Source organism: Zingiber officinale, chromosome 7A (assembly GCF_018446385.1).
Source record: "Zingiber officinale cultivar Zhangliang chromosome 7A, Zo_v1.1, whole genome shotgun sequence".
Classification (NCBI taxonomy): domain Eukaryota; kingdom Viridiplantae; phylum Streptophyta; class Magnoliopsida; order Zingiberales; family Zingiberaceae; genus Zingiber; species Zingiber officinale.
This window is the reverse complement of record NC_055998.1, coordinates 137,432,185-137,576,363: the sequence shown is the minus strand read 5'-3', so window position 1 is coordinate 137,576,363 and position 144,179 is coordinate 137,432,185. Positions and strand designations below refer to the sequence as shown.

At 40.0% G+C, this 144,179-nt stretch overlaps 7 protein-coding genes across 9 annotated transcripts; 3 read left to right on the top strand and 4 right to left on the bottom strand.

Moving 5' to 3' along the window:
- Window positions 1–14,969: 14,969 nt before the first annotated feature.
- LOC122002776 (serine/threonine protein phosphatase 2A 57 kDa regulatory subunit B' alpha isoform-like) lies at window positions 14,970–16,869 on the bottom strand. The gene is made up of 2 exons (XM_042558087.1): window positions 15,409–16,869; window positions 14,970–15,346 (listed from the first exon to the last, which is right to left on the bottom strand). The coding sequence occupies exons 1-2, from the start codon at window positions 16,477–16,479 to the stop codon at window positions 15,059–15,061; spliced, it is 1,359 nt and encodes a 452-aa protein (XP_042414021.1). The 5' UTR covers window positions 16,480–16,869; the 3' UTR covers window positions 14,970–15,058.
- A 32,988-nt stretch (window positions 16,870–49,857) lies between these two features.
- LOC122000543 (thiosulfate sulfurtransferase 16, chloroplastic-like) lies at window positions 49,858–51,115 on the top strand. Its single transcript, XM_042554916.1, has 5 exons — window positions 49,858–50,138; window positions 50,219–50,391; window positions 50,486–50,556; window positions 50,654–50,707; window positions 50,809–51,115. Exons 1-5 carry the CDS (start codon window positions 49,873–49,875, stop codon window positions 50,881–50,883), a joined length of 639 nt encoding a protein of 212 aa, XP_042410850.1. The 5' UTR covers window positions 49,858–49,872; the 3' UTR covers window positions 50,884–51,115.
- Window positions 51,116–57,533: 6,418 nt separating this feature from the next.
- Window positions 57,534–64,533, top strand: LOC122002774 (chitin elicitor-binding protein-like). Of its 2 annotated transcripts, XR_006117720.1 has the most exons (7): window positions 57,534–58,256; window positions 59,369–59,486; window positions 59,576–59,760; window positions 59,842–60,004; window positions 60,284–60,394; window positions 63,676–63,715; window positions 64,201–64,533. XR_006117720.1 is itself a non-coding variant. In XM_042558085.1 (4 exons), the coding sequence occupies exons 1-4, from the start codon at window positions 57,608–57,610 to the stop codon at window positions 59,961–59,963; spliced, it is 1,074 nt and encodes a 357-aa protein (XP_042414019.1). In that variant the 5' UTR covers window positions 57,534–57,607; the 3' UTR covers window positions 59,964–60,224. The 2 variants fall into 2 exon arrangements, 1 of the variants encoding a protein (XP_042414019.1); XM_042558085.1 differs by lacking the exons at window positions 60,284–60,394; window positions 63,676–63,715; window positions 64,201–64,533 and having other exon boundaries at window positions 59,842–60,224.
- Window positions 64,278–65,251, bottom strand: LOC121999757. The gene is made up of 2 exons (XM_042554397.1): window positions 64,862–65,251; window positions 64,278–64,760 (listed from the first exon to the last, which is right to left on the bottom strand). Exons 1-2 carry the CDS (start codon window positions 65,249–65,251, stop codon window positions 64,278–64,280), a joined length of 873 nt encoding a protein of 290 aa, XP_042410331.1.
- Window positions 65,252–68,603: 3,352 nt separating this feature from the next.
- On the bottom strand, window positions 68,604–73,173 carry LOC122002773. Of its 2 annotated transcripts, none has more exons than XM_042558083.1 (6): window positions 72,968–73,173; window positions 72,416–72,496; window positions 71,624–71,752; window positions 70,761–70,823; window positions 70,019–70,143; window positions 68,604–69,132 (listed from the first exon to the last, which is right to left on the bottom strand). In XM_042558083.1, exons 1-6 carry the CDS (start codon window positions 73,061–73,063, stop codon window positions 68,940–68,942), a joined length of 687 nt encoding a protein of 228 aa, XP_042414017.1. In that variant the 5' UTR covers window positions 73,064–73,173; the 3' UTR covers window positions 68,604–68,939. The 2 variants fall into 2 exon arrangements, with proteins under 2 accessions (XP_042414017.1, XP_042414018.1); XM_042558084.1 differs by lacking the exon at window positions 68,604–69,132 and adding an exon at window positions 69,157–69,873.
- Window positions 73,174–88,954: 15,781 nt separating this feature from the next.
- On the bottom strand, window positions 88,955–93,220 carry LOC121999756 (beta-galactosidase 11-like). Its single transcript, XM_042554396.1, has 19 exons — window positions 93,053–93,220; window positions 92,877–92,972; window positions 92,666–92,778; window positions 92,517–92,583; window positions 92,126–92,218; window positions 91,908–92,048; window positions 91,729–91,823; window positions 91,518–91,623; window positions 91,349–91,433; window positions 91,154–91,272; window positions 90,849–91,016; window positions 90,601–90,776; window positions 90,398–90,507; window positions 90,197–90,306; window positions 90,004–90,111; window positions 89,824–89,925; window positions 89,590–89,735; window positions 89,167–89,512; window positions 88,955–89,083 (listed from the first exon to the last, which is right to left on the bottom strand). The coding sequence occupies exons 1-19, from the start codon at window positions 93,218–93,220 to the stop codon at window positions 88,955–88,957; spliced, it is 2,478 nt and encodes an 825-aa protein (XP_042410330.1).
- Window positions 93,221–132,873: 39,653 nt separating this feature from the next.
- LOC122000542 (GATA transcription factor 15-like) lies at window positions 132,874–133,948 on the top strand. Its single transcript, XM_042554915.1, has 3 exons — window positions 132,874–133,098; window positions 133,189–133,296; window positions 133,389–133,948. Exons 1-3 carry the CDS (start codon window positions 133,075–133,077, stop codon window positions 133,659–133,661), a joined length of 405 nt encoding a protein of 134 aa, XP_042410849.1. The 5' UTR covers window positions 132,874–133,074; the 3' UTR covers window positions 133,662–133,948.
- Window positions 133,949–144,179: the final 10,231 nt, after the last annotated feature.

Genomic DNA, 144,179 nt, shown 5'->3' with positions numbered 1-144,179 from the left:
AGCAGCGCGGCGGCGAAGTGCTCGGTCTTATAATCATCAAGCGTAGTCTCGGCTAAAATGTACCTAGCCGAGCGGCTCAGGCCTTCGCTCCAGGCAATAATCTCCCTCTATCATCCTGATCAGCGCAGGGTTTTGGTTTCCTTCCTGCCACACTAGTATGCAGCCCGGCTGAACAGCTCGGGGTCTTCGAGTTCGAGCTCCCGGTTCGGACATAAACCTCCCGGCCGATCGGCTCGGGGGCCTTCGGGTCACGATGATAATGCCTTATATTCGCTCTTTTGACTTTTCATCTCTGCATTTCAAGTATTTAGTCGAAAAATGAAGTACACAGGGTGATTTACAGTGATACACCTTTCACCCCGACCGATAAGGTTGGAGGTGGTTCGCGCTCCACGGTCTATCTAGCTGCCTACCGTCCTCGTCTTCCAAATAATACGCGCCCGAGCGGAGCTTTTCGATGACTTTGAAGGGACCTGCCCATGGAGCTTCAAGCTTGCCGACATCGCCGACCGGCTTCACTTTCTTCCAGACAAGATCGCCGACCTGGAACGATCTGGGAATGACGCGCCGGTTGTAGTTTTGCCTCATCCGCTGACGGTATGCCATCAGCCGAACGGACGCCTTTGCCCTCTCCTCTTCTACCAAGTCCAGCTCCATGTTTCTTCGTTCGGCATTGCCATCACCATAGCTCTGGATTCGGGCTGACTCAATGCCGACTTCGACCGGAATGACAGCCTCACCGCCATATACCAAATGGAGCGGTGTGACTCTGTCCCTTCTTTGGCGTCGTTCGGATGGCCCACAAGACGCCCGGCACTTCATCCGCCCAACTTCCTCCCATATGGTCGAGCCGAGCAAAATCTGAAGAATTTCCGGTTGGCGACTTGACTTGACCGTTGCTTCGAGGATAGGCCACGGACGTGAAATGTTGCTCAATGCCGTAGCTTTTGCACCAATCTCTAACATCTTCCCTATGAACTGCCGTCCGTTGTCGGACACTAGTCGGCGAGGAATGCCGAACCGACAAATGATGTGTTGCGGAATGAATTTTTTAACCATTTGTTCAGTGATCTTTGCCAGCAGCTCGGCCTCCACCCACTTGGAGAAATAGTCTCCGCCACTAGTAAAACTTCTCTGCCCGGTCGCCATCGGAAATGGACCCACAATATCCATTCCCCATTGATCGAACGGACATGAGATGGTTGATGCCTTCATCTCCTCTGCCGGTCGGTGGGAGAAGTTGTGATACTTCTGGCACGAAAGGCATGTAGATACTGTCCGAGCGGCATCTGTTTGTAAAGTTGGCCAAAAGTATCCGGCCAAGAGAATCTTCTTGGCCAACGAGCGTCCGCCCGGATGACCTCCGCATGATCCTTGATGTACTTCCCGGAGGATGTAAGCTGAGTCCTCCGAGCTTACACATTTCAGCAAAGGGCGCGAGAAAGCTTTCTTGTAAAGTTGATCTCCGATTAGTGTAAACCGACCGGCTCTTCTTCTGAGGAGCCGGGCTGCATATTCATCTGATGGTGTGGTGCCCGAACGGAGGAATTCTATAATAGGTGTCCTCCAGTCATTTGAAAACGCGAGGCCTTGCATCCGGTCGACATGCGCCACCAGCAGCGTTTTTTCAATTGGTTGCTGAACGGCGACCGGCGTTATTGAGCTCGCGAGTTTGGCTAACTCATCGGCCTCCTGGTTCTCCGTTCGGGGAATCTTCTGAATAAGCACCTCTCGGAAAGCAGCTTTGAGTTTTTCAAAAGCCTCAGCGTAGAGTTTGAGCCGAACACTGTTGATTTCAAAGGTGCCGGAAAGTTGCTGAGCGGCCAACTGTGAATCAGAATAGAGTGCCACCCGACCGGCTCCCACATGCCGTGCTGCCTGCAATCCGGCTATGAGGGCCTCATACTTTGCTTCATTGTTAGTAGCTTTGTAGTCTAGCCTGACGGATAGGTGCATCTTTTCTTCCTGAGGTGAGAGTAGTAATATTCCGATCCCACTTCCGAGCCGAGTGGAGGATCCATCCACATATATTCTCCACATAGCTTCCGGCTCTGGTCTTTGCACTTCGGTCACAAAATCAGCCAAAGATTGGGCTTTAATCGCCGAGCGGGGCTGATATTGGATGTCAAATTCACTTAATTCTGTCGTCCACTTGATAAGCCGTCCGGACGCTTCTGGATTCAACAGCACTCTTCCGAGTGGACTGTTCGTCCGGACAATGATGGTGTGAGCCAAGAAATACGGTCGAAGGCGCCGAGCGGCTAAAACCAAAGCTAAAGCCAACTTCTCGAGCCGTGTAGCGAAATTCAGCATCTTTTAAAATGTGGCTTAGAAAATACATCGTTTGCTCTTGGCTCGCCCTCACAAGTCTTGAGCCTCTGACATGCTCGATTGACGACAGATACATATCTGATGACTCACCCCGTCGGCTTGCGGCCAGAGAATTTAGATATGTCTTCAATTCTTCAAATGCTCGGTCACACTCTTCATCCCATGGAACTTAGTAGCCTTGCGCAGGATTTTGAAGAATGGCAGGCTCCGATCGGCGGTTACGGAGATGAATCTGGATAAAGCAATTATCCGACCGGTCAACCTTTGCACTTCTCTTGTATTTCTTGGGGCGGCATGTCTTGCGGTGCTTTTACCTTCTTGGGATTTGCTTGATTCCCGCTCGGTCACTATGTACCCCAAGACCCTCCTTTAGCTCCGAACAAGCACTTAGGGATTTAGCTTGACTCCGTATTTGCGTTCGGAAGGTTTCTTCCATATCCTTGAAAAGATCGGCCGCTCGGACGGATTTGATAAGAATGTCGTCCACATAAACTTCCAGTTCGCCCGATCTGCTCCTTGAACACTTTGTTCATCAAGCGTTGATAGGTGACCCGGCATTCTTCAATCGAGCGGCATCACATTGTAAATATGTCGTCGGTAGTTCTGAACTTACTTTTCTTGATCTTCCGGTGGCGGGACTTGATGATATCCTTGGTAGGCGTCAAGCATGCAAATTAATTCGCAGCCGGCCGTTGATCTATCCGGGGCAGAGGATAAAAATCCTTGGGGCATGCTTTGTTTAAGTCTCGAAAGTCGATGCAGACCCTCCACTTGCCGGCTTGGAGACCAAGACTACGTTGGCCAGCCACTTGGGAGCTGCACCTCGCGTATGTGGCGGCCTTGAAGTTTTCTACTCGGGATAATAGTATTACGCTTTCGTGTGAAATCCCTTTTCTACCTTCAGGCGTCCGTCGGACATGCAATTCATCTTGCGCCGGGCTCGGCGAAATTCGGGTAACTCATGTGTCGACCAGGACGAAGACATCATAATTTCGTTGGAGGCATTGGATCAGCTTCTTCTGTTCTTTCCCGGATCGAGGCGATAAAAGTCGTGGCCTCCGATCGGGTTGGATGGATCTGGACTTCCTCCTTTTCATCATAAATTAAAGCAGGAGGTTTCTCGGTTATGGCGTGTACCTCGATTCGGGGTGCCTTCCGAGCGGAACAGCCTCGCTCGGATCATCTCTATATAACATCGCCGAGCTGCTAGCTGATCTCCTCTTGTCTTCCACTGGGAACTTTATCTTTTGGTGGAAGGTTGAGACAACCGCTCGAAATTCGCCGAGCGCCGGTCATCCCAAAATGACGTTGTAGGATGATGGAGAGTCGACCACCACGAAGTTGATTGTCTGGTCCTCTGAGCGGCTCTTCTCCCAGGCTAGCCGGATTTGTCCGACCGGCTGAACTTCGTTGCCCGTAAACCCGTAGAGCGGGGTCGTCATGGGCAGCAGCTCGGCTCGATCAATTTGCAGCTGGTCGAACGCCTTCTTGAATATGATGTTGACCGAGCTCCCTGTGTCAACAAATATGCGGTGAATGGTGTAATTTGCTATTACCGCTTTAACGAGCAGCGCGTCGTCGTGGGGCACTTCTACTCCTTCTAAGTCCCCGGGTCCGAAAGTGATTTCCGGTCCACTTGCCCGTTCTTGACTACAGCCGACCGCGTGGATCTGCAGCTGTCGGACGCCCGCCTTTCTGGCTCGATTGGAGTCTCCTCCGGTCGGTCCGCCGGCAATAACGTTGATCTCGCCCCGGGAAGTATTGTTCCGGTTTTCCTCCTCCCGAGCAGACGGTCGTGACCGTTCTCTGGACGCCCGGCGATTCTCCTGCCTCGGAGATCGGTGCCGATCGGGTGTCTGCTGATGTCGCCTCTCGGTGTGGGTCCGGTCAGCTTCATGAGTCCTATGTCTCCTGTCGATGGGAGGAGACCGTCGTTCGGCTTTCCTGGGAACGGGATTGGACAACAAGGGAATGCTTCGGCAATCCCTCGTGTTGTGTGTATCCGTCTGGTGGAAGGTGCAGAACATAGGGGTCCACCTCCTCTTTGGCTTGGGCCGAGCGGCAGCCACCTCTTGTACGTGAGATCTGGCATGGGGGGGTCGGATTGCATCGGCCCTCGGTCCTCTGGGCGGCTGCTGAGCGGCTTGCTGTTTCCGCTCGGCGTGAGTATGTGCCCGCTCGGCTGGAGCTTCCTTTTTCCGAGCGGCTTGCGCTTCTTCCACATTTATATATTCGTTGGCTCGATGTAGCATGTGATCATAATCTCGGGGCGGCTTTCGGATGAGCGACCGGAAGAAGTCTCCATCCGCTAGGCCTTGCGTGAAGGCGTTCATCATCGTCTCCGAGGTGGCCGTTGGGATGTCCATCGCCACTTGGTTGAACCGCTGAATGTAAGCTCGAAGCGATTCTCTCGGCTCTTGCTTGATGGCGAACAAGTCGACACTTGTCTTTTGATAACGCCGACTCTGGTGAAGTGGTGGAGGAAGGCCGTTCGGAATTCCTTGAAGCTCGTGATGGATCCGTCCGGCAACCTCCGGAACCACCGTTGAGCAGATCCCGAGAGAGTGGTAAGAAAGACTCGGCACTTCACTCCATCGGTGTATTGATGGAGCGTGGCTGTGTTATCAAACTTACCCAGATGATCATCCGGGTCCGTTGTTCCATTGTACTCGCCGATTGTCGGAGGCACGTAGTGCTTGGGCAGAGGTCCGTAGTATAACCTCCGAGAATTGGCGATTGATCCGCTCGGGAGGAGTCCGCTGGGGAGCTTTCCCTTCCTGTCATCCCGCCTTGGCATTTCATCCGAGGAAGATCCTATATCTCTTCGGGCGTGGCTCGGTGCGAAATAAGGCCCGATGGAATGCGACGGTGGCTGGAGGTGCTTCCGCTCGGCCACACGACGCCGATGTTGCTTGCTGCTCCGCCCGCTCGACGGATGCTTTTTTTTTGCTCCACGAGTTTGGCGGCCCTTATCTCGACCAGGGCGTCGAGTTTCCCTTGAAAGCGTCACCGTGTCTTGTCGTCCGGCCTCGTCCATTGTCTCGCTCGGATGCGGGGCGTTCCTGAGCAGGCGCAATTTGATCTGTCAGAACCAAGAGTCGGTGAGACGTGGCGCGTGGCGCTCTGCTGGATCTTGAGTGCTCGGCGAACACTGCAACAAACCGGGCCGGGAGGGTTCCGGCGGCGGTCCTCCGACGCTCAAGTCGGGTAGGCTATGGAGAAAGTGGTCGCCAAATCATATCATGCGTACCTTTGGCGAAGTAATAGCCTCTTTATATAGGACGGAGAAAGAATTGATGCACGCCCATCGAGATGCGTACGTGTCAGCAACCCATACCACGGTATGCACTTGTCAGAGAGCTTACCTGATCCCATACTGCTACAGTGAGAGAATGTTCTTTGATGGGACGGCAGGACCCCCGTTGTCAGGCTAGTCGTATGGCATAGCCATACGACTTGACGGCTGTCAGAAAATGTCCCCATCTTTTACCCACCACCTGTCTGGGGAGCCCGGCCCACCGGGCGGGTGGTGAAAGTCCGGGCGCGGTGAAAGTCGTCCGGACGGCCCTGATTCTTTGCGCCGTCCGGGGGGTGCTTCCTTCCGCTCGGTCATTGTGCACTGCTTCATTTGAGCGTCGGAACCCTGGTCCCTACCAGGGTGTCTTTTTACTATCAGATTTCCCTTTTTTCCGAGTCCGGTCGGCTCGCCCCTTTCGGGTGAGCCACTGGACCCTTTGACCTCCCCTCAGCGTTGACTCCTTGTGGGGTTCCGGCTTTTTACCGCCGGATCAAGGATGATTAAAATTTAATTAAATTGAATATACTGGTTGAATTCGGTCTAATTATTTTAAATTTTTATTTTTTTAAAAAATGATTAATTCGAATTATTCGGTTCATATTCAATTTAATTTTTTTAATTAGATTAAACGGTAAAAACTGAATGAAATACTTTACAATTCTTCAAACTCTTATCAATCTAATCAATCTTATAGGTGGATAGTCTTCTCCTGAAACTTATCTCCGAATAAATTTGAAAGCGCTCGTGACAATTCACCCAATAGTTAACTTTCATAGTCAAAAATCTATAATAAAATATGCCTTTACTCCGATTAAATTTTCAAGTATGATATTCTATGTATTCAACAAGTGTCTTACCATTGTACCATGTCAGAGAATTTTGGCCGCTTTATAGATTCATATAAAAGTTTTAATTAAAATCACTAAATATGCACTCAAAATTTCCAAATTTCACAAAAAATAAATAAATAAATAAAAAGAACCTTTGTGATGGTCAATTTTCACAAAAAGACTCTCGCTGAGTCTCTAAAATTATCAATTACACTTTTCCTATTCTTTGAATCTTATGGCCAACATATGGCACCTGAAAGTGTAATCAAGTTAGTACTGGGGCAAGATTTACTATCAAAGAGGCATGGTTCAATTTATGGCACGTGCAAATATTACTTCGGATTAGTTCATGTGACAAAAGGTGAAATCGTTTGTCCCCAGTACCTCCGTCCCATCCGACCCAAGGTCATCACAAGGGAGGTAAATCACAGCATCCTGAGTAAGCATGTGGTAGGTGGGGTGAGTTATACAGGGACCGAGGATTTACACCCCGACTATCCTGAGTTTCGACTCTATGACCTCATATAGTAAACATCCCACCACATATCATCTCGGATGATCTGTGAAATCTATTTCGGATTAGCTCATGCACCCTATCTATGAAGTCCGTTCCACTAAGACTGAATGATAAATCATATGATTTATCTCCCGTCAGTGTGCGAGAAGATTACTAAAATGACGTGCTTCATGTTTTACCATCTGAGCCTTATGGCCAACATTGCTACGTCGACAACATGACAACCCAATACTAAGGATGACCCGTAGTATATTTTTTGAGGCCTTAGAATTACTTCATGTCTTTGTTTTTTAATTTCAACCACTTTAGATACGGATAACATTTTTTACTAGAATTATTGCATAGTCATTTTAGAGTTGTTAGACCAATTTGAAAACATAAGCTAAATCTAATGGACTTTTTGAGTGCATCTATTTATTTAAATATAAATTTTAAAGAGAAAAAAAAACTCATATAGAATTTTGACCAAAATTACTATATGTTATTTTTTATTCCTTTAATTACTTTAAAAATATAGACAAACTCCGATAATATTTTTAAGTGTATCTATTTACACAAGGACACAAATAAACATAGAAGTGGATAAGTTGAAAATATGATGGTTAAAACATGAATCTAAGTAGTGATACCCTACACAACAACACAATTAGTGTCGAAGTTGATGAGTTGGAACCTAGTGGTCAAAACTTGGATATAAGTGAGAATCAACACAATAAATATCAAGAAGCTTCTAAAATAGAAATTGAGTCTCACTTAATTGATACGTCAAATCCATCGTCTGAAGATATTCATCAAACTTAAACGTTGGCATCTGTGGGCCAAAATTAGGGCGGCAAATGAATCAAGTCGGCTCGTGAGTTTTCCGAGCTGGCTCAAAAAATATTCAATTCGTATTTGAATGTATCAAATTCGGGCCGAACTCAAATATGTTGAACTTTTTTTCGAACCGAACTCGAGCCCAAATTATATTGTTCGAGCTGTTTGTGAACCTTAATATTTATTAATATAAGTTGAATATATATTAAATAAATAAATTTCAAGCCTTTCGAACTTATTTTCAAGTAATAATTCGAATAGTTCACGAACATGTTCAAATATTTCGAGCCGAACTCGAATCCGAGTCCTAATTCGAACCGAACTCAAACCAAACATTTTGAATTTTTCGAGCTTCGAATCGAGCTCGAACTCGAATATACCTATTTCGAACCAAATTCGTGCCTTAAATTTTTCTATATATTCGACTCGATTCGATTTATTTACATCCCTAGCTAAAATTAACCTACCCATATTGTGTTATTCTTGATTGTAAATTTTGATTAGTTGTTATAACAATTTAATGTGAAAAGCATATTCTTACATAGTGAACTATTTGAAGAACTCTACGTAGATCTGCCATCAATTATGGTAAAAAAAAAAAAAGGTGAATATGTTCGTCCCAGCGTCTCCGTCAATCCATCTCAAGGTCAATACGGAGGAGATAAATCACGGACGACTACTAGTCTTTGGAACTAATAGAATTTTGGCCTTTTACTTCGCCACTCTTTACTTCGACGATTGTTAATAACGAAGTAATATATAACAATTAACTTCATTAATAATACTAGCGAAGTAAAATATTATTTTTTACTTCATAATTTAAAAAACAAGAGCTTCACTATTAATTTTAATAATATTTTACTTCGATACATTAATTTTGATAAAGTAAAAAAAGTTTAATATATATATATATATATATATATATATATATATATATATATATATATATATTTTGTGTGAAGTAAAAAGATGAACCGGATGGAATTAATTAGACTTCTAATTTTCATCTCATAATTAACATTATAATTAACCTTGCTAAAATAAATCACCTAACCGCTTAAAAAATAATTTCCCATCTCACTTCTTAATTAACATTATAATTATTAACCTTGCTAAAATAAATCACGTAACCTTAAAAATTATTTTCCCATCTCACTTCTTAATTAACATTATAATTAACCTTGTTATAAAATAAATAACGAAACCACTTAAAAACTATTCCAAGCCCTAGCGTGCGTCTCCACGGCTTCACCGCACATCGCCGTTTTTTTCATCTCCATCGAGCTTGCGCCTCCGACCTCCGCGTCTCCAACCGCGCGATCCGTTTTTTCTTGCATCTCCGTCCTCCACATCTCAAGCCTTGCATCTCCGTTCTCCGCGTCTCCAGCCTGCGTCTCCGTCCCCAGCTGTGCGTCGTCCAGCCGTGCATCACCCGACACTAGGTTTCTTCCTTCTCCACCCCTTCTTTCCTACGTTGTGTCATTAATGTTCTTCCTATAGATATCTCTTCTTTTTATTTTGTTTGGTTGTTAAAAAAATAATGATTCACCCAATCGCAACTCCTATCTTCTTCAACCTTGTCATTCTGCTCTTGGTCTCGATTAACCTTAGAATGAATGAATTTGAGCAGGCAAGTCTTTGTCACTGGCCTATTTCTCACTTTCTATTAACGTAAGAGTTGGAATCTTGATTATAAAAACCCATTTTTTAGGAAAACATAAATTAGGCCTATTTCCTCTTCGCTATGTATTTCATTCTTAGATTTCTGGACATTACATCCCCATTGGATGCTATGGGTTCATTAACCAGAAGTTATTAGAAAGAATGTCAAATGAACAATGCAATGAGCATATAGATGTGATTGTTTTATGAATTCTGTGTATTGAATCATTTCTCTTGAGCACTCATATTAGCTACAATTCATTATTTGTAATTATGGTTGGTAAGAATAAGATATTTAGTTTTTATACTTTGCTGCAACCTATGAATTTAATTGTCAACATCCATCTTATGCTTTTGTTTATTGGATTTGAATTGATTCTTCTGATGGTTTATGACTCAGATGCTTGAACATTTTTATTACACGGCATATGCTTACACCTCCAAATATGCTAACACCTGCAATATTAATTTGTTTGCTTACAACTTATTCTTTATTAAGGTCATGGTTCCAAATAATAGGTAGTCAACGGCAAAGAGATATGCTTGTTATTATTTATGTAATGTTTATATATATTTGTCTTATTGTTATTATTTATGTCATATTTATGTTTATGTTATTGTTATTATTTATGTTATATTTATGTCTGTGATATTTTAATTATCCACGTCATTGTGTAAATTTTAATATTGGTTTCATTTATGTTCTATTGTAGGAAAGAGCATAATGGGTCGTAAAAAGGAGAGGAAAAAACCTACAGTTGAAGAGATACAAGGATTAAATGAAGATAAGCTGCATGGAGGTATTGATGCAGAGCAACATGGACTTACTAATGAAGAAGGTCTTATAGATGTGCAAAAGAAGAAAAGAGGACCTACATTGATGGGTAAACTAACTGCAGCTGCAAGATGGGGCAAAAAAGCAAAGATTGATTATGATAATATGGGAAGGCCAGTATACAATGCAAATGGAAGGGCTTTACAATCATACATTGGCTCTATTGCTAGATCCATGGTGCCAATTAATATAAAGTCCTGGCCTGATGTTCCAGAAAACATAAAACAAAAAATTTGGGAAGAGATCTCTGTAAGTATAAGATTTGATTTTATATACTGCTCATTTAAATTTGTTAATTTAGTTTATACATAAAGTGTATATAACAGCAAGTGTTTAGATGCAATTCAATATTAATTAGTGTACATAGAGTTATACAAATATGCAATTGTATCAACATGTAATGCTTGTTATATTGTACTGCTTATTATACAAATCTGTAATTGTATCAACATCTCTGTAATGCTTGTTATACAAATCTTCATTACCTATATATAGATTTCAGCATGTCTTAATTACCTACTGTAATGCTTGTGAGTCCGTTGTAATATTTTTTTTAGTAGAATTACTAGTAGAATTCAGTAGAATTCAACATGTCTTAATAGTACCAACTAATAATTTTTTTTTTTTTGCAGAATGTCTTCGAACTAGCTCCACAAAGTGAGTCTGCTGTAATGAGTTCAGCAGCTCAAAAGTGGCGAGATTTCAAAAACAAATTGACCAGTAGATTTGTATGGCCGAATAGGAAAAATCCTGAAAAGTTAATTTCTCCACCAAGTCAGTATCAGCTCCCAATAACAGATTGGAAGCATTTGTGGATGCGAGACTGGATCCATAATGGGAGGTATAATTTATAAATTGTCATGTTTCTTTTAAGAACTATTAATTTCCATACTTAAATAAAGAACATAATGATGTAGGTTATTCATGAAAAATAAAAAGAACGGACCATGCATTGTAAATATCACCACAGAATGTCTCGTAAGGGTTACATCGGCTTGGAGGTTGAACTGGTAAGCTATGGAGTATTCTATTTGCTATTTTAAGTAAGTTTTTCATGTTCTTAAGCTGATGAATTTTGAATTGTAGAGAGAGAATAATATAATTGCTGAAGACCAGGAAGTTGATAGGTCAGTGCTTTGGCGTAAAGGTCGGGAAGACAAATTTGGCAACATAACAAATGTGGAGACGTCAGAAGTTGCAGGAAAAATTGTAAATGTTTAGTTTTATTCAATATCCATATTGCCTAGATAAATAAAAATGTAGTTTTGGGATTAATTTGTTATGTCTTTAATTGTAGGATGACTTGCTGGAAAAGAAAGAGAAAGGAGAGTTTAAATCTTCTATAATGAATGATGTGCTAACCACTGCCTTAGGAAGCCAAGAACATTATGGAAGGGTTCGAGGTGTGGGAGGATTCGTAAAACCTCAAGTCTACTTTAAAACTCCAAGAAAGAAGAGGGAATCAGTCCCAAACACTATGGTCGAAAACTTCAAAGAACAATTGGAAGAGACTAAGAGGTTAAAGGCTGAATTGGAGAAATTGAAAGCTCAACTTGCTAGTGTTATGCCAGTCAACAATGATCAAAGTTCTGAGAATGCAGTATCGAACAAGTGCTCAAACATGAAAGATTCAAAGATGTTAGATGATGTGGAAGAAGTTTATGAATGCGACATTTCAAATACGAAGGTTCTATATTTCTTGATTTCTAGTCAAATTACTTTTTCCATATATATATATATATATATATATATATATATATATATATATATATATATATATATATATATATATATATATATATATATATATATATATATATATAAAATATCTTTTTATTCTTAATAGGGGAAGAAATGTCACTTAGCTGTAAAACAACTTGAAAACGTGGTGACGTATGGCACAATAATATCAGAAGGAGGCAAACCTTTAAATTATTTTCAGGTATCTGTTTTATGTTGTCTTAGATGAAGAAGCAGAGCTTCCAATCCCAATTAAGTCTGGACCAAGAATTATCAAAGATGCAGTTGGAGTCATTGTTGGTTGGCCTAAAGAGTTGGTAATTTTTTCAACAACAAAGGTACTTTAAGTTTCACTTGATTTTGTGTTTGCAGTTTTTATATATGTTGCTTGGACAATGGTTTAGTTTATAAAATTTGTATGAATATTCTAAATTGTAGAAGAAGGGAAAACCTCAACCATTTGCTCTATCGGATGTTCTTGGTCATCGTGATGTTCTTGGTCATCGTGACAAGTTCAAGGATATTGAAAAGACATTACCCATGGCATGCAAGTATATCTACTCACATGTTGTTAGATTGATGAATGAATCAGAGACCATATACGTAGAGTTTAAGGACACTATGTTTGGACGTCCTAAAAGTATTCGATTGCTAAGAGAAGATATCTTGTGTTTTATGGAGATGAGAGAGATAGGTGTCAGACAAATTTTGATTTACATGGGGTATGTTATGTCTAACTTACAATGTTTGTTTGTATTTTAATATTTTATTTGGAACTTGCCCACACTTTGAAACATTTCTAACCAAGTTATATAATCTTTGAGTGCAGTTACCTCTATAAATATTTGAGTGATGAAGACAGGGCTGATTATGTTTCATTTGTGGATCCCGACAACATACCTACATGCCCACTTGGTAAAGATGGTCGTGACATATCACAACATATTGTCGATCAGTTGAAAGCAGTGTGTAGAGATAGCATCTGCCTCATCCCATATAACATTGGGTAATATTTTAATTATTTATCAATTTTTACTACATATTAGTCAATGTTATATTTTTATTTTAGCAGATACCATTGGATCTTGACTATTGTCAATGAAGATAAAAATATGATATATTTATTGGACTCTATGTCTAATAGAAACCGAGACGATGCATGGAAAACTATGGTGACCAAGTAGGTAGTAGATTGTGTTGATTTTGAATGCATTCACTTATAAATATGAAAAATATAACTTTTTTACTTTTTAAAATGTAGTGGGGTCAAGATGTATAATGTCTCAAAGGGTATTGCTAAAGCACCAGGTTTTAAGCAATTGACGGTATGTATTGTACATATATATTAACACATGAATGGATAGTTCTTATTATTTGGATTGTAATTGTTGCATTACTTTTTTGATTACATTATAGGGTAATCTAAAACAAAGTGGTTCTGTTGAATGTGGATATTGTGTGATGAGGTACATGAAAGAGATAGTTGAATGTGAAAATCCACAGTTGGAGAAGATGGTGAGTTTCTTCTTTATGATATATAATGAATGTAATGATTTTATAAATCTAATGCATTTATGTAGATTTTATAAATCTAATGCATTTTTGTATTTTTTTTTTTTACATAATAGTTTGCAGAAACAATCAAGAATCAATATTACAACCAATTTTAATATGATGAAGTCAGAAGTGAATGGAGCGAATTTATCTACTTGTATCTAAATGCCTAAATGGGTCGTGTATGTTAGGATAAATATTTTATTTTACATTATGGATATTTGGACATACATACCTGTGGATACACTTTTGTTTTGTTGATGTATTTTTTAGTTATGCTTGTGGAGTTATGGATATATATATACTTGTGGATTGATGGATAAATTTCTGGATTGTTATGGTATTTGTCATTTTGTTATATATATATATATATATTGTTTAATTTTGATGAAGTGAAAAATATATTTTTACTTCGTCACATTAAAATTGTGTCGAAGTCAAAGGTAACATTTACTTCACCACAGTTTAATAATTGCGAAGTCATATCTTATCAATTACTTCAGTATAATACAAAACAATGAAGTCTTGACAATCAATTATTTTGTTAATAAATATAAACTATGAAGTAACATAATACCAACTACTTCGATTAATAAAAAATATGATGAAGTTATAGATTATATTTACTTCGCCAATCAATATAAACCGTGACGTTACATATCATCTATTACTTTAGCACATTACACAACCGATGAAGTAATAGATATTATTTTACTTCGGCAATCCATTTAAATCATGTAGTCATATATCATTTTTTACTTCGACACTTTACAAAACAAACGAAGTAAAAGATGTTTTTTTCCTTCAGCATCGGTCCAACTTTGAACCGGTTTTGCCTCCTTGAACCGGTCAAAGACTTCGCTTTTTTCCTGGATACGACTTCGGTAATAGGATGAAGTAAAATAGTACTCTATTACTTCACGTGCGTCTATTTCGGTAATTATCTATCTATGACTTCGGTGAATATACGAAGTAAAAAAAGCCAAAATTCTACTAGTGGAATAATGACTAACACATAAGGGAGGTATTTACCTCGATTTTACTGAGATTCGAACCCCAGACCTCATTGTGACAATACCTCATGCGCTAGCCACTAGACCCATCGGACACATAGATCTCCCATCAAGGTGCATATCGAGAAGGGTAAAAAACAAAGAAAGTATGTAAGTTGATGAAAATCACTATATGGTTAATTTGAAATATCTCATTAGGTGCCCTCAAAATTCTTAAGAAAGTCGAAAATATATCTCGTTTAAGGGAGAATATCGAAAAATATAATAAGAAATTTTGTATCTAAAAAATAAATTTTTTAGAAAGTTAATAGGCAAAGGTTAACCAATATACGAAACTAACTTCTGTGAATACGAAATTGTTCGGTCGTGGTTATTTGACCAAGTCGTCCCATCCCTTCATCTCCACTGGATAAGTGGTATTCTTAGCAATTATTCACAAGCATCGGCGAATTGAGCAAGCAGCTAAGCCATCTCTAGTCTCTCCCACCTCATCTTCCTCTTCCTCTCCTCCTCCGCCATGTCTGCCTCCTTGCGTTGAAGCTGCAGCAGAAACCTCGAGTACAGCGCCGGCTCCACCTCCTCCAGCATCCTCTTCAGCGAGGTGGCCAACTCCTGCACCGATTTGCTCCAGTGCCACTCGATGTTCTTCTCCACGGATTCCACGATGGCCGGGAGAACTTGCTCCCAGCACCGCGACGCCATCTTCACGAATTGCTCATTGTTCCACATGCACAGAGCTCTCTCTGCCACCTGAACAGATCGCATCGGCTTAATTAAGAGCAAAAGTAGCAGAATGCTTTGGAGCTATTGACCTGAGAGTTTGTGCTGCCGGAGCAGCGGGCTACACGGTTGCAGATTGGCACGGCCACCTTCTGCAAGTCGCCGACGTCCGACGACTCCACCAGCTCCTCCAGCTCTTCCAGCAGCAGCACCTCCTTGTGGCAGTTGGTGGACGGCCAATGCCGTAGGATCCCCTTCGCTACCACCTCCCCCAGCTCCGGCTCCTTGGCCACAAATTGGGTCACGCAGTAGGCCAGCTGCCGGTGGTACGCGCCGACGCACTTGGCCTTGTGCAGTGGCACCAGAATGCGGCTTAGGAACACGCGGTGCTCCTCCTTGAGCGGCACGGCGAAGCCGCAGATGATGCTGCCCCAGATCTCTAGCAGCTCCGCCGTCCCGAAGGGCCGCGGCTCCGCGTCGAACACCTGGTGCGCGAGCGCGCACACCATCTGCCTCCGCATGAACCCGCGGTCCGGGGCCAGCTTCGAGTACAGCTGGTGGTACACCACCTTGAGCCGGTCTCGCTCCCGCGGGTCCTCCGACTGGAACAGCGAGACGAGGCCGCGGAGGAACCCGCGGTCGATGTGGCGGCGGAGCGTCCGCTCGTCGGCCTCGGCCACGGCCGTGGAGAGGATGTCGTACGCGATGTGGAGGTGGGGCCAATCGGGAGCGAGCGCCATCGCGTAGCCGCCGCCGTCCTCGTCGAGGAGGTCCGGCGGCAAACAGGGGTGCGCCGGCGGAGGGAGCGGGCGGAAGAGGTTGGCGGCGAGCATGGCGAGGAGCGGCTTCCAGACAGCTTCGTCGAGGAAAGGAAGCGCCTTTATCTCCCGGACGGCGCTGAGGACGTGCGACAGCTGCCGTCGCTTGAGGTCCTGCTGCGCCGGCGACTCAGCAGGGTCGACGAAGTTGAACACGGCGGTGGTGCAGTAGGAAATGGCGGAAAGAAGCTGTTTGGTCTCTGCATCAGCGGAGGGAGCGGCGGGAGGGTACGGCGACAGGGCGTCGATTTGGGAGTCGAGGTCGAAGAGCCGCCGAAGGGTGGTGGACTTCCGCTGGGGTAAAGGAGGCGACTTTACGGCGTGCCTCGGGCCGAAAAAGCCCATGGTCGACCGTGTAGCTCTGCTTCTCAACTCTCCAGCGCAACCATGAACACGAATCGAGTTTCAAGAGTGACGAAGCCGAAGGCCATGGGAAACGCGAGGCGAGGTTAAAGGGACAGCGGAGCTTCGTCCGTCGGTAGCTAAGAACAAGAGCATCGTTGCTTGCTCGGCTTGGGAGCTCCGAACATGGCGGCAATCCATCGGATCGGACAAAGAAATCAAGCGGACAGGACAAAGGCATCCGGACGACCCGCGTATTCATGCGGGCACGCATGTGATAGCCACGTGGCAGCAGAATGGTTGGATTAATTGCTGCCGCAGTCGGCCGGCTCCTTCTCCTCTCAGTTTTGTTTACTTTCCTTGGGCAAAGGGCGATTATGCTGGTCCCCGTGCCCCGTCAGTCCGTTCAAGAATTATCACGGAGCAAAATAAATCATGATAGACTGATAGGAAAGTCCGTTCGAAATGATACGAGCATTGAAATATAGGATATTATTATATGAATTTGGTACATCTGAATATATCTGTTTTTTATATTTTCACCATTTGTATTAATGATTATAATTATTCATGATTTATTAATTTTATATTAATTTAGGGATGGATTAATAGAAATATTGGGATGAATGAATCATCTTTTATCATGTGATGATTGATAGAGAAGTAACTAAGTGGTAAGTTATGTTATGTAAAGGTGAAATGCTAGTCCTACTGTTTTTGCTCGTTTATTCCAATATTAATACGGAGGAGATAAATTATGATATCTAAGGAAATAAGTAGATGGGAGGTTGAGTTACAGAGGGTACAGAGATAACCCCGAGAGTTGATTCAACTCTAAGATTTTATGTGGCAAAGAATTATCTATTTACTATCCCAATTATACCAATGGAGATGATACGAAAGTAACTAAGGTACATGTGATGATTACAAGTGATCCTTGACCTAAGCAATAGAGAAGTTATGTGGCAAGATTAAGTTTCGATCAATATATGGATCATGTGGCACTTTTCAAGACTTAGTCAATATGATTTCCATGTGACATATTAATAATCTCTTAACTTCTGAGCTGATTCAATTTGTCGACCCATCAAGTTGTCGATCTTCCCGACCTCCAAACTGACCGACCTTCCGACCAATCGAATCATTGAGCTGCCAACCTTCCGAATTTCTGACATACGACATTTACTAATATTAAAGGGTATGACGATTACAAACACATCCTTTAATGTTTCTTTAATAATATTTTTTTTAAGGATGATTTTTTTGGACTTCTCCCTTCTCTTTTAAGGGTGAGTGTTTTTGGACTTTTCCTTATAAGGTAAGGGGAGGAGACTGATATAGAGATGGGGGATTATGCTATCGTTTCAAGAGGAGGAGAATGATCTCCAAAGGGGGGATTATACTATCATCTACTTATACATTGTCTTATTATTTCTCCATTTTATCTTTATCAAATCTCAATGCTAACTTTGACATCGGAGTGGTCTCACCGGGCCACTCAATGAATCCTTAACGTTATCGTTCTTGATGTTGGGTTGTATTTCTCCTATTGCATTATCATAGTGAAAATTTTGGATCGATGATGGGCGGGTTTCTACCACCGCGTTATCATGATAAGATGATCATGCAGAATCAAAGATGATTAGAAAGTAAGATAGATGGGAGAGTGAGCTATACCAGATGCAAACATTTACATCCTGTCTATCTTAGGATTCAGTCCCTTCAGTTCTGTTTACTATCTATCTCCCATTTCAATTCTGTTTACTTTATGGACGGTTGGTGGGTAAATCAAAGAATGGACTGGCAAAGATGCAAATCATGAAATTTAATATTTACTTGATATTTTAAAGAAAATAAAATAAATAATGCGCGCATTCAGAAATAAATATAGTACACATCTAAATTTAATTCTCCTCGTGATGTTGTAATTAAGGAAACATTCTTCACATTTATCTATCATATGTTGTAATAATAGTACCCCAGCTATACTTGATCCGGTGATAAGAACAGGGACCCTCGTTGGCGAGAGGTCAACGGTACGTGGAGGTCAATGGTCAAGAGGGTCAATCTCAAGGTTGTGCCGAGCGGACAGAGGTCATGCCGAACGGACTGGAGGGTCGACCGAGTATCCGGCCAGGAGTCTCCCAGGCCGGACGAAAGACAGCCCGACCAGGGGGTCGGGTTTCCGATGCTCAAGTTAAAAGAGTCTCTGGCCGAGCGGACAGGCCGCTCGGCCGAACCACAGGACAATAAGGCGCAATCCCATCCGAGCACATGAGCAGGGCTTCCCCGTCCGGTCCGAGGTATGCGCATTCCCTGAGGCCATGAGCGCCGAGCGACCGGTCCGCTCGGCCCGGGAACAAGCAAGACGCGCAACGGGACAAAACGGACAGCTGGTAACATCATTCTCGAGACACCTGTCACTGACAAACAGCATGGTCGGCGGTCGGAGCGGACAGAGTATCGTACGGTGGAAGTTTCCACCATCACATCAGAGATATGCTCGGACGATTGCGGAATGGCGTCAGACATGCTTTTCTGACACAACCCTACTAAGGTATGTTTGGGGAAGCGTGCACACATTGAGAAGCGTGCCTGCACCTCCCCGGGGTCATATATAAGGACCCCCAGACTTCGACGGAGGTATGCGATTCTCATCACTGTAGCCACAGTGGCGTTGCCTTGCTCCTCTTCTTTTTCACTGCCTGACTTGAGCGTCGGAGGGTCGTCGCCGGGAAACCCCTCCCGGCTCGACTTCTTTGCAGGTTCGCCGAAGATCCACATCACCAGTCGAAGACAGCGGAGAGCGCCACGTCCCTAGAGTCCATCAACTCAGCACTCGGACAGGATCAAATTGGCGCTGTCTGTGGGAACGCACCTGAATCCGAGCAAAGAAGATGGAAGAAGCTGGACGCCAACTCATGGTGACACTATCCCCCGAAGAGCTCGACGCACTCATCCAAGCACGAGTAGCCAAGATAGTCGAGCAACAGCAAAAGGCTCAAGCCGATCGGATAGCGCAACAGGCAACGTCGGCATCAGGCGGTCGAGCAGCACCAGACGACCGGCCGGAGTAGCTCTCAATATGGGACCAGAACAAAGGTCTGACCGACACTCAGGTGGAAGCACCGCCCGCCCCGATACCGTTCCATCGGGTTTTATTCCAAACACCGTCAAAAGTCGCTCAGGCCAACCTCGACGGAGGATCTTCGTCTGACGAAGCCCCCGCGCGTGACAACAGAAAAGGCAAGGCGCCCCTAGCGGATTTATCCCCCGAGCGGATCAACCGACAGTTCTCCGACGCCATCCTGAGAGACCCGCTGCCAAGGCACTATGCTCCCCCTGCGATTGGAGAATACAACGGGACCACCAACACGGATGACCATCTGGGTAAATTCGACAACACAGCCACTTTGCATCAATATACAGATGGTGTGAAGTGTCGGGTGTTTCTCACCACCCTTTCTGGATCGACACAACGATGGTTCCGGAGGCTACCGAATGGATCCATCACTAACTTCAAAGAATTCCGCACGGCCTTCCTCCATCACTTCACGAGCAGCAGGCGCTACCAGAAGACCAGCGTCAGTCTGTTCGCCATCAAACAAGGCTCGAAGGAGTCGCTCCGAGCCTACATCCAGCGTTTCAACCAGGTGGCCATGGATATCCCGACGGTCACTTCAGAAATTATGATGAACGCGTTCATACAGGGGCTTGTGGACGGTGATTTCTTCCGTTCGCTCATCAGAAAGCCGCCTCGCAGCTACGACCACATGTTGAACAAGACCAACGAGTACATCAACGTGGAGGAGGCTCATATGGCGAGGAAAAGGGAAGCACCATCCGAGCCACCAGCTCATGCCGAGCGGAAGTCGCCTTCCAATTATCAACCACCGAGGGGACCCCGCGCAGAAGCCGCCCGGCCTCATCAGCAAGCAAGGTCACATGCCGTTCAACAAGTAGCGGCCGATCGGCCTAAGCCCAGGGGGAAGGTATGGACTCTCATGTTTTGTTCACTCCATCAGTCAGCAACTCACAACACACGCGACTGTCGGAGCCTCCCCCCAATCGCTCATCCTACGCCAAGGAACTATCGCCGTCGATCACCTTCGCCGGACCCGCAACGTCGACACCAGAGCCCTGGTCGGCGCGTGGAAAGAGGATCCCCCGAGCGGAAACATCATCAGCAGCCCAGGACTCAACCTCAGGCATCGCACGAGCGTCCCAGGCCATCCGCTCGAGAGGAAGAGAATAGAGGCAATGCGTTGAGGGGTGAAATCAACATCATCGCCGGAGGGTCAACCAGAGGCGACTCTAACAGGGCAAGGAAGGCGCATGTAAGGCAGCTTACGATCCATACGGTGGGCTGCAGTCAGGAGCGGGTGAACGGGCCTGAGATCAGCTTTAGGCCTAGGGACCTCGAGGGAGTCGAAGTCCCGCATGATGACGCTCTCATCATCCGAGCGGTAATAGCTAACTACACTATTCACCGCATCTTTATTGATACAGGCAGTTCGGTCAACAAAATCTTCTGGAAGGCATTCGACCAATTGCAAATCGACCGAGCCGAGTTGCTGTCGATGACAACCCCCCACTACGGGTTCACCGGTAATGAAGTTTTGCCAGTCGGACAGGTCCGGCTGGCTATCTCGCTGGGAGAGGAGTCACTCAGAAGAACGCGGACTGCTAACTTCATTGTAGTCGACGCTCCCTCCGCGTACAATGTGATCTTGGGGCGACCGGCTCTCAACGAGTTCCGAGCGGTCGTCTCCACCTTCTGCCAGAAAATCAAGTTCCCAGTAGAAGACCAAGTTGGAGAAGTCCGAGGGGATCAACTAGCAGCCCGGCGATGCTATGTAGAGATGGTTCGAGTCGAGGCTAAATCCGCTCGAAAAATGTCGAGGCTAAATCACTTTATTTCTCTTAATAATTACATCGTTACTGAAAGAAACTGAATATCCATCTAAAAACAGTTTAGAAACTGAAATTAAATTCTTTCTAAAACTGGGTACATAAAGACAATTTCTTAAAATCAAATTTCTATTTCTACTAAAAGATAAGTAGACGTCTCCCACTGCAACAGCTGCCACCTTAGTAGCATTGCCCATGTAGACGGTAATTTCTCCTTCAGATAGTCGTCGGGTTTCCTGGAACCCATGCAAGGAATTGCAGACATGATCAGTGGCTCCCGTATCTACACACCAGGTGTTGGTAGATAACACCGCTAAACATGTTTCAACAACTAGAGTATGAGATATACCTTTGTTTTGGTTCCTACGAGGACAGTCCGCCTTCCAATGTCCTGCTTACATGATGAAGCACTTGCCCTTCGGCTTCTTCATTCCGACTTTAAATCCCGTACTGAGATTTATTCACTTTCTTTCTTGAACCGACTTGTTTCTTCTTCTTCTTTCCTTCGGTTTAGAAGTAGAACCATTTTCAACATAGTGAATTTGAGCATTGTGTCGAAATAATCCTTCTGCTGCTTTCAGTAGTTCCGCTAATGAATAAGCCCTCTTATTCATATTATAGTTCCTGCTCAAAACTTCTAGGTAGCATTGGAGGATCATATCGATCCGGGTTTCCCATCAATTTCTCCTCCAAGGATCCGTATCTTGTTCGGATAAGCCATCATCTTTAGGATATGATCCCTTACGGAGTACCCTCTTGCATGGTGGCTATCATTATCTTTCTCATGGCTTCTTGCCTAGAAGCCCTATCCCGATGACCAAAGAGTTCCTTGAGATTGTTCATAATATCATAGTCTGTTGGTACTTGATCTTGATGTTGCAATACATTTGACATTGAAGCCAAATGTAACACCGCGCCATCTCATCCGCTTTTACCCATTTCCTATGATATTCAATCTCCTCTTGGGTAGATTCACCGATGGGTGCATCAGGGCAATGCTCAGTCAATTTATAGCTTTCAGCAGTAAGAACAATGTCCAGGTTTCTTTTCCAATCTATGTAGTTTGGTCCAGTAAGTCTATTCTGTTGAAGTATGATGGATAGTGGGTTGAAAGACATCCTAAGAATCACAAATAACTTTTGGTCAGAACTCTAAATTTAGAATAATATTGATTCCTCAAACAATACTATTTTAAATTAACCAACACCTCAAAACACCGTGAATTTTGTATGCCACGTTAGTGTGGACGTATACAAATTCAACATTTGTAAAAGGAGGGTTTTAACCCATTAATTTTATTATCTTGTCAACCTAACTTTTTGACAAATAAAATTAATAGTTGGTATCTTTTGGTCACACAAATAATAGCAGTGACTCCGATGGGGAGGATAGTATTAGGTGTGTCTAAGTGTATACCATTACTTGACACTAAGTCTATTAATAAGATTATGCCTCTTCCGTTGGGGAAGATCACACGCTCTTAATTAACTTCCTATAGTCATCCAGAAATGGAAGTTTGTTCTAGTGATCCACAAACAAGCTCATCCGTTATGGAGGAAGGCACTCAGAGCCAACGCGCAAGCTTGTTTGCATCACTTACAAACCAGTAATGGAGACCATGGGATTTATTTAAAAATCCCTCTCCCACTTAGTTATTTATAAATGAGGAATTTTAACTATGCTAGCCTACTAAGCATGTAAACTAACATATACACACAGCACAATATAAAAGCAATAAATAGAAAATCTAATTTTCAACTATTATGACTTTTATCTCTAGTTGTCCTCCGTGTGTTGTCATCCCAAGCTGCTGCCATATTTGGCCACCGCCACCGGGTCTCGCTGTCGCATCCATCTTGCTCCTAGTTCCGCTGCGCCTCTGGTCCTTAGAAGGTTCCACACTTTGCAAGATTCGATCCGCGACATAAATAGAATTTTACATTTTTGATCCTATATTCCATAAAAGGAATGTACATGTATCTAGATCAAAAATAAAATCCTAATAAAACTAAATACAGCTCCTGCTGTATTTTAATACAATCATGCACACACATATAAATGCCCTTGACATGTCCAAGGGTCCAATCACACACATAATAACTAAAAGCCATAATAGTTGGATCCTGCATCCACAAAGTTAGCACATCCTACTATTAACTTGCCTAAATTATGTATGACATGTGCATAATTAAACTAAATACCAAATACACAGAGGCAAAACCCTAGCTCGATACCAATTGTTGGTTGCTACTCGGAAAACCTATAGGTTCCACTGTACAAAAATTTTGTACAAAGGTCCGAACCTTTTCCTAGCTACCATGTGTTCTTTAAATTAAATTTTGGATCGCTGAACTTAACACGTTTGATCCAAAACTTAATCTATTTGTTCTTTAGGTTTTGACTTGGATCTCTGCGGAACTTTATACGTTCGACCCAAGTCTCCTTAAGTTATTAATTCCATTAAATATTAATTTCCATAATTGGTTCCCAGTCTCGACGTGGCGAGACACATGACCTTCTTGGATATGGGAGCAACCACCACCGACTAGACAAAACCTTTTATAGAAAGCTAATATTTAATTTCCTAAAATAACTTTAGGTTAACCAAAGAGAACAATCAAATCACAAGGAAAAGAAAAACCAAAAGAACACAGCATCGAAAAAAACATATTCGAAATTCTAGAACGTAAGCCTCTTGTATTTGGTATTATTTCCATAAATAACTAGTATGATGCGGAAATAAAAATTACTAGTTATACCTTGTAGAAAAACCTCTTGATCTTCTATCGTATTCCTCTTCTAACCTCGGACGTTGTGTGGGCAACGATCTACCGAGATGAGAAACCACCAACCACCTTCTTCTCCTCCAAGCAAGGTTCGGCCACAAAGGAAGAACTTCACCAAAGAAGAAAACCAAAATACTAACCAAACTCCAAGAGATGCTAGCTTTCTCTCCTTCTTCTTCTTCTTCTCCAAGTAGTATCCGACCACCACAAGAACTCCAAGAGGGATGAAGTATTCGGCCACCACAAGAGGAAGAGAGGGAGAGGATGATGGTCGGCCACAACACCAAGGAAAAGAGGGAGAGAAAACAATAGAGGTTGTGTCTCATGAAGGCACCCTCACCCCTTCTTTTATATTCCTTGGCCTAGGCAAATTAGAAAATTTAATTACAATAAAATTTCCTTAATTTTCCTTGACATGAATTAATTGAGAAAAATAAAATAAAATTTTCCAATCAACTTGTGATGGCCGGCCACAATCAAAAGAGCAATTTAGGAGAGTTTCAATCAACAAATTAAAACTTCCTAATTTGTTTCCGGAAATTTTAAAAAATAAAATTTCTCTTTAAAAATCTCTTCATGGTTAATAAAAGGAAATTTCTATAATTTTAATTTTATTATCATGTGAATAATTTTAAAGAGAAAATAAAATATCTCACCAATCTACAAATAAGGAAAGAGATCTAATCTCTTTCTTTAATCTTTTGTAGATCTTTTATAAGAGAGATATTTTTAATTTAAATTCTCTTTAATAAATTATTTCTTCCACATAATAAAAATTAAAATTAAAATTCCTTTTTAATTTAATTTGGCCGGCCCCCACTAGCTTGGGTTCAAGCTAGGGCCGGCCACCCAAATTCATACCTAGGCCGGCCCCTATTGGGTGGGTATAGAAGGTGGGTATAGGTGGGTATAGAACTCTACAAATAAGAGGCTACGATAGGGACCGAGAGGAGGAATTGGTTTTGGTCTCCCGATAAAATTAAGCATCCCGTGTTCGCCCCGAACACACAACTTAATTCTATCAATGACAATTCATTCCACTAGAGAACTATCATTGAACTACCGCACCAATCCCAAATTACATTTTTGGGCTCCTTCTTATTATGAGTGTGTTAGTCTCCCTGTGTTTAAGATATCGAATGCCCACTAATTAAGTGAGTTACTGACAACTCATTTAATTAATATCTAAGTCCAAGAGTAGTACCACTCAACCTTATCATCATGTCGGACTAAGTCCACCTGCAGGGTTTAACATGACAATCCTTATGAGCTCCTCTTGAGGACATTATCAACCTAGTATCTCTAGGACACAGTTTCCTTCTATAATCAACAACACACATTATAAGTGATATCATTTCCTAATTTATCGGGCTTATTGATTTATCGAACTAAATCTCACCCATTGATAAATTAAAGAAATAAATATCAAATATATGTGCTTGTTATTATATTAGGATTAAGAGCACACACTTCCATAATAACCGAGGTCTTTGTTTCTTTATAAAGTCAGTACAAAAGAAACGACCTCAAATGGTCCTACTCAATACACACTGAGTGTACTAGTGTAATTATACAGTCAAGATAAACTGATACCTAATTACACTACGACCTTCTAATGGTTTGTTCCTTTCTATTTTGGTCGTGAGCTACTGTTTATAATTTATAAGGTACTGATAATATCATCTTCTGTATGTGACACCACATACTATATTATCTACAATATAAATTAATTGAACAACTACAACTAAATGTAGAAAATTTGACCAAATGTGATTCTTTTTTTATAATGAATGTTTACAAAGCTTAGGCTTTCAGTATACACTCCAACAATAACGTCGGAGCCACATACCAGCGGATAATGAACAAAGTGTTCCGGGAGCAAATCGGGCGCAACCTGGAAATCTACGTGGATGATATACTGATCAAGTCACTCCGAGCGGCGGATCTTTGTATAGACATAGAGGAGACCTTCCGAACACTGAGGAGACATGGAGTCAAGCTGAACCCCCAAAAATGTCTGTTCGGAACAAAAGGCGGGCGCTTCTTAGGATATATCGTGACCGAGCGGGGCATAGAGGCGAACCCTAGCAAGGTGAAAGCACTGCAAGACATGCTGCCTCCCAGGAATCTGAGGGAAGTGCAACGCCTCACCGGCCGGATAACGACATTGTCGAGATTCATCTCTAAGACAGCCGACCGGAGCTTGCCATTTTTCAAGATCTTGCACCGAGCAACCAAGTTCCAATGGGATCAGGAGTGCGACCGGGCGTTCGAAGAGCTAAAAGCCTATCTTAACTCACTACCTGTGCTGTCTAAACCAAACGTGGGTGGGCCACTCCGTATATACCTGTCATCAACCGAGCATGCTGTCGGCTCGGCACTGGTGAAGGGAGGCGGAGAAGAGCAGCCTGTGTATTTCTTGAGCCACATTTTAAAAGATGCTGAGTCCCGCTATACTGGTCTCGAGAAGCTCACGTTCGCCCTAGTCCTGGCCGCATGGAGGCTCCGTCCTTATTTCTTGTCGCATACTATCATCGTTATGACAAACAGCCCTCTGGGAAGAGTACTCTTGAACCCTGAGGCGTCCAAGTGGCTCATCAAGTGGACGACGAAGCTCAGTGAATTCGACATCCAGTATCTGCCCTGATCGGCGATCAAGGCGCAGTCCTTGGCAGATTTTGTAACGGAGGTACAGAATCCCGAGCCCGAAGCTTTGTGGAAAGTATTCGTGGACAGATCGTCCACTAAGCTCGGGAGCGGAACACGTATTTTACTACTTTCTCCTCAAGAAGAGCGGATACACCTATCCATCCGTTTTGATTATCGGGCAACAAATAACGAGGCAGAATATGAGGCCCTCATAGACGGCCTACAGGCCGCGCGGCATGTGGGAGCCCACCGAGTGATACTGTACTCTGACTCCCAATTGGCCGCTCAGCAACTCTCGGGGTCCTTCGAGATAAACAGCGCAATGCTTCGGCTCTACGTGGAGGCCTTTGAAAAGCTCAGAACTAACTTCACCGAGGTTGTCATACAGAAGATCCCCCGAGCCGAGAACCAGTCATCGGATAAATTAGCCAAGCTCGCTAGCTCAATATCGTCAATCTTCATCCAACAGCCAATTGAGCAGGTGTCCTTGGTGGCGCACATCGACCGGATGAAAGGCGTCACATTCTCGAGCGATTGGAGAACATCTATAATAGAATTTTTACGTTCGGAGACCACGCCGTCCGAACGGGAGGAAGCCCAGCTACTTAGGAGGAGAGTCGACCAATTCACACTCATTAGGGACCAACTTTACAAAAAGGCGTTCTCCCGCTCACTGTTGAAGTGTGTCAGTTCGGAAGACGCAGAATATATTCTCCAGAAAGTACATCAAGGATCCTGCGGAGGCCATCCGGGCGGGCGATCGTTGGCTAGGAAGATCTTGCTGGCCGGATACTTCTGGCCAACTCTACAGGAAGACGCTGCTCGGACCCTCGCTACCTGCCTTTCCTGTCAGAAGTTCCACAGCTTCTCCCATAGGCTAACGGAAAAGATGAAGGCGTCTACTGTGTCCTGCCTGTTCGACCAGTGGGGTATGGATATAGTGGGGCCTTTCCCTATGGTGACCGGACAACGGAAGTTTTTATTAGTGGCGGTCGACTATTTCTCCAAGTGGGTCGAAGTCGAACCACTGGACAAAATAACCGAGCAGATGGTCAAAAAATTTATCTGGCAGCATATAATTTGTCGGTTCAGCATTCCTCGTCGGCTCATTTCAAATAACGGGCGACAATTCGTTGGTCAGGAGCTCGAAGAATGGTGCAAAGAATATGGCATCGAACAACACTTCACTTCCGTGGCGTATCCTCAGAGCAATGGTCAAGCCGAAGTAGCAAATCGGGAGATCCTGCGAATACTTCGGGTTCGGCTTGATCACAAGGGAGGAAGCTGGGTGGACGAGCTGCCCGGCATGCTATGGGTCATTCCCACAACCCTAAAGGAGGGAATGGAGGTAACACTGTTCCACTTGGTATATGGGGTGAAGCGGTCATTCCAGTCGAGATCGGAGTCGAGTCCGATCAGATCCAGAACTACGATGGGGACAACGCCGAGCGGAGACAGCTGGAGTTGGACTTAGTTGACGAAGCACGAGCTAAAGCATGTTGGTTGCTACTCGGAAAGCCTAGAGGTTCCACTGTACAAAAATTTTGTACAAAGGTCTGAACCTTTCCCTAGCTACCATGTGTTCTTTTAAATTAAATTTTGGATCGCCTGCGGAACTTTACACGTTTGATCCAAAACTTAATCTATTTGTTCTTTTAGGTTTTGACTTGGGTCTCCTGCGGAACTTAACACGTTCGACCCAAATCACCTTAAGTTATTAATTCCATTAAATATTAATTTCCATAATTGGTTCCCAGTACTGACGTGGCGAGGCACACGGCCTTCTTGGATATGGGAGCAACCACCACCGACTAGATAAAACCTTTTATGGAAAGATAATATTTAATTTCCTAAAATAACTTTAGGTTAACCGAAAAGAACAATCAAATCACAAGGAAAAGAAAAAACAAAAGAACACAACATCGAAAAACATATTCGAAATACTAGAATCGTAAGCCTCTTGTATTTGGTATTATTTCCATAAATAACTAGTATGATGCGGAAAAGGAAAAACTACTAGTTATACCTTCTAGAAAGACCTCTTGATCTTCTACCGTATTCCTCTTCTAACCTCGGACGTTGTGTGGGCAACGATCTTCCGAGATGAGAATCACCAAGCACCTTCTTCTTCCTTACAAGTTTCGGCCATCAAAACTTCTCCTAGGATGAAGAGGTTCGGCCACCACCACCATGCTCCAAGGGATGCTAGAAAAGAGGCTTCTTTTCTCTCATTTTTCTCCTTCTTAGATCCGGCCACCAAAGCTATCTCCACCATGAGAAGGTTTCGGCCACACAAAGGAGAGGAGAGGAAAGAAAGTGCCGGCCACACCCAAGGAGAAAAGAGAGGAAAAATAGAATAGAGACATTCACCTTGAAGCCTCCTCTACCTCCTCTTTTATAATCCTTGGTCTTGGCAAATAAGGAAAATTTAATAAAAACTTCCTTAATTCTTTTGCCATTAAAAAGGAAAATTTATTTAATTAAAAATAATTTTTCTTTTCTATTTGTAATGGCCGGCCACTCTTCTCCACAAAACAAGGAGAGTTTTAATTAAAACAAAAAATTAAAACTTCCTAATTTGTTTATAGAAATTTATAAAAATTTCTCCAATAATTTTAATCCCTTCATGATTAGTTAATAAAAAGAAATTTTATAAATTAAAATCTTTCTTTTAAACATGTGGATAATTTCCAAAAAGGAAAGTTATCTCTAAAAATTAAAATCTCCTTTCAATCTACAAATAAGGAAAGATATTAAATATTTTCTTAATCTTTTGTAGAAACTAATAAAAGAGAATTTTTAATTTTTAAACTTTCTTTTAAATCATGAATATAATTAAAAGGAAAGTTTTTACCAAAATTAAAATCAACCTTTTAATCTACAAATAAGGAAAGAGATTTTAACTCTTCTCTTAATCTTTTGTAGAATCTTATAAAAGGAATGATTTAAATTTTTAAACTCTCTTTTAAATTATATTATCCACATAAGAAAATTTTAAATTAACCTAAGCTTTATTTCAAGCTAGGGTCGGCTACATGAATTCACCCATGAACCAAAACATGGCCGGCCATAGCTTGGTCTCCAAGCTAGCTTGGTTGGCCCCCTATAGGATGGGTAAGAAGGTGGGTATAGGTGGGTATAGTACTCTATAATTAAGAGGCTACGATAGGGACCCAGAGGAGGAATTGGTTTTGGTCTCCCGATAAAATTAAGCATCCCGTGTTCGCCCCGAACACACAACTTAATTTTATCAATAATAATTCATTCCACTAGAGAACTATTATTGAACTACCGCATCAATCCCAAATTACATTTTTGGGCTCCTTCTTATTATGAGTGTGTTAGTCTCCCTGTGTTTAAGATATCGAATGCCCACTAATTAAGTGAGTTACTGACAACTCATTTAATTAATATCTTAGTCCAAGAGTAGTACCACTCAACCTTATTATCATGTCGGACTAAGTCCACCTGCAGGGTTTAACATGACAATCCTTATGAGCTCCTCTTGAGGACATTATCAACCTAGTATCTCTAGGACACAGTTTTCTTTTATAATCAACAACACACACTATAAGTGATACCATTTCCCAACTTATCGGGCTTATTGATTCATCGAACTAAATCTCACCCATTAATAAATTAAAGAAATAAATATCAAATATATATGCTTGTTATTATATCAGGATTAAGAGCACACACTTCCATAATAACCGAGGTCTTTGTTTCTTTATAAAGTCAGTATAAAAGAAACGACCTCAAATGGTCCTACTCAATACACTCTAAGTGTATTAGTGTAATTATATAGTTAAGATAAACTAATACCTAATTACACTACGACTTTCCAATGGTTTGTTCCTTTCCATCTTAGTCGTGAGCTACTATTTATAATTTATAAGGAAACCGATAACATAATCTTCTGTGTGTGACACCACACACCATGTTATCTACAATATAAATTAATTGAACAACTACATTTATCATAAATGTAGACATTTGACCAATGTGATTCTTATTTCTAGATAAATGTTTATACCAAAAGCTAGGCTTTTAGTATACACTCTAACAAAGCAGTCGTCCGGCTGATGGCGTACCGGCAAAGAATGAAGCAGAATTATAACAGGCGTGTAATTTCCAGAGCATTCCAGGTCGGCGACCTAGTATGGAAGAAGGTGAAGTCGGTCGGCGATGTGAGTAAGATGGCAGCTCCCTGGGGGGGGGCCTTAAGAGTCGTCGAGAAGCTCCGATCGGGTGCATGCTATCTGGAAAATGAGGACGGACGGCGGCTAGAACGACCGTGGAGCGCAAATCATCTCCAGTCGTACCGAGCGAGGTAAAAGGTGTGCCGATGTAATTTATCTCATGTATGCCTTGTTCGTTTGTATCCTTTGGCTGCAACAATAAAAATTTAAAAAGACAAAGGATATGAGCATTTGTTGCCGAACGGCAAAACTCCATGACGACCGTCGAGTAGCGATGTTAAACTCTAGAGTCGAACTGGCGACTATAAACCCCCCGGCTTGAAGACCGTCGAGCGGCGACGTTAAACTCTAAAGTCGAACCGGCGACTATAAACCCCCCCCCCCCCGGCTTGAAGACCGTTGAGCGGCGACGTTAAACTCTACAGTCGAACCGGCGACTATATACCCCCTAGCTTGAAGACTGTCGAGCGGCGACATTAAACTCTAGAGTCGGACCGGCGACTATAAACCCCCTGGTCGGAAGACCGTCGAGCGGCGACGTTAAACTCTAGAGTCAGACCGGCGACTATAAACCCCTTGGTCGGAAGACCGTCAAGCGGCGACGTTAAACTCTAGAGTCGGACCGGCGACTATAAACCCCCCGGTCGAAAGACCGTCGAGCAGGGACGTTAAACTCTAGAGTCAGACCGGCGACTATAAACCCCCTGGTCGGAAGACCGTCGAGCGGCGACGTTAAACTTTAGAGTCGGACCGGCGACTATAAACCCCCCGGTCGGAAGACCGTCGAGCGGCGACATTAAACTCTAGAGTCGGACCGGCGACTATAAACCCCCCGGCTTGAAGACCGTCGAGTGGCGACGTTAAACTCTAGAGTCGAACCGGCGACTATAAACCCCCCGGCTTGAAGACCGTCGAGCGGCGACATTAAACTCTAGTGTCGGACCGGCGACTATAAACCCCCTGGTCGGAAGACCGTCGAGCGGCGACATTAAACTCTAGAGTCGGACCGGCGACTATAAACCCCCCAGTCGGAAGACCGTCGAGTGGCGACGTTAAACTCTAGAGTCGGACCGGCGACTATAAACCCCCCGGCTTGAAGACCGTCGAGCGGCGACGTTAAACTCTAGAGTCGAACCGGCGACTATAAACCCCCCGGCTTGAAGACCGTCGAGCGACGACATTAAACTCTAGAGTTGGACCGGCGACTATAAACCCCCCGGTCGGAAGATCGTCGAGCGGCGACGTTAAACTCTAGAGTCGAATCGGCGATTATAAACCCTCCAGCTTGAAGACCGTCGAGCGGCGATGTTAAACTCTAGAGTCCAACCAGCGACTATAAACCCCCCGGCTTGAAGACCGTCGAGCGGCGACGTTAAACTCTAGAGTCGGACTGGCGACTATAAACCCCCCGGTCGGAAGACCGTCGAGCGGCGACGTTAAACTCTAGAGTCGGACCGGCGACTATAAACCTCCCGGTCGGAAGACCGTTGAGCGACGACTTTAAACTCTAGAGTCGAACCGACGACTATAAATCCCCCGGCTTGAAGACCGTCGAACGGCGACGTTAAACTCTAGAGTTGAACCGACGACTATAAACCCCCCGGTCGGAAGACCGTCGAGCGGCGATGTTAAACTCTAGAGTCGGACCGGCGACTATAAACCCCTCGGCCTGAAGACCGTCGAGCGGCGACGTTAAACTCTAGGGTCGAAGTGGCGACCATAAATACTCCACTCGGAAGGCCATCGTACGGCTGCATCAAAGCCCGACACTTAAGGGCAGGCGAACGACTATCCTATATCCCAGAAGGGACTAACGAGTAGAAGCATTTTTGGCATAGATTCCGCTCGGGCCATAAGGTTACTAATGACGAACAGGGGAAAACAAGCTAACAAAACAAAAGTTGCATTCAAAAGTTGTATGCAAAAGTACAGTTCAAACAAAAGTTGGCCGACCAAGCGGCAGAAATACAAAAATGTCAAAGACACTTCATTCAAGATAGTCAAAAACGCTCTTCGGTATGGTGGAAAGAAGAGTTGCATGTTCCCAAACGTGTAAAGACTCAAATCTACTTTAATTCAGAACGCCTCTTCCTATTATAATTTATATATCTTTTTATTTCCTTACTTTTTTTTTCTTTTTATTTATTTATTTAGTTTCTAATAATAGGAAAAAGAAAGTACATGAATATCCCGAGAAAGCCGACTAAGTCATAAACAACTAGTAGTTCTTATAGAAAATTTACTGGACTAAATCTTTTATTACATCATTTCAAATAAAAGCGGAAACATAAACTAGGGGGGGTCCATGGGTTGTGTTGCCGTCATTCTGAGCTTGCTTGATTGTCAAAGCCTCTTGTCTCATCGGTACCGCCTCCTGAAAAAAAAAGTATCATGAGTCTAAAGACCCAGTACGTTCAAACCATAATAGCCAATAATCAGATCCACTAAATTAGGTTAGACAAAGAAAAAGATGTAGATCGAAAGCTTGCATACCGTAAACATAAGGAAAAATATTTTAATAATAATATTAACTTAAATACTTTCATGACATAAATGTAACAGCTCTAGTAGAGTTCAGTTCAATGAAAGTGGCCACGTAACATATTTGTTTGATTAAACATTTATCCTAGCGCTAGGTTGGTAGGGATCCGAACCTTGGAACGAAAACCCCTACCCATACATGATTCTTGGTGAGCTCCCCAGGCGTAAGTCCCTGGTTCATAACTCAACCCATACATAATTTGGTAAGCTCCCCGGGCGTATGTCCCCGGTTCATAACTCAACCCATACATAATTTGGTAAGCTCCTCGGGCGTAGATCCCCGATTCATAACTTAACCCATACATGACATAGTTTGGCCACAGTCAAATCACGTACCTCATAAGAGGAAAAACATATTCTTAACCTCATACATATATGTATACATCCATAGCATTCATGGTCATTAAAACATAACTATCTATAACCAAATAATCGATGCGCTAGAGTTTATAAATATTTTGATTTGTGCAAGCCATCAATGAGTTTAAGTTAAATTTTTTCCGTAGAACAATTTCTGAATTTAGAAAAATACTTGTCATCTAATACCAAATTCATACCGTGTAGAGCACATGATCTTAATACTAAATATAGGCAAAAGAAGACTAATTACTAAGAAGAAATTAAAACCAATATTAATAGTATATCTTTTGAGTTAAAATTGACTTGTACGTCAATGAAGGCATAAGATACAAAAATCACATTTGTTTCCTTTTTTTTTTAAATATATATATAATTGGGTTCTAAATTCTTGAGTCCCTTAAAAACATAACTAGAAATTTGGTAAAGGCATTGCATGCATCAAACTATTAACGTAATGGCTTTATCAAATCAATATAATCGGTGTGTACAACATCAAAGCAAACAAACAAAAAAAAACCGATTAAGGAAAGGAAGAAAATGGAAATAAAAAAAAACAACATACAATTTGTGATGCTTTAAAATAATCGGACTTCAGGAAATCCACCCGACGACAGAGAAAATTGACACATCGAATGATTTTCGCACATAACCATGTTACTCACATAACATACGATTTAATTAAGGAATTAAGAAAAATAAATAAAGAGGTTTTAAGCGTGCTCTGACTAAGGCATAAATAACATGGCGAGAAAATAATACATACACATACTATATCATGGATTCGATATAAATCGTAATCTGTTTAGATCATAAAAAAAAATGATCAACCGCAGAGAAGAAACAAATCATAACTTTTCATTTAAACTAGAATCGAAACACCCTAACCTATATCTCCTTCCCGCAATCAATCAATCTAGAACTCTCCTTTGAACAACCTATTTTAATAGATTAATTATTGAACTAAGGTGGTAGGAACGTACCTCTTTCTTTTGCGACTAAACTCCACGACACCCGACGGCTCTTCTCTCTCAACGACGGCTATCTCCCCCTCTTCCTCTCTTAGGGTTCTTTTTTTTATAATTGTTACCTATGACTTGGTCCAACCACTAAACCATTTGTTTCCAAATCAACTAATTCATTACCTTACTTATTAAATATATTTATGACTCAAAATATTCGTCAATTAATACTTTTATTTTTTCCTCATGAATCAAATAATCCATTACCATATTTATTAAATCTATATATGATTCAAAATATTTATTCACAACTTAAATATTTTATCATCCTATGTATACTAATTCTAATCCGTGCACTCCCTTAGTCATGTCATGTATATAATTAAATTGATTGCACATGCATATATTAATTAAATTTTATTCATGAAAATAATTTATCATGATATGAGTGTATTTAATTTAATTTTTTTTTTTATATTTACTACCCTACCTTAACTGAATTATTAATCCTATCCTTATTAATTATTTTAACTTATAAATAGTGAATGAATTTCAGGTGTTACAAAACGGGAATGACGAAAGACTCCGGCAAGTGACCTTGTGCCTTCAGGTGGTCCGCAGTGGCAGTGATAGCCAACTCGAATGCCAGGACGAGTCGATCGCACAACTTCTAGACGAAGTCGACCGAGCGAATGTAGGACTGCCTCATCGCAGCAAAGCGGCTCGGCTCGGCTCCCTGATACTCCGTAAAGGCAGCACAGGAAGCGTCGAGAGCTTCTTGCACGACCTTCAAATCGTCCTTGAGAGCCGCCGCCTCGACCGAACGACCCTTCTTCTTGTTAGGACCTTCGGATGCGGCTAGAGAGGGGGGGTGTGAATAGCCGACCCCAAATTCTCGTTTCTTCCTACAATTTAAGTTAGCGCAGTGGAAATAAAAAATAGAAATGAAACAAGAGAAGATCAAACCTCAAACGCGACGATATAACGAGGTTCGGAGATGATACTCCTACTCCTCGGCGTGTCCGTAAGGTGGACGAATCCTATCAATCCGTCGGTGGATGAGACCCCGCAGAACCGGCTAATAAAAACTCCTTCTGGGTGGAGAAACCTCGCCTCAATCTCTCTTGCAACAGCAAGATCAATGTACAAGAAATACAAAGAAGCCAAGAACAATATGAATGTAAAACACTGATTTACTTGCCTTCTCGTCGACTGTTGATGAAGCAGCAACTTCACGGATGTCAACCACAGCAGCAACTGTTGTTGGAGATCCAGCCGAGGGAAGCTCACACGAGGCTTCAGCAGTAGAGAGTTCAACAAAGCTCAGATAGCAGGAGCAAGAAGAAGAAGAAGAAGCACTGTAGAGGCCCTCCACCTCGTTATATAACTTCAACCTGCGAAGAAGAAGACAGAAATCTAGCCGTTGTGTCTCAACGGCTAGGCCTGGACCGATCAGGCCATAGCCTGATCGGTCCAGGACATCCCTGATCGGTCTGTGGACCGATCAGGCCCTAGTCTGATCGGTCCCCAGACCGATCCCACCTCTTCACAGTGAGGGGTTGCCGATCCCTGATCGGTCTGTGGACCGATTAGGCCATAGGTGGATCGGCTACCGAGCCAGTCCAGAGAACGAGCTACCGAGCCCTCTCCGACTCTACGTTCGGTCCAGAGAACGAGCTACCGAGCCCTCTCTGACCTAGTCTGGAGAACGAGCTACCGAGCCCTCTCCGATTCCATCCAGTCCAGAGAACGAGCTACCGAGCCCTCTCTGACCTAGTCCGGAGAACGAGCTACCGAGCCCTCTCCGACTCCATCAAGTCCAAAGAACGAGCTACCGAGCCCTCTCTGACCTCCCATGCCAAGCTTCCATACTTAGACTTTTCCCGTGTCAAGCTCCCTGCTTGGACTTTTCCCGTGCCAAGCTCCCTGCTTGGACTTTTCCGTGCCAAATCTCCATACTTGGACTTTTCCGTGCCAAGTCTCCATACTTGGACTTTTCCCGAATCAGGTCAACTCAAGTCGGGTCAACCAGGTCAACCTTGACCAAAGGTTGTACCCATAATCCTAAGTTTCTATTCTTGTCAAACATCAAAATATAACTTCTCTATTGTTGTCAAACATCAAAATATACCTCGAGTCAGGTCAACTCGAGTCGGGTCACCCAGGTCAACCTTGACCTAAGGTTGCACCAACAATCTCCCCCTTTTTGATGTTTGACAAAAATCATAATCAAGTTAGGTTAACCCGATAATCTAACTTAGGTTTTCCAATATCTTTCCAATGTTCTTCCTTGAACATTCTCTGAACATTCTCCCCAAACTCCAATGTTCTTCCTTAAACATTCTCTGGACATTCTCCCCCTTTTTGACACACATCAAAAACGAGTGAATCAAGGTCAAGAGTTTCTTCCTAATGAAAGTCCCATAACTTTCATTGAAATACTTAATTTCCCCCTTGATACTAAAATCAACAATCAACTCAGTGATAATCCCATATCACTCATCCTCAGAAATCTTGACGAGTAAAAACTCCCCCTAAAAGTCAACTCCCCCTAAAGGTCAACTCCTCCTTGACCATTGCACCAACAATGTCTTGGAGAGTTTCAACCCTTTAGAAATCTAAAACACCAACTTCCACAGTTGAAATTTCAGACAGCAGTCGAAAATCAGCAATTTGGCACGCTCTGATCGGTCACCAAACCGATCAGGCTCCACTGGATCGGTCACCAGACCGATCCACACTTCCATGGATCAGTCCAGTGACCGATCCAGACTTCGCTGGACCGATCAGGATCTCCTCTGATCGGTCCACGGCTCTCTGATAAGATTTCTGATTTTTTTCTCCCGAAATTCAGAAATCCCTAAAAAATTGCAAAAAAATCCAAAAATTGTAAAATTTTGAGGATACATTCCTCATAACATATATTATCATGGAAAAATAGTTTTCTATGAAAATAACTCCCATTTTTTAATCTTGATACAAAGTTCGAAAGACTTTGAAATAGCTCAAGGTTAATCCATCTTTGTATCAACTTGCTCAATGATGAATGCTATCACTAGAAAATCTTCATCAAGGTTTTTCAAATCAATTTTGAAATGATATTAAATCATTCAATTTAGGACCACAATCTTAGGGCTAAATGTACATGACTTGTACACAAGTTTTCCCTATGATCCTCAAATTCGAATTAGGCTCATCTAGGTACAAGAACCATGCACCTTGATCCTAACTCATAATCCTAATATCTCACACACATCTAAGGTGTATCAAACACACCCAAGTCAATTTTGATGTGAGATATGAGTTTAGGTCATCTTAAGCTAAGTTCTCATGTATTTTCTAAACAACAATTTGATCTCCATATCAAATTGTGTTTCTATCCTTAAATCAAATTAATTGATCATAAATGCAAGGGATGATGACATGGCATAAAATAATATCATAAGTGGAAACATGTGTCAATGTCATGATGTCATGGTATAAAGTATGAAACTTAAGTAAGGCATGACTTATAACTAACATAAGCATTATCATGACATTTCAAATAATAATAAATTAAATATGATGTCATGATATGGCATATGACAAACAATATATGGCAAATAACATATAAAGGTATAGAAAATACCTAATTCTAGTCTTAGTTGCCATTTTTGATAATTTTGATCATTTTGCCATAAATTCTATATTCCTAAGTGTAATAGACCTAAAATCATATACTAAATATTTTTAGATCACTATGTGCCAATTAGATGGATCCTAGGAAACTTCCTCAAATGTGGTTGGCACATCCTAATCACCTTAGGAATAATTTTTAATTTCATTTTCAAGGCTTGATTACACCTTGAAAATTTCTAAAATGCCACCTTTTGCCATGAGTAGGTTAACTACCTATCCAATTAAGGTTGGCACACCCTAAACCATCTAGCGTGAAGGAATCAAGCTCCTAGGAACCCAATACATATTTGAGTTCATTGGGTTCACTAAATATTCACTAGGGATGACTTCCCTAACAACCCTCCTAATGACCCTCCTAGGCTTTAAAGCCTTGGTCATTTGGGACTCATCAAGATCAACTCTAGGGGTGACTCCCCTTGTGACCTTGGTGATGGTTTTCTTAGCCCTAGGTCTTGTTCCATAATCGAATGGAACGTTATGATAAGCGGGCTTGACCACTTGAGACTTAGGTTTGTGACCCAAACCTCTCATGTCCTTAGGCTTTGATTTTTGACCCTTAGACCCTAGAGTTGACTTCTCCAAATTCTTAAGAGCCTTTTCTAAAGTGTCAAGTCTTGACCTCAAGACTTGATTTTCCTTCTTTAATACCTCAAGCTTTAATTTGCCATTTTTCTTTGAGGTATTCCTATGCATATGTCTAGTTGTTTTTGGATTCCTATCTAGGTTTTCCTTAACCTTAGATGAATTAATTCTAGGGTTGGCATTTCTAGTATTGTCCTTATCTAGGCTAACATGTTTGGCGCCTAAGCACTTGTATCGGTTTCTATGGTTATCATGCTTATCATTCTTGACAATTGCAATAAAACTACTAGCATGTGTCTTATTAGAATTGCAAGAATGTGCCTTAAAGGATACCTTAGGGTTTGCCTTTGCTCCCCCCATAGATGCGCTTGGTCTCTTGTCCTTGTGAGGTTGCCTCCCCCTTGGACATTGACTCCTATAATGTCCCCTTTGCTTGCATTGGAAGCACACCACGTGCTCCTTGCCCTTGCGTATCGGGACTCCGACTTCCTTGACTTTTGGTGCCAGTGGAGTCTTCCTAATCCTCTTTGGACATTTACTCTTGTAATGCCCATAATCCCTATACTCAAAGCACATTATATGTAATTTACTTGAAATTAAGTTGCTTGAGTTACCTAGGGTTGAGGATGGATGTAAGCTCTCTCCTTCATCCCTTCCGGAGGTAGAGGCTTCTTCTTCTTGCTCCAATCTTGAAGAAGAACTCTCCTCCTCTTCTTCCTTAGATGTTGAGTAGCCCTCAACTTCTAATTCCATACCTCCATGATGTGAGCTACTTGGCTCACTTGACTCCTCTTCATGACTTGAATTGGAGCTCTCCTCATGGAACTTAGCCAAGTTGTTCCACAACTCCTTGGCATTGTTGTATCCACCTATCTTACACAAGATATCATTAGGTAATGAAAATTCAAAGATTTTCGTTACCTCGTCGTTCATTATGGATTGGTGGATTTGTTCCTTCGTCCACTTCTTCTTCTCAAGAGGTTCTCCTTCTTTATCCACCGGATGAAGAAAACCTACTTGTACACAATTCCAATTTACTAGGTTGGTCATAAAAAAATACTTCATTCTTACCTTCCAATACGCGAAGTCGTCGCGATCGTAGAAGGGTGGAATCGTGATGTCTTCTCCAAGTTGATCCATTCTCTAGCTCGTGCTCCCCCGGGTGTTAATCCGACGAAGAGCAACCTGGCTCTGATACCACTTGTTAGGACCTTCGGATGCGGCTAGAGAGGGGGGGTGTGAATAGCCGACCCCAAATTCTCGTTTCTTCCTACAATTTGAGTTAGCGCAGCGGAAATAAAAGATAGAAACGAAACAAGAGAAGATCAAACCTCAAACGCGACGATATAACGAGGTTCGGAGATGATACTCCTACTCCTCGGCGTGTCCGTAAGGTGGACGAATCCTATCAATCCGTCGGTGGATGAGACCCCGGAGAACCGGCTAATAAAAACTCCTTCTGGGTGGAGAAACCTCGCCACAATCTCTCTTGCAACAGCAAGATCAATGTACAAAAAATACAAAGAAGCCAAGAACAATATGAATGTAAAACACTGATTTGCTTGCCTTCTCGTCGACTGTTGATGAAACAGCAACTTCACGGATGCCAACCACAGCAGCAACTGTTGTTGGAGACCCAGCCGAGGGAAGCTCACACGAGGCTTCAGCAGTAGAGAGTTCAACAAAGCTCAGATAGCAGGAGCAAGAAGAAGAAGAAGAAGCACTGTAGAGGCCCTCCACCTCATTATATAACTTCAACCTGCGAAGAAGAAGACAGAAATCTAGCCGTTGTGTCTCAACGGCTAGGCTTGGACCGATCAGGCCATAGCCTGATCGGTCCAGGACATCCCTGATCGGTCTGTGGACCGATCAGGCCCTAGTCTGATCGGTCCCCAGACCGATCCCACCTCTTCACAGTGAGGGGTTGCCGATCCCTGATCGGTCTGTGGACCGATTAGGCCATAGGTGGATCGGTCCACAGACCGATCCCCCTATTGATCCCCCTATCGTTCTCTTCTTACTGATCGGTCACCAGACCGATCAAATAACCCACAGAGAGCTACTGTGTGGTTACTGATCGGTCACGAGACTGATCAGATAACTAAGGTATCACTAGATCGGTCGACAGACCGATCCAGACAGCCAAAGTCAACAGACCGATTCAATGCCTCTGTTGGTTTTAGAGCTTCCCAGCCCTAAACCCTAATGTCTTCCTGGTCCATAGAACGAGCTACCGAGCCCTCTATGACCTAGTCCGGAGAACGAGCTACCGAGCCCTCTCCGACTTTCACGTCCAGTCCAGAGAACGAGCTACCGAGCCCTCTCTGACCTAGTCCGGAGAACGAGCTACCGAGCCCTCTCCGACTCTACGTTCGGTCCAGAGAACGAGCTACCGAGCCCTCTCTGACCTAGTCCGGAGAATGAGCTACCGAGCCCTCTCCGATTCCATCCAGTCCAGAGAACGAGCTACCGAGCCCTCTCTGACCTAGTCCGGAGAACGAGCTACCGAGCCCTCTCCGACTCCATCCAGTCCAGAGAACGAGCTACCGAGCCCTCTCTGACCTAGTCCGGAGAACGAGCTACCGAGCCCTCTCCGACTCCATCCAGTCCAGAGAACGAGCTACCGAGCCCTCTCTGACCTCCCATGCCAAGCTTTCATACTTGGACCTTTCCCGTGCCAAGCTCCCTGCTTAGACTTTTCCCGTGCTAAGCTCCCCGCTTGGACTTTTCCGTGCCAAGTCTCCATACTTGGACTTTTCCGTGCCAAGTCTCCATACTTGGACTTTTCCCGAATCAGGTCAACTCAAGTCGGGTCAACCAGGTCAACCTTGACCAAAGGTTGTACCCACAATCCCAAGTTTCTATTCTTGTCAAACATCAAAATACAACTTCTCTATTCTTGCCAAACATCAAAATATACCTCAAGTCAGGTCAACTCGAGTCGGGTCACCCAGGTCAACCTTGACCTAAGGTTGCACCAACACTTCTCGCGGTCCAGCAGATCCGCAAGCTCCTTCACCCGCTGCTCCGGAGCCCTCGCTTCAACATTCTTCACTTCCAAATCAGAGAGAGCGGTATTCTTCCGAGTGGTTGCTAATTCTATCTTGCGGTCATAAGTTTTGACCTGCTTTTCAAGCTGGTCAAGCATGTATGCCTGGTCGACCGTCTTCTTCTGCTCGGCCTCTAGCTGCTCCTTGGTCTTGGCCAGCTCCTTTTGTAGCTCGGCATAGGAAGGGCCCTGAGAAGAAGACGGGCCGCCCGGACTCTTCAGTCTCTTCAACTCTTCCTCCACCATGGCCAAACAGTTGGCGACAACGATGTTTTCCACCCATCTCTGATGTACGCAGGAGTGTTAAAACGTCGACCGGGAAGACTACATAAAAAAGTAGAAATGAGGCTTACCCCTGTGGACTGCTGCATGTGGCTGTCAGCCAGTTTGTCGAGCGGAATCATGGCAACACGGGCCCGGGCGTCCGCCCACATCTCAGCAAGAGGCCCCTTGATAGTGATCATGTGTTCAGGAGTCGTCGGCTGATCGGACTCGGTCATAAACGCCTCAGTGGGGAGGTGCAGGGTGACCTTAATAGTGCGGCGCCGGCCAGGAGTCGTGTGAGCGGACACCGAGGGATCGGAGGTCGGGCTGGACATCGAGGACAGAATGCCCGAGCGGCGGACTCGGCGGGGTACAGGAGGAAGAGAGCTGACCGGCACTACTTCGATGGGGTCCGCAGGCAGATCCAGTTGGGAGGGGGTCTGGTCAGAGGAGAGCGCCTTGACCGATGGCGCTTTGCTGCGGGGAGGTGCGGTGCCCGTCCACTCGGACGCTTGCACTGCGGAGGTGGCCGAACGGAGTGGCATCTCCACACGCCGTCTCTTCTGGTTGAGTGGGAGTTCGTCGTCCGACTCAGAGTCATCCTCTCGAATGGAAGGGCCCTTGCTGGAAGTTGCACCACCTGTCGCTTCCGCAGGTGAAGATAGAGCGGTCGACTCCTCTGCATTTGCCTCACTCTCACCCTCGTGAGAGCCGACCGGAGCAATGCCCAACTGCTCCATTTCCTTGGCTGCTGCCGCCTCGAGCGTGGCCGCTTTTCTCTTCAAGATCTCGAACAACACAGACTCCATTACGATGTTCGCTGCAAGAAAAAGAGAAGAAAATCAGTTAGAACTCAAGGCAAATGTACAAGTAAATTTCTTACCAAAGCTGCTCGGGAGGGGGGTCCGGCTCGGACTCAAGCCAAACATATACATCACGCCTTCAGGAAGAAACTTGTTATTGTCGAGCTTTAGACCGACGAGTATATTGGCTGCCTGAAGATAATCCGGTCGGGTTTTATACCTCTTCAGTTCGGGGGAAGTGGGCGGTTTGACCTGCCATTTGGTCCGGAAAGGAAGCCGACCGGGGGTACGAAGAAAAAGTAATTTTCTTTCCAATGCTTGTTGGAAGAGGGCAGTTTATCAAAGAAGACTAAACCGGGCTGAGCCTGAAGATAAGTGCCCGTCTCAGACTGCTTGGGGTAGTAGAAATAATAGAAGACTTCCGGGCGGAGTGGAATGTTGTGTATCTTAAATAATACCACAACTCCGCATAGAAGGCGAAAAGTGTTGGGAACCAATTGGGCGAGCGGGAGGCTGAAGAAATCGCAAACTTCGGCGATGAAGGGATGGAGAGGAAACCGCAGACCGACTGTGAATTGGTCACGGAAGAAACAAATAGCGTCGCGCGGCGGTTTGTGAGGCCGAGCGGAAGGCGAGGGTAAAATCAGTTCGAAATCAGAAGGGATGCCAAAAGCGTTTATCAGGCTCTCGGTGTCATGCCGATTGAACCGCGACTTCATGGTAGTATACCATGGGCCAAGAGCGAGGTCAGCGGGCTGGGAAGAGCTAGCTATCGCCGGAACAGTGGAGGAGGCAGAAATCGGGAGAAAACACAAGGTCTTGAGGGAGATGAACGGAACAGTGACCAAGAGGCGAGAACGCGGCAAAGAATGCAAAGAAAACACAGAAACGAAGAAAGAAAGACAGAGAACCTTACAGAAAAGATGAGGATCGAAAGAAGAGGGCAAGGGGTCGCCAGAGTACTGAAGAACGAGGTCACCAGAGCAAGGAGCATAGGAAAAGGCTTATGAGCACGCGATGGCGAAAGTGCGGCGGAAGAAGGTGACGAGAGCTTTATAAGGATGGGCTCGATCCGCCCGAGCCGTCGGATGCAGGTCACATAACCCGAGGCCAGCATCCAACCGTCCATTTCAAACCGATGAACGTCGCATCGGGCGTAAGGCGACGGCCGTGCGATGACGTCAACAGCGCCACATGGCACTCGGTCAGAGGAGGGCATTTAATGAGTCCCATCACGAGGCAGAACCCGCGTGCTCAACCATAATGGCGGAGATTTGCACGCATTCCGAGAAGATCCCGTAGAAATCAATACAGGCTATCGACGGGCCAATGGGCCAGCACTCGGTAGTTAGCCGACCGGCGTTATTCGACCCCATAGTGGCCGAGCGGAGGTACACTTTCGGGAGTGACAGGATGGTTGTCGCTCGGCCAAACTCATAGTCCAGTCAGTCGGACTTAACGCCTCCTTCGACTAGACTTGAGGGGGATGCATGTGATCCGATGGTAAGGACGGGGGACCCTCGTTGGCGGGAGGTCAACGACACGTGGAGGTCAATGGTCAAGAGGGTCAACCCCAAGGTCGTGCCGAGCGGACAGAGGTCATGCCGAGCGGACTGGAGGGTCGACCGAGCATCAGGCCAGGAGTCTCCCAGGCCGGAAGAAAGACAGCCGGACCAGGGGGTCAGGTTTCCGATGCTCAAGTTAAAAGAGTCTCTGGCCGAGCGAACAGGCCGCTCAGCCGAGCCATAGGACAATAATGCGCAATCCCATCCGAGCACATGAGTAGAGCTTCCCCGCCCGGTCCGAGGTATGCGCATTCCCAGAGGCCATGAGCGTCGAGCGACCGGTCCGCTCGGCCCGGGAACAGGCAAGAGGCGCAACGGGATAAAACGGACAGCTGGTAACATCATCCTCGAGACACCTGCCGCCGACAAATAACATGGTCGGCGGCCGGAACGGACAGAGTATCGTACGGTGGAAGTTTTCACCGTCACATCAGGGATATGCTCGGACGATTGCGGAATGACGTCAGACATGCTTTTCTAACACAACCCTACTAAGGTATGTTTGGGGAAGCGTGCATGCATCGAGAAGCATACCCGCACCTCCCCGGGGTCCTATATAAGGACCCCCAGACTTCGACGGAGGTATGCAATTCTCATCACTGTAGCCACAGTAGCGTTGCCTTACTCCTCTTCTTCTTCACTGTCTGACTTGAGCGTCGGAGGGTCGTCGTCAGAAAACCCCTCCTGGCTCGGCTTCTTTGCAGGTTCGCCGGAGATCCACATCACCAGTCGAAGATAGCATAGAGCACCATGTCTCAGTATCCATCAACTCAGCGCTCGGACAGGATCAATACTAAAAAGAATGTGCTTTAGTCCCTAATCAAAATTAAGTCATATTGACACTAAAATACACCTATAAAGGTTCTCATCAACTAATCTAACCCTAAAGTGAACTCATTCAACATGGTGATGTAATAGCAAACCAACATCATATTAATTAACTTATTTTGAAAATTGGAATCTAAGAATTAATGTGTGAGACCTAATTGTACCTAAAAAGTGTGAAATGTCATCTATGAACTTAATGGTTTGAAATTGCTTTGGCCCATCAGTATTTTAGTTTAAAAAAAAACAGGGTCCAACATTCAGAAGAGCAATACGAGCCTCCATTGAATTAAATATTATAAGACAATACTAAAATAAACAAAAATATTACTCTAGAGGTTATCGATCAGAATGAAGTACGTATCACAATACAGAAAATGAAAAAGTATGAAGAGCACGAGCATAAGAGAATATATGAATGAATATTTGAGTTTCTTGTGAGCTCTCCTTGAAGTTCTTTATATAAGACTCCTCCGATCACTTGAAACCTTCTCGATCGCCTATGTCTATACTGACGTGGTTGTAATTTTTATCTGTAAGATAATATTAACAAAGCTCTCTGGTCGACTGAATACCTTTGATTGCTTGGGTAGGGGTCAAACTAGGGGTGAAACTAGGATTTTATTTGGGATGAGCTAAATATAAAATAAATTAGTATTTTTTTATATGAAAAAATTTTATTCATACAAAAATTAATGTATCATATAATAAGTCTTTTATATCCTAATGATAATATTTCAGTCAAATATAAATAAATAATTTAAAAAATAAAAATAGATTAAAAAATATAAAGAGAATAATTCTACAAGATACTAAAAATATAATAAATTAAGTTTATTGATACTATGTTTTATTCTATGAGACTTCTCATCAAACTTATCTATTATGGATTTAACATCTGGGCTGGTTAGAAAATATTTAGATTTTTAGAATTTGGATTAAATTTGAAGTTTTGATATAGAGATGAGGATATATTGAGCTAGTTAAAAAATTTATAATAGGATTTAGTATTTGAATTATATAATATACCTCTATAAGAAGGGCACTAGCCTCTTTGATTTCGCCTCTAAGTCAACCAAACTTCGCAAATTTTCTTTCACAAATCAATTTCATTTTTATTTCTTTTAACTTAAAAAATTGATATTTTAAAATTCTAAAGGTTATTAATGGTGGTTATTTTAAGTTTTCTTCGTATGTTCATCCTTTTAATTTTTTTTTAAAAAATTAATGGATTCTTGACACATATGAGGGGGTAGCTTGGGCTAAAGCCCAGGCTAGCCCCCTCTTACATTTCGCCTTTAGGTCAAATTTCATTTTGACCACCTTGCTCGGATTCCTGATAATGTCATATCTTGATCACCTGGAAGTTTCTCTGGTCACCCGTATCCTTTGGTCATCTGTGAATGATCGAAGAGAATGTTGGGGGGATGGGGGGGGGGGGTGAATTATGTTTTTTAAAAACTTTTTTTTCTGGTTTTATGAACTTATCAAGTCACAGTGGAAATAGAAACAATTACAAGAAAAATAATGAAAGTACGCGGGTTGATTTTACTTGTTTCAAAGCGTTCGACGACTCTTACTCCAAAGCCTAGGATCCCTCGGACCATACCGATTGGCCAATCTACTAAAATCTCCTCCGTAAAACTTTGAATAGAGAAGTTGATTACACAAATGAGGAAAGTGTAACAACCTACACTTTCCTATATAAGTATAATAATTATCAAAAATACACTTTTAACGACACTAGTAGTAGTTGTAGTTCGTAGCTCGAAGTCGGTGTCACTTTGACTATAGCAATTCGACGTAGCATAGTCATAGTAGAGCAGTAGCGCTACTAAAGATGGCATGGTTGAATCAACTTAGAAGCTCATAGAAAAGTTACCTTATTGCTCATTTCGAACCCTCCTTTTATACAACATTGGAGGTGCCTCCAATAATTCAGGGCACCTCTAATGACGCTTATCTAATTCATAAACTTCGACTTCTACCGACTTAAAGGCACCTCCCATTGCTTCAAGGCATCTCCAATCACTTCTGAGGCATCTCCATTAGTCGAAACTCTAAATGCACGAGGGCGCCTCCACCCTGTGCAGGGTGCCTCTAACTTCTCAACTGAGGCTCCTCCAAGCACTCGAGGCACCTTGACCACTGTTTAATAGAGGTTGAACCCAGATCTCAGCTTCGTCTTCCAAACCGGCTTCATCACAACTCAACTTCCCGAGTTGGACATCCAAATCAGTCTCGCTGACAATATGAGATTATCTGCTCAGGTCATCATAATAGATAAATTAGAATTAATTTTGTATTATTTTAATTTAGTAATTTTTCTCTAAAACCTTTGATAGATTATCCAATAATTAGTTCATGCTTAATCTCTGTACGCTTCTTGTGATCAAAACTAACTAAGTTGTGCATGCTTAATTCTTAGTGGATACGATATTTGATTACCCAATTACCATAGACTTTATTTAACTAACCGCCACATACTGTGTGTGTTATTTTAAGTTTGATTTAATTTTATTAGGTCATAAAATTCGTAAGGTTATTTATCCTCCTGTTGAATTCGATTCTACAAATTATTTTTGGAGAATCATGATGTACAAAAAGCTAGATGGCATGTCTCTTTCTTCTTGTGAAGGCAAGGCCATAAGAACTTCTCTCCTTTAAAGCATGTTTTCTACACCATTATGATCCTTTTCTACCGTCCAATCTTCAAGAAAGGAATCTTCTGGTCTGTAAATATTGGATCATCCTTTGATCTAATATTTATATTACTGAAAGATAATACTCCTCACCTATTTAATATGTGGAGATCATTATCTCCTACCAATCGACATTTCTTGGTCCAAAAATAAATCAAGAAAGACGATCCAGAGGATCTCATTCCCAATCTTCATCAAGACCTTCGCTATCCACTATAACAAACACCATAGCTAGTCACAAACCCTCTTCTTGATGAAAATCTTTACGACACCTTATCCAAGACCACTTGGATAAACTACCATGGTTGATTCAACTCCATCATCTTCGAATCTCCTCACAACTAATGTTGACATTCAGGTCTAATTAAGAGTTATTCCTCCAATTAGTCGAATTCCTAAATCATTGCACTAACTCTCTAGATCAAATTAAACTCAAAGATAAATGAACTAAGTTCCTACTGTGTATAGTTGAACTTGTTGAGTAAAGATTTATCTAATGACTGATGTGAAATTTTTATAGGACTCGATTGATTATTTTCTGGATTAATCGATTAAAAAAAATTAAATATCGATACATCTAATCCTAAAATGCAAATATACAAAATTTAATTGTTAATTTTGTGTGAGTGCTCCTGTTTGTTTGGTTGTATTGCATGCACAATATAGATGATAAGAATAAAATATTTTTATTTTAATATTATTTTTGCTATTTTAGTCTGCTATATGTCCATAATATTTAACAGTTTTAATTAAACTTATTAAAATAGTATTTATATCATTTTCTTTGAGAATAATTCATTACTTTGAATTATCTTTGGGATAAAAAATAAATAATTGAACGATTTAAGCAAAGGAAAACTAATTTCTGTTTTTATTTATAAATATTTTTGGTTGTCAGAATAAAAAATTTTTTTATTATATTAAAGTTACTTTGAACTTACATACATGATGTTAAAGTCCTATCCATCCGAATCCACAATAGACTTGAGTTGCCTTTCAAATTTTTTTTAAAAAAAATCTTCAAAAATTTAAAATTTAAATACAAATTTTAATAGATTTTTAGACATGATCGCATAATTCACCATTCAAACTCAAAATCAGTCCGTCTAACTCATACCTCGTTGTCCTGAATTGGACTGAATTGGATTAGGTTGAGAATTTTTGGATCCGTCGAGATGGCTGACCGTCCCGTCCCACCTCGTCAATTTTTGACGAATCGATCCGCCACGGGTCGTTTGCAGATCTGCATGGCGTAAAGGTTTTGCTTTGAATTCTGAGCATCCCAATCCGATCGACGTGGGCCCATCAATTAAATCTTATCCACAAACGGATCTACTCTTGTAGGATAAATCCGACCATGATCCAACGCGTCTTTCCAATCCAAAATCCAAATCCATCTCAAAAGATAAAAACAATTTCCACCACCATCCTCACCCGCCTTTTACACCCTCAAAAGACAACAAACGGACCTACGATTCTACTCAATCCGGAGCCAGGTAAACAATTTCATTTATATTGTTGAAATGGGCGAAATTATGCTCTATATAGGCCGCCGGAAGGGGGCGGCATCTACTCCTCCTCCTTCTCCTCCTGCACCGCATTTAACCGCCGAGCTCCGAACAAGAACAACCATGGCTTCTCTCTCTTGCTGCCAGCCGTCGCTCCGCTCCTTCTCAAACTCCAGTATCATGAGTTCCCCGGCTTCTTCAGCCAGGCGAAGGACTCCCCCTCTCTGTTTCCGGCGACGCAGTGAGATCCCCGAGCATCGTCGTAGCCAGAGCTTCGGGAGGTAATAAATAAATAAATTAATTAATTAAATGCTTAATTTGTCATTATATTCACGTTTTCCATACGACATCAATATATCAGCTCCGCCTTCGCCGGCGAAGCGGCCACGGTGCCGATGTCGGTGCCGGTCCGAGTGGCCCGGGAGCTGCTTCAGGCCGGCCACCACTATCTCGACATCAGGACCGTGGACGAGTTCAACGCCGGCCATCCGACGGGAGCCGTAAACGTTCCTTACATGCTTAAAACTGGCTCAGGTATATATATATATATTTCATATATAAACGCAAGCAATTGCAATTGCAATTTCATTTCTGAAACTCTGATTAATTCTTATTTCTTTTCCTCCAGGGCTGACTAAAAATCCCAACTTCCTGGTGCAAGTCTTGTCGGCCTTCGGCGAGGACGATGAGATAATAATTGTGAGTTGTGATCGATCAACTTCTCAAATTAATTATATATGTTATTATTATTATTATTATTTGTTTCTAAAAGATGGATTTTTTTTTTTTTGCACAGGGGAGCCAAAGTGGGAGAAGATCACTGATGGCAGCAGCTGAACTTGCAGCAGCTGTAAGCGCAGCTGATCATAAGCTTTGGCATGATCAGTGAATTATAATAATTAAGAGAGAGTAGTGCATGATTGTTAATTAACTTCTGGTTAATTTCGACAGGGTTTCACCGGCATCACTGACGTAGAAGGTGGCTTCTCTCTCTGGCTGCAGAACAGACTCCCAGTTGATGCATGAAGAAGAAGCCAAAATGCTTGGGCGTTGTAGATATGGACAATAAGAAAAAGATGTTACAAGGGTCGAACACCTGTGCTTTGTTACTACATTCAGTAACTACCATCTCAATTAACTGAGAGGGGAAGTCCTTCGCCTGCATTTCTCTATATATCTTGTGTATCTCCTTGTCCTTGGTATTGAGAAAACATATATATTAATTTAAAACATTGTTACCCATGTGCTGATTAGCATAAGAGCGCAATGTCTAAGAATACTAACCTGAATTGGAGAGCTTGAGGAATCGAATCGAGGGAATACTAAGTCATGTCAAGATGCTCAAGAAGCAGAACCAAGTGACGGGGATTGGGGACAATCGAGTCAATTGAGTGCTAGGGCCTAGGTGGGTTGAGCCCTCGAGAGGTAGAGATGCTCCACAGTTCCTCGAAGATGTGGAAGATGGTAAAAGAAGATTTACCCCAACAACAATAACATATGCAAGAATAAGATGCCTTAGATGGTCATGTTGAGCTGTTTGGATCTCTTGGACCGTAAACCGGTCCTCTCCTAATCTCCTCCAAAATAATGCATTTCAGATGGCGTTTCTTTTACACTTACCGTCTAAATTTCAATAAATTGGTGGTCCTCTCCTAGTCTCATCCGAAATAATGCATTTCAGATGTCGTTTTATTTACACTCACGGTCTAAATTTCAATAAATTGGTGTTGTTTTAAGAAGGAGCGTAGCCAAGATTTAAAATTATTTGGGATTGATCGTCGGCATTGATGTTCCAGCTGTTAGTATTAGCCCTAGTACCAATTATGAGATGATTTTAAGGGCTCATTTTGTATCATATATCATTATTAATAAAAAGTAAAGTTGGTTATTATATTTATTTCAGTTTAGTGTCAATTGAATAAGTATAATAATGTCTTAGAATAGAAGGTTTTAATGTACAATGTATCAATTAGTTGAATTGATAGTAAGATATTGTAGAGAACGCTACTCTAAACTATTCCTAGTCGAGCATTAATATACAAGGATAATATTAATGCGTTGAGACTAGCATGTAGGTCAACGGATGACTTAATCTCATAAGTCATAGATATGAGATATCAGGTTGACACATGGATATATATTAGAGAATATATACTGAATGACCCGCCATGAGAATATTTCATGGATCGTTATATGAGTGTCATAAACATTCTCATGTGACTATTGGTATGAATAGTCCTTAGACCTGAAGTCACTACGGTTCCCTACATAAAGAGTTGTGTACTTGGGTATCGTCAAACGTCACCTGTAACAGGATGGACAATAAAGTCGATCACTGGGTATACAATAAATTATGCGTAGGGATGTGAGTGATGTAGATGAGATCTATCCCTTCCATATGACGGAAGCGATATCTATGGACCCCTTGATTAGTAGGACATAAGAAAGCATGGTCATGCGCAAATTAGTTAATATAAGATATTAAGTTTATTTGATTGAGTGTATCTACTTAGAGATCAAGAAACATAAAGATTGATAAGAGGATGACACGGTCTATGCCTCATTGATCAATCTAGATATCAAGGATAGAAGGACCAAGTCATACAAGATAATAGTCACGGACAGGTTAGGTCGGATCTCAACTTTTTCGTCACTTAGGTAGCAATGATGCCTTTCTAGATGTCACTCATCGCTTATGTATCTAAATGTTGATTTGGGTACATTGTCAACGTTACGAGAACCTACAGAGTCACACACAAAGAACAAGTATATTTAGAGAGAGAGGTTTATATGATGGATCATTGGATTAAGTGTAATCCGAATTGAACTTATTGAGTTAGACTCAAATGGATCCAATTGTTGGATTGAGTACAATTCAAACTAGATTCGTTGAGTTCGAATTGCATGAGAATCAATGGGTTAGACTAATTGGGTGAACTTGAGTTCACCGAGGAAGTTGAATGGTCAAAATTGAACCATTGGATTGAATGGTTAATTTTGAGCCATTAGATTAGAAGATGAAAGGGTAAAACCTTTGATATTCATGGGATAGATATATATATATCATTTTGGATGATATTTTTTTTATAGTTGAGAAGGTGAAAAGTCTTTTGCATTCTTCTTCTTCCTCCTTCCCTCTCTTGGCTGAAATCACCATTGTGGTTGCTAGCACAATCTTAGGTGTTTTCCTCTCCATCTTGTTTGTTTGCGAGACAAACAAAGGCAAGACTTGTTCATGTGGATATCGTAGAGGCGTGAACGTGAGATCATGTTGTGATCTGAGTTGTCGGGAGATCGTGTGCACGCATCAAGGGTACAATCCTATTATGTAACTTATTATAGATTATTTTTAAGCAATGTTTCTTCCCTTCACATGGATCCACTGGATAGAGAATCTAGTTATTTTTCCGCTGCACTTCCGCTTGTTTAGCGCGCTAGATCCTTACACCAGCTACGATGGTTGCAGCGAGTCGTGATGATAGAGTGGAGTCGATGCCGCTTGTGGCAGGGAGAGCAGCGATGACAAAACTATCAATAGAGATAGTAATGAATGTGATATCGTGGTGGTCAGAGAGGAAGGTAGCGATGCCAGGGTCGCGCTATGGCAATGCCCCTACAAATATAGCACGCTAATAAGGAGAAGGTTTGTCGCGGTTATGCTAGTCATGTCACGACTAGACGCATGTGAGGAGGTACAAGGAAGGCGGCGGTACTGGCTACTCGTGGGGCAGATAGAGTAATATATGTAAGGAGGTGAAGTAGTAAATAAGGAAAATTTTAAATTTAATTAAAATTTTTGGCAATTCAATTAGGAGAAACAAGAACTGAAATGAAAATACTATAAACCATATGGACAAAAATAAAATGAGGATGAGGCTGAAATAAAATTTTACTGATAAGTTTTTAAAAATGAGTAGGACTGGAGTTTACCCTAGCCTAAGGATGGCTCTACCCTTGATTTTAAGTATAGGTATGTTCGGTGAAGCGTTCTTTGATAAAATATAAGTATTTTATAAATATTAGAAGGTTGTATTTTTTTTCTCCATAATTTGTAAATTTTGATTAAATTTATATTTTTTTATAATTTGGTATTATTTTAAACTTAAGTATATTTCATGCGACGTTGTTTATCGAAATTAAGATCGAGTGTGTTATTTTAGAATGAATCTGAAGCATATTATTTTGGAAGGAATCTGGAGAAGATGATAATTTAGGATCTTGAAGATCCAAACTGCATGTTGAGAAAAGTCAGGAGGTTGAGTTAGGTGGTCTAGAGTCAAATTTTGTCTGTACAAAAAGTGGGACGCCAGTGTCCATGGTTTGGAGATGCTCTGCACTTTTTCAATGTATAGATAAGAATTATCATGTTTAACCCATTAAATTTAACCTTCAAATTTCACTAATTCTTTGAGCACGTTAGCTTTCGTGGTTTAGATTAATACTGCTTTGAAATTTCCTTTTTGATCCATATGTTATTCCTCACTGCGTGCATTTGTGAATGCAGTTGTAGTACTCCATTTGTGAATGCTTTTTCTGAATGCAGTTTTATTAGTGATAATGTAATTAAGTTTGTGAGCTAATTTTACTAGTTTTCAATGTAAATCTCGGCTGAAAGAGGAGGATGGATCCTCAGTAGGGTCCATCGTATAATTCACCAATAAAAGTATCCGTAAATTGAGTAAATTGAGGTCAAGAGGAGGATCTCGCCCACTGAAAGGAGTACGGATCTACTATAAATTTATAGACTAAATGATCCATTATATAAATTGGTCTATTTTAATGAATCTCATCTCTTAATTAGACGGGATTCATCATAATTCATCAATCAAATGCAGTGGACTATTCTCTGGTCCGTAAATTATAGATTAGAGGATTCCATCTGTTGGAGGACGAATCCTCTAGTCCATAATTTATGGATCCGAGAATGATCCACTGTATAGATTGATCCATTTTAATGGACCCTATCTGTTAAATAGATGGGGTCCATCGTAATTCACCAATTAAAGGTAATGGACCATTCTCTGGTCCACAATAGCAGACCAGAGGATCTCGCCTGCTGAAAGAGGACAGATCCTCTGATTCACAATTTGCGGACCAGAGGTCAAAGGATAGTCCACTATATGGATTGATCCATTTTGATAGACCTTACCTATTAAACAAGTGGAGTCCATCATAACCCACCAATCAAAGGTAGTCTGCAAATTGCAAATCAGAGGATCTTGCCTGTTGAAAGGAGGACGGATCTTCTGTCCCGTAATTTGCAAACCAGAAGATGATCCATTGTATGGATTGATCCATTTTGATGGATCCTACCTGTTAAACAGGTGGGGCCATCATAATCCACTAATCAAAGACAGTGGACCATTCATTGATTTGCAAATTACGAAATAGAGGATCCCACTTACTGAAAGGAGGACGGATCCTCTGGTCCATAATTTGTGGACTAGAGGATGACCCATTGCATAGATTGGTCCATTTTGATAGATTCTACATGTAAAACAGGTAGGGTTCATCATAATCCACTAATCAAAGATAGTAGACCATCCTCTTAATCCACTAATCTTCTTAATAGATCATCCTCTGATTCATAAATTATGGACCAGAAGATCTCGTCTATTGAAAGGAGGATGAATTTTCTGATTCGTAAAAAGATGATCCATTGCATGGATTAATCTATTTTAATAGACCTATCTGTTAATAATCCACCCATTAAAATTCTACCAAATGGCCTCTATTCAAACTTTCAGATTAGAAAAATTTGTGCATATATCCTAAAACTTATTGTTGCACTAAGTTTTAATTTAAATTATGATATGATTATTTTATTTTTAGAATTTTAATTCTTTAAATTTATAATCTATATCGCTATATTTTTATTGCATTTAAAAAATTATATATATATATATATAGAGAGAGAGAGAGCGAGAGAGAATATTTCATAATTGTCTCATAGATATAAGAAAAAAAATTAATTGAGATGCCTTTTATATAAAGAATTAAAAAAGGGTCATTTTTTTAATTTATTTTTCATTTGGTTAAAAACTTGGATGATTTCAAATTTAAAAGGCGACAAATCTTCGACATGTGTCACTTTCAGATGCTCATACACGTACACACTTTGGCATCCACCTCCGTCCTACACGTCCACGTCAAAATAATCCATTAATATCTACTTTTAATTATTTTTTAATTATATTTAATTATTTTAAAAGATTTGATTTAGCATAAATTAGAGAAATATACTCCCTCATAATTTTAACTTTATATACCATTTCTATATTTAAAAAAACTTTATTTTCACTCTTTATATGTAAAATTTTATTGATTTCAATACTTTTATGTAAAAATTGTTATATAATTGTCCCTGATATTTTTATATATAAAAAAGTTCAAAAATAAATATAAATTTTTTTAAATATCATTTAAAATTAGAATCGAGTATATTTTCTAACAAATTAATCATAACTTTTTCCCGCTTAATATAATTCCTCCTAAATTTAATATCATTTAAAAAATTAAAAAATAGATATAATTTCTCTTAAATTTATCACTTTAAATTATAATTGAGTATATTTTCAATCAAATTAAATAATTTTTTGTACGTTTAATATAATTTCTCCTAAATTTAGTACTATTTAAAGAAAATCTACTATATTTTTCATCTAATTTAACACTATTTTAAAAAAATATTATATTTTCTATCAAATTAAATGGAAAAAAGTCATTCTTAATTTAATAAAAAATATATTAGATTCTATTTTAATATGCTAAATATTAAAAGAATTATATTTATTTTAGATTTTTTATACTTAAAACATATAAGGAGTAATTAGATAAATTAATATTATTATATTTAATTAGGGAGTGAAAATAAATTTTCTTTCGTACGGACCATATGCAAAATTTAAATTATGATTAAGAAGTGCTTGTAAATTTTTTCTTCGATTTATGCATGTGTGCCATTTGAATAATGCATGTGTACCATTTGAATAAAGAATTGAAATAATTGATTCTTAAATAGTTGATTTATTTATTTTTATAATTTTGAGATGGGTTATTGAGTTTGATAAATAATTTATTTTATTTATTTAATATAAGTTTTATCAAAAAATATTATTTAATAATATTAACTAATTGAATATATATATATATATTCATTTAATTTAATAAATTAGTTGAACTTATTCAATTAATTAATATAGAATGAACAAAATTAAGTGGCACACCAAATTTATTCCCTAAAAAACATTCTCAATTAGTTTTATAATACAAAATTAGTAATTTATAAATTATTTTTTATCAAATTTTTTATAATTTTAAAATCTCGATAATAGAATAACAATACTTTTTTATTATTTATGTTTAAGTAATTTATTATTATTATTAATTAAGTCTTATTTGATTTTCTTCTTTCAGATATTTTGATAATTAAGAATTTTTAATATAAAGTAACATGATCTCTCACAATATTATAATCACGGGCAATATTCAAACCACATTAAAAAAAAAACAGATTTATCCTCGGTAAATAATTACTGATCCCCACTAGTAAACCCTAAATAGTACCCCGTCGAGTAATAAATAAAATAATTGAAGGCATTATTCAAGTCAAAATAAGTCAAACCCGAGAAGACTTCGATTCAAACTCAAAACCCTCTAGAGCTTTTAAATTTAACCCACCCCGCAACGGCAGACAGCGAATAACCGACAACACGTCGCTGCTCGACTCGCTGTCACGACGTCGAGCACAATGGCGGCCAGATTCCTCCTCCTCCCTTTCCTCGTTATCTTCCTCGTACCGCCGGCGGCCGCCGCCAACTTCACCTGCCTCTCGCGCGGTCGCGCCGCCCGGTGCCAGGGCCTCGTCGGCTACACCGCTCGCAACGCCACCAACCTCGCCGGAGTCATGACCCTTTTCCAGATCCGCTCCTTCCGCTCCCTCCTTGCCGCCAACGACCTCCCCCTCTCCACCCCGAGCTCCCGCTCCGTCCCTGCTGGCTCCACCCTCCGCGTCCGCCTCTCCTGCTCCTGCTCCGCCGGCCGCGGCGCCTCCGCCCACCGCCCACTCTACCGGGTCGTCCCCGGCGACAACCTAGATTCCATCTCTCGGAATACCTTCGACGGACTCGTCACCTACCAGGAGATCGCCGCCGCCAACAACATCTCCGACCCTAGTTTGATCCAACTAGGGCAGGAGGTCTACATCCCCTTGCCCTGCAGCTGCGACGAGGTGGAGGGCCTTCCGGTGGTGCACTACGCGCATCTGGTGGCGGCAGGCAGCACAGTGTCGGGCATCGCGGCGGAGTTCGGGACAAAGGAGGAGACATTGATGAGTCTGAATGGGATTACGGATCCCAAAACCCTCCAGGCTGGCCAAGTTCTTGATGTTCCTCTCAGAGGTTTGCTTCTCTTTCTTCCCTCACAGTTGCCTACTATTGGATCTATATGAAAACATAAAACAGTATGCTTGCTTAAAATTGTCTGTACAGATGATTAGCCATCGTTTATACACAAGAAAGAGTCACCTTTATAGTGTACTTAGTTAGCACCAGCGATTGCCTCAAACATTTTGTTGTTGAACAAATTCTAACCTTGTAGTAAAATTAAGAGCTCAATCATAGATAACATCATGTAGTTGAACTCAGATACTTTTGAAATAGGCTTGGTATTTTGCTGTCGAAACTTTACTTTTGAATTGGATTGATCAATGAAAATTTTATCCATAGATGGCTGATTATATCTTGTGGAGTTGTAGAGTGGATGGTTCTACTCCGAACTTACTGAATCATGTGCTGTTTGTTTCTGGGATTCAGATAATAGTGTGCATGCTGATCTAACCTGTATGATTAGTATTTGTTTTAGAAAATAAATCAACAATTAGACTTTGTCTTTTTGTTAAAAGAATTCTGGCATGCAGCTTTCTATAAATATTGTAGACAACCTTGATTCCGTGCATAATTGTATGGTTGGCTTCACTGGTCATGCACTTGATAAATCACAATCGCAAACACCACCTGCTATTGCTAAATGCAGGCCTATATTCCACTTGCCACAGTTGATATCGATACTTAAGATCGCATTCAGATCTTTGGTTTATTAAGGATCTTCAATGCTCTAAAAATGATCAATCTTTAGGCACTGAATTTGAAGCACTAGTATGGTTCATTATCACTAATAGATCTTATAGTGCTTAGCAATAAAACTTTGTAGGTAAAGATCATGAAAGAGAAGTTAAATTATATGCAGCAATTTTGAATGGCTTGACTGAAACGTATTGAATAGAGAGACCTTCAATAAATAATGATGATCGTTTCTAGTTTACTATTTTATGCACTTTCCAAATAGGTTCCTACCGCAACCTTTGAGGAATTATTTTACAGATTCTAATGTATAAAAACTATATGCTCTGTCAGCATTCAATAACACCAGATCTATCTCCCAAGATCTTTTATTCCTGACTTTAGTTCTTTGTAGTACTGCTTTATGTTAACAATAAACATTGGTGTTACAGTGTGTTCTTCAGCAATTAGTAATGCCTCTTTGGACAGTGGCCTCCTTGTTTCTAATGGAAGTTATATTCTGACTGCAAACAACTGTGTCCGCTGCAGCTGCAGCTCATCATCGTGGGAGTAAGTATATGCTTTGTTAATGATTTTTTTTCCCCCAGTTATATATATATATTTCTAATACTTGGGAATTCTTCTTTGGATTGCATTAGGCTGGACTGCCATCCGACCCAGGGGATCAGTTCTTCAGTTTGCCCAGTAGCAACCTGCAAAGCTCTCTCCCTTGGCAACTCATCCAGCGCAGTCTGTGAGAGCACAACATGTGCCTATGCTGGCTACACCAACACTAGCTCCTTCAGAATACTCACCAACTTAACAACTCAGTCATTGTGCAATAGTAAGCTGACTGCCTGAAACTTGGGTAATTAACCATATTATCATATAGGATGGAATGTAACTGTTATCATTGATTGATCAGCTGCAGGAGCGCCGGCACCACAACCCAGTGGCGGGTTTTCTCCAGGGGTCGAGGCTCAATCATTGTATCTCTTGCTACTCTACATTTCCCTTGCAATGGCTCTGCTAGGTTGGGGATCATGATGTAAAAGATAAAATCCCAAGATCTTGTAGCATCGTATGAAGTTAGTAGAGGGTTCTTTAGCTTTCTCAATTTAAAAGCAGAATACCTTTTGTATCTACTTATTCGATGTTGGCTTTCGCATAATTAGTATCTCAGGCATGCTTGGCTGATAGTATTGCTATCAAACCAGATGTTTATAAAATTGAATGGTTGTGATATTGTTCTGTGGTTAACATAAACAATAATTGTTAAATAAGTTGAATTGAAAATGTTAACCTGTTGATTGTGAGCTATTGGATTAAAGAATCATCCCATTATAATCTGATGAATGAACATGTAGGTCTAAAGTCTCTTTCCCCAATAGAAGGCCATCAAAAGATAAAGAAGGAAAAGGAAGATCAAAACCATGGATAACTAAGACTGAGGAATGTATAAGCAACCAAAAACTAAGGTATGCTTTGCTTGTAATTTTATTTCCTTGTTCTAGAGTCTTTGCATGATATATCTTAGTAGAAGATAACTCTTACATATGATATTTGCATGCATAAGCTTTTTTTGCTCCATGGTCAAGCTAATAGTGACGAGCCAAATAGCAACTCTCATCAATTAGGATGAATTAGACACATTGATCTAGTCTAGACGTGTGGGCTAGTTGAACCAATTGGTCTAGTCAATCAGGATGTGCTAGATAGATCAATGTGTTCCAACCGTGTGGTCCAGTCAAAGTAGTTCAAGTCAATTGGTTTGGGTTTGTTAATTCAAGAAAAGGAGGGCATAAGCCAATTCAATTGAGCTGCATGAGTAATTCAATTAGAGTAGTTGGACTAAGAGGTTTGTAGTCAGTTTGAGTTCAATTCAGTCTAGTGAATTATCCAGTAGGTAAGGACAAAGCTATCAAGTTGAGGGGTAAGCACATTATTCAATGGGTCGATCAGGTAGTTCAACTGTTGAAGTCAGTTTGTGAAATCCAAGCGAATTCACAATGATATCAGAGGGCTTGAGGATGAGAACAAAGGATTCATAGACAAGAGCAGAGTCTGGATGATGTTGAGGATTTTTATTGATAACTAGAAAAATGATTTGGTGCCTGGACTGACTAAAGGCTGCATAAATTTGTTTGCATTAAGTAAGAAGAATAATTAGTAGTTGACAAGAACAGATTGTTTATCTATTGATTATTTCTTGTAAAACATCTAAATAACTTCTCTAGTTATTGCGAGTTACCAAAAACATATTACAACTATATTATTTGAATTTTATTATCAATTCTTTTTTAATGGTATCAAAATTTCTCTTCTTCCAATATACTGATGGCAATGTTCTTACAAATATGTCTATTACACTACATCTTTAGCTATTGGGTTCCCTTTCTTTCGTCCTAAGGTCTCTCCCTTCATCTCTTGAGCACCACTAGCAATACCATCATAAAACTTGCACTTCCTACCTTGAATATAAATGTGTGAGTGCTAAGCACCATCAACATATGTGAACCCTTTTCATTATATCATAGGTTCGGAATTTGCTATGATTCGACTAGAGGGAGAGAGCCTAAGTAGACAATGCATCGTAATGATTCACAGTTAGTGGCGTGTGTGCTTGTATGTGATTGATCATCCTAGGTTATAATTGCATGGAGTAATATGTGCATTAAGTCTGCATGGACTTGGACGTAGTCTAGTTATATTTGTCTCAATGATTCAGCAGCCTAGCACGAATGGTGGAGTTTTAGAGGAACTTAAAAAACTCTATATGAAAGATTGGATGACACAGAGTGAGCTTGGGGAGTTTGGCGCATTCAATGACTCCATTGTCTAGAATGAGATGGACTCAATATTATGAAGCATTGGTTGAATGACACTAAGTGAGCTCGTAGAACTTGGTGTGTTCAATGGCTCGACGACTTGGATCAAGGAGGTTGAAGACCTAGAGGCATACGACTTATAAGAGGTGACAAGAGTGAATGAAAATTTGGAGTTTTTTTTGTCTCTGAGCAACATCATTATAAAGATGATGTGTGATAGACAAATAGGGGAAGACTACCTAGTGGTTTGGTTGTAAAATCTTCTATTGGGGGATTTTATGTCTCATGTTGTAGTTTGTCAGCTAGATCAATCTCGAGCCATTAGGTAGACTTATATGATTGGAAACCAAGTGAAGGTAGGATCATCTAAGATCTAATCAATTGAAGCACTATGAAATCAAATGAAGGTAGGCCCTCCAATGAGAGACTAGAAATCTAGAGTTCGAGACTCAACTACAATGTATTGTAGGGGATTTTTCCTTCAATGGATAACAAACCTAAGAATAGGGATGACAATGATGGAGAAGTCAATATCCTATCTGAATGGAAGAGGATATTGAGGGACTACCAGTATTCAATATCTGATCCAAATATCTGATTAAATTATATATATATATACACACACACACACACACATTAATGATTTTTTTTCTAAAACCTACTAACTATTTTTGTTAATGTTAGGATTAGGTTATATAGATGTTTAATCTATTTTTTAATTATATTTTCTATTTTTTTAATATGATGTTAATTCTAATATGCTTTTGTTAAATGATGATAGTTGGATAAAAAGAAAAAAAAATATTAGTATATAAGATATCCGATCTTTTAATGGATATGAGTATGAGGATGGATATCCAATATCAGATGAGTATGGAGATGGAAGATATGGAATCCGATTCGAATCCAATCTATTGTCATCCCTACCCGAGAACACTGACTGTCAGGATGCCTCTCTAAGTGCACTTCTCCGATTTATCCTGATGACCAATAGAAATTTTTTGTCGGACCTGAGCGGTTATCCTAGGATTAGTCGGGCCGAAGGCTTGGATATCTAGTGCCAACTTAAAAAAAAAAATAAATGTTGCCCCCATGGGGCATGGTGCGGCACGGTGGTAAGAAGCAAAGATGATTCCCATGTAATGAGGGTTCAAATTTCACACTGAGTATTTTCTAACACTTGTAGAGTTTGAACCACAGGTGACTCTTGGATACCATGTCAAGATCCACCTGTGCTTTCTAAATTTATTTAGTGGTCGGGGTAGAACCATCCATCCCGAACTACTTGGACCTCAAATATTTGGATTATAAAAAAAAATGAATGCAACTGTTGGTTGAACCACATATTTTTATTTGAGTAATAGTGATTTGGATTCACTAGGAACCTGAGTAGTTAACTAGAGGTGAGATCTAGTCAACTAGAGACATAGTTGTTGGCTTCTAACAATTACATTTGACCATCTAACCAATTGGAGACACAAGGGATTGAACGAAAATAGTCTTAATATTTTATCAATAAGTGTTCAAAGTCCTGAAAGGCAATAAGCTTCAACTTAAGCTCTTGATAATCTCCTTCTCACATAGATTAGCATTTTCTTAACTTTGATCAGAGATGAAAGCTTATTGAATAACTCTTGGTTAAGGTGCAGAGGCTTATCCAATTACCTTTTATAAAGGGTCGTTATAGTGGATTTATAGAAGTGAAGCACAATCACGGGAAACACCATAGGCAATAGAGTAGAAGCATAATCTTTGAATTGCATTATACTATCATGTTAGTATCACATCAAAAACAAACAAATAAGATATGATAAATACATGCAAGCAAGAGCACAATAATACTAATAAATAAGTATGATGATCAAAGCATGTAAATAATTAAAGATAGAATTATGTATATCAATCAAACATAACATATTTCTTGTCCGCAGGTTAGTGATGCAGTGAAAGGACGTCTTCTTAATTTTTCAGGTATTTAAGAATCAAAATTTTTAATTTCAGTAAATTAGCGAATAATTTTTTTAATGGATGATTGACAAGAATGTTGTGCTTTCTGATTTATCTCGGTAGTCAATGAAATTTTTTTATAGAGTTAAGCTGGTCATTCCAGGATTAATCGATGTAAATTAAATAGCATGTGCAAACTAATTTTTAATAATAATAATAATAATAATAATAATAATAATAATAATAATAATAATAATAATAGGTTTCTTATTTTCAAATATTCTCAAGGGTCACAATTTGAGGAATTATGTTCAAAATTTCACTGTCCATCTAACCATTTTAATTATAATTGCTAAATGACCTTCTAGAACTCTAATAGTCAAAATTTGCATGAGATGAATAAAGAAGCTCCATGGAACATTTATCTATCTAATAGTTTTGACAAAACTTCTAAGGGACCTGATTAACTCCCTATCCACATTGCATATGAAACTTGTGATGGATGCCAGATTGTGCTCCAAAAGCTCAAGATAGGAAGTTTATCATGTGGGTACTCACAATGGTGATCTTGCTTGCTGAAGAATTGTCAACATAAAGCTTTCAAGATCTTGCTCTTGGGGGAGCACTGTGATGCCTTGATCTTTCTGCATTTCCATGCTGTTGAAATCTGCATTGACGCTCCACCTCCAGGAGACACTTCTGCATCATCTGAAGACATATTACTTCCTGCAGAATCTAAATCTGATTCTTTTGTGAAAGAAGAAAGGTTTTCAGAGAGTGTCAATTTTTTCATCTCTACTCGTTCTCTAATGTTACATTGACTTAAAGATAATTTCTTTTGTCGGATTCTCACTTTCCCACTACCAGCTACTGATCCGATCATAGATTCATTTTCTTGTTTTTTTGTGTGCTGATCAGATTCTTCCTCCTCAGCATTGCCAATTTCACAACAGATACTAATTTTCCCTTCTGAATTGTTACTTTTCATCATATTCTCTGCATAGAAAACATGTGAATTCTCATTGCAGACATCTCCATTATATCCAACTGCTTTCCCAGCACGTTTTTCCTTATGGTTTAAGATTCTAGGTGAGCTATTCATTGTGATGACGTTTTCTGGCTAGTTCTTTGTTTGATGCTTTGCTTCTAGAAGGATGGTTAGTCTTATACAGGAGCTTTATTGGGATCTGCTTCTTCCTCAATTTGCCTTTGGTCAAACAGCCATTTCTGGATTTTTTTATTCATCGTAGTGGAATCCAGAAGCAGCAGTGCATTCTTTGCATCAGCTTTGGCCTTCGTGGCTGCAGCTGCTTTCTCAATTGCAGTGTTTCTTGCTGCCACAGCAATCTCACTTGCAGCCAAAGCTACTGACTTGGAAACCTCAATAATTTTTTCTGGAGTCGAAACTGAGGAATTAATAACATCTCGAAGACGGGCACCAAGATCACCTGAAAGAAAAGGAACTGGTGGCAGGAAATCAGATTCCAGATTCTCCCTCCTTAGTTCAGCAAGCAGACGCTTACGAGGAGGCAAGTAATTATCAACATTGAATGATTCCATCCAAATAACCCTTAGGCTATGTTTGGTTGGGTGTAATGTAATTATTGTTGGCCGCCGCCGGTCGTCGCCCGCCGCCGCCGGTCGTCGGCCGCAGTCGTCGGTCCCCGGTCGCGCGGCCGGTCGCGGGCCGGTCGCCGGCCGACCGCCGCCGGCCGGTCGACGCCGGCCGGTGGGCGGCGGCAGGCGACGATGGGCGGTGACAGATTAAGGGTATATTTGACATTTAAATTTTTGTTAAACGATGACCTTGTAATGTAATCGGATTACAATGTGTTTGTTTTGTAATCTAGATTACAAAACTTCATTACATTTTGTAATTCAGATTACATTACATTACAAGTTAAAAATGAAACCAAACAAATTAATCTAACCTTGTAATGTAATCTAAATTACATTACAAGATAAATTATCCCCTGCCAAACGCAGCCTTAGTTCAATCTCGATACTGCATCACAATCCAATCTTGATTAATAAATCTCGTGGATTGGAACCTTTCTGAAAATTTCAATCTCTAAAAGCCAACCATTGAATCGGATACGCCAATCACAACAATCCACCTACGAACAGGAACGAGCATAAAGTATGCAAAGAGCATCTAATTGGAGGTTGCAATTCAAAGCAAATCTTTTCATTTTACTCACAAATTAGGCCCATGCACCAAAATTTCAGATGAAATCAATCTATTTCTACTACAATTCATCCATCAAAAGCAATTAATTAAACCCCTTTCACTCCGAAAGAAAAATGATATGCACAAGAAAAAAAACTCAATGAAAATTTCAAGAATAGACACATAAAGTGATGAGGTCCACAACAAGTGAAATGGTGGGCCATGATTTTATGTATCTATCCTTGAGATTTTCATTGAGGTTTTTTCCTTGTGCATATCATTGCTCTATCCGAAAATGTCATTGAAATTTTAATCTTCAATTTCATTTTATTTTAATTGACACTATCCAACTTAAGACGATTAATTCTAGAATAATTGATTTGATTCTACAGAAATTTTCTATTAACCACCAAGATAAATTAAAAAGCGCTCGTAGTAAACGGTCCATCAATCTAGTTTTCTTAGATTAACCACCCATTAAAAAAATCATTCGTTAATTCACCAAAATTGAGATTTAGAGGGTGTTTGGCTGAACTTATAAGCTCTCCAAAATAGCTTATAAGTTATTTTGGAGCTTATAAACTCTTCAAATTTGTTTGGTAAAATTTTTTTTTTAACAACTTATAAGCTGTCAAAATAAGTTATTTTGGAGCTTATAAGCTGTTTTTAAAAAAGTATGGAAGACTCTACTTTTTTAAAAAGATCTTATTTTAATTATTTTTTTCTCTAAAATATCCTTATATAATTTCATAAATCCTCATCTTATCCTCCATAAATTTTTATAAGCCTAATATCTTTTTATCTCTGTCGACTTTTCTTACAACGCTGTGTCATCTTCTCGGCCAACGTCTCTTTCTAATTTTCTCTCTCCCGGTGCAAAAATTCATCCAAAATCCTCTATTAATAAAAATCTCAAAATCTTCTATTAATAGTATTATACCATTTTTGATAATTTTATTAATAAAAAGATCTTATAATACCAAACACATCAATACCTTTAAGTTGATTGTAATAAGTTCACCCAAACACTTTAACAACTTATTTTTAAAATAAGATCTAACAACTTATAAGCTCTTAAAACAAGTTATAAATTGTACGAACTTATAAGCTATTTTTAATAAATTTAGTCAAACACCCTCTTAATTTTTAAATATCTAAAAAAATTAAGGAAACATTCTACCGCTACAACATAACTTCTTGAACTCCTTTTAAACTAATCGCGTACTTAGTTGACTACTTCAATGGACTCGGACATTATATGCTCTTTCAATAGAATTCAATTGACCAGACCAAACAGTTGAAAAATATTTCATTTAATTTATCTAAAGTCTAAATAATTAGTTGGTGGATCCTTACCCATCGGTCAATTAATATCCACTTATAAGTTAATTGGGTCAAACTACAAAACCCTTTATATGCGGAGGTTGATTTTCTCAATCATCAATTGATTCGTGATTTGATCTCAACACAAGTTAACCAATCCCTTGACTTTGATTAAGGTCATGTCAAGTTGTTATCTATCTTAATATCTTGTATGTATATAGTTCACTTATATCAATTGACACAGTTGATATTTATATGGATATTTATTTTAATAAGCCTTAGTTAATTTTCAACAGGTACAAAATATTTCGTTAGCTATCTGACCTATCTATACAAAGATTATTGTGCTAAGGTAAAATGTCTCCCGTAATTTACTGACATGTATCTTACAGTAAAGTTGATAATACTGAGCCGCTTAGGATGAATAATATCATCTTTCACTCCAACAATTTACTTTACTTACATCTCACATGAAATTTATCCCGACTTTGAGTTCTTCTCACGTCTCTCAAATGCAATGAACCCTTGGCTCCTTCCCATTATCATATTTTACACAATTCACATCCTTGGCTTGTCACCTTCAATGCTCCTTGCCTTACAATCCCGCAAATGCTAGTGCTATCCTTCTTCCATCTTCACAAATTTTGTCATGCAATCCCTCGTATACCAACCCCATCCTTCTCTGAACTCACAGTCTTTGTCAAGTCTTTGTGCTTTGTGTAGGTTGTTTTGGCTCTATTTATCACATTGCTTGCATGCATCTAACTTAGCACATTCTTACCATTTCCTTACCTCCTCAATGGTGTTCTATCTATAATCTCTAACAAACGTGGTTCGACAAAAACCTATAAAACAATTCTCATTTCCATATGTCATCTTTATTTATCATGCGAGTCCAGTATCACTTGTGTCGACAAAAATTAAACAAGCCATTTTCTCTATCAACTAAAGGCTACTATCAAACCGTCAGCCATTCCCAAAACTTATCTTTACACCAATACAAATCTTTCATATGAAACCATCCTCCAAGAAATACCATTCTTGTAGTGACATCGCCAACATGCCCACACATGCAGCTCTAAAATTTCGAATGGGTTTATGCTATTTAGCCCACAGGATTGCAATCCATAGTGATTCATCTTCGTGAAGAATCTTATTGCATGCCTTGCCTAGAGGAGCAACACCGTATGTCCGTATCCTTCCATTCTTTAATCCCCAAACCTCCATAGTCTTTAGGTCGAATAATTTTATTTGATGAACGATGTTTATGCACCACTTGGTGTTATTGTGATATTAAAATAAAATTTTAATAAATAAGCTTGAACTAGCTCCATAAACACATAAATAATAAGCTTAAACACGACTAAACTTGGCTTATTTACACTACTGTCCGCAATAATAAAGCTACTCCACAAGATATTGGACCCCGAAACTCTTTCAAAAAGAGAAAAATAGTTGAATTTACATTGTCACTACAAAGACAAGTTTTCCAGACTTTATTCAAGTAAGCAAGAAGAGTAGCTAAGAATAGAATCGTTGAAACTGAATTAGGAGAAACCAGAGAGTAATTACAATCACCAATACAAGGAGTTGGTCAAGATCAGTTCTGGTAAGCAAACAAGGAATAGAAGTGGTGTTATATTTGGGTTTCCGATGAGAACCCTAGTGGGGGAAAAACTTTGTGACGAAATACCCTGCCTCGCGATCCTATGGAAGCCTTGATTTATGATTTGAGACATGGGGTTAAATTTCAAATCAAATTACTTGTCGTAGTTCTCCAGTTTCTAGGGCAAACTTCCGGTGCTTGGATAAAATACAAGGCACTGCAACTTGCTTAATTCTCGAAACAATGTCGCCCTCCTTGGATGGTTCAAGCTCCTTCACTGCATTGAGTACTGTTTGGAGAATTTGGAGTGTATCGCCATGACTGACAACAAGGACTGTGAATCTGAAGAATTAAGATGGCAAAAGTTTGGACAAAGCTTACTTTGCTAGAAAGGACAAATCATCAACTTGCGGAAAAGATTGATATTAATACAACAATGCAGAAAACAAGGGAAGAAAAAATAAGGATAACGAGCTCATAAGAAATGTATTAGTGAACAGATCAGATATTGAGCATCTGATCCACCTCATTGATAGAAAGGTGAATGTCTGAAAATTCCTTCACTGTTGTAGATAGATTCGGTTCTACCAAAACAGTCTGAAATTCCAACATTTATTATGTGGAAAAACATGAACATGAAATTGAGCATAAACTAAGTGGATCACCAGGTGGGACAATCAATGATATTTAACTGATGGGATTAATCAATCGATATCAACTTATCAGAGCTTTGCATGCATAATATCAATCGGGCTCAAACTGGAAAAAAAACAACACAAATAATATCATTCCTGTTGAAAAAGTAACAATACGATGAAGAATATTTATGCTGATTCTCACTACTAACGCACAAAGGCCAAGTAGATGACCTATGCTGATTCTCACTACTCACGCACAGAGCCCAAGCAGATGACCTCTCATTCTCATTGAAGGAACGACATCACCCATTCCATCAATGTATCAAGCGCATATAACTTTTGTGGGACACAAATTTTATACAAGGTTCTTAAGGGTTTTGGATGCCGAAGCAAAGTTTTTTCACAAGCATCCCTAAAGAGATATGGCAATGCCTTCGACCCTAGCCTAATGACAAGCAACAAACTGTCAAGGGATGATAGCCAATAGCTAACCAAAAAGGCGATCAGTCACCAATTTGGTGAACAAAGGATAAGGGTGGTCACACATTTGGAGAAAAGAAAATTTGCATTGCGTATGTTCAATTACGTACCCCTGAAACTCAGTTTCTATTGCTGCCAGACCAAGTGCAATTCGGGAGGCAACATCTGCAACACTTTCTCCACCTTCAGGTGGCATGAAAGGATCCTTCTCATCTAATGCCCATATCTCTGAATACTGCCAATTATTAATAGAACAGCTAATTGTTAGGACAGCTTCCAGTAGAGTAGTAAGATCTAAGGTAGTTCTTCTATATTGTTGTCATAGTAAATGACACAATAATTGATAATAAAGCTAGAAGTTGACGCTCTAATTAAATTACAAATATCTGAAAGTTCATATTCATTATAGCTCTTCAAGTCAGAAATCATTTTGCATAATAATGAGATGATGCTGATCCAAATGTGTACTTAAATATTTGGAAATTAGTTTCTATTTCGCCCTATCTAATTTCCTTTCCCAGATATAATTACTTGAACTATTTAGTGTTACTAAAGGCTTTGGTGTTGCACAATCAAGTCCATGATTCACCGCTTTTTGGGGTTTATCACTTTCTTTATTCTACAAGATTATCTAAAATTTTCCAAAATAGTTATTTTTCGGTGCACTAGCAACATATTTCATAAAGTATACTTACTGCAGTGGATTAAAGACAGCCAAATACTTGTTTTCAGTCAACACTCACTGACACATTTTCTAACCTTACAGGCTAATTTCCAATTAGGCACAGTGATTTTAATCCAAAATATATCCATAGTTTTCAGTTCAGAGGACATGTTTAATTGAGGACTTACCTTTTCATGTGAATGGAGCTCAAACAACGGTCCAAAATAGCGCTCTCGAAATTCAATCAGTGCCTACAAAATAAGATAGGTAAGAATGTCAGCATTTCCAACAGAAAATACAAGGATAACTGCTAATCAATTAGAACTTCACCAAATTAAGCAGACAAATAGGAAGAGTATGATTCAGAAATTTTATTGTTATGTATCCAGCAAGGAGCATCAAAATCTGTTTAATTTGAGTTACACAGGAATTAGGAGAATATGACTTATACCAGTAAAAGTTAATCAGCATTGCTTTGTCTCTTTGAATATTCGATCATTTTTACCAGGTTTGTTGTAAGAGGGTAGAAATTATCAAATCCTCAATTGACATCGAAGCATGAGGATTTCAGCAAGGAGCATCAAATGTAATGATCTCTAGATGGAAGATCTAATATGTGAGAGCAACAAACATGGGAAAGAGAGTACTATTCTCCAAAGACAAGAGACAAGAATCTGTGGCTTGTATATGACAGACACAAGATACTCCAGTGGACATCAATACAGCATTGATCAAGTCTGCCATCATAGTTGGGCACTAGGAGTCCTTAAACATTGACTAGAGCAAGCATTTGGAATGTGGTTTTCAGACATTTAACTTGATTGAGGCAAAGAAGTATAAATTTATCAATGTTGTTGCCTCGTGAGTATATGTACTATTACTGTTAGGAAATAATGAACCTTGTCAATTTCAAGAGATGAGCCTATAATTATGCTTCATGTGAGATTTGGATAAGAGGAAAGTTTTATGTTTATCATAAATATGGGTATCACACATGACATGACTTCTGCTCTTTGCAATATACAAACTGATTTTAGTTGAAATGACTTACTTTACATTGAGAACCCTCAAACGGTATGCCTAAAACATTAGCAACCGTTTTAGCAGTATCGGTAGTTCGTGAAAATGGAGAATAGCATATTTGAACATTTTCAGGCAGGATATTCGTCTCCTCAACTTCCTGCATGAAAAAACAAAGTATTCACAGAACAAGAATATTGTTAAGTGAAAAGTAAGAAGTAAAATTAAAGCCAACAATCATGCAATGTGACAGAATTAGCAACCTCTGTTAAATCAGGTTTGAAACCAAAAACCATTGAGACCTCCAAGAAAGGAAACTCAAAAGAACGAGATAACAAAAAACACCAGTAGGTCCATAGCTTATACATATATATATATATATATATATATATATATATATAATAATTTGGAGCAGGAGCATACGTTCTGTTCATGTCTGTGCATATGTATGGGGAAAAAAAAATCTGTAGAAGCTTATAGGGAGCCTTCATCCGTAACCATTCGTGCTATGGATCTCATATATAGTCAGTGTTTGTCATCAAATCATGGATGAGATCCACAACACGGAAAGGATGAATGATTACACATGGACGGCTGCACAGAGGAAGGATCTAGAGAGATATTGGCTGTTTGTGTTGTGAATACGCATGTTGTAGGAAAATAAGCCCATGATACGAATGATTACAAGGTCCAAGTAATGGTGATTCATATAAGCACACAACTCTAGCATAATAATTAAATCTTACAAAACTCATGGTTTTTTGCAGATTTACATATAAAGTCAAATAAACAAAAGAAGGTCCCTATTTCAAAAGATTGATACCTTAAGAAACAACTCTCCAGCCAACCGTGCCTGATTGAAACCTTCAGAAGCTAATCCATATTTCTCAAGCGTGCCATTTTCCTGACATATAAAACATCAATGTGAACAGAAATCATAACGATCTCCAAGATACTACATCATAGTAATGCATTGGTTAGATAAAATTGATTTCGCTGGGACAGTTAAACGAAGAGATGAGAGTTGATATGCACAATGCTGCATATTTGTATCAATTTTGTCGCGAACTGTAGGAGGAGGAATCTGAATACTAAAAGGCCGCTCATGCTTTCAATCTTTATTCACAAGTGCAAGGAGAACAAAAAACAACTTCAGCGCTTAGCTTTAGTGAGGGCACAAGAATTTGCAATAAAACATCAAGAAAAAGGCATTATGATTGCTGAAAGAACGTTTTTTTAACCAGTTTTCGTACGGATTGGAAGGCGAAAAGAAAACTACTGCTGGATTTTTTTTGGTTAACAACAAATGCACCAGGGAAATGTGCATTAGCCAAATCAAACGAGGAGAAAGATCGAAACAAGAGAGAGGGATTACCAAGGAGGAGACGACGAGGCCTTTCTCGTTGGGGATGCTCCTCCCGTGTCTCAAAACCCAGTAGCTGTTGCGAAGGATCGGGGAGCTTGGATCCATCGCCGCGAACCCTAGTCCTTGGAGGCGGCGGAGGAATTCTCGCTTTGCACCCGCACAAGGTGAGCGGAGGAAATCTTTCGGTTTCCAGATTCTCCTTCGCGTCGGAGAGTGTGATAATATTGGACCATTTTATTTTATTTTATTTTATTTTATTTTATTTGTTGAGCTAATAATGAAAATATTCTAAAAAAGTAATTAAAAATTATTCAATAATCTAAAATGAATTCTCAGAATTTATTTGTATTGTAATAGATTTAAATTTAGACAATCAAATACAATTTTAATTTTCAATTTATTTTTAAAATGTTTGAAATTAAATATATTTAGTTATCTAATTGAAATGGATTGTCGTTATTTGTCTTTTGGGTTCATTATGCACATTTAATAGTTTCGATCAAAATTGTTTCATAAAAAAAAAACACTCTTTCGTGCTCTTTGAAGAAGTTATTCTATGCTTTTATTTTCTAATTTTAACCAATTTAGGATTGTATAAACGTTTTGGACAAAACGGTTTGATAGAACTAATCAAAGCAGTTGTAAAAATGATCTCTCTAATGTATTCTTTTGAGTCACTAAAGATATTTTATGATTCCATTTTTATTGTTCAAGTCTTAAAAAGTTCTAAATTTTAATTCCAAAAATAAGTCTTATGATGTGTTCCTTGTAACTATTTAAGTCCTAGAAGACTATTTAAAGGATTTAATCAAAACTACTATATGGATCTAAATTGATTATATTCCAAAAATGATCCTTTTAAAAATGAAATTTTTTAAAATTGTTGTGTTCCTTAGAGCTTCTTCAGTCATTTTATATTCTCATTTAGACTATTTGAGTTTTAGAATGACATCTAGTAGTTTTAGTCAAAATGGTTGAAAGAAGTTAAATTAATCGAATTTCAAAAATGAATCATCTATTGCATTCTTTGGAGCCTTTGAAGTTATTGTTAGGATATGTAGAGAGCTAGAGGGAGTGACTAGCTTTGATCGTTTCTTTAAATTTGATTTGTAGCGAAAAATTTTAAAGTAATATTAACACCTCGATTTTACTTGGTCTCCACCTCCTTAAGGTGACTAATTCAAGAGTCTGACTCTCGCAATCTTGTTTATTATGAAATATCTCATTCTTGAAAACTTTACAGAGACAGAGAAGCCTCATATAGATTGTTCTCACAAGAGCAAAATACAAGCAACATCAAAAACGAATGGAAAATGAAAGCACACCATGCTTTACAATGAACTCTTTGCTTGGGATGCTTGCTTGTTACTTTGGATTGTCTCTTGGTGATTGAAAATGCAGCAGCACTTCTCCTCCAACCCCTCAAGATAGGCATGAACAACTATACTTCAAATCTCATGAAAACCCCTTTTCTAATGTTATTTCGATGCCTCCTAATCGATTAGTCATTCTCTTAATTGATTATCACATAAGACGACCGTTCAAAAACTTGCAGAACGACTCTTTTTCAAATACCTTATTGATTGGTGAGTTATATCAATCGATTAGAAAGCCTCTAATTGATTGCCCCAATCGATTCAAAGGCTTTCTGTGCTGCCATAAAAAGGTCCTCAATTAATTACCCTAATCGATTGGTTTGACCTTAATCAATTGCTTAATCGATTCCAACACCTTCTATGTTGTCATAACTGTTGGGATCTTAGATGGCTAGAGGGGGGTGAATAGCCTCTTTGAAAAACACTAAACAGAAATTTCTTCAAGAACTTTGTTAGCTCAGCACAGCGGAAATAGAAAAACTAAAACGAAAGAAAACAAACACACAGCAGACACAAGGATATACGAGGTTCGGGGATAACTTGCCCCTACTCCTCGGCGTGTCCGTAAGGAGGACGACTCCTTGATCTTTCGGTAGATCACACCCCGGACAAGATCCGGCTAAAGATGTCTCCTTCTCGGTGGAGCAACCTCTCAACAAAGTCTCAGATGATTATAGATTTAAGCACAAGACTTACAGTGGCTGAGAAAAATATTAAGATGAGCTTACAGCCACGCGGAGAAGAGAACAAAGCAGAGAGCGCACAATCAACCTTCTCAGCAAAGAGCTCACAGCTTCACCAACTTGCTTTCTCGAAGGCTTGATCACAAAAGACAGAGAATTCAGAATTATCCCTTTCTGAACTCCTCTTCTTCCTTCTTATGTCTCTCTGCTTCACTGGCTCGAATCACCGCCGTCTGCAGAATCGCTGCTGCCAGCCAGGCGTAGCCAATCACTTCTCCTCCTCTTCTGATTCTCTGAACACATGCCAATGGAAATCACTGGCGTCTCTGGATACCAACCAATGGGAAGAAGTCAAACTGAGCAACCCAATCGTAATCGGATTTCGCCAGTGAACGTTGATGCCCCAAATGTATTTGTTGCAGCAAATTACAGTGAAAAGGGTACTTGTCTCCTTCTCTTAATGAAGCTTAATTTGAATCCAAACATGAGAATGTGACCTGCAACCTGCAAGCTAGAAAGACTCACAGCAAATGGTTAAAACAGATAGGTGAATACAAATACGCAATCGAAAAGTGCATGCAAGCAAACAATACGTGGGTCGCACCAACCACGCTGATCATCGCGATCGGTCGCGGACCGATCAGAACTAATCTGATCGGTCCCACCGATCAGCGCCGCTTTTCCGGTGCGCGGCCGATCGGTCGGCGGACCGATCAGCACTAATCTGATCGGTCCCGGACCGATCGGATGTCGCCGTCCGCTTAAAGCCTCCCGATCGGTCTCGCATCGATCAATAGAGGCTCGATCGATTTCGATCGGTCCGCATCGACCGCAAACGCTCGAGCCATCGACACCGATCGGTCGGCGATCAGTATAAGAGCCACCGGATCGGTCCGCACCGATCGGTGTCCAGTTTCACCGGATCGGTCGCCGACCGATCCTTCTGACTGCACGGTCGAGCCCTCTCGACCTAGTCCGGAGAAACGAGCTCCCTAGCTCTCTCCGACTTCATCCGGTCCTAGAGAACGAGCTACCGAGCCCTCTCGACTTCGCATGCCAAGCTTCCTTCTTGGACTTTTCAACACCGGATGTCCGATCACCCTTGATCCATCTGGATTTTCCTTGCCTGGCTTCACTCACGGGACTTGCCAACCGCCTAACATCCCGTTAGGACTTTCCCACTGCTCGGCTTCACTCACCGGGACTTTCCAACCGCCTAATATCCCGCTTAGGACTTTCCACTGCTAAGCTCCTGCTTGGACTTCTCCAGCCAAGTCTCCATACTTGGACTTTTTCCTAATCAGTCAACCAAGTCAACCTAGATTAGTAATTAATCTGAGTTAAATATCTGATACAAACTTAAATCGTTGTCAACAAAGAAAACAACATCCGGTCGACTGTATCAACAATCTTCCCTTTTGTTGTTTGACAACACGATTTAAGTTTAGATCGTAAATGCTCATATACCCATAATTTTAGGGAAATCGGATCCTCCCCTAAGACGGATACACCACCAAGTCAAGGACGGGAATCAAGATCCTTCCGTTATCCTCTCCCCTAAAATCAAGCTTTCATACATTTCTAAACTTAGGAAACTTAGGTATCCTCTCCCTTTGTCAAACACCGAAAAGGTGCAAATGAGGTGACAAAACTAAAAGGCTCCCCTTAATCCATAATGCCTTCTTTTAACCGACCTAGAGTTCCCTCTAAGGTCACAATACGACAGTAAGAAAGACAAAAGATACAACCAAATCATGGCATAGGAACAACATAAAAAAACATAGAAAATGAAGCATAATAAGGAGCAAGCAAATATAAAACCGAGTAGCATAAATATATGAGTAGCATCGGAAATCATCAGACTAACAAATAACATCCAAAATACATACAGACAAGGTGACACACAGACTATATCAATCAACGTCCTCAACATGAGGAGCATCATCATCATCGGCAGGAAGGGTGAAATCCTGAGGCGGCACGCTGGAGGATGGATAGCCTGGGTAAGACTGCGGAGGCGGGTATCGTGCCATCCATCCGAGTAGCAACTGCTGTGTCACCACCTGATGACTGCGCATATCATCGAAGCGCTGGTCAATATGCCCGCGCAGGTCATCGTAGCGCTGGTCAATCCGTAAGCGTAGTCCATCGAACTCAGCAGTCACCATCTCCTCGTGACGATCAAATCGGCTCTCCAACTCAGCGATCTGCCAGCGCAGGTCTGGATCCGCCTCGCCAATGTCAGCAGGAGGAGCAGCAACAGGAGCAGCTGCAACCTGTCGTGGAGGTCCCCGTGGTAACTCACCTAAAGCTCTCCCATCCTTCCACTGAACATCCCCATTTTGCCCTATGATTCCAGACTTGGAAAATGCCCTTTTCCCAAGTCGGCAATCCTGCCTGACCATTTTGATTATTCTACCCTTAGAGACATCAACCTGAAGGGTCTCAAGCCAATCAGTAATTATATGCCCATAAGGCATATAAATAGTGAAGCCGCTAGGCTGAGAATATGATATGATCGAGGAGTAGATGCTCGACATGATATCAAAATCAAGACGCCTACGCAACCCGTAAAGCATCAGACAATGATACGGTCGAATCTCTGATAATGGTTTAGATGTGATAGGTAGAAGGCAGTTCGTGACAATTTTAAAAAGAATGTAATCTTGAGGAGATAATCTCAAGGCTGCAAAAGTAGGGAAGTCAACATCTAGCTCATCTAGCCCTTGTCTAGGCTGTCTGAAGAAGTACTCATATATATCGTCAGGTGAGATATCAAACGGTGGAAGTAACTGTTCTGGTAAGTCAGGAAATATCGAAAAGACATCACCGGAACACCTCCGACAATTGAGATACTCAAAGAAAGATGAGATACTGAAATCAAGAGTCCGCTTAGCAACTCTTGTTTTAAAACCTTGATCATTAGTCTCATGAAGGTTATTATAGAACTCAGAGACCAAGTCATAGTTGATATCCCGTTCCAAGTAGACTAGTGAATCGAGTTTGTAGTATGCTATGATTTCGGACACTTGTGGGCAAAATTCGTCCATGAATTTTCTATCCACGGACCTACAAGGGAGTAATTTGAATGTCCTTTGTTGAAAAGCTTGCTCAGACTGGCGGTTTGGGAATCTACTGGAACTAGCGGGTTGGGGTCGGGAAGGAGCAGCAGGAGTTTTGGATTTGGATGTCTTGGTTGGTTCCTTAGAGGTTCCCTCACCATCAGTGGGTTTCTTCCTAAGGGGACACAATGGGGTAAAATGGGGCAATGAGTGAGCACCGGAGCCACCAACAAATAAGAACCGAGACAACAATAACAGAAGATCCAGTGAGAAATGAAAACACAATGCCAAGTTTTAGAGAGGTAAGAAGTTACCTTGGTGCCATTTGAACTTTAGGCTAGGGCTTCCGAGGGCTGGAGCTTCGGCGTGCAAAAAGAAGAGAAAGGGTGAACTGGTGGGAAGAGTCGGCTAGGGTTTCGCGTGAATGAGGAGAAGGAGGGATCGGGAGGTTTTAAGGGTTTAGATGAGTGTACAGTGAAGAAATGATCGGACGGTTGTCCGATCAGAAGGTATCCGAAGCCCCCTGATCGGTCACCAGACCGATCAGAAGGTGATCAGTAGCCTTCAGCGAAGCCCCTGATCGGTCACCAGACCGATCAGGGAACTTCCTGATCGGTCCGTAGACCGATCAGAGATCGATCAGTAAGCCCCCTAAGTCACAGACTTAACCAATGGAACCACTGATCGGTCTATGGACCGATCAGAAGAGCCTTATGCGTATCAGATTATCCTGATCGGTCCCTGGACCGATCAGTGAGGCGCACAAAAATAACCTGATCGGTCCCTGGACCGATCAGATTACAGACAGAAAGGTTGGGAAGTTTTTGGATCGGTCTGTCGACCGATCCATCTTCTCCTGATCGGGCTGTAGCCCGATCAGTGTCTGATACTGAAATTTTCAGTGATTTCAGTAATCGAAATCCTTAGATATGTTTGATAGTTCGTAGAAGTTTCTCCAGTAAAACTTTCAAAATCAATATCTAGAACCCTGAGAATCTACAAGCATAACTATGTCCTAACGATGGGCTCTTATGGTGTGAATTTGTTTATAATTTGAGACTTTCAAATTCGACTACAAACACTGAGATTTCAGACAAGTTTCAAGTTTGTCAAAATAGACAACTCAAGGTTAAAAACTGAAATCTTCAACCTTGCTATGTCCAGTCCCAAATTTGGCAAAATATGTCCAAATTTCTATCATTATTTCAATGACCTATCCTAGTGTCAATCAATAATCACGAAAGGTCGATCAAAGGTATCAAACAGTCCAACAATCAAGGTTACATGATTTATAGGGAAAAGTCCAACCAAGTTTCCTTGGTTGGAATATATGAGTAAGATCTATGAACCAAATACACATGAATTATGTAATGGTCTTCCCCATACTCAATTAATGTCTCTTCAACCTAATTATTCAAGGGATGCATGATACATTTTGAATAATTTGGTTGTTCCTAGCATCTCACCCCATTTCTAGCAAACAAAAATATTTTGTTAAACCTTATAGTTTGTGTGAGATGTTCCCAAGTTGCCCAAAATCATTCCCAATTTCTTTTGTCATTTTAATTTGTCCTTATTGATCATGATGAAGTCCTAAGGACCTAAGGAGCCAAATACATCCCCAACTCCCTCCTTAAATGACTAAATTCATTTTCCGGAAGGGGTTTGGTGAAAATGTCGGCTAGGTTTGACTTTGACTCCACATATGTGAGCACAATGTCACCCCTAGCTACGTGACCTCTAATGAAGTGATGACGCACTTCAATGTGCTTGGTCCTAGAATGATGGACTGGATTTTTAGTTAGGTTGATCGTGCTAATGTTGTCACATAGCACTTGTACACCCTTATAAGAAAGTCCATAATCCTCTAGGGTGTGTATCATCCACAACAATTGCGATACACTCTCTCCCATGGCAATATATTCGGCCTCGGTCGTGGAGAGAGCAACACAATGTTGCTTCCGACTTGACCAACTAACTAAAGATGAACCTAAAAATTGGCAACCCCCACTAGTGCTTTTCCGATCCAATTTGCACCCAGCATAGTCGGAATCGGTATAGCCTATCAAGTCAAAAGACTCTGTACGAGGGTACCATAGACCTACTCGAATTGTGCCCTTAAGGTATCTCAATATTCTCTTAACTGCAATTAAATGAGATTCCTTGGCACAGACTTGATATCTAGCGCACATGCCCACAGCAAAAAGTATGTCCGGTCGACTAGTCGTGAGATATAGAAGACTACCAATCATGCTTCTATATTGCGTTAGATCAATTGGTTTTCCACTCATCATTGTCAAGGCGAGTGCTTGTCGCCATTGGAGTGGACACTTCCTTAGAGTCACTCATATTGAATTTTCTAAGCATCTCTTGAGTGTATTTTGCCTGATGGACATAAATTCCATCTCGAGTTTGTTTGATTTCAAGTCCAAGGAAGAATGTCAATTCTCCTACTAGACTCATCTCAAACTCACTTTCCATGTGAGAAATAAATTCATTCAAATAGCCCTTGTTATTTGAGCCACAAATTATGTCATCGACATATACTTGGGCTACAAAAATATTTTCACCATCTCTACGCAGAAATAGTGTTGGGTCTATTTGGCCTCTCACAAAACCCTTTTCTAGTAAATATGTTGACAACCTTTCGTACCAAGCTCGAGGTGCTTGTTTAAGCCCATAAAGAGCTTTCTTGAGCTTGTATACGTGGTTTGGAGCTTCGGTACTCACAAACCCCGGGGGTTGTTCATCATAGACCTCTTCTTTAATGAAGCCATTTAAGAAGGCAGATTTAACATCCATTTGATAGAGTTTGAAACCTCTATGTGCAGCAAAAGCTAGCATCAAACGAATAGACTCTAATCGTGCCACGGGAGCATAAGTCTCATCATAATCGAGACCTTCGACTTGACTATAGCCCTTGGCTACAAGTCTTGCCTTGTTTCTTACAACTTCTCCCTTTTGATTTAACTTATTTTTGAAGACCCATTTAGTTTCAATAATGGTGGTCTTCTTAGGTCTAGGAACTAAGTCCCACACTTGGCTCCTTTCAAATTGACCTAATTCGTCTTGCATAGCTATGATCCAATCAGGATCGTGCAATGCCTCATCAACTAATTTTGGTTCAATCTCTGAAATCAATGCGACTTCATTAGACTCATTTATGAAGAATGACCTAGTCCTAACCCCTTGTTGAATGTCTCCCACAATTTGGTCTTGGGGATGACTAGAGGCTATCCTAGATTGTCTTGGTGTTGATGGTGCCTCATGAATGGTCTCACTAGGCACAGGCAAGGACTCAATATCTGGCAAAGGATCAGATTGAGTTCTTTGTTGCCTTTGTTCATCAACATCAGAGTCAACTTCGACTCGTTCTTCATTTTGATCATTCAAACTTAGATTTCTAAGTTCAAATTGAATTTCTCCTATACCCCTTGATTGATCATTTGAGTTAGGGATTTCTTCAAAAGCTACATCAGAGGACTCTTCAATCAATTTAGTCCTATTGTTGTAGACTCGATAGGTTTTGCTGGTGAGCGAGTACCCAACCAGTATCCCCTCATCAGCCTTGGCCGAAAATTTTCCAAGATGGTCCTTGGTATTTAAAATAAACACCTTACAATCAAACACCCTAAGATGTTTAATTGTAGGTGGTTTCCCAAACCAAAGTTCATGGGGAGTCTTTCCTAAAAACCTATGTATCAGGATTCGATTTTGCACATAGCAAGCTGTATTCACAGCTTCAGCCCACAAGTAACTCGGTAGTGAGTACTCATTGAGCATGCTTCGTGCAGCCTCTTGTAAGACTCGGTTCTTTCTCTCCACAACCCCATTTTGCTGTGGGGTCCTTGGAGTTGAGAACTCATGTCTATACCCTTTTTCTTGACAAAATTCTAAAAACCTATGGTTTTGAAATTCACCACCATGATCACTTCTAATGGTTTTAATTGTTGTTGATTTTTCATTTTCAGTTCTTCTACAAAAGGAAATAAAAATATCTATAGTTTGGTCCTTATGCTTCAAAAAGAAAGTCCATGTGTATCTAGTAAAATCATCAACGATTACCAAGCAATATCTACTTCCATTCAATGATATTATACTACTGCAATCAAATAGGTCCATGTGCAATAAATCTAAAGCAGTAGATGTACTTACAATGCTTTTACCTTTATGAACACCTTTTGTTTGCTTACCCTTTTGACATGCATCACATAGTTTGGTCTGTGGTACTTGATGCTGGGTAAGTCTCGCACTAATCCTTGGTTGGCCAACTTCCGGATGTTCTTCATATTGACATGTGCCAACCTTCTATGCCATAGCCAAGACTCTTCTTCTTTTGACATGAAACACTTAATCAAAGCATTAGTAGCACTTTTAAATGATACTTGATAAATATTATCAACCCTTGTGCCTACTAGTACCGTGTCAAGTGTGTCAATGTGTTTAACCAAACATTGACTTGAATGAAATTCAATTGTGTAACCCGTATCACACAATTGACTGACACTTAGGAGATTAAAAGTCATCCCCTTGACTAGAAGGACATTCTTGATATGGAGACATTCGGATATATGAATGTCTCCAACTCCTACAACCTTAAGACTACCATTGTTACCAAATGACACATTACCTCTATTTTTGTTTTGAATGGTAGAAAATAGTGACTTGTCCCCGGTCATGTGCTTGGAGCATCCACTATCAACAAACCAAGTTGATAGACGCTCCCCCTTTACCAATGCCTACAAGACACGAAAGATAGATGTTTTAGGTACCCAAATCTTGGGACCTAATGCATCTACAATGAAAGACTTAGGCACCCATGCCTTTGTTACCTTCTTCCTAGTCTCATGAACCCTAGAAACATGCGATCTATGAAATTGGGTTCTTGACACTAAAGAAATAAAACTAGACTCCTTAGGTTGGTATCCTAATCCAGCCTTGTTGTAGACCGCCCTTTGGGCATTTAGAATCATGTCTAAGGTCTTAGAGCTGGTTGAGAATTTCTCAAGCATTTTCTTGAGCTTCTCAATTTCACCCTTCAAGGTTTTGTTTTCATCCTCTAGGGCCTCTTGATAAAGGTCATCGACCTCATCTTCCCTAAGGGCCCTTAATTTCTCTATTTCATCTTTTAGCAGTTTAGTTTCTGTTTTTGATTTTTTAAGGGAAGTAGACAAATGTGCAATTGTTTTATAACACTTTTCTAAATGGGGAGATGTTACCTCTTCATCATCCGAAGATGATGAAGTCGCGGCTGAAGAGCTTGAGTCCTCACTCTGGACTCGGACTCCTCTCTTGCCATGAGGGCTAACTGCCGTGTACTCTTCTCCCTCTTCTCTTCCTCAGATGAACTTGAAGAAGACTCATCCCATGTAGCTTTTAGAGCCTTCTTCTTCTTGACTCTTTCCTCCTTCTTTTTGGCTCGTTTCTCCTTCCTTTTTAATTTCGGACACTCGCTCCGATAGTGTCCCTTTTTGCTGCACTCATAACATGTAACATTAGTTTTGTCAATATTTTGTTCACTAGGTTTACCTTTCCCTTTGTATCTTCTGCTCCTTCTCATGATTCTTCTCACGAAGTTGGCCATCTCGCTTGATGATGATTCACCTTCATCATCGGACTCGGAGGAGGATGAAGATGAAACAATTTCTTTCTCCTTCTTCTTTTCTTTCTTCCTTCTTCCCTCCTTGCTCTTTTCTTCTGCAACCAAAGCAATACCTTTCTCTTTTTGCCCTTTGTTAGCAAGTTCATGTAATTCCATTTCACAAAAAAATTCATCTAACTTAACAGTGGAAAGATCCTTGGATACCTTGTAGGCATCCACCATGGATGACCACAAGGCATTCCTAGGAAAAGCTTTTAGAGCATACCTTACGAGGTCACGGTTTTCTACTCGTTCATCCACCGAATGGAGACCATTGATGATCTCCTTGAACCTTCCATGTATCTCACTTACAGTTTCATTTTCCTTCATGACAAGGTTCTGTAGTTGGTTTAGGAACAAATCCCTCTTGGCGATCCGAGAGTCTCGAGTCCCTTCTTGGAGCTCGATGAGCTTGTTCCATAGATCCTTCGCACTTGTGAAAGGACCAACCTTGACAAGTTGATCCTTGGCTATCCCACATTGCAAAGTGACAACCGCCTTGGCATCGGCTTGTCCCTTGCGAGTTTGCTCGGTTGACCATCTCGATGAGTCAAGTTCCTTACCTTCTTCATCCTTCGGAGGTGAGAATCCCTCCTTGACGGAGAACCACATGGAGATATCGGTCTTGAGGTAATACTCCATGCGGCTCTTCCAATACTGGAAATCTGCTCCATCGAAGAAGGGTGGTCTGTTGGTGCTGAATCCTTCCTTCATGGCCATCTTGTTGCTCCTTGGAATGTTAGTCCAGATGAAGAGCACCAGGCTCTGATACCACTTGTTGGGATCTTAGATGGCTAGAGGGGGGTGAATAGTCTCTTTGAAAAACACTAAACAGAAATTTCTTCAAGAACTTTGTTAGCTCAGCACAGCGGAAATAGAAAAACTAAAACGAAAGAAAACAAACACACAGCAGACACAAGGATATACGAGGTTCGGGGATAACTTGCCCCTACTCCTCGGCGTGTCCGTAAGGAGGACGACTCCTTGATCTTTCGGTAGATCACACCCCGGACAAGATCCGGCTAAAGATGTCTCCTTCTCGGTGGAGCAACCTCTCAACAAAGTCTCAGATGATTATAGATTTAAGCACAAGACTTACAGTGGCTGAGAAAAATATTAAGATGAGCTTACAGCCACGCGGAGAAGAGAACAAAGCAGAGAGCGCACAATCAACCTTCTCAGCAAAGAGCTCACAGCTTCACCAACTTGCTTTCTCGAAGGCTTGATCACAAAAGACAGAGAATTCAGAATTATCCCTTTCTGAACTCCTCTTCTTCCTTCTTATGTCTCTCTGCTTCACTGGCTCGAATCACCGCCGTCTGCAGAATCGCTGCTGCCAGCCAGGCGTAGCCAATCACCTCTCCTCCTCTTCTGATTCTCTGAACACATGCCAATGGAAATCACTGGCGTCTCTGGATACCAACCAATGGGAAGAAGTCAAACTGAGCAGCCCAATCGTAATCGGATTTCGCCAGTGAACGTTGATGCCCCAAATGTATTTGTTGCAGCAAATTACAGTGAAAAGGGTACTTGTCTCCTTCTCTTAATGAAGCTTAATTTGAATCCAAACATGAGAATGTGACCTGCAACCTGCAAGCTAGAAAGACTCACAGCAAATGGTTAAAAACAGATAGGTGAATACAAATACGGCAATCAGAAAAAGTGCATGCAAAGCAAACAATACCGTGGGTCGGTCTGCAGACCGAACCACGCTTTCTGGATCATCTCTGATCGGTCTGCGGACCGATCAGGAACTAATCTGATCGGTCCCCAGACCGATCAGGCGTCGCTCTTTCCGAAGGTGCGCAGCTTCTGATCGGTCTGCGGACCGATCAGGCACTAATCTGATCGGTCCCCAGACCGATCAGATGTCGCTCGTCCCAGTGCTTAAAGCCTCCTGATCGGTCTCCAGACCGATCAATGAAATCTCAGTAGGCTACTGATTGATTTCTGATCGGTCCGCAGACCGATCAGTAAAATCACAGTGGGCTACTGATCGGTCTGCAGACCGATCGGATCGGTCCGACCGATCCAGCTTCTTGACTCAGTCCGGGTCGAGCCCTCTCTGACCTAGTCCGGAGAAACGAGCTCCCTAGCTCTCTCCGACTTCATCTGGTCCTAGAGAACGAGCTACCGAGCCCTCTCTGACTTCGCATGCCAAGCTTCCTTCTTGGACTTTTCAACACCAGATGTCCGATCACCCTTGATCCATCTGGATTTTCCCTTGCCTGGCTTCACTCACCAGGACTTGCCAACTGCCTAACATCCCAGTTAGGACTTTCCCACTGCCTGGCTTCACTCACCAGGACTTTCCAACTGCCTAATATCCCAGTTAGGACTTTCCACTCGTGCCAAGCTCCCTGCTTGGACTTCTCCAGTGCCAAGTCTCCATACTTGGACTTTTTCCCGAATCAGGTCAACCAAGTCAACCTAGATTAGTAATTAATCTGAGTTAAATATCTGATACAAACTTAAATCAGTGTCAACAGCAAAACAACATCCAGGTCAGACTGTATCAACAATAACAAAGCTCCAAATAGATTACCGTAATCGATTGGGCTATGAACCTTTCTATGCTTCACGAAAATATCCCCCAATCGATTAGGGAATCAATCTAATCTATTAGAACAATTCCTAGTCGATTAGGTAATTTGTCTAATCGATTAGGCACCTTATGTTCGAATCACATCTCTTGTCAATCGATCACCCTGATCGATTGACACTGCTCAATTGATTAAGTTAATCAATTTGAGTTCCAAAACCCTAAGATTCAGATTTAGGGTTTGTCAATCGATTCCACTCCTTGGCAATCGATTACTAAGTCTAATTTTAACCTTTTTGAAACTAAAATCACATCTTGTCTAGTATCCGATTGGCCTCAACCCACCAGGACTTCCATTGCCCAACATCTAGTCATTTGTGATATGTTAGGACTTTTCATTGTCTAGCATCATATCAACCTTGACCCATCAGGGCTCCTTCACCAAGTGTCCGGTCAACCTTTTACCCACTTGGACTTTTCATCTCTTGCCAACTCTAGTTGGACTTTCGATCATCAAGTGTTCGGTCAACTTTTGACTCACTTGGACATTTCCCTTACCTAGTGATATGCGTATTTTATAGAGTTTTTGATACATTTTATACACATTTTGACCTACTTTGCATGTATATATTTCACGATATTATTTCTTTATGCTTCGTTTTGATATTTTTTTCCCCTATTTCAAAATGTTGCTCTCATGTATTTTTTGTGAAAGGGCGTGAAAAGGAGCAAAAACGGAAGTTGAAGATTAAGTTTAGAAGCTCCTCATCGTGACACGAGTGTCCATGCCTACCGGCACGGATCGTGTTCTAATCAACGCATTCAACCAGAGGACCCATGCCAACCAACACGGGCTGTTCTCAAGCAACCGAACCGGCCACGGGCACCCGTATCACTCCTTGTCCTATATAAGTCGAACACCTCTTTGATTGGGGATCTCAACCGGGGGTCGTCCAAGGGCCCCAAAGAAGTTTCAGAAGGTGATCTAGAGCCAAGCCAACGCCATCTACATTAGGAAGGAAGATCAAGAGCAGCTTAGTGGAGGATTCACCGTATCAAGCCTAAGATTTTCTCTTCTTTCCCTAGTCATGGATGTCTGAGATATAAATTTTATTATTATATTATCTTTCAGCTTGTTTCCTTATTGATGGCATATTGTTTCTTTCCAGATTAGCACATTAAGACTATCTCAAGAATTTAAAGTCAACTATACTCTGTGGTCATTCTGGAAGTTTAGGTGGGAAGAAATTTGGCATTTGATGAACTCTTCGGTTAGACAACTAGACTTATCTTACTAATTCATCATCTTCTATTTCAACAATTACCTTACTACATCTAATATTGCTAACATATACAAAAAGTAAAATAAATACAGTAGAGATGAAAACAATAGGATACATGGGGTTAATTGAAAGTGTAAAATATATTTAAGAGCAATTAGGTGTTACTTTAATAATTCATAAAATAAGAGAAAATGAAGTGAAGATTATGAGTATGTTCGAAAATGACAATTATATTATTTAGTCAGAAGAGTTGTATATATTCAAGTGGAAATTGAAAAGGGTAGAGGCGTGCGATGGAAAATATACCCTTCTCTCTTTTGAGAGAAGAAAGTTAAGAAATTCACAATTCCGCAAATATTGTCCCTTTTTGCGAGGTTTAATTTTATAGGTTTAGTAGATACTTTGAAGGACATAAGCCCCGAGCATTAATTACATATGGAAGACCAATTGACCTTCAATCAAGGAGCTAAAATTATTGCTAAACAAGAGTGATAGCTGATGACATCCACTTCAATCTGCCCAAATATGAAGTCTCTATACTCCTCAGCTAAGCATATATGTTGATTATTCTTATCTTACTCACAAAATCCTCAAATACAAATTCTTTATCGAAAAATTAGTGATTTATTTTTCTTCCCTTTAGGAAAACATGTCATGCATACACTATATCAAACTTTACATGGTTTGCTCATGTCATGAAGTAATTAATGTTCCCTCATAGAATAGTTGCTAGAGATTTTTACAATTGCTTTGTTATTCAATATTCTTTCATAGAAGAGTTGCTAGAGATTTTTTACTTCATTGAAAAGCTTCCCTAGCCATATCTCTGTTCACATATGCCACAAGATAATTTTTGAAGATTAACCTTTATCACAATCATAGATTGTTCCTTACTTCTAGAAGTCACAAGATTACCCTACAATAATAATTTGAAGTTGTTCTTCATCCATAAAAGAAGATAATACCTAACTATCCACAGTGTAAATGATCATATCTTTCTTGAAAAAATAAATCTTTTTCATAAGTTATTCTTTAAATACCTCTGAATTTTACAAACTGTATCAAATTGTTTGTTCTTAGGAAAGTTCACGAATGGTTAAGTATAATGATTTCAAATGTGCTCTCAACTTGTGTCTAGGATATGCAATTTAGTTTGTTACTACCTCCATACTGAGCTAGTGTCTTGATCTCCAAATCCTTTAATTAGGCATCTCTTTGAACGAAGAAAAAAAACAGCACTAGTGTGTTGGGTTCGGATAGCAAAGCCTTCAGCAAAAAAATTTGACTCATCGGCAGAGATGGCATTTCTTGTAGTTCGTTAACAATAAATCAAATTTGATTCCATTAAACAATTCAATGACCTCGTTGTTTCCAAATTTAAATCAAAACAAAAAGGCAGGACAACAAGTCTATGCCTTGCTCTTTTTGGCACACTTGGCTTGGACTATGAGCGTGTTGGTCGACCCTGGGCACGCAGCGTCTACGCCGTAGGCCTCGGCTGACACTGGCAGCGCACACGACGGTTTCCCCAAGCATGTCTGTGCACAGGAGGCAATGCAAATCGGCGTCAAAGAATGCAGCAGCAGAATATGCGATTGCTGGTCTAGGCAACAAGACGTACCTGCTCCACCACTTTCTTGACGTTGGGCGAGTGGCAGTTGCCGACGGTGAAGTTGCCGCAGGCGCCGTCGGGGTTGCCGTAGCTCGCGAAGACGATGGAACGGATCACTTTCTTCTCCCCGCACTGCAAGTTCCCCTCTGGTTTGTCGCTGTTGGCAGCACTTTTGAGCTTGTTGTCCTCCCTCGACCACGAGTCAATTGGCGCGGTGTAGTTCTTGGACACGACAGTGCAAATGTTGTCCCGTTTCACTATCATCACCTTGATGTCCTCAGGGTTCCCTCCTTGCTCCTCCAGCACCACCATCAAGTTGCTCTTCGGCTTCAAGAAAGATCGCGGCACATGGTACCTAAACCACGCATCATCGATGGCGAAATCATCAAGATGAACAAGGGTTGAAATAAACTGAGGCATATGTTCACTCACATGTGTTGAGAAGGTTTTCCAAGAGGACTGAGGTAGTTGACCCAATAACGTCCGACGCCTTGGCCGTTGATCCACACCATGCCTTTGCCCATGGAGCTCAAGTCCAAGGACACCGGGTCGGTTCCAGAGGGACACTCAAAGTATCTCTGAGTAGAAAAGCGGCAAATTAATCTGTTCCCGCCACCATCTGATCCTTTTAAATCTCCGAAAAGAAAAGAACTGGTATCTCCTTACCTTGTACCATGTAATTGGAGTCCCACTCTTTGCTTGCACCCACTGAACTTTGTTTAGATTTTCCTCTTGGAAAATGCCTAATGCCTCTCCTGTTAGTCCCACCTGATGAGAAACAAAAACAACAAGCTCACTTAAATCCATTTAGTCGAGTTACTCGACATGAAGACATGAATTACTAACCTGGTGCTTCCATACTGCTTGTGACAGGTCTAGCGTGCCGGCATTGAGGCCTTGGATGACTACGCTATGCACACCGGAAACTCTATGTTCCAGGTACGCTCCGCTATCCTGAGTAATGGTTACTCGAGTTTGTAGAGCAATTGTAGGAGTTCTTACTATTGTTAATAAAGAAATTACTGAGGTTTCATTTTACCGGCATTCCCACTGTCCCTCCCAGTATAGCAATGCGATTGCCTCCGGTTTTCAGATCCGCGGGTTTCTGGAAGACGAAACTCTTCTCGATCTTGGTTCCATGAGCAGATCCTGAAATGATTGTGTTGAGTTTATGATCCTCAGCCAGGAAGAAGTTTCATGCTTTTAGTGGCACTGTGAGTTTAAAAAGGCACGAGGATACCTATGTATTCGCCGTTAACAAAGGTATGCATGATATGACCAAGGCTAGAAACTTGGATCACAGGGTGGATATCGTGTCGGAAAGGCAAGTCGTCGTCATTGAGCTTGAAGCTGCATTAGGAACACAACATAACAATCGAATCAGCAGCTATTACTTCAATTTCGTTTCCTGTTTTTTCAGAATGAGCATCTCGAGACTTTTACCTCGTTGTGTACCAAAGGTAATCTGTGGTGTCCTTAGTCATGTTATACAGTTCCATCAGCCCATTCGACTTAACACCCTTGGACGTCGGTACCACATCCTGGTACATCTCCCAATTGTTGTTCGCATTAGCGTCCTTGGAAGGGTCAAATGTCCTGGAATTGTGCTGAGCATTAACCTGCAAAAGTCGACAAAGGTGTTCAAACTACCCGCAAATAGTTCAAAGTTTGTGGTGTTGTAGTCTGATTACCTGCTGGGTATTGTATACTACAGTCTTACAATCCGGAAGGATGCTGATGGAGTGGCGGGGAAGGGCGAATTCTGTGCCTCTAAAGTTTACTTTTCCATCGAGCTTCGTATGTGTGTTTGTGAGGAAGGCAACACAGATTTTGTTCTCTGGTATCTCGTAAATCCGTGCCTGCAAAGTCCAAGACTTGAACATTTCAAAGGTGGGATAATTCTGATCACTGAACACTAGTCAGTTCAGTTGTTTGGATAGAATGCTCATCGAACATATCTCAGATGATCGATAAATCGCGCTCTTCGTAGTTTTACCTCCAAACCGGCCCCAAACTTTTGCAAGGAGTAAGATCCCCAAAGCAATCCTTTCCTGGACAGCTTCAATGCAGCATGCAAGTCCCTCAGATGACCCCTTTTAGGCTCCTTGGGCAAGCCTAGATCACCATAAAGCTCCATCTTATATCGATCGAAAATATTCAAAAGATTAGAATCTAAGATATCGTTACTTGCCATATTCATCGAGTGGGGCCTCGTCATAGTATCTGGTCATCACAAATGAAGCTCCTGTCCTTCCAAAGTTTGTTCCGCCGTGATACTGAAATCAAGGTGAAAGTGCAATGTTTCATACATCAATGGCAAGCTACAGTGATGTTTGAACTATTTGGGATCAGCTACATACCATGTAGTAGTTAACGAGTGTGCCATTTTTCGAGAAGAATCGTGCCACGGAGTATGAAAGATCCTCTGCTGATCTTTGAGATGGTGGATCACCAAATACTCTATACCTGAATGAATCGAAAAGGAGCTTCAGAAACACTACACGGCGCGATAAAAGTGCCGAATTGGATTGAAATTCTAGAGGACTAAAACACAAATGAGAACCAACTCACTGAGCAGTCCAGTTCTCAGTCCAAAGAGAAGGCTTGGTGGGGTGGTTTGGCCCCATAAACGTATCCCCACAGTTCCTTCCATTGCAAGCGTTGATCTAAATGTTCAAGAACACGTTTACATCGGTCAGAAACCGAAATGGAAGGAGACCTTCATCATATAAACTGTATTGGTCACTTACCACAGGGCCAGGAGCATCGTTCTGCTTGCACATCACCCAGGGAACGCCGACGTTGAGGCCAAGGGCCATGTTGGCTGCCCACTTTATGTATTCAGCCGAACCCGGAAGCGCTCGTGCTATGTTGTTGTATTCGTTCTCGATCTGATATAGTAGCCATTGATAAATTTTGACGAGAAAGAAACAAGAAAGAAAAAACCGTTAAATTGCTTTTAGTGGACCTGAGCAAGAATGATGGGGCCTCCTTGAGGAGCAAACAGCTTCTCATCCTGTAGCTTTTGCACAATCATCTTCACAAATTTCTCCATGTGATTCTGCAAGAGGTGAATCAAACTATTAAAATAATAATTAATTTTTAATTAAAATGATACTGTTTTAGTATCTTGTTGATATTCCGATATATAGTACCTATGTAAATTGGAGGAGAAAGGAGAAAAGAGACGAAGAAGAAAAAGATTGACAACTATTAAGTTTATTGTTTGCTTTCTATCTTAAATACAGTTCGATACACAAAGCACCCATTAAAAGGGATTGTTTCCACGATTAAACACACAAGAGGTATTGTTCCGGTGTTCAATAATATCGAGTTTTGATAATTTACAGATCGATTACCTTGAAAGCTTCATTGTCTGTTCGAAAGGTGATGTCCGGAACCTCCCTGAGCCAGTAGGGCAGCCCTCTGCGGTAAAATTAAGCGGGAACAATTAGAATCTAAAGCCATTGAATTAGTGACCGACCGTGAAAATCACACAAAACCATACCCATGATTCCATTCGCCCTGTACGAAGGGGCCCAGCCTGAGAACCACATACATGCCTGCCGCTTGCACCAGCTTGATGAATTTCACCAAGTCGCAATTCCCTTCGAAATTGTACTGTTGGTTTCATCAAAACAGAGTATTAATTAGTTAATTAATTACATTATAGCAAAATTATTAATTAATTAATTACTTAATTAAGCTAAATTAATTACCTGACCATGCACGGGCTCATGGGCGTTCCAGAACGTGTAGGTTTCGATCACATTCAGTCCTCCATCCTTGGCTGACTTGATCAGATCAGGCCACATCTAGTCACAATGTACAAACAACTAGTCGTTCAACGAGGGTCTCTTTCACAATCATCGTAATGCAAGGTAATATGGCATACCTCAGCAGTGCTTCGAGGGTAATGAATTGATCCGGAGAAGAATATATCTCTTTTGCCATTGATGAACAAAGAACGGCCATCATAGGTCACTTCTTGATCTCCGCGAGTGATCCTCGTGAGGAGCGTGAGGAGGAGGAGGACGGCGAAGAATGATCGTGAAAAGCCCATGACTATTCGACTTGGTAGCATAAGAAGTGTGAATTAAGTGGATGGGCAATATGATATGGCTCAGTTCGTCATGTTTCGAGGAAGAGATGAAGAGAATTGGTTGCTCTTGAGGAGGTTTAAGAAGGAGGAGGAGGTTAAATCGATGAGGATTTTAAAAATAGCAATGTGCTCGATGTAGTTCCATGTTTCTTGGGACTTAGAATTCTAGGGGTGGGGGGAGTGGTGATGGTTCATTGTGACTGCCGAATTTTCCTCCCGTTCGTTGTTCCATTCTTTCTCTCGATACCGGTTTGAAATATATAGATATATACTTATTCGTGGAAAAGAAATACTCCAATGAAATTAGAGAAATTAAACCAATTGAATTTAACACATTAATTATTAGAAGTCTTCTAGCATTAATTAAAATTTATACATGATAGGATCATATATTTTTATTAAATTATATCATACAGAATACTAAAGTTGATGATAATGATCGTGTCAATTCGGAATATCTAAGTACAAATTTGCATGACCATTATAGTCGAGGAAGAATTTCAAAAACCATCTTACAAACAATCTAGAATTGACTTGCCGTGTGTATTTAATTTAGACACAAAATAAGTGAGATGTTATGAGGATATTTAAGTTCAAGATGCATCTAGTTAAGCTAAGTATCATCTATACATATGGCATATGAATCATAAATTGATTAAAATTCGGGAAGACATATGTACAAGTATGTCTCAATGATTATGATTAAAAATTATTTTCAAATATCATTTAGAAACAGCTTTTGAAAATCTAGCTTTACTTGGCCACTGATATAAGTAATAAGACACTACAAAATAACAATGATTTAGGGACGAAAATCTGGGACAAATATTTTTCGTCCCAAAATTGCAACAACTTTGGCGACAAAAATAAAAATTGACTTAAATTACCAACAAAATCTACAACAAAATATTTTGGTCACAAATTTCCAACAAAATATATTTTAGCCCCAGATTCTGGGACGAATCTCGGATTCATCCCAGATTAGAAAAAATTTTTAAAAACAATTATAAGACTTAGATATGGACTTAGAGATATCAAAATTTCATAAAACAAGTTCTTATGAGTTTGTATTATTCTTCTAATCATGAAAACCACCTCATCCATAATTTTGATCCAATAAATTGAGTGTGGTATTTTTTTAACACAAATTAAATTTTATAAAAATAAAAAATTATCACACTCAATTTATTGAGTCAAAATTATGGATGAGGTCGTTTTCATGATCAGGAGAATAATACGAACTCATATGAACTTGTTTCATGATATTCTGATATCTCTAGGTCCATATTTAGGCATACTATTTTTTTTGTAAATTTTTTTTGAATCTAGGATGAATCCTCGTATTCAAATAAAATAAAAAAAATATTTTAAAAAATAGAAGACCTAAATATATACCTAGAAATATCAGAATTTTATTAAACAAGTTTCTATAAATTTGTATTATTCTCCTAATCATGAAAATGACCTCATCCATAATTTTGACCTAATAAATTGAGTGTGGTAATTTTTTTAACACAAATTAGATCATATACAAATAAAAAATTACCACGCTTAATTTATTATGTCAAAATTATGGATGATATTATTTTTATTATCAGGAAAATAATACAAACCTATAAAAACTTATTTCATTAAATTTCGATATCTCTATCTCCATATTTAGGCATTTTGATTTTTGTTCAACTCAGAATGTATATCTAGGTTTCATGAACAATCTCTTAGAGTTTTGCTCTAACTCATAATGTATATCCATAGCCCTAAATATGAATATAAAGATATCAAAATTTTATGAAATAAGTTTCTATGGGTTATTATTCTCCATCATAAAAACGACCTCATCCATAATTTTAACTCAATAAATTGAGTGTGGTAATTTTTTAAACACAAATTAGGTCTTATACAAATAAAAAAATTACCGCACTCAATTTATTATTTCAAAATTATGGATGATGTCATTTTTATGATCAAGAGAATAATATAAATCCATAGAACTTGATTTATGAAATTTTAATATCTCTAGGTTCATATTTAGGCCTTTTATTTTTTTTTATTTTATTTGATCAAGAGAATAATATAAATCCATGGAACTTGTTTTATGAAATTCTAATATCTCTAGGTTCATATTTAGGCCTTCTATTTTTTATTTTATTTTATTTGATTCTGGGATGAATCCTGGATTTGTCCCAGATTCAAAAATTTAAAAAAAATTAAAATACCTAAAGATGGACTTAGAGATATTAAAATTTCATAAAACAAGTTTTTATGGATTTGTATTATTCTCCGGATTATAAAAATGACCTTATCCATAATTTTAAGACAATAACTTAAGTATGGTAATTTCTTTTAACACAAATCAGGTACATTTCATTTTTTTAAAATTTTATTTTATCTTATTTTATTTTTATCCCAATCTGGGATGAATACAAGATTCGTCCTAGATTCAAAAAAATTTTTAAAAAAAATTAAAAAAGGCTTAAATATGGACCTAGAGATATCAGAATTTCATAAAACAAGTTCTATGAGTTTGTATTATTCTTTGGATTATGAAAACGACCTCATCCATAATTTTAACCTAATAAATTGAGTGTGGTATTTTTTTAACACAAATTAGGTCTTATACAAATAAAAAATTACGACACTCCATTTATTATGTCAAAATTATGGATGAGATCATTTTTATAATCAGGAAAACAATACGAACTCATATGAACTTGTTTCATGAAATTATGATATCTCTAGGTCTGTATTTAGGCATTCTATTTTTTTTTGTTTTTATTTTTATTTTAAAATCTAGGATGAATCCAGGATTCATCCCAAAATTCATCTCAGATTCAAAAAAAATTTTAAAAAAAAATTAAAAGGTCTAAATATGGACTTAGAGATATCAGAATTTTATAAAACAAGTTCCTATGGATTCATATTATTCTCCTGATCATGAAAATGACCTCATCCATAATTTTAACATCATAAATTAAGTATGGTAATTCCTTAAATACATGGACGGAGCCACCCAAGGGTTGTCCTGGGCTATAGCCCAGCCCTACTCACAACGTCAAGGGAAAGAAAAACTAATCGATTAATGCCCTAATGCAAGTAAATACAACCAAGAGGAAAACGAGAGGAGCCTCGGTCAGCTTTGACAATGTTCAACGGATCTTATTGCTTTGCTCACCAAGAAAACAAAGAAGAGAAGAATTATAGCTGACTGTTATGGATTGGGAAAAAAATTAATCGGAAGAAGAGAAGAATACTATTGTTCTTGCTCTTGCTAAACACAATGACAAGGGAAAATTGTCGCTTAAGGGATGAAGGAAACTTGGAAGAAACTTGTTGTTGAGATGTTGACCGGCCAACCGAAAGATGGCTGCTGCTACTGTTGAAAGCAAGACGCTGCTTTTGTTGTTGAGAGAGGACAACAACAACTGCTATTTGAGAGAAAGGAAGAGAGGGCAGCTTGGGCTGCTACTATTGAGAAGAGGAGAGCTGGAGAGGGAAAGGATGCAGTTTGGTGGTTAGAAGAAGAAAAAAAATAGCAAAGTTGTTGCTGTCGTCCAAGAAGAACAGAGTAGAAAAGAGAAGAAGAAGAAGAAAGGCAGGAAAAGAGTGAAAAAGTAAGCGTCGTGAGGCGGTGAGAGTGGCGGTGCAACTGCATACGTGGAGAGACAAGAGGAAAAAAATCTTGCTTAAGTCATTTTAAATTGATAGAATCAATTCATACATTTGGTCCAAATCAACTTCGAACAACATAATTTTTATCTTAGTGTCTATCCAATAAATTTATATTTTAAACATATTACATTCTTATTTCATTTCGTATTTGACAATTCAATTTTCTTCTGCTGTAAGATAGTAACATACTAGGAATGAACTCAGATCTCTTCTACAATACCCTTGACAGACTTAACCAACTTGGGATCAGCCCAGTCCATCTCTAATTCCTGGATCCATCCCTGCTTAAATATAAATTAGGTAATATACAAATAAAAAATTACCACACTCAATTTATTATGTCAAAATTATGAATGAAGTCATTTTTATGATTAGAAGAATAATATGAACCCATATGAACTTGTTTTATAAAATTCTGATATCTCTAGATCCATATTTAGGCATTTCATTATTTTTTATTATTTTATTTTTATTTTTTCCCAATCTAGGATGAATTCAGGATTCATCCCAGATTCTAAGACGAATCCTAGATTCATCCCAAATTCTGGAATGAATCCAGGATTCGTCCCAGATTCAAAAAAAATTTTAAAAAAATTTTAAAAAAATAAAAGGCCTAAATATGGACTAGAGATATCAGAGTTTAGAGTTTCATGAAATAATTCCTATGGGTTCGTATTATTCTTGATCATAAAAATGACCTCATCCATAATTTGACCCAATAAATTGAGTGTGGTATTTTTTTAACACAAATTAGGTCTTATATAAATAAAAAATTACCACACTCAATTTATTATGTCAAAATTATGAATGGGGTTATTTTTTAATTAGAAGAATAATACAAACTTATAGAAACTTGTTTCATGAAATTTCGATATCTCTAGGTCTATATTTAGGCATTATAATATGGGATGAATCCAAGATTCGTCCTAGAATTCATCCCCAATTCTGGGATGAATTCTGGATTTTTCCCAGATTTTGGGATGAATCCAGGATTCGTCTCAAATTTTAAAATTTAAAAAAAAATATATAAGGCCTAAATATGGACCTATAGATATCGGAATCATGAAAATGACCTCATCCATAATTTTAACCCAATAAATTAAGTGTGGTAATTTTTTTTAACACAAATTAGATCATATACAAATAAAAAATTATCACACTCAATTTATTATGTCAAAAATTATGGATGATGTCATTTTTATAATCAAGAGAATAATGCAAAATCTATAGGAACTTGTTTTATGAAATTCTGATATCTCTAGCTCCATATTTAGGTATTTTGATTTTTGTTCAACTTATAATGTATCTCTAGGTTTCATGAACAATCACTTAGAGTTTTGCTCAACTCATAATGTATATCCAAAACCCTAAATATGGACCTAAAGATATCGAAATTTTATGAATAAGCTTCTATGGGTTCGTATTATTCTCCTGATCATAAAAATGACCTCATCCATAATTTTGATCCAATCAATTGAGTATGCCAAATTTTTTTAACACAAATTAGGCCTTATACAAATAAAAATTTACCACACTTAATTTATTGTGTCCAAATTATGGATGAGATCTTTTTTATGATCAGGAGAATAATACAAATCAATAGAAACTTGTTTAATGAAATTCTGATATCTCTAGGTTCATATTAGGCCTTTTAATTTTTTTAAATTTTATTTGAATCTGGGATGAATCCAAGATCGTCCCAAATTTTGTAATGAATCTAGGATTCATCCCAAAATCTAGGACAAATCTAGGATTTGTCCCAGATTCAAATAAAAATAATAATTTAAAAAATTAGAAGGTCTTGATATGTACTTAGAGATATCAAAATTTTATTAAATAAGTTCTTATGAGTTCATATTATTCTCCTGATCATGAAAACAACCTCATCTATAATTTTAACCCAATAAATTGAGTGCCATAATTTTTTTTTAACACAAATTAGGTCATATACAAATAAAAAATTACCACACTCAATTTATTATGTCAAAATTATAGATAAGGTTATTTTTATGATCAGGAGAATAATACGAATCTATAGAAACTTGTTTCATAAAATTTTGATATCTCTAGGTCCATATTTAGACATTCTAATTTTGTTTAATTTTTTCCAATTTGGGACGAATCTAGGATTCATCCCAGATTTTGGGATGAAATTGGAGACAAAAATCCTTCATCACTAAAAAAAACCCTAAAATCTACCCAAGTCATGATCCCTTTTCCCTACCCCTGGTTTCCTTCTCTTTATAACAGCGGAATCTACCCAAGTCATGATCCCTTTCCTTACCCCGTTTTCCTTCTCTTTGTGGTGGCGACGGTGATCTCCATCGATTGACTCGATAAGACCCACTCTCCCCTTTCCCCTCTCCCCTCTCCCCTCTCTACGGCTGGCCGGGGCTAGCCCTGGCTAGCCACTTGTGGCTGGCCCTTGATGGACCCTAGCTGCCCACAACCGCCTGTGGTTGGCCGTGGCTGCCCTGGCTGGCCATGGTTGCCCATGGCTAGGCAGTAACTTCAGTGACTGTTCTTGTTCTTGGTAAATATTTGTTTGTGTTTGTCTTTATCTTCATGGTTCTGTCCCCTTTGTTTGTTATCTTATGGATACAATCATTGAGCCTCATTAATTATCTCTTTCTGTGGTAGATTGGAATATGGGTGCATGCTTGTTTGCATTTGAGATAGTTAAAAGTCGCATAGTAGCATTGACTGTTGCTGGAGTTTCTAGAATATTCCTCATCTTCTTTGGAGTGTATTACTGGTACCTTTGTTTCCTATGTCTCTTTTCCTAATATATTGGGATTTATTCGGTCGGTCGGCCCCTTGGATGGTCGTGGTCGGCCCCCTAGCTAGCCGTGGTCGGCCCCCTGGCTTGCCGGCTAGTCCTGGCTGGCCGACTGGCCTTGTTTGGGACAGCAGGCCAATCGTGACTTCCCGTGCCAACTGGCTATTCATTTCTCTTTTGTAATTGATTTTTTAACTTCATACTGTTGTTTGTGCAAGTTTCATTTTGCCGGGAGCTTAGGCTAGTTGGTCACCTATTTTTGGTATTTTTTGTTCATTATTATATAATTATTTTTTGTTATATAGATTTAACCGCAAGTTATTATGTGATTGTTGATTAATTGTAATAGATCCAATGTTTATATGATTAAAGTTCCTATAGATTTTCCCAATGGCATGCTATTGGTTCCTTTATGTTATATTTAGCTTTATGTGTAGTAATTGTTACTACAAGTACTTTGGTGTGTTTTCTGTAGGTACCTGTAATTCTTTGGCAAAAGGTATGGATACAAAAGAATGGGTCGCCCCAGTATCAAATAGTGCAGTAGCTATATGCTGAAAAATAACTACTTGACCTGTTACGACCGTGGAGGCACTAGCAGCTTCCTCTTTAGTGAGGGAGAATACTCTGGCATTGGCTGGAACTGGTGGAGCTTCCAACCTTCCTTGACTGAGCTGAGGTCCTTCCAGAGTTGCAGGCATGTAATGTAACTGAGGCTTGCCTCCATATTGTATTGGCTGTGGCTGAGGTGCTTTGAGCTTGTTAGGACACTCCCTAGCCATATGTCCTTCCTGCCCACACGAATAACATCCAGTCTTACCCAAAAGACAGACTCCTGGATGTATTTTCCCACATTTAGAACAGGGAGGGAACTTAGTCTGCTTGTTTGCTGGTCCCCCCTTCTGGTTACCTCTTGAGTTCCACTGCTTTCTCTTGTTACCTTTACCCTTCCAGTGCTGCTTATTTGCTTGAGGTTTCTGATTGCCAGCTGTCTTGTCTTCGATCTTGACTGGCTTATGCTGCGCTCGTTGTGCCCTGATGCTGTCCAGATAGTGCTCAGCGACTAATGCTCTGCTGACTAACTCTTCGCCAGTCTGAGGCTGATGAGCTCCACTACTCACATTAAGTGCTATCACTGGCTTCAGCATCCTAAGCATCAGTCTAACTCGTTCCTTCTCCGTGCTTACTAGCTCTGGGCAGATGCGAGCTAGCCTATTGAATCTTTTAACTGCTTCCTCCACTGTCAGATCACCCTGTCTGAACTCCATAAACTCCTCGTAGTGCTTATTGGTGATCCTTTGGTAGAAGAACTCGTCGTAGAACTCTGTCTCAAAATCAATCCATCTCATCTGATTGACTGCCCTCTTGCTTTTGACTCTCTCCCACCACATACGTGCGTCTCCAGTCAGGCAAAAGGAGGCACACTTGACCTTCTCGACTTCTGGCCAGTCAAGAAGCTCCATGGTGCTCTCCAGTGTTTTGAACCAAGCCTGGGCATCCCAGGGCTCAGTCGTGCCTGAGAAGCTCTCTGGTTTCAGTTTCAGCCACTGTATGAGGTAGGCTTCTTGTCTCTGGGGTGCTGTGACGACTCCCTGGGCAGCTGGTGGAACCTCAGTTACCACTGGAGTCTCCACAGTTACTGTTGGAGGTGTGGGAGGAGCTGGTTGCTGATTCGCCATCAGATTGACGATCACTTGCTGTTGCTCTGCTACTTGTCTCTGGAGTTGAGCAACAACTTCAGAGAGATTTGGTTCAGTTGCTCCTGGCCCTTCGTTCTCTTGAGCCTGGTCCTCAGTACGAGCGGTACGGGGACGTCCTCTTCTTGACATCTAATTATGCAAAGAAAGGAAAACTTGATATATTCTTTATCCTTTCTAACCAAACTTAGGTATATGAATAAAAGAGAAACAAACTTCTATCTTACAGAAGCACATATAAGCAATTTCTCCATACTGCAAATAATAAAGAAGCATAAAAGGAAAAACTTAAATACTTTCTTACTTGAAGACGGCAAGGATGATGCTGATGTGTGTGTGATGCTGGAGAATGAGAACCTGGCTCTGATACCAACTGTAACGACCACCCTTCTTACTACTCTCTAAGGGTGACCGTTACTTATCTACTAACTCTACTTAACCGGTTTATTAAAAATCTCTAGGAAAACCCTACCGAAAAATTTCGGCAGAGTCTCCACTGTACCGGTGACCATTTTCCATAATACAAGCATAATATACTCAGCCACAGGCGACTGGAAATATATCTCAATCAACCACGCAGTTTAATAAGAAATGAAAACTAACCACAACCACGCAGTTTAATAATTCAAATCATGCAGATAATGAAAAACCGAAAACATACTTCTTACTACATAATTTTCTTATCAACTTAATAAAAAATTAAACTAAACAATTTCTTAAACTAAATGAGTTCTTTAGCTAAGTCCCAAGGACCTCCATAGTCCACACATCACACACTCCTCTTGCATCTCCTTGGCGTCTTCCTTTACTGTATCTTTTCTTTCCCTTTATCTGCAGTAGAAGGAAATGCAGTCTATAAGCATAAAGCTTAGTGAGCGCTATCTACTCACAAAAACTCGATATGCGTGTATATAAATAAGAACATGATAAATCTGAATGCTAACATATAAAACTACTCCTGCTCATATATAGCAAAGGAAATCACGCTAACTGAAATACTAAACATGTATAGTTTATCATGCTCATGAACTAATAAAAGAAGCATACTAAACATGTAAAACTACTAAACATGTAAAGATACTAAATATATAAAACTACTAAACATGTAAAACTACTAAACATGTAAAACTACTAAACATGTAAAGCTAAACATGCTCATAAGAATAAAACTATAACAGCATGCTGAAAGCAAATAAAACTAAACATGCTGAATAATCTAATAGCAAGAAACAAATAAAACTACTACTGCATGCTTCAAATAACAAGAAACTAAACTTTATAATTCTAAACATATTTGAAGCTTGTTTCATTTGTTTCAAAACTTATACTTTAATACTTCAAAATAATAATAAACTTTTTTTGGGCCCGGCATTGTACCACTTTGCGCGCATTCTTAATAAGAATCGAGGTAGCTAATCCCGAAACTACTAAGATACTTCTAGGCCTTGTGCCTAGGGGCAACTTGGAGCCCATCCCTTGGACCTTGTGTCTGGTACATGCCCTTTAAAAAGTAAAATACTTTCTTTATAACTTCTTTATACTTGCCCTTACTTGGCATTTAAGCAAACACCTTGTGTGCGCTTTTGATATTAAACACCTTGTGTGCGCTTTTGATATTAAACTTCTGAAATTGGGATCAAGTTAAAGTCTTGGTCTTTCTTAACTTACAACTTCTCATATTAGTCCAATAGCAAAAGACTAAAGACAGGAATCATTACTGCTCATGTTAAACTGATACTTTAAAATGGCAGGGCTGCTCATGCTACTAAATCAACAATAAGTACTAAATCTGAAATGCTACAAGGTGCTGTTCGTACTTGTAAAATGCTCAAGAAATAGATATTGAATTGCTAAAAAAAGAATTAACTATGCATACTTTAAGCTTAAGCTGTTCATGTTCGTTGAGCATAGGGATCCAAGACTAAAGATGTTAAACATACTAAGGATCAAAATATGATTACCCTTTTAGCAGATCTAAACTCCTATCGTCGGAGCTCGACGGCGCGGATATTTATAGCCGGTCGGCGCGGCTCTCGATCTTTAACGACGGAGCTCGTCGGCGCGGATATTTATAGCCGGTCGGCGCGACTCTCGATCTTTAACGACGGAGCTCGTCGGCGCGGATATTTATAGCCGGTCGGCGCGGCTCTCGATCTTTAACGTCGGAGCTCGACGGCGCGGATATTTATAGCCGGTCGGCGCGGCTCTCGATCTTTAACGACGGAGCTCGTCGGCGCGGATATTTATAGCCGGTCGGCGCGACTCTCGATCTTTAACGACGGAGCTTGTCGGTCTTCCGCTCGGGGATTTATAGACGCCGGCTCGTCTCTCGATTTTTAACGTCGGAGCTCGACGGCGCGGATATTTATAGTCGGTCGGCGTGGCTCTCGATCTTTAACGTCGGAGCTCGACGGCGCGGATATTTATAGCCGGTCGACGCGGCTCTCGATCTTTAACGTCGGAGCTCGACGGCGCGGATATTTATAGCCGGTCGGTGCGGCTCTCGATCTTTAACGACGGAGCTCGTCGGCGCGGATATTTATAGCCGGTCGGCGCGGCTCTCGATCTTTAACGACGGAGCTCGTCGACGCGGATATTTATAGCCGGTCGGCGTGACTCTCGATCTTTAACGACGGAGCTCGTCGGCGCGGATATTTATAGCCGGTCGGTGCAGCTCTCGATCTTTAACGACGGAGCTCGTCGGTCTTCCGCTCGGGGATTTATAGACGCCGGCTCGTCTCTCGATTTTTAACGTCGGAGCTCGACGGCGCGGATATTTATAGCCGGTCGGCGCGGCTCTCGATTTTTAACGTCGGAACTCGACGGTGCGGATATTTATAGCCGGTCGGCGCGGGTCTCGATCTTTAACGACGAAGCTCGTCGGTGCGGATATTTATAGCCGGTCGGCGCGGCTCTCGATCTTTAACGACGGAGCTCGTCGGCGCGGATATTTATAGCCGGTCGGCGCGGCTCTCAATCTTTAACGACAGAGCTCGTCGGGCTTTTAAGCCTAATTTGGACAACGTTTACCTGGCCGAACGGCACAGGGTCTTCGGAATTGAGCCTTTGGCTCGTACAATATACCTCCGGCTGAGCAGCTCGGGGCCTTCGTCCTTGAGCATTTTGCTCGAATAATTTACCTCCGGCCAAACGGCTCGGGGCCTTCGAACCTCGAGTCTTTGGCTCGGCTAATATACCTCCGTCCGAACGGTACGGGGCCTTCGTTTTTTTATGCCGATGCAAGGATATCGCACGCCCGGCCGAACGGCTTGGGCCTTCGTCCTTGAGCATTTTGCTCGAATAATTTACCTCCGGCCAAACGGCTCGGGGCCTTCGATCCTCGAGCCTTTGGCTCGGCTAATATACCTCCGTCCGAACGGTACGGGGCCTTCGTTCCTCGAGCCTTTGGCTCGGCTAATATACCTCCGTCCGAACGGTACGGGGCCTTCGATACTCGAGCGTTTGGCTCGGATAATTTACCTCCGGCCGAACGGTCCGGGGCCTTCGATCCTCGAGCCTTTGGCTCGGCTAATACACCTCCGTCCGAACGGTACGGGGCCTTCGATACTCGAGCGTTTGGCTCAGATAATTTACCTCCGGCCGAGCGGTCCGGGGCCTTCGATCCTCGAGCCTTTGGCTCGGCTAATATACCTCCGTCCGAACGGTACAGGCTTCCCATCGAGCTCGGGGCTCGGCTAATATACTCCCGGCCGAGCGGCACGAGCTTCCCATCGAGCTCGGGGCTCGGCTAATATACTCCCGGCCGAGCGGCACGGGCTTCCCATCGAGCTCGGGGCTCGGCTAATATACTCCCGGCCGAGCGGCACGGCCTTCCCATCGAGCTCGGGGCTCGGCTAGTATACTCCCGGCCAAGCGGCACGGGCTTCCCATCGAGCTCGGGGCTCGTCTAATTTACTCCCGGCCGAGCGGCACGGGCTTCCCATCGAGCTCTTGGCTCGGCTAATATACTCCCGGCCGAGCGGCACGGGCTTCCCATCGAGCTCGGGGCTCGGCTAATATACTCCCGGCCGAGCGGCACGGGCTTCCCATCGAGCTCGGGGCTCGGCTAATATACTCCCGGCCGAGCGGCACGGGCTTCCCATCGAGCTCGGGGCTCGGCTAATATACTCTCGGCCGAGCGGCATGGGCTTCCCATCGAGCTCGGGGCTCGGCTAATATACTCCCGGCCGAGCGGCACGGGCTTCCCATCGAGCTCTTGGCTCGGCTAATATACTCCTGGCCGAGCGGCACGGGCTTCCCATCGAGCTCGGGCTCGGCTAATATACTCCCGGCCGAGCGGCACGGGCTTCCCATCGAGCTCGGGGCTCGACTAATACACTCCCGGCCGAACGGCACGGGCTTCCCATCGAGCTCGGGGCTCGGCTAATATACTCCCGGCTGAGCGGCACGGGCTTCCCATCGAGCTCGGGGCTCGGCTAATATACTCCCGGCCGAGCGGCACGGGCTTCCCATCGAGCTCTTGGCTAGGCTAATATACTCCCGGCCGAGCGGCACGGGCTTCCCATCGAGCTCTTGGCTCGGCTAATACACTCCCGGCCGAGCGGCACGGGCTTTTAGCTCGAAGAACTATAATAAATCTTACAACGGAAAGAGGATAACTGAAGAACTGACCTGCCGACCAGCGAGGGTTCTGACCCAATTTCTCGACTCCCGAATACCCGTGGAGTGATGCAGAATATATATACTTGTCGAAACTCATCATGGCTTCCTCGTCGGACCGATATCGGGGCAGGAGTTACTCCCACTTGAGTGCTGGTCGGACCCTTATTTTGCCCCCATTTCTAATGCTTCTCCGGTCGTTCCTCCTGGGCCGCTCAGATATCCGCTCAGCTTGAGCCTTCTGTTTTTGTTGCTCCACGAGCTTAGCTACTCTTGCCTCAATTAGAGCGTCGAGTTTCTCCTGGGAGAGCGTCACGGTGAGGTCGTCCAGCTTCGTCCATCTATTCCGCTCGGATACAGGCGCGTTCCCACAGACGGCGCCAAATTGATCCTGTCCGAACCAGGCTCAATGGACGCTGGGGATGTGGCGCTCCCTGCTGGATCCTCGAGTGCTCCGGTGAACCTGCAACAAAACCGAGCCGGGGGGGGGGGGTGTCCCGGCGACGACCCTCCGACGCTCAAGTTAGGCGAAGGAATAAGAAAGTGGCTTAGAAAATGGAGACTTGTGTACCTCCGGTTGAAGAAATGGAGGCCTTATATAGACCTCTCGAAGGAGCCTGGGCACACCAATCGAAGCGATCACCTGCTTTCGACAATGCCTAGGTGTGGGCCTGTCAGAAGGGCATCCATAAGACCATACTGGTACTGTATCAACCTTTCCGTGACGTGATGATGGGGCCTTTAATAGTGCCATCTTGCGTACAGTCTAATTATCATGCCTTTGCTGACATATCCTATCCCGAGTCGAGCGAATAGGCCGCTCGGCTAACCACTGTTCCCTCGCCACGATTCCGGCCGAGCGGACACCTCCGCTCGGCCATTCTGTCCTCGGCCGAGCGGACACCTCCGCTCGGCCATTCGGCTCCGGTTCTGCTTTGGCGTCGGAAACCCAAACCTTTGGCTGGGTAATCTCTGGTTCCGCTCGGACGGGACCCCATCTGTGGGTCCCCCATTCTTACCGCCGGATCAAATATTATACAATTATTTAAAATTAAATCATGCTTACTTACTTTAGCGTCTGACGTGCCCTCGTGCAGCTCGATTAGTTTGTTCCACAACTCCTTCGCACTTGAAAATGGTCCGACTCTATTCAGTTCTTCTTTTGTCAACCTGCATTGTGGCATGCAAGTGGCTTTGGCATCTGCTTCCACCTTCTTCCTGATGTCGGCGTCCCAGTTGGTGCAGGAAACCAGTTCTCCGGTGCCGTCACGTGGTAGCTCGAGACTGGTCTGGATGATGATCCACATCTCAACTTGCGTCTTGAGATGGTAGATCATCAGGTTCTTCCAATAGGCAAAGTCTTCACCGGAGAAGAGCGAGGGGCAGGTAGTGCTCGAGCCTTCTTGAAGGGCCATTAAAAACTTGCACACAAATAAAAAGAGAAAAAAAATGTACCAGGACTTGATCCTGGATTAGCAATGCGGTATGAATTAAAAAAACTAACTCGAGTGGTGTTGCACCAACCTCGAGCGAAATCGATACGAGCGAGAAAAAAAACTGGAATATAGCAATAATACTAATTTCAGGTGACTCCGAAAAACAAAAATAAAAATACCACGAAAAAGATGCGTGATTGGTGGTTGCACCCGATCAACGCGACCCTGCTCTGATACCAATTGTTGGATCGAGACGCGCTAGAGGGGGGGGGGTGAATAACGCTCGTGGATTTCACTCGGTTCGGAATCGTAAAACTATCGGAGTTAAAACACGCAGCGGAATAAAGAAAGACAAACAGAAAGAACAAGAGGATTTACTTCGTTCGGAGCCTAGATTGACTCCTACTCGAAGGTCCGCGATCCTTGATCGCTTTCCGTGGACAACAACTATAAGCTCGATAAGATTTACAAATTAAGTACAATTATAAACTGAATTTAACTTTATGCCGACAACAATAAAGTTGAAACTGAAGCTCTGGGTCATCGGTGTCAAGTCACAGCACTTCCGGGTCGTCGATTTAGCAACACGCAGCAAGAGGATCACTTGGGATTTTTTGGTTTTGAGCTGCTGGTCGAAACCCCCTTATAAAGGGTGTTCAAGGCGCCTTGAAAGCCATTCAAGGCGCCTCCATGCTGCCGAGTCGCCCGCGTGGATCAAGCTTGAACTGGTCGAATTTTATCTCTTCAAGGTGCCTTATGCCTCATTCAAGGCGCCTTAAGCAACTGGTTTAAGGCGCCTTATGACTCCTTCAAGACGTCTCCAGAGTGCTTCGCAGCCAGCTCCAGCTTTGCACCCGAGGCGCCTCCAAGCCCCATGGAGACGCCTCGGACACTGTTCATCCGAGGTTAACTTGTGCTCCTTTGGTCCTGCAAAAGTGTTAGTCCCAAACACATACCCTGCAAACCAAAGTTAGCACAATGCAACAGTAAATATGATAACAGAATAATGACAGTCTCCGGACTATCCGGGTCTGACTTCGGATTTCTAACCGGAAACCCTAGGTCGACCCGACGCCTACTGTTCCCTCTACGGGGAACGCGTCCTCACCTACTCCACTCAGAAGATTTACCTTTTGCCAGTTTGGTCCTCCAGACCGACTGGACTTTTGCTCAGCGTCCGTTGCTTCCGGTCTTCATGTTGGACGTCCGGTCCTCGACCCTTCCAGACTTCTACCCGATTCGCGACACTAGGATTTTAACCTAGGGTTACCACCCCCTAGGATTTTTGCCCGAAGGTTCGACCCGCCAAGACTTTCCGCATAGGGTCACCACCCCCTATGACCTAGGGTTACCACCCCCTAGGGTTTTTCAACTGCCTAACCGTAGTTAAGACTTTCCTGAAACACTCAATCAAATACATTAGATAACAAGTAAGCTTAACTTTGAACCCTTTGCCATTATCAAAACTCAAGTTCGATCGTCGGATGCTTCCTGCACCAACAATCTCCCCCTTTTTGATTATGGCAATCGAAATTCAAAGTTAAGCGAAAAGATGCAAAACATATAGGCATAAGTAAGCACAGGCATAAATAAGGCATAAGTACATACAAAGCTCCCCCTTAATAGAATCTCTCTTTTGAATTTTCTTTCATTTTCTTTAATTCCTTTGAATTTCCCTATACTCTCCCCCTTTGCCATATATCAAAATAACTAAGAGAGAAATCAATATAGTAGTAAACACTTAAATTAATTTTCTTGTAAATATTTAAAACTTAAGTGTATTTTTCAGTTTTCGGAACAGATTTTGAAATGATTTTCAAAATCATTTTTAAAGGGTTTCAAAATGAGTTTCAAAATATTTTTCAAAGGATTTTGAATAAGTTTTTCAAATATTTTTTCAAAGGATTTTGAATAAGTTTTTCAAATATTTTTCAAAGGATTTTGAATAAGTTTTTCAAATGTTTTTTAAAATATTTCAAATATTTTTCAAAAGATTTTGAGTAAGTTTTTCAAATATTTTTCAAAAGATTTTGAATAAGTTTTTCAAATGTTTTTCAAAAGATTTAGATTTTAGGGAGGGTTTTTTTGATGATCGAGACTTTGTGAAATATTTAGATTTAAGGAAATTAATATTTTAACCAAAATATCTATTGTCTTAAAACCCAAAAAAAATGAAAAAAGATAACGGTCAGAAAAATCGTTGTTGTAGCCCTTGTAATAATAATTAAACACAACAATTTTAAAAATCTATGGTCGTAGCCCCTCCAAACAATGCTAAAAGACAATAGTTTTTCAAAAACTGTTGTCTTTGTTAAAAAAGACACAAAAGGACAACGGTTTTTTTTGTTAAAACCGTTGTTAAAGGCTCTAAAACAACGATTTTCCCTCAAAATGGTTGTCTTTTAACTGTTGTTGATTGTAGATTTTCTTGTAGTGGGGGCACTCGGGTCAGCATATGACCTTTTGTACAAATATATTATAAGAGATCTCTCTACTTCTAGAATGCATCTAAAAGGAAAAAGTATAGAGGAATTTAGGAGTGATCCAATGAAGGATCAGAGACTAAATAAGAATCAAGGGTTGTAAACAACGTAAATGATTTGTTCAATTTATTTGTTTGTATTATTGTCTTTATATTTTATTATTCCAAAGTCGGGGTCCCCTGAAATGGGAAGAAGGCAAACACCAATATATAAAAAAAAAATCCTAAAACACACCACAACACTCTTAAAAGTAACACCCTTAACAAGAGATTTGGTTGGGTTAGGTCAGATAGCAAGGCAAATGCCAATGTAAGTAGGGTCGATGAGGATCAGATTTGAAGGCAAGAGCACGCCTCCAACACAGATTGAATCCTCCCTACTACCACACCCGATGCTTGTCCCCCTACGGGAGCTTTTCTTCCACCTTCTGTAAATACGCTATGGTGGTTTTGATATGGTTAACCAAGTTAAGTTATGTCTTGTTGTGTTTAATGTCTTATGTCTAAGTGTGCATGAACTTAGGCGCACAAGAAGTCGAGTGGAAGACACGGTGAAGCTCAATTTTAGCAAAAAGGCTAATCTACCTCATGGAAGGTGCTTTCAATGGCTTGGAAGGTGTCTCACATGAATAGTGTCGAAGATACCTTCCAGCCTATTGGAGGTGCCTTCAATAGTCATTAGCAGAAGATAAATTTTTATCTTTGGCGGATAAAACTTATCACATTGGAGGCACCTTGGGCCTACTTGAAGGCACCTTTGAGCAATAGATAGAATTTTTCAAGAGCTATAAAAAGATCCTTGGAGTAAGGAATATAATTAACAACAACTCCTGTATTAATTTCTGGTATATTTCTGAGACATCAAAGAGTGTAAGAGGCTCCTCCATCTACAACGAAGGAGAATTTTAGTGAGCTTTCATCTTTCTTGGATTAACAACCACCAAGGTTGTAATTAAATAAAACACTATAGCTTGCTTACTTATTTCCTTTTGTGTTGTTCTTCTTTAAAGTTATTATTACTTAATTAATATTGCACTCTTGCTCTATTTAAATAGAAAGAGATTTTGTTTTAACTCTGATTACAAGCTATTCACCTCCCACTACCCCGCCTAACGCAGACCTACAACTAGTATTAGAGCCCAACCATTTTATAAGGACTAACCACCGAACGAAATAAATAAGACGATAGCCAGACCGAGTATCTATCCATCGAAATTCCAGGGGGAGTTTGCCCTATGGAAAAAGCGAATAGAGGTATTTTTAAAACTGACTTTAAAGTTTTATTAATAACCATATATGTTTTTGAAGCTCCAAAAGATCAAAAAGACGAGCAAAAAGAAGAGTACCTTTGGAAAAAAAAAGCAAGTGAACTTTATGGCGAATGGACGAGCTGAATTCTACCTACTAAGCGTGCTGCCACCTCAAGAAATTAGCGAGATCGACACCTACGAATCAACAAAAGAACTTTGGAAAAAATTCCTAAAGCTACACAAAGGAACATTTGCAGTAAAGCTCATGAGATGGGACCTTCTCTGAAACCAACTAATAAACCTCCGGCTAAAAGAAAGACAGTCAGTAGCACAATTGCACGCTAAATTGAAGGAACTGATCATCGAACTCACGAATCTCAGAAAAAAGGTAACAAATTGAGATTTTCTAAGATACACATTAAATGCTTTTCCATGGGCACCCGAATGGTCCTCAATAGTCGACTCCTATTATATTTCTAAAGATCTAAAAGTAAGTACATTAAAAAATTTATTTTCCACTTTAGAATTTCATGAATCTAGATGTGTAGAATTAAAGGAGCCAAGTCAGACAATTGTCCTGAAAGCAAGAACAGATAATTCAAGCTCTAAAGCATCCATTGACGAAGACAAAGTAGCGTTAATGGTAAGATAGTTTAGTAAATTTATTAAAACTAATAAATATTATAAGTCGCAGGTGAAAAAGTAGCTTCGGAGCAAAAGGAAATATTACAACTGCCAAAAAGAAAGGCACATTAAGGACAGTTATCCTAAACTGAAAAGAAGGAGAAAGACAAGGACAAAAGACCAACAAGGTCGAAGCACAAGAACTTGAAGGCAATATGGGACGAATCATCGTCATCAAAATCGAAACTAGAAGAATACACCAGATTAGCCCTAATGGCAAACCACCAGAGAGATGCAGAAAGTTGAACATCAACGAAGGGAGAGGATCTTTAGAAGAAAATAGTGATGAAGGGGGAGCATCAAAACATGAGATAAGTGAGGTATGTGCATTACCTCCTGAAAAATCATTTCAATTTATTAAAATGCTCTCCAAAAATATAGTGAGATTAGAAAAAGAAAATGTTAAGTTAAAATTAAACTTAGCAAATTCATTCCTTTTAGACATGTATGATAACCACAAACTGGAAAAATGAGGAAATCAAATAAGAGATATAAAAATTAAAATCAAAAGGAAATCTTGCATGTTCAAATACATATGCTCCACAAAATAATTTTGATTTTTTGGAAGATTAAACTAATATTTACGATTTTATAAGGGTTAAATTAGAAAAATCTCTAGAAATCATATAGAAATTTTTTGATTAATCAAGTAGAAAATAATTTATTTTGGTTACCAAAAGCATGCTTAATAAATTAATTTTTATGCATGCGAGAAAATTAATTTACTTAATTTATTTTCTTTGTAAATTCAATTATTTCGTTAACCTTCTAGTCATATTTTCTTCTCAAAATTTGATCTTTAGAAAATGAAAATAATATCTACAAAGAGATTTTTTTTAAAATTTTTTGACCATTATGTTATTTTCTATGAATTTATGAATGAAAATGACATCATGAAAATTAAAAATATTCTACAGACTTATTTTTGAAAACTTTTATTTTTTTTTACAATAAAACATGATGTTCTCTATCCAAATATTTTTTTTTGATATTTTAAAATATTATCCGAATTATTACAATTTTTTCCTAAAATAAAGTTTTTATTATTAAAAATTACAAAACATTATTTTTAAAAATTTTAATTTTTTTGGGATAAATATTAAGTTTTACATATTCAAGAAAATTAACAAATTGTTTAGAGTTGGAAATATATTTTTAAGATTTGTTTTCAAAAATTGGGTTGCTTTGCTAAAATAAATCATTTCTATTATATTAAATAATATTTTTCTATGAAAAGTTTTCTACTAATCGACCTTATTCTGTTTAAATTAGACAATAATTTTCAAGATTTTTTGAAACTAAAAAGTAATTTTTAAATTATTTTTTTCGAAACAAAAGATTTAAATTGGTAAAAATAGAATATTTTTAAAAATTATTTATGAAAAATATTAGCCTACTGGTAATACCTATTATGCACCTTTAATAAAATTTTTCAATTTTTCTAACTATTTATTTTATTTTTTTCTATTTTTTATGTGACCAAATTTGGAGAAATAATTATGAGTTGAGAGGGAGTTAGGATATTTTTTTTTTAGAAATTTTATCCTTGTACTAATTTTGTAATATTCTTAATTTTCCAATTTACTTTATTTTATTATATTGTATTTTTTTAACCCTAACTTTAACTTGGGTTGATGCATATCAAAAAGGGAGAGATTGTAAGTACACTGTAGTAGTTGTGATATGGTCAATCAAGTTAAGTTAGATCCTGTTGTATTTGATGGCTTGTGTCTAAGTGCGTAGAAACTTAGAAGTACAAAAAGTTGAGTGAAAGACATGGAAGACGAGAATGATGACATGAGAATAGAGTCGACAAGCTTGGTGCTATTGGCGCAGCGGGACTGACACGAGGGGGTGAATTGCTGAAATAGAGAAATAAAACCCTTCCTCGATCTTCAACTCAGATTAGTAGCACACTTATGAAGTTAAGCAATTAATAAATAAATAAAGACACAAAGGAATTACTTGGTTACAATCTAGGCGGTTGTTAATCCAAGGCAAAAGAAAGTGCTAAAAGATCTCCTTCGTGTAAGCGGAGAAGCTCATTACACTTTTTAAAAGCTTAGGAATATGCTAGAAAATGAAAGCTAGAGTTGATACATATTTCCTAGGTCCGGAGGTCCTTTTATAGTCCTTGGAAAATCTTATCCGTAGCTTGAGGGTGCCTCCAAAGGACTTGGAGGGCGCCTCCAGTGAGGCGTAGTGGATAAAGCATTATCCACTGCAAACGACTACTTTGACTGGCCGAATGCGCCTTCCATACTCATGGAGGGTGCCTTCCACACTTATGGAGGGCGCCCTCCATGCTTATGGAGGGCGCCTTCCGCTTGAAGGTGGCGAAGGCACTAGCACACCTCAGAGGCGCCTTCAACCCTTGTTGAGGGAGCCTCCAGCAGTCTTCATTAGCTTCTTTCGCTCTTCTGATACTCCGATCGCCTGGGTGAATGTGGCCAACCGAAATAGAGCTCACCCAAACCCAATTTTTGGCCTTCTCCTCAAGTAGGCTTCCGCTCCAGCTTCTCGTCGCTCGAACGTCGCGTACGCTCTTCTCGTCCACCTGTGTACTCTTCTGTAGCACTTCGTCCCTAGGATGCACCGAGCCCGTTGGCTCCCTTCTCGTGCCATCCTTCTCGCTAGCTGCGTCTTCCGCTCGACTTCCTGTGCTTTTAAGCTCCTACACACATAGACACAGAGATCAAAATAAAACAGGACCTAACTTAACTTGGTTGATCACACCAAAATAATCACGGGGTCCAACAATCTCCCCCTTTTTGATGTGCATCAATCCAAGTTCAAGTTAGGGTAATAACAAACAAGTTGCAATAAAAGAAATTGTAAAACAAACATTTTAAGCATAAAGTTGCAATAAAAGAAATTTCAACATCAAGTATAATTCAAATTGATTTATCAAAATTTAGACTGATAAAATAGAGTTAGAAAATTTAAAATTTGATAAAAGTTTAAAAATCCTAACTCTCCCTAAACTTGTACTAACTTATACTTATTGCTCCCCCTTTGATCACAATAAAAAATAGGGTACAAAAATAAAAAATAAGTTTAGAAATTTTTTAAATTTAAATTTTAGGGATAAAAAAACTTGATTTTTTTTAAAAAAATAAAATAATTTCTAAGTTATGAAGTAAACAATTGACAAAGATTAAAAGCATTATCTTAATTAGTTTTACAAGCTTATTAGTTTGTCAATTAAATATTCAATTCAGTAATTGACTTCCAAGTTGTGGCGAGGCATTAGGCCTTCTTGGTTATTGGATTATCAACTATTTCTAGACAAAGCCTCTTAGAGAATTTAAACATTTAATTTTCTGAAAGCCTTATATCCAAAAAATATTTAATCTAAGTACGATTTTGGAACCCAGTATAGGTTCCTTCCTACTGGGTTAGCTAAGAATCTGGGAGGTACATATTTTCTAAGAATTCTTTTAAGTTGTCCCTGATATTTTCTAATGTACCAGTTTAACTTTCCATAAATTCTAAGTTTTGACTTTTGAAAGTTATTTGGTTTTAACCATGCATCTTTTTTTAAACTTTTGATTTACATTTTCAATTTATCATTTTCTAACTTTAAATTGTTAAATAATTCTAAGGGGTATGTTTTTGCTAAGTTTAATTTTAACTCAATATTTTCCTTTTCTAATTTTACTAAATCTTTAGAAAGAATTTTAATAAAATTAAAGGATTGCTTAGGAGATAGAGCACGTACCTTACTTACCTCATTTTCTGACGCTCTCCCTTTATCACTGCTTTCTTCTTATGACCCTCCCCCTTCATCGATTTTCATCTCTGAATTGATTTTATCTTCTACTTGATGGTTGGCCATTAGGGCTAGTCTTGAGAAAGCCTCAACCTCAGACTCAGAGGATCATGATTCATCTCATGTGGCCTTCAGGTTCTTGTGTTTGGAGGATGTTGATCTTTTGTACTTTTTCTTCTTCTTTAGTTTAGGGCATTCATCTTTGATGTGCCCTTCTGTGTTGCAATTGTAACAGCGAACCTTCTTTTTGCTTCGATAATCCTTATTTGTCTGTAATTTAAATTTATTAGATCGAATAAACTTATTGAACTTTCTTATCATTAGGGCATCTTTGTCTTCATCAATTGATTTTTCGGAGTCGGAATCGTTCGTTCTTGCGTTTAGGGCAATGTTCTGGCTCGGTTCTTTACTTTGCCCTGCACACCGAGATTCGTGTAATTCGAAAGTAGAGAAATGACTTTCCAAAGTACTTACCCCAAGATCCTTGGATATATAGTAGGAGTCTACTATAGATGTTCATTCAGGTGTTCTTGGGTACACATTTAATGCATACCTTTGTACATCTCTATTTGTTACCGTTTCTCCGAGGTTTGATAATCCGGTGATTAGCTCCTTAAGTCTTCCGTGTAATTGTGCTACTGACTCTCCTTCTTCCATCCGGAGGTTCGTTAGTTGATTCCGGAGCACGCCCCATTTCGCAAGCTTTGTTTCGGAAGTTCCAGGAACTTCTTCCAAAGTTCCTTGCTGAGTTGTAATCTCCTATTTGATTTACTTCCTGGGGTGGAAGTACGCTGAGTAGGTGGAACTCGGCTCGTCGGTTTGCTACAAAGTCTGCTTGCTCCTTCTTGGTCCACTGATATTCTTTTTTTCTTCTCCTTAGGGGATTTTTGGAGCTACAAAATCGTATTTAATTATTAGTAAAATTTTGAAGTCAATTTTGAAGAATACCTCCATGCGTTTCTTCCATGACGAAAATTCTCCTTCAAATTTTGGTGGATAGATCATTGGTCCAGCTATCATCTTGATCATGATGCTTCAGTCAGCGGTTAGTCCTTCTGAGGTGGTTGGGCTCTGATATCACTTGTTGACGCAGCAGGGCCGGCAAGAGGGGGTGAATTACTTGAAATAGAGAATAAACCCTTCCTCGATCTTCAACTTAGATTAGTAGCACACTTATGAAGTTAAGCAATTAATAAATAATGAAAGACACAAAGGAATTACTTGGTTACAACCTATGTGGTTGTTAATTCAAGGCAAAGGAAAGCACTAAAAGATCTCCTTTGTGTAGGCGGAGAAGCCTATTACACTTTTCAAAAGCTCAGGAATATGCTAGAAAATGAAAGCTAGAGTTGATACATATTTCTTATGTCCAGGGGTCTTTTTATAGCCCCTGGAAAATCTTATCCGTAGCTTAATGACGCTATAGGACCGTTAGATTTGATTGGGAGGGGGGGTGAATATCGATTCGAAAATATTGAGTATAAGCGCAGCGGAAAAGTAAAGTAGACACAGGGTGTTTTACTTCGTTCGGAGCTTGTGACGACTCCTACTCGAAGGCCCGTACTCCTTGAGTACTTTCGTTGGGCAATTCACTAGCAATTCGGATAATTACAATTTAAGTACAGAAAAGATGCTAATGAAAAAAGGTGTACCGACAGACAAGGAATTTAAAAGAGCGGGAACGTGTCGTCGAAGCTTTGTGAGCGTCGTTGGAGCGCAGAGCAGCAGAGCGAGTAATCTCAGAGTTCTCAGATGTGAAAGATGATATTGAAGCTCCTACTTGGGGCTTCTTTTATATGTTGCTCCGGGCGCCTGGATTCCTTCCGGGCGCCTGGAATGTGACGTAGCTGCTCAAACCGAGATGCTCCACGTGGTGACGACTTGGCCTGGATATAATTTGCTTTCCGGGCGCCCGGATCCCTTCCGGGCGCCTGGACCTCCGGGCGCCCGGATCCCCTCTGGGCGCCCGGACCACCTTGTTCCAGAAAACTCTCTTTTCCTACAAAACAAAGTTAGTCCGAGGCAATATATATCCTGCAAAATAGATTGTTAGCACATTTATGAATTAGCACAAATAGTATGACTTAGATTCCGTCTTTCCGAGACCGGAATCTAGTCACGATCTCGACTTAGACATCCGAAATGGATCTAAGCCGGATCGACGCCTAATGTTCCCTTCCTGGGAACGCGTCCTCGCAGTCACTCCCCTCCAGTGACTTACCTTACTTACCTGCCAGACGTCCAGTCAGCCCTTCGACCCGTCTGGACTTCTCACCAGCTATCCGGTCAGCCCGTCGACCTAGCTGGACTTCTTGCCAAGCGTCCGGTCAGCCCGTCGACCCGCTTGGACTTCTTGCCAGCTATCCGGTCAGCCCGTCGACCTAGCTGGACTTCGTGCCAGACATCCGGTCAGCCCGTCGACCTGTCTGGACTTATCCTGCACACTCGATCAAAGTGTCAGACAACAACAAAACTAACTTAACCTGTTTGTCATTCATCAAAACCTAGGTTAGACTGTTAGTGCTACCCGCACCAACAATCTCCCTCTTTTTGATGGAATGACAACCTGATTAAGTTAGTGAAATGAATAAAACAGGTACATGGTAGTTAGTTTTAGTGTTTTCAATTTGGTTTAGCTAACTTAAGCACCTAACCCTCCCCCTTTGGCATTCATCAAAAATAGGCAAGGATAAACAAGCATAGTGTAGAGTTACTGTAAAAATTTAAGAAACAGCTAATTTTGGAGAATATCTAAGTCTGATTCAAAATTTAAAGATACTGATAAACGCACAATTTAAAACCAAAAAAAATGGTCAAGTTGACTTGGGAGAGTTAAGTTTTAAATTTTGAAAAAGTATAAGTTTAAAATTTGATTTTTCAAAACAAAGCAACAAATAAAATTAATTTTTCAAGAAGTAAAAGTTTAGCCAAAATAATTTTGTTAAGGCTAATTTGATAAAGGCTAAGTTTGGAAAGTTTAATTTTCAAGCATATGTTACAAAACTGAATAAGTTTAAATTTGCAATATTCAACTTTTAAAATCAGGTTTAAAAATTAGGTGGGATTAAACTTCCAAGTTTTTCAAACACTTAGTTAATTTTAACTTTTTGAAAACTGGTGTTTAAAAATAAGTTAGTTTTAAAATAAATGTACAAAAGCATTTTTAAACACACAAAATTTTAATTAATTTCTCCCCCTGAACTTGATACTTAAAATTAAACAGCTGTCTAACCAATTAGGTACTAACTAACTATCAGAAGATAGTAGCTTTCACTTGGTTAGTCAGATTAAGGTGATTATAAGCAATCAGTATTTGACTTGACTGATGATCTTAATCTGATTACTGTTTGATTTGTATTTAACGTCCAGACTTATGCTGATGCACTGAAATAAGCATCTTAAGTCCAGACAGTTGGCCTATGCATCTCACCCCTTTCTATGTTTGTCAAACACAAGCAAGGTAAGCCTAAGGTGTTGGTGAGATGCTCAAAAACTAGTCCTATGGGTACATGCTTTCTAAGGATTCAAACTAGTCTAAGGCCAAAACTGTTTTTAAAAATCTAAAAATGGAAGGTTTTGAAAACAAATAAGTTTAACTTATAATTTGATAAAACATGTTTGAAAAATATTTTTGAAAAATCCTAGTCTACCAAGATTGAACATAATCAATGCAAGTCTGAAATATCACTATATAGATCCAAAATATTTTACAGGTAGTGTAGCTACAGAAGTCAGTCATAACAAGAGCTACTGAGATGATGAAGGGGGTGGTCCAGATCCCAAGGATCGGAGAAGCGCCATCAGCTCAGTGTGTCGGGTCTCCCCGGCAGCTCGTAACTCGGCAACCTCTCGCCGTATGTCCCGATGAAAACCAGAGTTCTCCTGCTGGAGACTCGCCATAGCTCTCTCTAGTCCGGTCATACGGTCGGCTAGAGTGCGGGGAGCGTGACGTGGTGCTCGAGCTGGTGGTGGAGGTGGAACAGCCTCCTCCGGAAACAGTGCAAGCATGAACTCATCCTGCTCGACCTCTCCCTGTGCGCCTGGGTCGTGCTGGTGCTGTGCCCCCCCCCTCCGCCAAGACATAGTCCCGTCATCCCTATCTACGTGGATACCAGCTAGGGAGAAGTTCCTAGTTGCTATAACATCAAACTCGGTCATATAGGCAATGTCTCCTCTAGTGACATCAATGTGCAACGAGGACATATATGCTGTCAGAATGTGACAGTACGACATGTGAACTCGTCTATCAGTCACATATCCAGCTGAGTAGATAATGGTGGAGAAGATATGTAGGCTGATGTCAATATCTAACCTATGACTCAGAGCATAGAGTAAAAATGAATGGAATGGGCGCATCACGGCGATGTCCCCAGTAGTCAGTGGTAAAATGCAACAGACTAAGACCCTATAAAGAGCGTAGTCCTGGACTCGAAGTTCTACTGACCTAAACTGGGTCACAGTAGGGTCTCGCTCTCCCCAAAAAAAAAAATATGAATAAATCGTATCGAGAGTAATATGTGAGTAGGGATCTCCGAATGGTAGATCCCTGGGAGGATAGCACAAGAAAGGACAATTAGACGAACGTAACTCCAAAAACTCTCGGATGGTCGTAGGGGAGAATGTGATATCAGTACCCGCTGCCCTAGTGGTATAGGTGAGATCGTCTACTTTCACTAGGTTATTGTAAAATTCAGCACACAGACTTATGTTTACTGGACTGGTACATTCGACTAGGTTCCTTAAGTTATAGTGGTTTATCACCTCTATAACGGAGGCAGACGAATTTAGAAAGAACGATCTATCTATACATTTAGTCCTAATGGCTTTATAAATGGTTGACTCAAACTTAAGCCTTAGTTCTTCTGTGGGAAACCTAGGGTCAGTGCTAGCATTAGAGGGTCCAGCACCAGTATTTGTTCGTTTCCTACGAGGAGCCATCGACAAATATATATCTGACGACCTCGGTTGAATCGAAGCAGCGTCTTCACCGCAAGAAAATTTTGATTTAAAATACTTTCGCACTGAGGTTCGGAGTGAACCTTGGCAAAAGTGAAGGAGTTTGTGGCAAGTGTTGGGGGCGCCTGCTGCCCCCTATTTATAGGGAGTTCCGGGCGCCCGGAGCCTTTCCGGGCGCCCGGGGTTGATTTTGGGTGGGGCGCCCGGATCCCCTTCCGGGCGCCCCGGAGGGGAATACCAGGGGCGGGCCCGCCCCTGGTTTTTTTTTTTTTTGGAGATTAGGTTTGAACTTAAGTTTTAAAAGTAAAAATTTTGAAATTAATTTTTAAGTTTAAAATTAAAATTTTGAAATTAATTTTTAAGTTTAAAATTGAAAATTTGAAATTAATTTTTAAGTTTAAAATTAAAATTTTGAAATTAATTTTTCAGTTTAAAATTTAATTTCTGAGTTTAAAATTAAAATTTTGAAATTAATTTTTGAGTTTAAAATTAAAATTTTGAAATTAATTTCTGAGTTTAAAATTAAAATTTTGAAATTAATTTTTAAGTTTAAAATTAAAATTTTGAAATTAATTTTTGAGTTTAAAATTAAAATTTTGAAATTAATTTTTGAGTTTAAAATTAAAATTTTGAAATTAATTTTTGAGTTTAAAATTAAAAATTTAAAATTAATTTTTGAGTTTAAAATTAAAATTTTGAAATTAATTTTTAAGTTTAAAATTAAAATTTTGAAGCCTTATTCATCTCACCCGATCTATATTATCAATCAGGGAATCCTATGATTTTGTGAGATGAAATTAGATTTTTAATTATGGAGTTTTGGTTTAACTTGTGTTAGATTCAGATTTAGCTTTGGTCTCCACAAATAGGCAATCTTCGGATAAACTTCTAAGCTTGGTGAGTCACATGGACATCATTAGAAGTAACCAACCTTTCGAGGTTTTCCGAATAGTCCTATCCACGGAGCTTAGTACTAAATCTTGGTCTAACTGGTTAGGATTCATTTAAAGGTAGCTTCGGTCAGTTCCACTTGGCCAAATGCACCAGATCGAAACCATATCTTTCTAGACATGCGATGCCCAAGTTTCCCTAACGTACTATCATCTAAAAACTTCACCAGTACCATGATTCAAGTTAAACTTGGTCTCTAATCCTAATTACCCTGCCGGGTTAGTTTGTTTTAGGTTACCCTGTCGGGTAAGTTAGTTTTGGAGGTGTCAGCTATTCTGGAGCCTCCCCCTGAATTATTGGCCATTAATTTAAATTTTGGATTTAGGTTTGTGTCGATTCCTTTTATAGTTATGGTTAACTTGATGATAATATTGTTGATTTTTAAAGTGTTTAAATTTTGAATTTGATTTAGGTTTGTATTTTGGATTTTGGTTTGGTTTATTCGATTTTATATAATGTATTTTTTCTTTAGGTATATAATATTGATTAAGTCCTATTTGCGTGGTTAAGCACGCTTTCGGAACCCAAGCTAGATTGGTTGATTTGTATTGGGTTATTAATGATTTGAAGGTTTTATTTGAATTCGACTTATATCCTAGTTCGGTTTTATTATAGCATGCCTTTTGATTATTTAGGATTAAGTCTAGATTTTTTGATCTTGTTGTGAATTTTTTTAACATTTCTTTTAAATTGTTAATCTCATTTTTTAATGATAAATTCTCCTCTTCAAGTGTTAGATCTTGGGTTGGATTTGTATTTTCTTTTTGTTCCTTGAGGTTTTGATTTTCCTCAAGAAGTGATTTGTTTTCATTTTCTAGTTTAATCAATTTACTATTTAAACATGAAATAATTCTAAAAAAAATTGTTTAAATTAAAATCTACCTCATTCGGGCCTTCGGAAACGAGTACGGACTCGTGGCTTGTTTCGGGTTCAGACCCGTCTTCATCTTCCGACTCGTCTTCTGTTTCAGCTTCGCGGGCCATCAGTGCGAGGTGGCTCTGATGTTTCTGCTCTTCTTCCTCCGATTCGTCCGAGGAGTCGTCCCACGTTGCTTTGAGGGCCTTCTTTTTGGTTGACTTCGGTTTGTCGAACTTCAGTTTTGGGCATTCGTTCTTGTAGTGTCCCTTTTTGTTGCAGCCGTAGCAAGTCACGTTCTTTTGTTCTGAGGGAGAACTGATCTTTTGAATGTCCTTTTTGCTGAAGCTCCTTTTTCTCCTGGTGAACATTTTTCTTACCAAGTTCATCAGGTGTTCTTCGTCTTCCGAGTCTTGGTCGGAATCTTCTTCAAATTCAGGCTTGCTCTTCTTTTCTTTGGAGGAACCTGCAAATAAAGCTATACCTTTCTCGGATCCAGCATTAGTTTGTTCATGTAATTCTAATTCACAGAAGAGCTCGTCTAATTTTAACTTAGAAAGATTTTTAGAGATTTTGTAGGCATCTACGATTGATGCCCACAAACTATTACATGGAAAAGCATTTAATGCATACCTTATTAAGTCTTTATTTTCCATCTGGTGGCCTATCACATGAAGCCCGTTGAGGATGTCCTTGATCCTCGCATGGAGCTGATTCGCCGTTTCACCTTCCTGCATTTTTATATTAAAAATTTTATTTAAAAGCAGGTCTCGTTTTGTTACCTTGGCGTCGCTTGTTCCCTCGTGCAGCTCGATCAATTTGTCCCACAGCTCTTTAGCGTTTTTGTGAGGACCGACTCTGTTTAGTTCTTCTCTTGTTAATCCGCACTGTAGAGTGTTGATCGCTTTATTTTATGTTGACGCTTTTTTCTTCAAATCTGCTGTCCAGTCTTCAGGATCCAGTATATTCCCAGAGTTGTCCACTGGAATTTTATAGGGTCTCGTGACGCTCATCCACTGGTCGAAGTCTGTTTTGAGGTAAACCTCCATGCGCTTCTTCCAGTACGGAAAATCATCCCCGTTAAAGAGTGGAGGTCGTACTGTGCTGAAGCCTTCTTGTTGGGACATCCTGTACACAAGTAAATAACCAAAAAAAAAATATCCCAAGACTTGGTCTTGGATTAGTAGTGCGGGAAAAAAAATCTAGATTGGTGTTGCACCAATTTATATTTAATTAAAAAAAATAAACCAGTTTGGAAAAAAAATGAAGACCAAAATAAAAGGTTTCATCCCAGTCTGATTGGTGGTTGCACCAAATCAGAGCGGTACCGGCTCTGATACCACTTGTAGGACCGTTAGATTCGATAGAGGGGGGGTGAATATCGATTCGAAAATATTGAGTATAAGCGCAGCGGAAAAGTAAAGTAGACACAGGGTGTTTTTACTTCGTTCGGAGCCTGTGACGACTCCTACTCGAAGGCCCGTACTCCTTGAGTACTTTCGTTGGACAATTCACTAGCAATTCGGATAATTACAATTTAAGTTCAGAAAAGATGCTAATGAAAAAAGGTGTACCGACAGACAAGGAATTTAAAAGAGCGGGAACGTGTCGTCGGAGCTTTGTGAGCGTCGTTGGAGTGCAGAGCAGCAGAGCGAGTAATCTCAGAGTTCTCATATGTGAAAGATGATATTGAAGCTCCTGCCTGGGGCTTCTTTTATATGTTGCTTCAGGCGCCTGGATTCCTTCCGAGCGCCTGGAATGTGACGTAGCTGCTCAAACCGAGATGCTCCACGTGGTGACGACTTGGCCTGGATATAATTTGCTTTCCGAGCGCCCGGATCCCTTCCGGGCGCCCGGACCCCTTCCGGGCGCCCGAACCTCTGGCGCCCGGATCCCCTCCGGGCGCCCGGACCACCTTGTTCCAGAAAACTCCCTTTTCCTGCAAAACAAAGTTAGTCCGAGGCAATATATATCCTGCAAAATAGATTGTTAGCACATTTATGAATTAGCACAAATAGTATGACTTAGATTCCGTCTTCCCGAGACCGGAATCTAGTCACGATCTCGACTTAGACATCCGAAATGGATCTAAGTCGGATCGACGCCTAATGTTCCCTTCCTGGGAACGCGTCCTCGCAGTCACTCCCCTCCAGTGACCTGCCAGACGTCCGGTCAGCCCTTCGACCCGTCTGGACTTCTCGCCAGCTATCCGGTCAGCCCGTCGACCTAGCTGGACTTCTTGTCAAGCGTCCGGTCAGCCCGTCGACCCGCTTGGACTTCTTGCCAGCTATCCGGTCAGCCCGTCGACCTAGCTGGACTTCGTGCCAGACATCCGGTCAGCCTGTCGACCTGTCTGGACTTATCCTGCACACTCGATCAAAGTGTCAGACAACAACAAAACTAACTTAACATGTTTGTCATTCATCAAAACCTAGATTAGACCGTTAGTGCTACCCGCGCCAACAGACGCCTCCAGTGAGACACAGTGGATAAAGCTTTATCCATTGCGAACATCTACTTTGACTGGCTAAAGGCGCCTTCCATACTCATAAATGGTGTCTTCTATGCTTATGGAGGGAGCCCTCCATGCTTATGGAGGGCGCCTTCCTCCTGAAGGTGGCGGAGGCGCCTTCAACCTTTGTTGAGGGCGCCTCCAACAGTCTTCATCAGCTTCTTTCGCTCTTTTACTGCTCCGATCGCCTATGTGATTGCGACCAACCGAAATAAGGCTCACTCGAACCCAATTTTTGGCCTTCTCCTCGAGCAGGCTTCTGCTCTAGCTTCTCATCCCTCGAACATCGCGAAGATTCTTCTCGTCCACCGGTGTACTCTTCCACAGCACTTTGTCGCTCGGATGCACCGAGCCCGTCGGCTCCCTTCCCATGCCATCATTCTTGCTAGCTGCGTCTTCCGCTCGACTTCCTATGCTCCTAAGCTCCTGCACACTTAGACACAGGGATCAAAACAAAACAGGACCTAACTCAACTTGGTTGATCACACTAAAATAACCACGGGGTCCAACAAGTGCGTCCGAAGGGCGAGAAGCTGCAAAGAGTACACCAGCGGATGATTTGGATGTGTGTGGCATATTCGAGGGACGAGAAGTCGGGGAGAAAATTTACTCGAGGAGAAGGTCAGAGTTGGGTTTGGGTGAGCTCAACTCCGGTTAGCCAGAGCATCACCTAAGTGAACAAAGATCAGCAAAAAGGTTGATCTGCCTCATGGAAGGCACCTTCAATAGCTTGAAAGGCTCCTCGTATGAACAATGCTGAAAGCGTCTTCCAGCCTGCTGGAGGCGCCTTCAATAGCCGTTTGCTGAAGATAAACTTTTATCTTCGACGAATAAAACTTATCACATTAGAGACACCTTGGACCTACTTGAAGGCACCTTCAAGCAACAGATAGGATTTTCCAGGGGTTATAAAATGACCCTTGGAGTTAGGAATTAAATAACAACTCCTGTATTTATTTCCTAGTATATTTTTGAGCCATCAAAGAGTGTAAGAGGCTTTTCCATCTTCAACGAAGAAGAATTTTAGTGAACTTTCATCTGCCTTAGATTAACAACCACTTAAGTTGTAACCAAGTAAAACACTGTAGCCTTCTTATTTTCTTTTATGTTGTTCTTTTGTAAAATTATAATTGCTTAATTAATATTGTATCCTTGCTCTAGACTGTTCAAATAGTAAGAGATTTTCTTTTAACTCTGATTATAGGCTATTCACCCCCTCTACCCAGCTTAACGCGGACCTACACCTTCAAGGTCCCCTGATTAGTTGATCTAGCTTTTAGGCGCCTAGGTTCGGGCACCTATAGATACGAATAAAAAAGCAAACGAGCGATTACTCACTCCCCTCCTCCCCCCTCTAGTTGTTATCATCAATCCAACAAAAATTTACACTGATTTCACTAAGAATCACAAACTCAAGTCCTCCACATGTGCCCAACAATCAAATTAGGATTTCATCCTCTTACCCAAAGACTTCATCATTTAGCCAAAAGCCTCACCTCAAAGACTTCATTATTTGTCCAAAGATTTTGTTTTTAAGACATCATACATATTGGATGTCCCACATATCATTTTTTTTTATCATTTAAGCTTTGTGTGTAACTTGTTAAGTCCTCACAAACTCAATGATAGGTCAACTACATAAGCAAACTTAACTTAAACTTTTTATTACACATCAAAATATCTTAACTGAACTTGATGACTTTAGTGCTGATTGCATCAACAAGTAACACCATGTAACTTGAGTGGGTTGATTTGGTTGTTGGATAGAACAGTAAGGTTTGATTAATTTAGCCATGCAAGCTAATTGAGCATACATCTACATCAGTTTTCTTATCACTATATATAAAATTAAGGGTAAATAATTTATTTTATTAAATTTAGACAATCATTTTTCACTGCACACTATATCAAATGTCCTAAAATTTCCATTATCCTTAATTTTTTATTTATTTCTTCTCTTTCTCATATTTTTTTGTTATTATATTTATGAAATGAGTGGAAGGAGAAAGATTAAAAATAATGAGTGGAAGGAGAGAGATTAAAAAGAAATATTATTTTATTTTTAGGGTAGAGGTTTTATTCCCTAAATTTATAAAATCATTATTTATCAAATCTAAATTTAGAGAATGCATAGGGTAGCTGATGATGTAACGACCACCCTTCTTACTACTACTACTCTCTAAAGATGACCGTTACTTAACTACTAACTCTACTTAACCGGTATGATATAATATCACATGGAAACCCTACCGAAAAATTTCGGCAGAATCTCCCCTGTACCGGTGACCAAATCTATAATACAAACATAGTATACGCAGCCACAGACGGCTGGAACATATTTTCCACAACCACGCAGTAATAAAAATCACAATAAAAACAAAGAAACTACTCTAGCAATAGCAATGACTACAACACTCCACAAATAATAAAAGAGACTAGCTAGACATGCGGAAATAAACTCAACTACAATCCCAAATTTAACATAACATTAACAGAGAACTAAAAGAAAGTCTTGACGATTTTGCAAGCTACTTCTGGATCTCTCCACAGTCCAGTCATCACACACATTCATCACCACCACCATCCTGTCGCATCCCTTTCATATCTTAGCTTTTCCTTTATCTGCAGTAGGAGGAAAGAAAACAAAACTATAAGCGAAAACGCTTAGTAAGTACTAATCTATCTCACAAAAACTCGAAGTGCATAAAAGAATGCAATAATACTGAAACTAAAATGCTAAAGCAAAGCTGCATGTACTCATGGTATACAGAAATAAAACTGAATACTAAACATGCTCACTAACTGACAGGAAAGTAATGAAACTACTACTGTAGGCTTAGAATTAAAGAATTAAACTTTTATTGATTCTAAGCATAAACTTGTTTCATTTTCTTATATCCTTATACTAGAAATTAATTTTTTAATTTCTCTTTCACTTTCTTCTTCTTGTTCTTCTTTTCTTTTCTTTTCTTCTTTTTCTTCTTACTTTTCTTATACTAGAAATTAATCTTTTAATTTCTCTTTCACTTTCTTCTTCTTGTTCTTCTTACTTTACTTTTCTTTTCTTCTTTTCTTCTTTGGGCCCAGGCTTAGTACCATCTTTATTTTGCGCGCTCTCTAATAGTGACTGAGGTAGCAAGCCTCTAGTCCTATGAGGTAAAGACCTTGGTCTTACCAGGGCCAAGACCTTGGAATTGGTCACCTGGATTTGTTTAACGACAACCTTGGAAGTCGGGTACTAGCCTCTTACTTTAGTTTACTTGTTATCTCTTTTTAACTAGACCTTGGTCTCTTTCTTTTTACTCAGTTTCCTCATAATCCTTTATTAGAGTTTATTGGAATCCTTTAGATATATCTAACAAGTATAGCATTACAACTAACCAAGCATGCTATATAAAAATAACACAAAGGAAAGCAAACCTGAACTCTCTAAGCATGATATAAAATAAAGCAAAGGAAAGCAAATCTGAACTTACTAATCATGCTATAAAATAGAGCAAAAGAAAGCTAATTCAACTTGCTAATCATGCTATAAAATAGAGCAAAAGAGAGCTAATTTGGACTTTCTAAACATGCTGTAAAATAGAGCAAAAGAAAGCTAACTTGGACTTTCTAAACATGCTGTAAAATAAGGCAAAAGATAGTTAACTTGGACTTTCTAAACATGTTGTAAAATAGGGCAAAAGATAGCTAACTTGGACTTTCTAAACATGCTGTAAAATAGGGCAAAAGATAGCTAACTTGGACTTTCTAAACATGCTGTAAAATAGGGCAAAAGATAGCTAACTTGAACTTTCTAAACATGCTGTAAAATAGGGCAAGAGATAGCTAACTTGGACTTTCTAAACATGCTGTAAAATAGGGCAAAAGATAGCTAACTTGGATTTCCTAAACATGCTGTGATAAAAGCAAAAGAAAGCTAATCTAACCTTACTAATCATGCTACAAAATAGAGCAAAAAGAAAACTAATTTGATCTTGCTAATCATGCTACAAAATGGAGCTAAAGAAAACTAATTTGATCTTGCTAATCATGCTACAAAATGGAGCAAAAGAGAACTACTTTAAGCTTACTAATCATGCTATAAAAATAGGGCAAAAGAATGCAACTTTGAGCTTCCTATACATGTTGTTCATGTCCAGTTATTTGCACATAAACTAAAATCTGCAAAGTTAACATAAGATGGAATACTTAAACACATGCTAAAACCCTTAAAGTTCCTTCTCCTCTTCTATATCAAACTCACGGCAGTAAAAAGGGAGTTAACCAAGCTAAGGCAGCAAAAAGGAAACTGAACGGTTGATACTGTTCAAGTTGATACTGTAAGCTCAGAATTAAAACTTCTTACAGCATGCTCCTCTATTTGAAACTAAATTAAAACATAAACGAATTTGCACTTGCTTAAAGAAAAGGCAACTAACTCAAATCTAGCATTACAAATAGCATGTGAAATCTCTAATTTCTCTAGCAATTAAAAGAAAGACTCCTAAGAAACTCTTAACAAATTCTTAACAAGAATCCATTTAAATCCTCTAACAAGGTAACAACATGAAGGGAACTACATGCCAATCAACAAGCATATGCTTTCTCATGGTCAACTAAATAACCGAATTGCACAGCAACACTAAAGAAACTACCCGTGCCCCTTTTCTTTGCCTAACTCAAGTTAAACTTGCTGTAAATTTTATAGCAAGACCTATATACACCAATTCACAGTTAAAACCCTTGTAGGCAACCAAAAATCTCTAAACTTGCTTCCACAGATTTGCAAGAAAGGAAAACACAATCTTGAATCTATTCTTTTAATCCCTAATAACACAATCAATTCACATGTAACTTATTCAAACTATACCTTCACAGAATCACAGAAAACAAGCTAAAATACACAACAATACTTATACTTTACAGCACAACAGGATCTAAGATCTTGTTACAACAGCACTTAGGAAGAAGAAAACCAAAAACGCATGCTGTACACAACCATCCGAAAGCAAAGAAAGCAAATTGAAGCTCGGAGCAACTCCTACCGCAGGTGAGTAGTACTTACCGAGCGTTCTTGGACTTACAACCGAGAAGAGGAAGGAGAAGGCTCTTAGGGTTTTCGGAGGGCTCGGGTTTGCAGATTTTCCTGCTTCTTCTTGTGCCCGCGAGCTCTTCTTTGTCAGGATGACCACCCACGGGTGAGGGCTGGCCGGAAGAAAGCTTCGCCGGCGCCGGAGACCCAAAATCCTAGCTTCTTCTTCGTTTCCGCCGAGGGAGAGGGCGCCGTCCGCGAGGGAGAAGGAGAGGGATTTTTGAGAGAAAATGTTTAGGGGGCGTTTGGTACGCGCGTTTTCCATTTTCATTTTTTGGAAAACGCGCGTTTTCTGAAAAACGGTGTTTGGTTTGCGTTTTCTGCGCGCGTTTTCTAAAAAATTGGCTATCGTTTTCTAGAAAAACAGAGAATGACAAAAAGTCATTTTCTATTTTCTCGAAAACACGTATTTTCCAGAAAATGAAAATGAAAACGGTGCAAACCAAACGCACCCTTAGGTTTTCCGGAAAATAAAAACCTAATTCCTTTTTCTTATACTCGGGTTATAATTATAACCATGCTTTAAATATAATTCTCTCCATATTGGATTAACAAAATCGTGTAGCTTAGCCGGTTGGGTTGGTTTTGCTTGGGTCAGTCCGACCCGAGGTCGTGGGTTCGAACCTCGTCTTCAATAATTTTTGTCAAAATTTCTTTCTTTTTGTAAACATACTAAACGACCTCCAAAAATTACGTAAAAATACTCTAAAAATCTCTAGAATATTTTAAAAGCATTTCCAAATATTTTTATGGACATTTGAAACTTGAAATAGGGAAAATTGGGTCGTTACAGATGAAAGTTTTTTAGCTATCCTAACCAAAATTTAGGGTAAAATCTTTGGATAGGGTAGCTGATGTGAATGCTCTAAATTATTTTGATGGATAGAATAATCAGATTGAGACAATCATGTAGAATGGATCAATCGTTCAAGCCAATTAGAGCACGTTTGGTTTAAGTTATTATACATAATCTTAGTAATATGATTACCGGGTAATCACATAACTAAGATTATAAGAAACAAATATAATGTAATGTTATTTGGTTCAACTTTTGAAAACACTAACCTTTGGCAAAAATTGGAGCATAATTAAAAAAAATGTTGATTTCCAAATCACGTAAAACATCACACTTCCAAGGTAATAGATTATATCTCCCTATTTTATTGATGTGGCGGACATGCTCCATTATTTAAGAATCATTTATACTTAAATCAAATAAAATTAAATAGCATAACCTTAGATAAATAATTAAGATGCGTTTGGTTCAAGTTATCATGAATAATCTTGGTTATCTGATTATCAAATAATCACATAACTAAAATTACGGGAAAAAATAAAGTCAAATATTGTTTAATTCAACCTTTGGAATACTTATTTTGGGAAAAAATTAAGAATTTTTTTATTAATCTTAAAATTCCGTAAAATTTTACACTTCCAAAATAATCATATTCCAGATTATATCTCTCATTTGCTGACATGATAGGCATGCTCTATTATCTGATAATCACTCATTTCTTAAACCAAATAAGATTAAATAACATAACCTTACACAAATAACTAAGATTATCAATAATAACTTTCAACCAAATATCCCTTAAGTTATCAACAATAATTTCTTCAATCAGACATGCCCTAGAGTAAAATTGGTCAACCAGGTGCTTCAATTGACAAATCAAGCACACTAATTAGTTTACTCGATTGAGCCAGTTATGTAATTAAGATGAATCAAACAAATTATTCATTTATAAAATGTTATTTTATTATGAAAATTCTTCCTGGCTTATCCTCTATATAGCTAAATTTAATAATAGTCATTTTCTATCTATTTATTTCATAAGTTAATTATAAATAAATAAATATATATATATATATATATATATATATATATATATATATATATATATATATATATATATATATATATATATATATATATATATATATATATATATATTTCTCGTTTATTTATTCTTTTACTTAGCAATAACAATTCTATTAAAGAATTTATCATTTTGTTATTATCAGTATTTTGTCAACAACTTGTTAAGAAATTTAGGTGGAGTTACATTTCCTTGAAGGAAAAAAAAAGAGACAAAATTAGATTTTTTTAATAAAATGATCACTTAAAATTATAATAAATAATTAATTGGATATACTATATATATAAGTCTATCATATTTTTTCATTCTCAAAATGTTTTTCTTTCAGTATTATCATTGCACCTTTAGTTAAATTTGTTACAATATGCTCAAAACTACTTAAATATTAATAAAAGTTACTAATGGAATAATTTTGATTAAAACTATTATAATTGAAACAGCTTTAGCTAAAATGTTATAATATTAAAAACTTTAATAATAAACTATTTAAACTTAATAAAGATATTATATATAGAATACTTTTATATAAAAAGTCCTTTTTCTAACTTATTTAAAATCATTTCAATACGGACTATAAATCATGTTATATTAGTATAAGAGTTATTAGATAGCCGTTACAATAATTTTAACGTAATTTTAATCCTATTAAAGTAATTTTAACTAAATTACTAAAAAAATAATATATAATATTTTAATTAAATTAAATTTAAAATAATTTATTTTAACACATTTATTTATTGCAGTGGTATTTGGTAGCTATTACAATATTACTAAATAAGAATATTTTCAAAAGTAGAAAAATATGATAAATATCATTTTATTATTTTTTTAAAAAAATATTTTTTTAATAAACATATCTCTCCTTTTATTTTCACCATATTATATATATATTTCTCGTTTAATTCTCTTTTATTTAAAAATAAAAATAAAAATAAAAATAAGACGTTTTGAGCGTCCACTATTTTTTACTCGCCTATAAAACACACTCTCTATTGTTTTGCCTCTCCACTGTTTTCGTTTCCCTCCACTCCGCCGTCGGATCCGCTTTCTTCTCCCTCACGTTACAGTCAGGGGAAGGGTTTCTTCTTCTTCTTCTTCTTCTTCTTCTTCTTCCAGGCGCTCAATCAGCTGCAGTAAGCATCAGATCTGAGCCACCTTGCCGCTTGTTTGAGCTCCACGGTCACTAGGTTGAAGGCGATGGACGATTCGAGCCTGGAGATGGTACTCTGTTCGTGTTCTTTACCTTTTTCTTTGGTGTTTTGGTTCGTGCTGAGGCGATTCATCCGTTTCTCGCTTCGATTCGTTGCGCAGAGTCCGGGATCTGTAGATCCGAGCAGCAGCGGCTGCGAGCTCAAGAGCTGCGAGTATTGCCGGACCACGACGACCCCTCTTTGGCGAGCAGGCCCTTCCGGTCCCAAGGTGTGATTTTGAGGCTTGATCTGTTCTTGCTTCCTCTTGTTCTTCTTCTTCTCCCCCATTCCTGACGAGCTGATTGATCGATTTTCGGTTAGTCCCTCTGCAATGCGTGCGGGATCCGGTACAGGAAAAACCGGCGAGCGCCGCCGGCGATGAAGAAGGAGAAGAGAGAGACCACGGCGAGCTCCGCAGCCGCTGGCGGCGTGGAGAAGTTGAATAAGGTGCCTCTCAAGCTGCAGGTGCTAGGGTTAGGTTTGTGGGACCAGAGGTCGACGATCCAGAAGAGGCAGAGGTGGAGGCGGAACATGACTGGGGAGGAGGAGCAGGCGGCGGTCCTCCTCATGGCGCTCTCCTCCGGCTTCCTATAAAACCCTAAATCGCTTCAAAGCAGCTGCTTTACGGCTCCTAGCCGACAAAGCGATCTCCTTTTTGGTGGAAGCAGATGCTGCCAAAGGGCAAGAACACCTACTCGCTTGCCCCGCTACTAAACAACAACTCCTTTTGCAATTTGCATGGCTCAACCTGTAGATTTTTTTCCCATGTAACCTTAAATTTAGCTTTTCTTGATCTCATGAACAAGCAAGTGTTGGGGAATAACAAGCTCCATGTATACACCATGTTTGTTTTGATCTCGAATCCTCTCATTGTTCCCTCATGTGCTTCATCTTCTTGTTCTGAACTGCTTTCTGTGATGATGATATCTGTTTGTTATGTTTGTTTGTGACTGGCGCAGCAGATCTAGCAAATTGACAGTTAGTTGAATCTGTTGGAAGAAACATTTATATTATTTGTGACTGTGGCACCATCAGCACTGATGCTTTGCTGTGCACAACATTCTCCATGCTTGTCTAGGAGCATCCTGTTTCTCTCTTCGTTTGAGGTTGAAACTCCCACATGATAGAGATGGTGATGATGATGCCAGACGATGTGTGTATTTCTTTCTCAACGGATCAATGAAATGATGAATTTTTCAGTTGTAAATATCCTTTTTTTTGGATATTTACAACTGTTGAAATATTTTAACAGAGACTAATTGTGAAGGAATGAGCCCTCATTTCATTAGAAAAGCAATTTCACACAAACTGATATTCTTTAAGCCACATCCCCTTCACCAATTTGCACTAGTTGACTCAATTGGGATAAGTTTATATAACTTTATTTACCATTGTATAATGCTTCTAATTGACTGTAGCATAGTTTGATTGACTCAAATCTAATATAAGTTCATAATCTTATCCACTAGTTGATGACAATTAAGTGACTCCAACCTTTTTTAATTGACTTAGATGGTTATTGTTCTGAACCTTATCCTCCCAGGAAAGAGTTCTTGAATCAAAGACCTTTTGGTTGATCTAAGGTACTTTGTCAACTAAATTCTCATTTAATTGACTCATGCCAAAAAAGAAATAATATTTCCATTAGAAAAATGTCTTTAGTTGACTACCGAGTTAATCGATTGAAACAAACTTTTAGTGTTTGAATTTGTTCAGAGATCTCGACTTAATTCAAGATTAAGCTCATTTATTGACTATGGCCTATAACATTTATAGTACATGTATGTATAGAGAAGAATTCTATCTAAAAGTTTGAGATAACAATCACTCGTAATTTCTTAACTCACATATCTTCATTAATGAAATATATTGTGCTCCTGATCAATTTTAGCCTTTTGAGCATCTTTTTAACATTTATTAATCTTTTCATCGACCAAGACCTTTTAAACTTTTGTATTTGCTAACACTTGTTAATCTGCTCATTTGCCAGATATCTCTTGAATTTTGCATCTGCTAGCACTTGTTTACTTATTCATATGCTAAGGATCTTTTAGGCTTTGGCATTTGCCCACACTTGTTATATTTATTCATTTGTCATTAACCTCTTGAACTTTTCCATGTTCCAAGCACAAATTTTTCATGTATTAAACAGCTCTTAGATGATAAAATTTTAAAAAATCTATCATATGGTGAGTCAAGATAGGCCGGCTTGCCGGTCGATGAGAAATCCTTAATCCATCAAAAATTAAAAAAAATATTGTAGAAAAAATTAAAATTTTAAAATTTGGATTGTGAATTAGACTAGCTAGTTTACAAGCCTATTGAATTTTTCATTTTAATTTTAAATTTTTAAAAAATATTCTTCTCAACACAAGCCAGACCGCTTAGGTCTTCAACCTACATGATTGACCCATTTAGGTCTATTTTTAAATGGATTGATAAAATTTCAATCTACCCCGTTTAAATTATTTGATTAGATAGATTAATTCAACAGATATAATTCAAATTGACAACTCTATCTAATAATCATGTCCTTTAGTGATTATAATTATTTTGGGCAAAAGTCAAAAGAGTACTACTTTTTGGAATCATCAAAGGGGAGTCCCACTTTGATTTTTTTTGTTTTTTTTTTATCAAAGAGACACTTGTTCCCATTGTTATCTCTTGCTTATATTTCTCGCCTAAATACTGAACCAATGACACATTGTAGTAGCTACAAAATCGTAGCTGCTACAACGCATACTTAACCTGTTCCCCGTCTTTCTTCTCTGTCATGCACTCGCACGATAGCTCTTTCCGTGATAGCGTTCGGGTACTCTCAGTTCGCCAAGAACAACTAATGCTTGGTTGTCGACGTTGTCTTCTTGTTGTATCCTGAGAAATAGACATCTATCGTAACCTCGAAGCACCATAGGAAGGGGATGCCTCGTGTCTTGGCATCTCGGCCTTGTGTATTGGCGACATCTTGGTCTCGTATCTCGACATCTCGGCCTCGTGTCTCGGCGTCATCTCAGTCTCAATATTGACCTAAGACATCTCAGTCTCAGCCTTGGACATCTCGATCTCGATCTCAAACATCTCGACCAAATCTTCGAGTCAACCTAGCTTTCCAAGCATCTCTTCCATCCTACTTAGCAACATGAGATTATCAGTTCAGGTCATTTCAACAAATCTGATGGTGATTTTGAGTATATTTCAATACAACAATTATCTTTGTAATCTTTGGTGAACAATCTTCATTATGGAAGATTGGCCAACAATTATAAAATTATAGTTGCTATAACTGTTATAGCGGCTATGATGTTGTAGCGGTTATAACATGAATATTAGATTACTAAATCATAATTGTTATAATATGCATAACTAGGGACGAAGCCAAAGGGGGGTGATGCCCCCCCCCCCCCTTCAAATTTTAACCATAAGAAGTGTATGATGTATAGGAATAGGGGGGAGGCAACGATATAGTCGCCTCTTCTCAACATAAACACATATATTTAGTCCCCTCGATATGAAATTTCTGATTCTGTCTCTGTATAACGGTTTATGGTTTTATAGCGGCTACATTACATGATATGAATTTGGACGATCGTTGAGTAATTATACTGATGGGTGGCATGCCTTTTTATATGAAAATCAAAGTGAGGTGATCTTGTGATGATTCGAAACAAATACCGTGTGTGTGTTTTGTTTTATTTTTGTAAATTTTCAGAAAGAGAAGATGGATAAGTTGGCTCCAAGCCCGGTGTCCATTGCATGCACGCTGTCCGACGATCAAATATCTCTGTTCCCCCATGCATCCATTTCCCTAAGATAGAAAGAGACCAGCAGAGTAGGAGGGTTTAGAGCAATGTCGAGCAATGGTAGTAGGTTATATCATCTGTAGAAATTAAGAAAAAAAAATAGTCATATTATTGAATCTAAAATTTATAATTAAAAATACAGAGTATAAGGTCTTATATAGTTTAGTTAAGAAATCTTAAACTCTAAATATAAAAAGAAAAAAGATCAAATTGCCCTAAAAATTATAAACAAATAAATATATATAATCTAACATTCCCCCTAAAACTCACGATGCTACAGCTAGAAGCATTGAGAGTTTGCCAGATAAGAAATGAAAGGTAAAGCAGAATGTGACTTGGTAAACATATCAGTAATCTATAGCTTTGAAGGAACAAAAGGCAATGTGATTGTGCCAATATGAAAATGGTGACAAGTAATGTGACAATCAATTTCAATATATTTCGTCCGCTCATGAAAAATTGAATTGCGTGTAATTTGAATAGCACTCTGATTATCTCAATATAACGGAGTAGGTTGATGAAGAGAGATACCCATATCCATAAGCAACTAACGCAACCAAACTATCTCATAAGTAGTTGAGGCTATGACACGATACTTAGTTTCTGTGGAAGATCTAGAAATAATATCTTGCTTCTTACTCTTCCAAGAAATGAGGGAATCACCAATAAAAATACAGAAGCCAATGGTAGATTTGCGATCCGTAAGATCACCAGTCCAATCCGCATCAGAGTATTTACGCAGTTCAAGAGATGAAGTAGAAGAAAATAAAAGGCTTTGAAATTGAGTGCCCCGAAGATACTTGAGAATACGAAGAACAACAACCCAATGAATTGTAGTTGGTGCAGCGACAAATTAACTAACCACATGAACATCATACACAATATCTGGACGAGTTATAGTGAGATAAATCAAGTTTCCAACAATAGTTTTGTACAAACTAGGATCCGACAAAGGTGACCTATCAGATGGAGAATATCGAGCATTAGTCTCAATAGGAGTATCAACAACTCTATTATCAGTAAGACGAGCACGCTCAAACAGATCAGATATATACTTTGACTGGGATAAAAGATAACCTTTCGAGGAATAAACAACCTCAATGCCCAGAAAGTTGTGTAGTATACCTAAGTCTTTCATAGCAAAACGATGAGTCAACTCAGACTTCAGTGAAGCAATTCCATCAGAATCATCATCAGTAATAATCATGCTATCAACATATAATGATAAAAAAATGACCTGCTGTAACGACCCAATTTTCCTTACTTTGAGTTCTAAATATCTTTGAAAATGTCTGAAAATACTTTTAAAATATTCTAGGGATTTTTAGGAATTTTTAGAGTATTTTTATGCAATTTTTGGAGTCCGTTTGGCATTTTTACCGGGAGGAGGAAGTTTTAAAAAAAAAAAAAAAACACACACACACACACAAAGTGCAAGAGCTAGGATTCGAACCCAGCTTCTCGGGCCCAAGCAATAATCGGCCCAACCAACCGAACTGAGCTCGTTTTATTAACTAAGTGTGTGAACAAATATATTTAAGTTATAGGTGGAACCGAATCACCTAGGTTATTAAAGGAGGTTAATTTCTTTCCCGAAACCTAAAATTCTCTCTCGAAATTTCTCTCCTCCTCACGCACGCGGCGTCGTTTCTTCTCTCGGGCGAAAACCCCAGCCAAGGCTAGGGTTCCTCCCTCTGGCGTCGGCGACGTGCTTTTCCGGCCGGTCTCCACCCGTGGGTGACCATTCCGACAAGGAGAACTCGGGAAATACAAGGAACCGGTGGAATCGAAGCTCCACCGAAACCCTAGAGCATTTTCCTTCGGTTGTAAGTCCAAGAACCCGAAGTAAGTGCTTCTCACCTGCGGTAGGAGTAGCTCTCAGGTTTTTATTTTGTGTTTTGTTGTAAGATGAACAACAGTAGCTTTTTATCATAGTATGTGGTTTCGGATTTTGACCTTGATCTAGCAAATTGGTTTAGGTTTTTGGTTTAAATCTGTTAATGTTTTTTTGAGTGCACGGGCAGAAGTTTTTTTGGGGTTTTCCTTGATTACCATAGCATGCTAATTGGATGGATTACCTTACATTTCAAGCATGATTAAGTAGTTAGATTTTTCCTTCAAGTTACAGTATGATTAAGGGTCTGTTAAGATTCAAAATGGGGTAGTTTTTACAACTTGTTGTGGGGAAAACCGTTACTGCCGTGAGCTGATTAAAAGTTGTTCCTTATGACCATGTATTCTTCTTTTAGTGGCTGTGGAATTCTGTTGAATTCGGTTTGAACATATCCTGTTACATTTCAGTGATATAGTTGTTCTTTTTTTTTTTAAATTATTGTGGAGTTTTTGTTTGAATATGTACTGGTTAATATTTTTATATCAGTGCCATATAGTTTAGAATCTCTTGTATGCTGAATAAATGAGAGAAGTACAAGTAAAGCAATACTAAGTCACAATCTGATCCTAAATTTCAGAATTTAGAATCAAAGCACAATAAGTGCTTAAATAAATGCCAAGGCATTTTATTAGAAGAAGTATTTAAAGAAGGATATAAAGAAAAGTATTTTACTTTTAAAGGGCATGTACCGGACACAAGGTCCAAGGGATGAGCTCCAAGTTGCCCCTAGACATAAGGTCTAGAAGTGTCTTAATGGTTTTGGGATTAGCTACCTCAATTCTCATTAAGAAAGGCGCGCAGAGTGGTACAATGCCGGGCCCAAGTAAAGTTGAATATTATTTTAAAGTATAAAAGTATTAATTTGGAAACAAACAGAACAAATTCTTTTATCTAAGTTGCAAATGCTAGCAAGTTAAATGGTTGTTTCCTTTAGAGATGCATGATGTAGTTCTATATTGCTATTTTCATGTTGAGCATGTACTCCCTGTTTTCTTTAATGCTTATGCATTCCTTATCGGATTTTGTGAGTAGAAAGCACTTACTAAGCTTTTAGCTTATAGATACTATTTTTTCCTCCTACTGCAGATATAGATAAAAATAAAGGAAAGGCTAAAGTGGTATAGAAGAAGGCGACAAGGAGACGTTGGTGGTGTGTGTGTGGTGGCGGATATGGAAACTTGGGACCTTGCTAGAAGAGTTTAGAAATCATATTGCTGGGGTTTATGTTCTGTTAAAGTAGAATTTATTTTGCATTGCTAAGGATTGTTTTAGATTGCTTCATTTATGCGTTAGTATCAATAAATTGGTAAATGCTTATGTTCATTACCTCTTCTTACTCTGTTGGAATGTTAAACTGCTGGAATTATATATGGGATGATTTGGTTAATACAAGCTCAGTAAATATTTTCATGTGTATGATAGTATCCAATATGAATTTAGCTTGAATGGAAATATGCCATTATTAATATCCTGTTGGGGAGTTTACTTTTGCTATCCAGTATTTATTTCTACTGTAGTGAGTAGGAAATATGAATAGCTAGCGAATTTCTATGCTCAGTTTTTCCTTTTGTTACTGCTAGAAATTTTAATCGGCGGTGAAATGCTAGAAATTTTTGCCTATGCTCGGTATCACTATTGCTGTCAGTTTACTGCTGTGGAATTACATAGCTCGGTCTCCCTTTTATTACATTGCTCGGTATTCATGTGCTACAGCTGGAGTTTTATTCTGCCGTGGGAATTAAATCTGCAGAGTTCTTTTTTTTTTAACTTGATTGCATTGCTTGAACCTGGAAAATGCCTCTTAGTACTGCCGAAATATTTAACTGCAAGCAGAATAATCACTACTTCCCTTCATGTATGCTAGCTGTTGACAAGTAGAGGCATTAATCTCCTATGATTCTTCTTGATAGCAATTGCCATGTATGCTTGCTGTAAAGTGTAGTAAGAACGCAAATAAATGATGGAGTTTTATGCTCAGATTTCTTCTCCGTAGATTTTAAATATTTCTGATATTAGAGTAAGTAACTCCAGTTAAGTAGAGTTTAAGTAAGTAACAGTCACCCTCAGAGTAGTAGTAGGAAGGGTGGCCGTTACAGTTGGTATCAGAGCAGGTCCATTCTCCAGCAACACACACACATCAGCATCTACCTTGCCGTCTTCAAGTAAGAAAGTATTTAAGTTCTTTCTTTAGTGCTTTCCTATATTATTATTATTTGCAGTATGGATTGATTGTTTATAAGTGATTAAGTAAGATAAGAGTTTTTAGCTATTTTCTTTCTTAATATATAAATGTGTATGTTTAGAAAGGGTAGAGAAATTATTAAATTTTCTTATTTGTTTAACTAGATGTCGAGAAGAGGACGTCCCCTACTGCTCGTCGAGGACCAAGTTCAGAGAAAGAGGGCCGACTCAATCGAGTTTAATCTTTCGAGTTGTTGCCCAACTTGAAACAAGTAGTGACGCAGCAAGTAATTGCCAATCGATGGCAAATCAACAACCATCCCTCCTACTCCTCAAACAAGAATGTGGAGACTCCGGTGTGGCGAGGTTCCACCAGTAAGGAGTCGCCACAAGACCCCAGACAAGAATCCTACCTCGCTCAGTGGTGAAACTGAAACCAGAGAGCTTCTCAGAGAGCCTGGGATGCCAGGCTTGGTTCAAGACACCGGAGAGCACCATGGAGCTTCTTGACCGCGCAAGTCGAGAAGGTCAAGTGTGCCTCCTCCTTCCTATCAGGTGATGTGGGAGAGAGTCAAAAGCAAGAGGGCGATCAATCGATGAGATGGATTGATTTTGAGACAGAGTTCTACGACGAGTTCTTCCGCCAAAGGATCACCAACAAGCACTACGAGGAGTTTATGGAGTTCAGACAGGGGGATCTGACAGTGGAGGAAGCAGTTAAGAGATTCAACAGGCTAGCTCGTCTCTGCCCAAAACTAGTAAGTACAGAGAAGGAACGAGTCAGATTAATGCTCAGGATGCTGAAGCCTGTGATATCACTTAATGTGAGCAGTGGAACTCATCAGCCCCGATTTGGAGAAGAGTTGGTCAGTAGAGCCTTAGTAGCTGAGCACTATCTGAACAGCATGAAGGCACAAAGAGAGCAGCACAAGCCAATCAAGATGGAGACCAAGACTGGGGGAAATCAGAAACCCCAGTTAAATAATCAGAACTGGAAAGGCAAGGGTACTAAAAGGAAGCAGTGGGATTCAGGAAGTAATCAGAAGGGAGGACCAGAAACCAAACAGACTAAGCTCTTTCCCTGCCCCAAATGTGGGAGAACACATCCAGGAGCCTGCCTCTTGGGTAAGACTGGATGTTATTCTTGTGGTCAAGAAGGACACATGGCCAAACAGTGTCCTAACAAGTTCAAAGCACCCCAGCCACAGCCAATACAATATGGAGCCAAGCCTCAACTACATTATATGCCTGCAACTCTGGAAGGACCTCAGATCAGTCAAGGAAGGTTGGAAGTTCCACCAGTAGAGTATTCTCCCTTACCAAAGAGGAAGCTGCTAGTGCCTCCACGGTCGTAACAGGTCAAGTAGTTATTTTTCAGCATATAGCTACTGCACTATTTGATACTGAGGCGACCCATTCTTTTGTATCCATACCTTTTGCCAAAGAACTACAGGTACCTACAGAAAACATGAATTTCAAGTTCCTGACAACTCTGCCTTCTGGAGACGTCATAAAATCCAGCCAGTGGCTTCGGTCTGTACCAGTCAGGATTTCAGACCGAGAGCTATATGTTAACCTGGTAGTCCTCGCTATGCAGGATTTCGATATCATTTTTGGTATGGATTTCCTCAGCCAGTACAGTGCTTCAGTGGACTGCCGCAGAAGGAAGGTGATCTTTAGCCCAGAAGGTGAACCTTCCTTTGAATTTACAGGAGTACCAAAGAGGAAGACCCAGAAGTTCCTCTCTTCCCTCACAGCTCACCAGATGTTAGCTAAAGGGTGTGTTGGTTTTCTTGCATTCATTGTGAGTACCGAAGAAGAAGAAAGACCTAAGCAGGAGGAAGTTCGGGTAGTCTGTGAGTATCCAGAGGTATTTCCAGAAGAGCTACCTGGACTACCTCCCAACAGAGAAGTGGAGTTTGAGATTGAACTGGTTCCTAGTACCGGTCCAATTTCAAAAGCTCCATATCGCATGTCCCCAGCGGAGTTGAAAGAGTTACAAGAACAACTTCAGGAGCTGCTTGACAAAGGCTTCATCCGCCCTAGTCATTCACCATGGGGAGCTCCTGTGTTGTTTGTCAAGAAGAAGGATGGATCTATGCGAATGTGCATAGATTATAGAGCTCTGAATCAAGTGACCATCAAGAACAAGTATCCACTGTCCAGGATCGATGATTTATTTGATCAATTGAAAGGTGCAACAGTGTTTTCCAAGATAGATCTGCGTTCTGGGTACCATCAGTTGAAAGTGAAGGAGAGTGATATACCCAGAACAGCTTTCAGAACCAGATACGGACACTACGAATTCGTAGTCATGCCTTTTGGTGTGACTAATGCACCTGCAGTCTTCATGGACTTGATGAATAGAGTGTTCAGAGAATACCTTGACAAGTTTGTCATTGTGTTCATCGACGACATTCTAGTCTATTCCAGAACTTCAGAGGAGCATGACACGCACTTGAGAATAGTTCTGCAGACCCTTCAGCAAAAGCAGCTCTATGCTAAATTCTCAAAGTGCGAGTTCTGGTTGGAGCAGGTGGCATTTTTAGGTCACATCGTTTCTAAAGAAGGCATACAAGTAGATCCAGCCAAAGTAGAAGCGGTCAGCAATTGGAAGAGACCCAAGAATGCCAGATCGGAAGCTTCCTTGGTTTAGCTGGATACAGAAATTCGTGGAAGACTTTTCCGAATAGCCTCTCCACTTACAACCCCACGAAGAACAAGAAGTTTGAATGGTCGATAAATGTGAGAGTTTTCAAGAGCTAAAGAAGAGACTGACCAATTCTGACAGTTCCAGAGAGTGACAAGAGTTTTGACATCTACAGTGATGCTTCCAAGATGGGTCTAGGAGCTGTACTCATGCAAGAAGGAAAAGTGATAGCTTATGCTTCCAGACAACTCAAAGATTATGAAAAGAACTACCCCACTCATGATCTTGAGCTGGCAGCTGTGGTCTTTGCACTAAAACTCTGGCGACATTATTTGTATGGCGTTCAGTGCAGAATTTTCACAGACTCTTAAGTATTTCTTCACTCAATAGGACTTAAACATGAGACAGCGTAGGTGGCTAGAGTTGGTCAAAGATTATGACTGTGAAATCCTCTACCATCCAGGCAAAGCTAATAAAGTGGCAGATGCACTAAGCAGAAAATCCAGTGCATCCTTAATGTCTTTGTCATCATTAGCCCTACCACTGCAGAAGGAGTTGTCAGATTTTAGAATGGAAATTATTTATGG

Bases quoted from the DNA above. Each gene is read 5' to 3' on its own strand.
- LOC122000543 (XM_042554916.1), top strand. From the start codon at position 49,873: ATGGGCGAAATTATGCTCTATATAGGCCGCCGGAAGGGGGCGGCATCT. The intron at 50,139-50,218 runs GTAATAAATAAA...TCAATATATCAG, and splicing joins CGTAGCCAGAGCTTCGGGAG to CTCCGCCTTCGCCGGCGAAG. The intron at 50,557-50,653 runs GTGAGTTGTGAT...TTTTTTGCACAG, and splicing joins AGGACGATGAGATAATAATT to GGGAGCCAAAGTGGGAGAAG.
- LOC122002773 (XM_042558083.1), bottom strand. From the start codon at position 73,063: ATGGATCCAAGCTCCCCGATCCTTCGCAACAGCTACTGGGTTTTGAGA. The intron at 71,753-72,415 runs GTATCAATCTTT...TTTTTCATGCAG, and splicing joins CTGGAGAGTTGTTTCTTAAG to GAAGTTGAGGAGACGAATAT. The intron at 69,133-70,018 runs GTACGTAATTGA...TTAATTCTTCAG, and splicing joins ATAGAAACTGAGTTTCAGGG to ATTCACAGTCCTTGTTGTCA.
- LOC122002776 (XM_042558087.1), bottom strand. From the start codon at position 16,479: ATGGGCTTTTTCGGCCCGAGGCACGCCGTAAAGTCGCCTCCTTTACCC. The intron at 15,347-15,408 runs GTCAATAGCTCC...CGATCTGTTCAG, and splicing joins CCGGCAGCACAAACTCTCAG to GTGGCAGAGAGAGCTCTGTG.
- LOC122000542 (XM_042554915.1), top strand. From the start codon at position 133,075: ATGGACGATTCGAGCCTGGAGATG. The intron at 133,099-133,188 runs GTACTCTGTTCG...TTCGTTGCGCAG, and splicing joins ACGATTCGAGCCTGGAGATG to AGTCCGGGATCTGTAGATCC. The intron at 133,297-133,388 runs GTGTGATTTTGA...ATTTTCGGTTAG, and splicing joins CAGGCCCTTCCGGTCCCAAG to TCCCTCTGCAATGCGTGCGG.
- LOC122002774 (XM_042558085.1), top strand. From the start codon at position 57,608: ATGGCGGCCAGATTCCTCCTCCTCCCTTTCCTCGTTATCTTCCTCGTA. The intron at 58,257-59,368 runs GTTTGCTTCTCT...TTGGTGTTACAG, and splicing joins TCTTGATGTTCCTCTCAGAG to TGTGTTCTTCAGCAATTAGT. The intron at 59,761-59,841 runs GTAAGCTGACTG...TTGATTGATCAG, and splicing joins AACTCAGTCATTGTGCAATA to CTGCAGGAGCGCCGGCACCA.
- LOC121999757 (XM_042554397.1), bottom strand. From the start codon at position 65,251: ATGGAATCATTCAATGTTGATAATTACTTGCCTCCTCGTAAGCGTCTG. The intron at 64,761-64,861 runs GTATAAGACTAA...TTAAACCATAAG, and splicing joins CAGATCCCAATAAAGCTCCT to GAAAAACGTGCTGGGAAAGC.
- LOC121999756 (XM_042554396.1), bottom strand. From the start codon at position 93,220: ATGGGCTTTTCACGATCATTCTTCGCCGTCCTCCTCCTCCTCACGCTC. The intron at 91,017-91,153 runs GTAAAACTACGA...TGGACTTTGCAG, and splicing joins AGTTTGGGGCCGGTTTGGAG to GCACGGATTTACGAGATACC. The intron at 89,513-89,589 runs GTGAGTGAACAT...TGCGTGGTTTAG, and splicing joins GGAAAACCTTCTCAACACAT to GTACCATGTGCCGCGATCTT.